Below are 144,179 nucleotides of genomic sequence, written 5' to 3'. Positions count from 1 at the left end.
GGAACACCATTGCCGCAGCCTGCAAGGCAGCTAAGTAGCTGCACACGCTGATGACAGCTGACTGTGAACATAGGGCCACGGGTCGTATTGGTGTCCCCCGAGGTCAAGTGTCCACCTAGCCTCCGGAAGTGAGGAGGATTCTGCTACTTCCGGTCAGCCCAACGCCAGAGTGGTTCTCGCCATTTTTGACGCCGGTGTCGATCCATCACGCCCATTCCGGAGAATCCCGCCTTTAGTCTTCGAAGCGGAGAATCCAGTCCCAGGAATTTAATACGTAAATCAAAATAAGGATGCTGATAAACATGTTGAATAATTACATAGTTAGACTTGACAGAAGAGAAAGAGATAATTGATATTCTGGGGAAATGTATAATGAATCAAAGACCAGAAAACAATACAGCAAAGATCAGCAAGAAAACAATATTGCAAAAGGTAATGGCATTGAAGGCTGACAAATCCCCAGGACCTGATGGGTCCCAGTCCAGAGTTTTAAAAAAAGCGAGTGAGGAAATTGCAGATACTTTTTAGCTGTTATCTCCCAAATCTTCAATTCAGGAATTGTCGCTTTAATTTGGAAAATTACAAATGTAATTCTATTAGTTACGAAGGTGAGAGAAAGCAATTAGGAAATGATAGACCTGTTTATGTAGCATCTGCTGTGGGAACGTATTGGAATCTATAATTAAGGACAAAGCGACTGAGCACTTAGAGAAATTTGAGTTGGTTAAGGGGAGCCAGCATGTATTTGTAAAACTGATGAAAAATCAACAACCTGAACTATTGGGCGTGATTCAAGCAAAAGAAATTGAAGTCTGGTTCCGGGTGCATTTAGTGGGGTGCTTCTCGGCCGCCAAAGCGCTGCAAAACATTTATGTTCAATGGTACATTGCCTTTTTTATTGGTCCCAAGGGGCTTTCTCTCCACTGAAGCCACACTCAGAGGGATTTCCTGAAGCCCATCGGTAGGAAAGGCTCCTCGAAGATCGGGCACCATTTTGTCTGGCTGTCCTGATCTCCTCCCCCCCCCCTCCTCCTTTCAGGCGTTCCCCCTATTTTTGACCCCCCCCCCCTTACCTCCCAGACATTGGCGAGGCCCCTGGGAACCCCCTCACCCCTGCTGTACCTAGTAAGGCTCCCAGAACACGATCCTTGGCATTGCCAACCTGGCACACCGGGGCACCCTGACACCTTGTCAGTGCCAACTTGGCAACCTGGCAGTGTTGAGGTAGCATGACCGGAGGGCCAGGCTGGCAGTATACAGGTGTCCTTGTGCCAGAGGGAGAACCAGGGTGCCACTCCTCCTGAACACTCGGGGGTCTCCAATGGCCTGGGAGACAGCCCCAAGTGCCATTACGCCTGTTCCACCTTTGTGTGGGTCAGTACTAACCGGCGCCCCGAGGAGATCTCCCAGGCACAGCAGTTGAATCCCGGGCGCCGGGTGAATATGGTGAACTTATTTTTAATTTAGCCTAGGCAAATGGAATTTTGTCCTTCATTGCTAGCGGGATGGAGTTTAAGACTAGTAAGGTTATGCTGCAATTGTATAAGGTGTTAGTGAGGCCACACCTGGAGTATTGTGTTCAGTTTTGGTTACCTTACCTGAGAAAGGACGTACTGGCGCTGGAGGGTGTGCAGAGGAGATTCAGTAGGTTAATCCCAGACCTGAAGGGGTTGGATTACGAGGAGACGTTGAGTAGACTGGGACTGTACTCGTTCGAATTTAGAAGGATGAGGGGGGATCTTATAGAAACATATAAAACTATGAATAGATAGGATAGATGCGGGTAGGTTGTTTCCACTGGTGGGTGAAAGCAGAACTAGGGGGCATAGCCTCAAAATAAGAGGAAGTAGATTTAGGATTGAGTATAGGAGGAACTTCTTCACACAAAGGGTTGTGAATCTATGGAACTCCTTGCCCAGTGAAGCAGTTGAGGCTCTTTAATTAAATGTTTTTAAGGTAAAGATAGATAGTTTTTTGAAAAATAAAGGTTATGGTGTTCGGGCAGAAAGTGGAGCTGAGTGCACAAAAGATCAGCCATGATCTCATTGAATGGTGGAGCAGGCTCGAGGGCCTACTCTTGCTCCTAATTCTTATGTTCTTATGTTCTCCGGCTCATTTAAATATTCTGATCTGGGTCACCCTCAGTGAGGGTGAGATCCAGATCACAACACCTTGTGAGGTTCCGTTGGATCTCGCAAGACGTTTCAAGCATCACAAATCATGCAAGAGGCCACTCGTGAGATTCAACGGCCTTATCCTGATATTGCGTTGGGACGATGGGACCGCTGAATCGGGCCCAATAACTGTCTTTCTCTTACCACAGATGTCGTCTGACCTGCCAAGTCTTTCAAGTCTTTCTTGTTTCTATTTGTATAAGGTTGATGAATTCTAACGATCCAAATTGAATTTTTGAGAAACTAACTAGAATAATGGATGCAACTTATAAGTAGTTTAAATGTAGTCTTTATAGATTTCCAGAAGACATTTAATAAGGTTCCACATTCAGCTACAGCTAAAGTTTATGGAATTGGAGGAAAACTATTGACCTGGATAAGATATTTGTTGGTTGGTAGCAGCTAGAGAATTGGGATAATAGGTATGTACTTCAATTGAAAGGAAGTGAGTAATGGTGTCCTACAAAAACCTGTGCTCAGGACTCAATTATTCACTATACCTATCAATAAAGTAAAAACACATTAGAGAGCCAAATATCCAAGTTTGCCAGTGACTAAAAGATTGGCGGCATAGTAAGTAGTATGGATGAGAGCATAAAATAACAAAACAATGTTGACAGATTAAGTGATGGGTAAAACTATGGAACGCAGGTAATTGTGAGACCAAAAAGGATGGATCTGCGTATTATTGAAATGGTGAAAAACTAGGAGCAATACAAACCCACAGAGGCCTGGGGGTTCAAGTACAAAGGGCACCAAATGTAGTTGCCAGATGCAAAGATTAATCATAAAGACTAATGGGGTGTTAGCTTCTATCATTAGAGATCTAGAATATAACGGGAAGAAACGTTTGCTCTCACTAAACAAAGATCTGATTGGGCAACATCTCGAACACTGTGCACAACTCTGCCCATTGCAATTTAGAAAGCATATACTGGCCGAGGAAAGAGTGCAGTATAGATCCACCACAATGCTACCACCACACCACGGGTCAATTGTGAGGAAAGGTTATATAAACTAAGCTTGTCTTCCTGGAATATGAAAAAAGGTTAAGAGGTTTTGAATATCTTGAACGCAATTGGTATGGTAGATCTTTTCCATTGGTGGAATTCTAGGACAAAGACATATAACCATGAAACAGATTCAGGTTAGAAATTAGGATTCTTTGCTCAGTGGGTGATGGAATGTTAGGACTCTCTCTCTCTCATGAAAAGTAAGATTTGCCCCATCAATTAATAATTTTAAATCTTTTTTTAAATGCATTTATTGGACGTGGGCGTTGCTAGTTAGACCAGCATTTATTGCCCATCCCTAGTTGCCCTTCAGAAGGTGGTGGTGAGTTGCCTTCTTGAACCGCTGCAGTCCTTAAGGTGTAGGTACACCCACTATGCTGTCAGGGAGAAAGTTCCAGGATGTAGTCCCAGCGGCAGTGAAGGATCGGCGATATATTTCCATGTCAGGGTGGTCAGTGACTTGGAGGGAACCTCCAGGTGGTGGGGTTCCCAGGTATCTGCTGCTGTTGCCCTATATAGTAGTGGTCATGGGTTTGGAAGGTACTGTCTAAGGAGCCTTGATGAGTTACTTCAGTGCATCTTGTAGATGGTACAGATGGCTGCCACAGTTCGTCTGTAGTGGAGGGTTTGATTGTTTGTGGAAGGGGCAGCATCAAACGGGCTGCTTTGTCCTGGATAGTGTTGAGCTTATTGAGTGTTGTCGGAGTTGCACTCATCCATGCAAGTGGAGAGTATTCCTTACAGTCTTGACTACGATTGGCAGAATTCTGTTCTTCGGGGCAGCACGGCAGCACAGTGGTTAGCACAGTTGTTTCACAGCTCCAGGGTCCCAGGTTATTACAAATCTGGGGCGGGATTCTCCGCCGGCGGGATTCTCCGTTTTGCCAGCACCCAGGGATTTCCTGACGGACAATGGGAAACCCCATTGACCGGCTGGCATAACGGAGAATCCTGCCGGCCGGTCGGGAAAGAAATGTAGCGTGGCGGGGCGGAGAATCCCGCCCCTGGTGTCTGTGCGGAGTCTGCACGTTCTCCCTGTGTCTGCATGGGTTTCCTCCAGGTGCTCCGGTTTCTTCCCTCAGTCCAAAGATGTGCCGAGTAGGTGGATTGGCCATGTTAAATTGCCCATAGTGTTTAAAAAAGTTAGTTGGGGTGACTGGGCTGTGGGGATAGGGTGGAATTGTGGGCTTAGGTGGGTTGTGCTTTCCGGTGCAAACCCGATGGGCCAAATGGCCTCCTTCTGCACTTATGTCTATGGAAGGACATGGAACCAAGGCAAGTTAGATGCAGTTGGGAGACAGATAAGCCATAATATCATTGAATCATGAAACAGGTTTATGAAGAAATGGCTAACACTGGTTCTGATGGGCTGAGTTTTACCAATCCCCAGGAGGCAAGTTGATGTGGCCAGTAAATGGGATTGGTTGGGTCAGCTTATCATTACAGCCCTACTACCAAGGTATTTCACTGACAGCGGGACTGGAAGTGAATATGCTGCCCACCCCAAGGAGATGATTTATATTCTTATGAATATATAAGACCTACTTAGGGTTCATTTATCGGTGTTGGTAGCATCATATCGTCGGTGGGTGGATCTTGGATGTTTGAGGAGGCTGCCAGCTAAATAGAGGCAACTTCTGGCAGAAACCTGGGAGATTTTATGAAACTAAGTGTGAGATGCTTGCTTATTTATCTTGTCCCCATTTATTTTATTGTATTATTTTTGCTCAGACTGTGACTCTGGGTCAAGTGGGGCTGAAATTTATTGCCGACCAGCACAGGGTGTTGTGACAAAGTCTGGGGGTATCATCTAGGAATCTTTGGCATGGTCGACAGCGACGATTTGGGTTCAGCATATATATTACAGACACACCAAATTTGTCATAACTCAGGAAGCTGCTGAGGTATTTTTTCAGGTGGAGGACCTGTCTTTGGTTTACTTATAAGAACTTTGAAAAGACAAGTTAATTAAATAGGCAAAGTATTCAAAAATAGAGGTGCCAGTTAAAGCTAGGAAGGCAGAGATATATGGAGCAGGAATTCCCATGCCGGAATTGAGTTTGACGCGAGGGCAGAGAATCGACGTTCCCGACCGGATCACGGCTGCGCTGCTCTGGCAATTCTCCGGGCCCCAGAAAATCGCTCGTCTGTCAATCACGCCGCATGGCTGGGTGTGCCATTGCCAGAGGTCCTCCGAGTGATATTCCGATACTAACCGGCTGATTTCCCGACGCCGTGGATCTAACCATGTATGGCTGGTCGGGACTTTTGCGCGGCAGCTGCGGACTCAGTCCGTGGCCGCCCTGGTGGGGGGCGGGGGGGATCAGCACCGGGGGTGGTTTTATGGGAGGCCGGGGCAGCGTTCGAGTCAGTCCGATGCAGGGGTGCGGGGCCAATTGGGGGACTTTATTTCTTGATGATGGCCCACGGTCCGAGTCCACCATGGAGTTCGGCGTGGCCACTGCAGGCCGCCGCCGTGTGCATGCACGGGCTCGGAACTGGAAGTGCGGGGGCCCATATCCACAACTCCCTGGATTCCTGCTATCCCCCTGCAGGGAAGTGAATTGCTCTTTTTTTTTAGGAAACTGGGGAGTGAAACGTCAGCGTTTTTACGCCGGCATGGGGACATAGTCCCATTTTTGGAGAATCCAGCCCATGATTTAATAGTTGAGTGCTTGGGTCTGTTAGACCAAGTAGTCCAGGTTGCATCAGAAGCACTTCCTGGTGGGGAAATAAATCTGGGGAGAATTTGGTTGCAGTTCGAGCATGAGAGGCAATTTTTGAAAATGGTGGTGTGGGAAAAAAGAAGAAAAAAGTGCTTTTAAACGAGAAATTTAAGTGAGGAAACTTGATGTGGAAATGGACACATTAACAAGGGAAGAAAGGGAAAAGGAGAGAGAGAGAGAGAGAATATTAAGTTAAAATGTTGGAGTTAAAGGCAGAAGTGCAGAAATGTCATGAAGGAAGAATAAATCTTCCCAGTCCAAATCCAATTGCGGATATGTTTAAATATATATAGGCCAACCAAGATTTGAGGAAAAGGATATAGAGGCATTCTTCGTTGCATTAGAGAAAATAGCAATCCAAATGGAGTGGCCAAAGGAAAAGTGGACATTAACCATGCAAAGTAATTTGATGAGGCAGGCACAGGAAATTAAACTTCTCTGATAGAGGGAGTGTCTAAGGATTACAACAAGGTGAAAAATGGCTATTCCAGGTGCAGTTTAACTACTTCATGAGGCAAAAGTTTCAAAATTTAAGGAAACAGCTGGGACAGACTAATTTTGAATTTGAACAATTTTAATAGGTGGATACGAGCATTGAGAGTTGAAACTACCTATGAGACTCTGAAAGAAGTCATTATCTTGGAAAAATTTAAGAATTCACTACCTTTTGTAATAAGAACCCATGTTGAAGACCAAAGGATTATGACCACCAGACAAGCATCAATAATGGCTGATGATGATGCGCTGATCCATAAATTTTAACCTTTGTTCCAGCATCCCATAATTTTGAACATAATAGGAAGTGGGAGAGTGAAAGGAAGATAGGTAGACAAGGTAAGGAATGGGCAGCTGGGAATGCGCTGAGATCACCTTCTCAGACCAGAAAGGAAGGTACTGATGGTGGAGGTGAGACTCGAAGGCCTAGGTGTTATCATTGCAATGAAGTGGTTAGCCTCTTAACAGTTGCGAGGAAAGCTTTATTGGGTCTCAAGGAGGATTTTGAAAAGGGACCAAAGGTGGGGAAAACTACAGGAAAGCTAGGTAGAACTAGGAGGCCTGAGGTAAATGTTGCTGTGGGGGCAGGTAAGGCAAATTAGGTAGCTGGGAGATACACAGGGCTTTGTACAAGGGGAAGATCACCCCATTTTCATCAAATGGGATAGTCAAACCCACAGCTATTTTAAGGGTCACAGGTGCTACGCAAACTGGAGAGGGAATTTGTTTTCCCTCCGGAGAGTTCAATGAAAGCTAAGGGGCGGGATTCTCCATCCCGCCAGCACCGTTTTCCGGCACCACGCGCCTCCGCCAGCGGAAGGATTTTCCGTTCATGCAGCCGGCCAATGAGGTTCCCCATTGTAGGCCATCTCACATCGTTGGGAAACGTGCAGGCTTGGGTGCACTGCTGGTGAGGTGGAAGATCCCGTCGATGAAGAATCCCACAAAAGGTGTTAGTGAATGGAATAAGTGGAGAATATATTCCAGTTCCATTGTATAAGGTACAATTGGAGTGTGATTTATTATCATATCCATTAGTTGTCAGTGTGGTTAACAAGTTACTAGTGGGTGGAGTAGACTTACTTTTGGGGTATGATTTGGCAGGAGTGAAGGTTGTAGCTTCACCCATGATTACAGAGAGTCCGAGGGAAGATAAGGAGACAGAACAATTACAGCAACAATTTCCATATATTTTTCCATCAAATTTTACCACCAGAGATTAAAGTCACACCACATTCCGATGGTAAAATAGCCTAAACTATCCTTGAGGATAAGGGTAATTTTGAGGAAATGTTTGATAGGACTTCATTAATTGAGGCCCAGGAGGCAGACTAAGAGTTACAGAGATGAGCTCTAAAAGATGTTGAGGCTGAGAGCATTCTAGAGTGCTGATGAGAAACTGGAGACATCTTTAGAGAGGAATGGGCAGTTGCTCATGAGATAGTGGTACCACCCAATCACCAAAGGGAAACTAAAGCGCATGGGATTGGGGGCAGTATGTTGAAATGGATAGAAAACTGGTTGACAGACAGGAAACAAAGAGTAGGAATTAACAGATCTTTTTCAGATTGACAGGTAGTGACTCGTGGAACACTGCAGGGATCGGTGCTAGGACCCCAGCTATTCACAATATATATTAATGATTTAGATGATGGAACAGAACGTAATATTTCCACATTAGCAGCTGACATCAAGTTGTGGGGGAGGGTGAGCTGTGAGGAGGATGCAGAGATCCTGCAGTGTGATTTGGATAAGTTGAGTGAGTTGGCAAATGAATGGCAGATGAGTATAATTTGGAGAAATGAGATGTTATCCACTTTGGTAGTAAAAACGAGAAGACAGACTATTATCTGGCAGACAGAACATAGACAATGGAAGTTCCCCTGTACCTATATTTTTGAACGGAAAGAATAATATGATGGAATCCCCCGTTTTGTTCTAATTGCAGAGGCAGGTGGTTCTGGTGGCACAGTTCCGGTTGGCAAGAATGCTGTCAACTCGCACCTGATTGCCTGCTGACAGCCGAATTAATCCTTCACAAGTAAGCATCTCTCTGAATTACCTAGCGGGTTGGGAGCTGATTGATCCGGCTGTCAGCTAGTGGGTTTGAAGTTCCAGAAACCATATATAAGCGTTGGTACGACACACTCACAGTATTCTCTCCAGCCCACCAGTCTTCATGAGGCCATGCTGGATGTCCGGAACTCAGAGGTAAGAGGCTAACAGTCTCAGGAAGGTCCTTGATTCCAGGAGACTGGGTACAGAGGCATGTCTTCTACCCAAGGGAAAGCTCCAGGAAGCAGACCAAGCATGCCTCTCCAGCTTGGTAGGCTTTTTGCACAGGAGATCAGCAAGACTGGCAACCATGCCAGATGCACCAATCCGTGCAGCAAGCAGATAAATGATCTCATCCTGTCCACCAGGGTAAGCCATCACTCAGCTCCCTTTGCTATCAAACCCTCAGCGTGGCATCTGTTATTTATTGTAACCAATGTCCTTCTGTATAGCATGTCACGTTATATGTGGTGCCATCACCAGAGGCACTTGATTTCACTCTCTTTCACACTGATAACTGGTTAAGTAACCCTCGGTGTGGTAACCTGGTTATCCTTTATCACTACTGTGAGGTAAAAGCAAAACCCCTTAGAATATAACAGAAAATACAAAACTGGCAACGAGGAAGTTTTTCCAGCAAAATTGCCAGAAGAAGCAATTCAGACCTGGACCTCGAGTCAAGGATGGATTTTTAGGAGACCACTCCACCATTGATTGAAGTGCGGTAAATATGGAATTGACCTTTTACCCTTTTCTATGGCTATACATTAATTTCAAACTTAAAAGAAAGCACTTTGGACCGTTCCTTCATTAATTTTGTACTCGACCAAGACCCAGGAGCACTCGGAGTGTCGGAGGCGGAAAATTAAAAAATGGTAACTAGTTGGTTAGAACAATCCGTGGGTTCATGTCATGTAGGAGTATCTTTAAGAAATGGGTGTTTATAAAATAGCTGTAGTGGGTGTACCTTTAAGAAATGGGTGTCAAATAGCTGCAGTGATGTCAGAGTGTGGGTGGAGCTAGGCTGTCGGTCATTTTTACTTTCACTTTTGGCTGTCAGCTACCAGTGTTTTGTTTTGTTTTGCAGATTGGGAGCTGCATCCAGAGAAACAAGGTGTAATTCTGATCTCTTTCTGTATGAAAAGAATGCCTTCAGATCACTTGCTAATTTAGCAGTGATAACAGCTCTCAGTAGAGAATGTAAACCTGCTGTCTTTCTGTAAAAAGGGTCTTTTGTCTTATGGATGGTGTAAGGAAAGATTAAGGTTTACTTGTAGAGTACTGTATTCTTTGGGGGAGTATTTGAGTTGATAGTTGCTAAGATGTTTACTGCGTGTGCCTAAAAATGTTAACTGGATTCTTAGAATAAACATTTTTGTTTTTGCTTAAACATACTTTAGTTCTCTGTTGCACCACACCTGTAAAGTGGGCCCTTGTGCTCCCCATAACCAAAATCTATTTAAAGTTGTGGGTCAGGTGAACTCCATTATACAACTTTGGGGTTCTCTAAACCCTGGCCCATAATATCATGATAGTAACTGAGATTAAGCAGAATTACTACTTCTGATTTCAAAGCAGATTTGGGTTTGCGAAAAAGAGCTTCTTAAAGTCACAATCCAACCAAGAAAATAATTTTAATTGTTTTTTTTTAAAGAAACAACAAAAGAAATAATATAAAGTAAATTGGAAGGGAAAGACATTAGTGAAAACTTCAAAGAGAGTACAAATTCAGAACTGGTAATTGCGATGCCAGGAAAAGGTGGTACCATGGAACCATCCAATGAGAATGCAGAATCATGGATTTCCTCTGAAGAGGAAAACCTTTACCCTGTTACAAAGTCTTGTCCATCCTGCAAAACCTGGCACAAAACGTATGAGGAATTTACAAAGCCTTTTGAAGAACATTCTCACCCAAACCATTAATCATAGCAGAGAGATTCAGAATTCATTGCCACAGTTAAGAAGAGGGTGAAAAGATTCCACAATTTGTAGCTGTACCACAGAGACTAGTCAGGAATTATGAGTTTGGGATCGGCTCTTGAGGACACGCTCTAAGACAGACTTGTGTGCAGTTTGAGAAATTAGACAATGCAGAGACAATTCTGGATTCTCCGTCGATGGGATCCTCAGCTTCGCTGGCAGCGCACTCACACTTGCGGATTTCCTGACGGCGTGGAGGCACGCACAACGGGAAAACCCATTAGCCAGCTAATAGGAAGGAGGATCCCGCTGCCGTTAGGGGCGAGCCGCACCAGAAAACGGGTGTGGTGGGATGGAGAACCCCCCCCCCCCCCCCCAATGTCCATAGAATTGGCAGCAAAAGAAGCTTTGCAAATTGGAGTTGGTGTCAAAATAAGCCAGATCTCTCAATATGCAAGCACGCCTTCGATTTGCTCAAGTGCGGCATTCTCCACAGGAATGTCAAGAAAACAAATATTGTAATTGTGGCAAAAAGGTCACACAGCAAAATGTGTTCGCCAGAAGGAACCAGATGGTTCGAAGATGGGTAAAAACTACAACACATCCAAATTCACAAATCCGTCTACACTATCACTGAAGATAAGGGCATTTCCCAGAAAGACACAATGTCCACAGAGATTGTAGAACTAAAACTCAGGGTATTATCGATGTGAATTAAATTAAAATGGATGTGTATATGGGAGTCGTTGTATCTCTTATCTGTGAAAAGTATATCAACAAAAGTTCAGGAATGTACCATTAAAACCGTCTAATGTAACCTTGAGAACTTACACAGAAGAAGTGATTCCAGTAAAAGGTTATACCTTGCTGCAAGTTGAAGTAAATGGTCAATCTTAAAAATTGCCGTTACATGTGGTAAAAGGAAATTTTCCTGCACTTTTCAGAAGAGCATAGTTGAACAAAATCAAATAAAATTGGCAAGCTGTGAACCAATTGGTTGATGGGAAAAGCACATCCCAGAAACTCTTAAAAAAGTTCAAAAATATATTTGAAAATACTTTCAGGGAAATAACCAGAGTTGAGTCATAGTTTACGGTAAAACCTGGTAGTACCCCTAACTGCTTAAAGGCAAGAACTGCCAATGCTGTCAAACGAAAAGTCAAAGATGGAACTTGGCAAATTGCTTAAAGGTGATCGATAGTGCAATGATAAATGACAAGGGCCAATGCAGAAGGAAGTAGTGCCCCCACGGCACAGGCCCACTGCAGATCGGTGGGCCCCGATCGTGGGCCAGAGCACTGTGGGGCCCCCTCCACCCCCGGGGTCGGAAACCCCTTCGTCCCCACCGAGGATCGCCCAGCCAACTTATCTGCCAGGTCCCTCCCTGTGGGACTGTGCCTAACCCACGCCGGCCGGATTGGCCAAAAATGGACGGCTGCTCGGCGCATCGGGGCCCAGAGAATTGCCGGGATGGCCGCTGCCAATGGCCCCCAGCCGCCATAGCGTGAACCCTGCCCCCACAAGAAAACTGACGCCGGAGAATACGGCAGCCGGCGTCGGGGGGCGGGGCGGTGTTCGCGCCACCTCCCGGGGATTCTCCGACCCAGTGGGGCGTTGGAGCATCCCACTGGTGCTGTTCGGTAATTTGGACATTCTGAATTCTCCCTCTGTGTACCCGAACAAGCGCCGGAATGTGGCGCCTCTGGGTTTTTCACAGTAACTTCATTGCAGTTTTAATGTAAGCCTACTTGAGACAATAAAGATTGGGCGCGATTCTCGGCCCCCCACGCCGGGTGGGAGAATAGCGGAAGGGCCTCCCGACATTTTTCACGCCCTCCCGCTATTCTCCCCCCCCCCCCCCCCACGCCACGAATCACCGCTCACCGTTTTTACGACGAGCGGCGATTATCCGAGGCCGGTGGGCCGCGCGGCCGGGCCTTCACGCCCGTTTCAACATGGCAGCAAACACACCTGCTCGCTGCCGTCGTGAAACGGGCGTCAGATGCCCGTTTGGGTCATCTGGGGGCCCGATTGGCACGGCAGTACCACGGCAGTGCCAAGGGGGGCATAGGCCCGCGATCGGTGCCCACACGACACACTCCTTTCCCTCCGCTGCCCCGCAAGATCAAGCCGCCATGTCTTGCTGGGCGGCTGAGGGAAAAGACGGCAACTGCGCAGGCGCGGGTTGGCGTTGTCCAACCTGCGCATGCACGGCTGACGTCATCGGCCGTGTCAGCAGGCGTGACGCTTGACATACGGCCTTGACGTCGTCGTCAAGGCCGCGCCGCCGTGACGCACGGGGTTGCGCACCTAGCACCGCCCGGGGGGGGAGAATCGGCCCCTGAAGTAGGCGTGAAGGCTCACAGCAATCAGGCAGAAAATCCTCTTCATTACATATTGCAGTTAGACACCTGAGCCATCCATTCATCGGAATCATATCTTCACCGGTCCTGTGCTCTGCTCCATGAGGGAGCGTATGGATCTGTGGGCAGTGTGGTAATTCTCCTCCACACTTTCCTGAGGATGACGCATTGGGGTCATCAACCCTTATCCTCCAGCAGCCATCGCTGCAGACCTTCTAGATGCATTCAATGTTGTGGTGGACATTTCCACTCTCCCCCCAGGGTCAGCACCTGTGAGGCGCAAGCCCCATGTGGATATCTGCCCACCCCACCTGGAGTCTGCACATCTGCAAGTCCGGGAGCACACCAGGTCATGTGGAACCCATCAATAGCACCTTGCATCCTTCCAGTAAATGATGGAGTATCCCTTTGATCCCCTCATCAGTGAGCATTTCATGCATCATGGTCGGGTCCATCTTGCCATTCATTGTTTGTTGGGTTGGGTTAAAGGGATATGGGAATAGGTGGGGAGGTGGATTTGAGACCAGGAAATGATCAGCGAGTATCTGATTGAATGGTGGGTGGAGCTAGCATGGACGGTTAAATTGCCTACTTCTGCCCCTAATTCCTATGTTCCCGATGTTCTTATGTCATCCTCATCTGCCACCTTGTGCCTCTGTATGTGATCTTGCATCCTCGCCTTCTCTTCCCTTGTCTTTGTCAACACCCCTTGCACCCCACCCCCGTTCAACCTTCTGTCCATAGGAGTGGAGAGTTCATGGGCAGGATTCTCCAATAATGGGGCTATGTCCCCACGCCGGCGTAAAAGCGGCGCCAACCACTCCGGCATCAATGGTCGCCGAAAATGAGGAATTCTCCCCTTCCTAGCCCGCCTAGGTCGACGCCGGAGTGGTCCCCCGTAGCTCCAGCAAGTGTGGAATGGCCGGTGCCAGTTCGCGCATGCGCAGAACGGCCGGCGTATTTCCATGCATGCGCGGAATGGCTAGCGTGATTCGCCGCATGTGCGGAGGTTCCCTTCTCCACTCCGGCCCCCGGGCAATATGACAAGGCCCTACAGGGGCCCGGTGCAGAGGAACATAGGCCCCCACGAAAACAGCCCGCCAGACGATTTGTGGGCCCCCCTCCGGGGTCTGATCCCCAGGCCCCCCCCCCTCCAGGACGGTCCCCGTAGACTCAGCTTCCAGGTCCCGCCGTGTGGAACCTGAGCAATCCACATTGGCAGGACTCAGCCGCACCCTTCGACCACTCGGCCCATCTGGGCCTGGAGAATCGCAGGGATGGCCGCGCTTAGCAGCCCCCGACTGGCGCGGCGGGACGCCCGCGGGCACCCGAGAATCAGCGGGGGAGAATCGGGAAGCTGCCGTCGGGGTGGCGGGGTGTGATTCTCGCGTCCCCCCGAGGATTCTCCGACTCAGTGTGGGGTTGGAGAATCCCGGCCCATGAGTCCTGCAGCACAGCATGGCGCTGCAAGACACAAATAGACTGCCCCAACAGAGTAGCATTCAGTGCAACAGGGGCAGTGTGGCATGATGGCAGGTGAGCTATGTATGTTGCCCTCACCTCAAAGTCTGCGGCAAACTGAGGCCCACCTTGTGCATGTCACATTTCAAACAGGTTTGAAGCCGATGTGATTTCCTGCTGGCTGACACAAGCCTATGTGATTTCCTGCTGGCTGACACAAGCCGATGTGATTTCCTGCTGGCTGACACAAGCCGATGTGATTTCCTGCTGGCTGACACAAGCCGATGTGATTTCCTGCTGGCTGACACAAGCCGATGTGATTTCCTGCTGGCTGACACAAGCCGATATGATTTCCTGCTGGCTGACACAAGCCGATGTGATTTCCTGCTGGCTGACACAAGATTGGAAGGCATGGCAACATTTCGGCGAACAGCTGTTTTAATGAGCATTCATGAGATGCACATAAATACAAATGACGTTCATGCCAGCAGGAGAACCCATCGCCCTTAAGGCACTGTTGGGAGGATATGAATCTAAGTTTTTTTTTAAATTTAGATTACCCAATTATTTTTTCCAATTAAGGGGCAATTTAGCGTGGCCAATCCACCTACTCTGCACATTTTTGGGTTGTGGGGGCGAAATCCACGCAGACACGGGGAGAATGTGCAAACTCCACACGGACAGTGACCCAGAGCCGGGATCGAACCTGGGACCTCAGCGCCGTGAGGCGGTTGTGCTAACCACTAGGCCACCGTGCTGCCCTAGAATCTAAGTTTACACTGGCAGAGTTTCTGACTTTTTGGCTCTCCAGTCCCGCCCGCCAGCAAAACTGCCATGGGCAGGATGGCAGGATTGCACCCATTCTACTTGTTTCCACAGCTGAAGTCTCAATGCAATATTTTGTCTTAATGGCATTTCTGACTTCCTTGATGCCATTCAGCTAATATGTTACACCCTAATAAGTGTGAATTTAAAAATTAAATGACAGGGTTGAGGTGGTTGGCATTAAAGTTACAGCTATGCCTTTATTGTTGGAATGACTGTCCACTCACAGTCAGATCCCCAAAGGCCAAAGGCCTAGAAATTTGATAGTGCCTGACTAGAGCTATGAAGGAACAGACTGAGCAAGTCCAGGAGCACTCAAGGTAATGTGGAGCCTGTCCATAGCACTTTGCACCTTGGGGAATCCAGGTATTGCAAATTTTACTGCTTTCTTGTTCTGCGTTAATGTACCATGGGGAAAGGGAACACAATATTTTGAGTGACATAAGGAGCCACAGTGACCTACCTCATAGGTGAGATGATGCTGTTGTCACCTTCTGGAGTTTGAAGGAGCCTACATATGGTGACTAAGCCCTTCAAATCATATTTTATGAATGGTCCTTCTCGACTGTCTGCAGTATAAGTCACTATATGTGTTTATCAGAGTGTGAGTCAGATCCTGCTAGAGAACAAATCAGGCCTACAATATAAGTAGAATCCTTAATTGAATATTTTAATCAGTGATTTAAATAGTTCTGGCATTGGGGTGGCATGTGGAACAGTGGTTAGCAATGCTGCCGACAGTGCTGACAACCCGGGTTTGAATCCTGGCCCTGGGTCACTGTCCGTGTGGAGTTTGCATATTCTCCCCGTGCCTGCGTGGGTTTCACCCTCACAAATCAAAGATGTGCAGGCCAGGTGGATTGGCCATGCTAAATTGCTCCATAATTGGAAAAAAAAAATTAGGTATTCTAAGTTTACATTAAAAAATAGTTCTGGCATATGCCGTATATGTTTATGGAGCAGCCAACGGGTTGTGCACATCCAGCACACAGTGGGCACATTTTCCCACCATATTGGATACTTGGCACTAATTTTTCAGCCACAGCACCATTGAAATGATGGCTAAAATCGCCACCCAAGCCGCCATCACACACACAAAGAGGGCATTTAAAAGGACTGCATACACTTTATAGGTAAATGTTAGGCCTTATATATATAATCATAATTTCTGAAAAATATAGTTTGTGATAAACAAAATATTTATGAACATAAGAAATCTGACCAGGAACCTGCTCCACCAGAAATAAGATGGTGACTGAACATTTACACCACCCTGTACTTTCTCTTCCTATCCTAATATTCCTCAATTCCCTTGGAATCCAAATATATATTGATCTCTGACTTGAATATATTGAACAACTCAGCATCCACAGCCCCCTACAATAGGGAATTCCTAAGTTTTGCCATTTAAGAAATTTCTCATATCAGTTCCAGACTTTGGCCTCTTACTCTGAGACTGTGATTCCTGGTCCTCGCTAGGCAACAAAATCATCGCTTCATCTCCCCTGTTGAACATATTTCAATGAGATCACCTCTCAGTCTTCTAAACACTTGGGGAATATGAACCGAGTCTGCTCAATCTCTCCTCGTAAGCAATCTTCTCGTCCTAAGAGTCAATCTAATGAACTTTTGTTGTATACTCTCTACTCAAGTATTGATGCCAATATATACGTAGTATTCAAATGTGGTCCCAGCAAGGCATGATATAGTTGCAGTGAGACCTCATTACTTCTCTCGTCCCTTTGCAAAAGAGGCTAACATATCTTAGTTTCCCAAGTACTTGCAGAATCTGCATGTTAACTTTTTTTTGTAATTTGTGTACAACGACGAACAACGGAAAATATGTGAATAATGCATCATATATGTCAGCTTGCCTCAGTTGGCAGAATATCTCCGGTTGAGAAGGTCGTGACTATGAACACACGGAGCTAAATCAGACAGCAATTAGCACTCGAAGGTCAGATCTTCATGCAGTGGGAGCGCATATTAAAAATGTAGGTGTAGAAGTCATTACATGATTTGACATCCATTAATTTCACTCATGGAAAGTTGTGTTTGGCATACTCTGTGTCCTAATTTCAACCTGAACTCCTCTTCATTGAAGCTCCACATTATGAGCACTAATTTTTCAAATCCATTCCATAATTGATGCCAACGTTTCAATGCTATACTTAGTGAGTACCCCATTTTAGAGGGCCCTGTTCTTCTGATGAGACATTAAACTGAAGTTAAGGCTGCCTATTCAGCTGTGCGTATAAAAAAGATGAGGAATTTCTCTTATAAATTGCCCAAGATTTATTTCTCAATCAATGCATTCAAAAACCTGATTAATGCTTACTTTGCCTGTTGGTATCTATTTTTGGTGAAAGGTTTTTGCTGATTTAATAGCAATTATTACACTTCAAACAATAATTCCTTGTATCAGGTATTTAAATAACAACAACGCACCTTATAAGGTAATTATGACAAATATCCCCATCATCAGTGCAAAAGACAAGGCTGAAGCATTTGTCACAATCTTCACACAGAAGGGTTGAGTAGATGATCTATCTCGGACACCTGCCGGATGTCCCCAGCATCACAGATGTCAGTCTTCAGCCAATTCCATTCACTCCACATGATATCAAGAATTGGCTAAAGGCACTGGATATTGCAAAGGCTATGGGGTCTGACAATATTCCAGCACCAGTAGTGAAGTCCTGTGCTCGCCCATAGCCAAGCTGTTCCAGTACAGCTACAACAAAGGCAGCTACCAGGCAATGTGGAAAATTGCTCAGGTGTGACCTGTACACAAGAAACAAGACTCCAACCCAGCCTATTCGCGTCCCATTAGTCTTTTCTCCTTCATCAATAAAGTGATGGAAGGGGTCAACTGTGATATCAAGCGGCACTTATTCAATAATAACCTGCTCACAGACGCTCAGCTTAGGTTCCTTCAGGGTCACTCAGCCCCTGATCTCAATATAGCCTTGTTTCAAATATGGAAAAAAGAGCTGAATTCCAGAGCTAAGGTGAGAGTGACTTCCCTTGATATAATAGTAGCATTTGACAGAGTATAGTGTCACCATATCCTGGTCTAGTGCGTGATCAATTGCAACCTCAGGTGTCCCAGAGTCACAACACAAGTGAATTAACCAATAATTCCTGTAAAAATACCAAAAGTCTTTGGCCCTTGGCTGCCTAACAATTACAGTCATCAGGGCCAGGATTTTCCCCTACTCAGCGGGGCGTAAACCACTCCGGCGTCGGGCCTCCCCAAAGGTGCGGAAGTCTACGCACCTTTAGGGGCCAAGCCCTCACATTGAGGGGCTAGGCCCGAGCCGGAGTGGTTCCCACTCCGCTGGCTGGCGTGAACGGCCTTTGGCGCCACGCCAGCCGGGGCCGAAAGGACTTCGCCGGCCGGCGGAAGCCCGCGCATGCGCCGGAGCAACAGCAGCTGCTGACATCATACCGGCGCATGCGCAGGGAGGGGTTCTCTTCCGCCTCCGCCATGGTGAAGACCATGGCAAAGGCGGAAGAAAAAGAGTGCCCCCCCCCACCCCCGGCACAGGCCCGCCCGCTGATCGGTGGGCCCCGATCGCGGGCCAGGCCACCGTGTGGGCACTCCCCGGGGTCAGATCACCCCACGCCCACCCCCAGGACCACAGCGCCCGCCTGCACCGCCAATCCCGCCGGTCAGGTAGGTGGTTTAATCCATGCCGGCGGGAGAGGCTTGTCAGCGGCGGGACTTCGGCCCATCGCGGGCCTGAGAATCTGAGAGGCCTGCCGACTGGCGCGGCGCGATTCCCCACCCCCGACGAATCTCGGGTGGCAGAGAATTCGGGACACGGCGGGGGAGGGATTGACGCCAGCCCCGGGCGATTCTCCGACCTGGCGGGGGGTCGGAGAATTCTGCCCCAGGTTTGTAAATTTAAACACAATTACTGTTTATGTACACAAAGAACTAGAATAAGATATGCAGTAAATACAACTGGTTAACTATCGTCGAACCCCTTACTCCCACTTTAACTGGCCCACCCTCTACCCACACACACACGACAGACAAATACAGAGAGAAAAAAGGGGTGAAAATAATAAGGATGAAAGCCAAAAGATAAGTGTCTTTGTTTCAGATGGTGTGCCTTTATCACACTTTTTCCACAGCAAGCTTGCAGATTAGAGTCATTAATTTGCAGCCGGTTATGGTCTTCTTTGTAGAGTCATTGTTTCAGTGTCCCCTGTAGGTATGAATGGTACTCACAGGCAGTAGGCTCTGTGGAGAGATACCTTATTTGTCATCAAACTGGGTCTTTGGCTGAAGGTTCGCATTCAGGTCTCTATCTTTCAGGAGAGAGAGTTGGTCGGTTCTGTACATAGTTTTGTACAGGCTCACTGCCAGTTCAGAAACACCTCCTTTCAGGAGGAAAATGGAGAGGACAGGAAAGTAGATTCTTTCCTTGGGCTGCCAGGATCAAAACTGGAAATAATCTCAGCCCTTGAGTCTCTGAAAAATATATCAGTGGGATGAGATACAATCACCACCTCTTACCGGGCAGAGCATAGCCTTTTGAGCCAATTCACTGGCCACCATCTAATCAAACCGAGTCTTCACTGATAATAATCTTTATTAGTGTCACAAGTAGGCTTACATTAACACTGTAATGAAGTTACAGTGAAAATCCCCTAGTCGCCACACTACGGCACCTGTTTGGATGCACTGAGGGAGAATTCTGAATGTCCAAATCACGTAACAGCATGTCTTTCAGGACATGTGGGAGGAAACCGGAGCACCCGGAAGAAACCCACGCAGATTTGGGGAGAATGTGCAGACTCTGCACAGACAGTGACCCAAGCCACGAATCGAACCCAGATCCCTGGCGCTGTGAATCAACAGTGCTAACCACTGTGCTACCATGTTGCCCATGCTGCCCAGTGTGCAATCACCAGTTTAAACCAGCAAACCTGTTTGAATTAACAGTACAGGTTTCTTACGGGCTGCTTGCCTTAAAGTGGCAAGTCCTTTAAGCATCCATAGATCAAAAGTGCAACAGCAAAATAAAAGAATGGGGAAATTAGGGAATAAACAAGGAATAAATGCTTACAATGTCATCAAGAAGCCCTCACAAAACTGAAGTCAATGCTGGTTGGAGTCATACCTGGCACAAAGGAGGATTGTTGGTGATTAGGGGTCAATCATCTCAGCTCCAGCACATCATTGCAAGAGTTCTTCAGGATAGTTTCGTTGGCCCAACCATCTTCAGCTGCTTCAACAATGACCTCCCTTTCATCATAAGGTCAGAAGTGGGGATGTTCGCTGATGACTACACAAGTTCAGTGTCATTTGTGACTCCTCAGGCACTGAAATAGTCCATGTCCAAATGCAGCAATACCTGGACAATATCCAGGCTTGGGCTAACAAGGGGCAAGTAACATTCTCACAACGCAAATGCTAGGCAAAGACTGTCTCCAACAAGAGAGGATCTAACCATTGCCCCTTGATGTTCAGTGGCATTACAATCACAGAATTCTCCACTATCAATATCCTGGGGGTAATCATTGACCAGAAACTGAACTGGACAACCATATAAATTTAAAAAAATAAATTTAGAGTACCCAATTCTTTTTTTTGAATTAAGGGACAATTTATTGTAGCCAATCCACCTACCCTGCACATCTTTGTGTTGTGGAGGTGAAACCCACGCAAACACGGGGAGAATGTGTAAACTCCACATGGATAGTGACCCAGAGCTGGGATCAAACCTGAGACTTCGGCGCCCTAAGGCAGCAATGCTGGCCACTGCGCCACCATGCTGCCCCTGGACAACCATATAAATAATGTGGCTACCAGATCAGGTCAATGGTTAGGAATCCCACAGCGATAACTCATCCTGACCCCCTAAAGCCTGTCCACCATCTACATACAGGAGTACAATGGAATACTCTCCCCTAGCCTGGATGAGTGCAGCAACAACAACATTCAAGAAGCTCCTCACCATCCAGGCCAAAGCAGCCTGCTTGATTGATATCCCTTCCACAAACATTCAATCCCTCGTCTACCAAAAAACAATGGCAGCCGTGTACATAATCGACAAGATGCACTGCAGGAACTCACCAAGATTCCTTCGGTAGCACCTTCTAAAACGACGACCACTACTATCTAGAAGGAAAAGAGCAGCAGATACGTGGAAACCCCACCACCTAGAGGTTATCCTCTGTGGTAATGTGCCCCTTTAAGGAGGGCGGGGTGAGTGTCACTGGAGAGTCAGTCGGCCAATGGGGCCAGAGCGCGCAAACTCTGGATGTCGCGTACGGGATCCCAGTCAGTTCGGAGTCTGGAGTCTGGGAACAAGGTAGCCTTTACATCACTCTCCGAACATAGTTTCTTACTTGAATAAATCGTTCATTTATTAATCCATCTAGAGGTTGCCTGTTTGTCAGGATACTGCACGCACCAAGCCATTCACCATCCAGACTTGCAAATATATCGCCGTTCCTTGACTGTTGCTGATCAAAATCCTGGAATTCCCTCCCCAACGGCAATGTGGGTATATCTACACCAGAGGGGGTCACTGCAGTTCAAGAAAGCAGCTCACCATCACCATCTGAAGGGCAACTAAGGATGGGCAATAAATGCTGGTCTCGCCGGTAAGGCCCACATCCCGTAAGTAAAAAGAAATAAAGAATGTATCTTTCAGATACTACCTTCAATGATTAATAATGGTCTTACCTGTTCACATCAATAAGTTCACATCAATGACTGTTGATCAATTTTTCTAGTGTACAAACACAATTTACTGTTCCGGTCCCAAAATAAAATGGGCTTTTTTGTGATTTTTAAACATTCACTGGAGGTATTCACTTGGACTGAAACCATTTTGAGCTAGGCTAATTATGCATTGTGTGGATCTCACAAACATTTGACTATATCTTGAAACAAGTTACACTTTCCTTTTATAGGTCGTAGGGGAGGCAATCGCCACAATGGGATTGGCCAAGGTTCAGTCAAGTAAATCCAAGCTGACTTTGGAGCATATGTTATAAACCCGACAGCACAAAGGTGAACTTAGGTTAATCGGAGAAGAGATTGGTATTCTTGGGAACGTATTCCAGTGGAATATGATTAGATTCTCACTATGCAGAATTGACCCAGTTTTCTGCAGCTGAGACTCGTGACAAAAGCTCTCACCGACATTCGATGAAGGAACCCATTGGCGAAGGGCCCAGTTTTCGCTCACTGTTTATTTCTGTCATTTTTCTGCTTTTATTTCTGGCATTCTAACATTTTTTTCTTATCCTGCTAAAGTAACTGGTTGGCATATTTCTGAACTGGAAACCCTGGAAATGTGCGTAAGGGTAACATGAGCAAGATAACACCATTTAGCTGTTCTTTCAGAACCTGAAATTCCGGTGAACTTGTTTATTCAGACACACTGAGTTAAATCACAATGTGCAACAGCATATTTTATTTCCCCAGGCATTCAAAACAATCTAATCAAATACCTGTTGTTTTTCATCGTAATTTCAAAGTTACAATTTAAAGCACCTCAGAGACCCACTTTCCACAGTGATACAAACATAATCAGTTATTCCTTCTGCATGTGCATTGCTACATGAAGTCGATCAGAGTCGCAAAACATTTAATCTGCAATTTAATCTGTGAATCTGCCAGTGTGATTGTGTAAAAGCTTGGGTGATTAATATCCAACTGTGAGAGCAATTACTAATTGGTGCATCGTAATTAGTTTGGGATTTTGGAAAAGTACCACTCGAGGTCATGGCCCACGAGGCATGGGAGTAAGTTTGCAAGATATCAGACATTGAAATAGGAGCAATTATGCATAGACCACACAATATGGTCTCAGCACCCTGTATGGTAAATAATCCATTCACAGGTGAAAAAAATTCGAAAGAAAATGAAATATTCTTTATCATTCTTCCCTACCCACAAAATCTTTGCAATAAAGGCTAGTGAATGCAAAATCTAAGTTGAATCTTTGTGATCTGACATGAGGGGCGAAATTCTCCGACCCCACGCAGGGTCGAGAATCGGCCGGCGGCGGCGTTATTCCCGCTCCCGCCGGGTTTTTAAATCTCTGACCGGCCAAAAGCCGGCGTTGTGCAAATCCTGCCGGCAGCCTCTGAGAACAGCTGGCGCCGGCGGTATTTCATTATATTTTTAGTTTCACCACGGGTTACGTCGGCGAAAAACAAAATACCTTTAAAACGGCGTCAACCATTGATGATGGTTGACGCCGTTCAGTTACCAATATCGAGTGCGGGGGGGAGGAGGACAGTACCGGCGTTTGTGGGGTTGTGGGTTGGTGGGGGGAGAGTACCAGCGTTTGGGGGGGGGGAGAGAGAGAGTCCCGGCGTTGGGGGGGGGGTCCCGGCGTGGGGGGGGGGGGTCCCGGCGTGGGGGGGTGTTGTCCCGGCGTGGGGGGGGGGGGGTCCCGGCGTTGAGAGAGAGAGAGGGGGGGGTGCCGGCGTTGAGAGAGAGGCGGGGCGGCGTTGGAGGGGGGTAGGGGTGGTGGGGGCGGCGTCAACGCACCGTCGCCTCCCCCTCTGCACGCCGCTGCCCCCACCCCACCACCCCTACCCCCCCTCCTCACCACCCCTACCCCCCTCCTCACGACCCCTACCCCCCCTCACCACCACCCACAGCCCCCTCCCCCTCACCCACACCCCCCTCCCCCTCCCTCTGAAGGCCGGTACACACCCCCCCTCCCTCTGAAGGCCGGTACACACACCCCCCTCCCTCTGAAGGCCGGTACCCACACCCCCCTCCCTCTGAAGGCCGGTACCCACACACCCCCCCCTCCCTCTGAAGGCCGGTACACACACCCCCTCCCTCTGAAGGCCGGTACCCACACCCCCCTCCCTCTGAAGGCCGGTACCCACACCTCCCTCCCTCTGAAGGCCGGTACCCACACCCCCCCCCTCCCTCTGAAGGCCGGTACCCACACACCCCCCCCCTCCCTCTGAAGGCTGGTACCCACACCCCCTCCCCACGCCGGTACCCACACACCCCCCCCTCTCTCCTCCTCCCCCCCTTCCTTCCTCCTCCCCCTTCCTTCCTCCTCCCCCCCTTCCTTCCTCCTCCCCCCTTCCTTCCTCCTCCCCCCTTCCTTCCTCCTCCCCCCCTTCCTTCCTCCTCCCCCCTTCCTTCCTCCTCCCCCCTTCCTTCCTCTTCCCCCCTTCCTTCCTCCTCCCCCCCTTCCTTCCTCCTCCCCCCTTCCTTCCTCCTCCCCCTTCCTTCCTCCTCCCCCCTTCCTTCCTCCTCCCCCTTCCTTCCTCCTCCCCCCTTCCTTCCTCCTCCCCCCCTTCCTTCCTCCTCCCCCCCTTCCTTCCTCCTCCCCCCTTCCTTCCTCCTCCCCCCTTCCTTCCTCCTCCCCCCTTCCTTCCTCCTCCCCCCCTTCCTTCCTCCTCCCCCCCTTCCTTCCTCCTCCCTCCTTCCTTCCTGCTCCCCCCTTTCCTTCCTCCTCCCCCCTTCCTTCCTCCTCCCCTTCCTTCCTGCTCCCCCCCTTCCTTCCTCCTCCCCCTTTCCTTCCTCCTCCCCCCTTCCTTCCTCCTCCCCCCCCTTCCTTCCTCCCTCCTCCCCCCCCTTCCTTCCTCCCTCCTCCCCCCCCCTTCCTTCCTCCTCCTCTCCCCACGCCAGTACCCGTCCTCTCTTTCTCAACGCGCCACTTCTGCAGCGCATTAAAATGACGCGTATCGCGTCGGTCCGATGCTGGCCCCTCCGGGGACGGAGATTAGCGGCCTAAAAGAAAGCCCCGACGCCGGAGTCATCTGCACCACTTTTGCTCGCCGGAAATCGGCGTCACGACGGTCCGCAGAGAATTTCGCCCGAGGCTTTCAGTGTGTAATAAGACTATTCCTTTTGAATGTTAGTGTGAATTGTTAGTTGACTGCATGTGTGAAACGTATAAACCGAGCGATAAAATACTGATGGATTTCAATTATACCAAAATATTGAATTCTCATTATTGACACCTTTCACGATTCCTAACTATGCCACCTACAGAGGGACCATGGTGTATGAAACGTTGACTTAAATTTAGGTAACTTTGGGCAGCAGGATGGAGAAATGTGTTTTAAATTCTGATGGGGCTTCTGAAGCTACATGCTCCAGGTAATGAAAGATAATTGACATTCCAGTCAGTAGGTCCATTCATTGTTGTTGCAGCAACTCCATTCAGTTGACCTCAGCAGCAGTTAGAACGTAAGAACTAGGAGCAGGAGTAGGCATTCTGGCCCCTCGAGCCTGCTCAACCATTCAATGAGATCATGGCTGATCTTTTTTGGACTCAGCTCCACTTTCTGGCCTGAAAACTATAACCTTTAATCACTTTATTCTTCAACAAACTATCTATCTTTATCTTAAAAACACTGAATGGAGGAGCCTCAACTGCTTCACTGGGCAAGAAATTCCATATATATTCAAACCCCTTTGGGTGAAGAAGTTCCTCCGAAGCTGAGTCCTAAATCTACTTCCCCTTATTTTGAGGCTATGCCCCTTAGTTCTGCTTTCACCCACCAGGGAAAACACTCTGCCCGCATCTATCCTATCTATTCCCTTCATAATTTTATACATTTCTATAAGATTCCCCCACATCCTTCTAAATTCCAATGTGTACAGTCCCAGTACTCAACCTAATGTTATGGGGTGAAGGAGGGGTTGGGGGTGACATTTCACTCGAGGATAGACTATGATCAGCTTGACTTAAACCTTGCAGTGGGATTGGGTTCATGAAAAGGAAACAACAGTCTATTGGGATACAGATTTCTATTCGGGGGCTGAAAGCTAAATGCAGTCCTCTGTGGCCATAAATCTCCCAAACTCTGTCACGTTCTGCAGCTTTACAATCCTGTTAGATATTTCTGAATCTCCAACTCTGGTCATCTGTGCATCCTGTGATTTTAGTGGCTCCAGCTCTGTGGTTCAACTGCTCAGGGCCCACATCTCTGGAGTTTCCTAGCTAATTGTCTCTGCTTCTGTCTCTCTCACCCAGTTTAAGGTTCTTCGTAGAATGCAAATTTTTCCTCTGACCCCAATATCTCCTGAAGAGACTGTGGACTGGATTTTATATGACCAGCCATGAGGAGTGGGGGGAATGGGGTGGGGTTGGGGGGGGGGGGGGTTGAAGGCGACCATGCCTATTAAATCCAGCGTGTGGAATTTCCAATATTTAGCTGCCCGTCTCGAGCCTGTCTGAAAGTTTACAGGGAGCGGGGGAAGCTTTGGGTCACATTCCATCCCTGTTGATATTTTACCCATTGCTAGCCAGAGGGGGGGAGGAGGGTATCCCATGCTATGTCAGCTGATGTCAAGCAAAGGGGGAGGGGGAGGGGACATCCTATTGGGACCTGCTAGGCCCATCAACCTCACCTCCAAAAGGTTGCCCTCCCCCTTTAACCTTCTCCCTCCCACCTCTTGTCTTCTTAACCGGTCCACTTCACCCTTTCACTGAGACTCCCTGTCCGCAGGCTTACTGCGGTTCTTGGCATGATGTCCGATGCAGTGGCCCCCACTCTCAGCTGGCACTGCTGGATCTATAGAACTGTCGACAAATTGGATTAGCTGGCAGCTTTCTGAAGCGGGACTTTCTCCTGAGGTAAGGGTTGAAGTCTCAATTTAAAGCAATTAAAGCTGCTCCCAGCATTAAATTGCTGTAGGGTGCCCATCTAAATCATGAGCAGTTTCCCCATGAGACCTTTTTAACCGGGGGAGTGAGTTATGGCCCAAGATATCCAGTAAAATACAGCCCTTTTTGTTCATAATAGTCTCATGATGTACCTCAGGAAACTTTAAAATACTCGGGACATTTGCCGAAACTAAGCAGGGGTCTCACTTCCTCACCCACTGCTGAACTCCACCCCGGCAACCTCCCTCTCCTCTGGACGCTGTCCATGCCTGGGGCCCTCTGCTCTGCCCTGGTGAGGGGCCACAAGTCTTGTGGTTCCCCTCCAGTTTTCTCCTGCTCCCCGCATTTATTGGTGGCCTTCTCCTGGGAGGCAAGCAGAATGCAACAGTGTTGGACAGTTCAACGCATGCAGCCCAGGGGGTGGGTAGATGGTTGCTTCAGTGGCCAGGGCACCCGGCCATGGCAGCCAGTATGGGTACCGGCATGTGGTGCAGGGTGGGGGTTCGACCACCCTCCGGGTGGCAGGGGTGGGGTCATGGGTGCGTGGGACAGGGATAGGTGCCAGGGACATAGTGCTGCCTTCTTACCCGGGCCACCCTGAGGGGGTTATTCAGTTTCTTCCTGCACTGCTGGCCGGTCTCAGATGGTGTTGCTGGTGGATCTGACCATCTCTGACACCTGTGCCCTGAGATGGTGGATGGTGTCCAGCTGGCAGCTTCTTTCTTAGGCCGTGATACAGGGTCATCCGCCTTTCCTCCACCGCGTCCAGGAGGGTCTTGAGTTCAGCATCAGTGAATCTTGGCGCCGCTCTCCTTACTGCCATCTTTTGGACGGGGAGTGGAGTGTATATGTGAAGCTGCAGTTTGTCAGCCCCCTGAGTGCCACTTGCGAAACCAGCGAACCGTGCGCCGTTTCTCATTGGACTCGATTGTGTTACATGTGGCGTCAGGGCTACCCCTCAACAGGAGCTGAATTGGTCCAGACGCAGCACCAGTTTTGCTGACATGTGTGTCAATCCCACCCCCCACCCCCCAACATCACCTCCAGACCACTCTTACTCCTATGTCACCCTCAACCCCCCCTTCCCCCCTGCTGCAGCCACCTCCTCCTTGAGCAACGCCAGCTCATGCAGCCACAGTGCATCCCCCAGGGTTGCAATGACTAGGAGGAAGGCCACTATTGCTGATTGTATCCAATATCCATTGTCTGCACGGGGTGAAAATCTAACATGTTAGCATAGTGTGTACCCCCCTGCCCAACCCAACGGGATACATGGTGGCCCCAGTTGGGACTGCGGGCACTGCCCCTGCATTCCCCCCCATGTCCGCACACCTGGCCTCATCTGTGCCCGGCACCATGGGGACTCTGGCCCTGCCGTTCGCCCTTGCTGCCAGCGGTACCGTTGCCTGGCTCAGCCCTTGCCAGGGGTATGATCCGCAGCCCCCATAAGGCACCTCCATGGGGGTTACAGTGTCCGTTGTCCTGTGTGGACCACCTGATTGCCTGCTGCCGGGGACAGCCAGTTGTGTGGTGGTGGGTATGGCGGAGTGTCGGGTGCAGGTGCGGTGGGGTGGGAGAGTGGGTTGGTGTGCGGGAGTGGTGGGTTGGGGACACCCATACGGCCAGTGCCACTCTGCAGCACCAGGGCCAAGGTGGGTGGTCAGTGAGGTGCATGCAAGACGGCTGCCTTGCACCTGTGATAATGGTGATCCGTGCCTGGACACCGCCCCAGTCCCATGGGGGTCAGCCCAGTCACATGAGCATTGCCCTCCCCCTTGCCCCCTAGCCATGGCAGGGCCCCACCCACTCTAGCCAGCCTGGGCAGTTTCCGGACCAGAAGCCCACCATCGCTCCTCTCCATGCCCTACCTCCTCTCTCTCCTTCATCTGCCACGACGCCTATTTCACGATTTTTAAAAGCACAAGTGAAACACGCCATTGGGAACGCAGCCCATCGCAGATGGAGAATCGCAGTGGGCCAGGAGAATCCACGCTAATGATATGCTAATGACATTTACTGGATGCGTTTTCCGGACCGCATTGTGACCGCTGTGAGGTGACAGAGAATTGCGGTTTGACGTCAGATGACACCCACCGCGATATTGGCATTGGAACCTATTCTCTGCCCAATTGCATTTCGGATTTCAGCGTCAGGCAACAAAGAATCGCGCCCAACACCTCTGACGGTGCAGCAGTCCCACAGTGTTTCCCTGGAACGTTAGCAAGGATTTTTGTGATTTAAACACAGAAGTGAGAGTGCTGCAAACTGACTCATAGCTGATACTAGGGGCGCGATTCTCCGCAACGGCCGACGCCAGAGTGAAACCGGAGTGTTTCACTCCGGCATCGGAGGCCGCTCCTCGCCCCCTATTCTCCCCCCCCCCGGGGGGGCTAGAAGCGGCATTGCGAGAAACTCGGCCGCCGGCCTTGACGCTTGCGTCAAAGCGGCGCGTCGAGAATGACGCGGCCGGCGGCGCCTAAGTGACGTCAGCCGCGCACGTGCAGGTTGGCCGGCTCCAACCCGCGCATGCACGGTTGCCGCCTTCCCCTTCGCTGCCCCGCAAGACGTGGCGGCTTGATCTTGCGAGGCGGCAGAGGGGAAAGAGTGCGTCTTTTTAGAGACGCTGGCCCGACGATCGGTGGGCACCGATCGCGGGCCAGTCACCGCACGTGCACGCCCATGGTGCTCGATCCTCTCTCCGCCCCCCACAGGCCCTACACTTACCTGTCGCGCGATGTTCAGGCTGGCAGCGACCATGTGTGGTTGCCGCCGCCGTGAACCCGTCGGGGTCGTCAGGCCGCTCGGCCCATCCGGGCTGGAGAATCACCAGTCGCCGGGAAAAACGGCGAGCAGCGATTCTCCGAGCGCCGTGTTGCAGAACGCGACACGCCATTTTGGGGGGGGGGGGGAGGGGGGGAAATAGCGGGGGGTGCCAGAGCGGCCCTCCCGCGATTCTCCCACCCGGTGTGGGGAGCGGAGAATCGCGCCCTAGGAATAAATAACATGGCGGAAGTACTGAATGAGTATTTTGACAGACTCTAGGCATCACACGTTAGGATTGGTGTGCACAATTTAGTTGTTGGATCTGAGGATTTATGGGAAAGTTTCCAAAAGGGAGGAGTTTCAGTTACGTGGATTGGTTGAAGATCCATGTTCATTATTCTTCACGTAGGGCTGAAGGTTGAGAGGAAATTTTAAAAATGGGTTCAAAATCCTGAGAGGCCTACTCAGAGCAGATAGAGAGACAATGCTCCCATTGGTAGAAGAGTCAAGAAATTCAGGGCACCCATTCAAGGTGGTTGGCAAATAATCTAAGGTGACAGCATGGTAGCACTGTGGCTTCACAGCGGCAGGGTCCAAGGTTCGATTCCTGGCTGGGTCACTGTCCGTGGGGGGTTTGTACGTTCTCCCTGTGTCTGCGTGGGTTTCCTCCGGGTGCTCTGGTTTCCTCCCACTAGTCCCGAAAGAAATGCTGTTAGGTAATTTGGACATTTTGAATTCTCCCTCTGTGCACCCAAACAGGCGACTAGGGGCTTTTCACAGTAACTTCACTGCAGTGTTAATGTGAACCTACTTGTGACAATAAAGATTATTATTATTATTGTTATTTATTAGGGTTTTTTTTGCACAGTGAGTGGCTGCAGTCTGGAATGCACTCAGGCAAATTTAATCATTCTTTTCAAAATGAAAGTGGATAAACACCTGAGCGAAACAGGAAAAGAGTGAGTGGGACTAGGTAAATTGCTCTTCTAGAGAATAGGCTCGATGCACAAAATAGCATCCTTCTGCACTGTAACTATTCGATGGTTCTTTTATTCTAATAGGTCATGTTGTGGAAGAGTGTAACTAATGGAGTGCCTTGAAGATCTGCGCTTGAATTTTCAGTGAGGATACTCATCTTAAACTGCTTGGTTTGTTGTCAATACAAAGGAAGGCTGGAAAATAAGATGTGAGGAGATTGAAAGGAAGCAGCAAAGGGATATCAATCACTTAAGCGATTGATCAAGAAGGCGGAAAGTTGAGTTTCTGTGAAGAAGTGTCATTTAAAATGAAAAACCAAAATGTTATTAAAAGTTGCAATACAAGCAGATGTTAATTTTCAATGAAATTGGGTTGTCTCGCTCATAAATCACAGAAAATGGTCTTGTAGGTGCAATAGACAATCAAGGATGCAAAGTGCTGGTTCGCCTTTGTTGTGGGAGGGTTGGAGTAAAAGAATGAGCACACGTTGCTCCAATTGTATCAGGATAAGATGAGAACACAGATGGAGCCCTGTGCAAAGCTTTGGTCTCCTTACCTTGTGATGACTTTTGACAGAGAAGACCCGGTATAGTAAAGAAAGGTTGTAGTTCCCCTAAAATGACTCTGGAATCTGTAATTGTTTTGAAGAATGTTTGAAAGGGATTTTTAAGAGCTTGCATCAATTACAAAGAGATCAATTGTAATTTTCATGGATAAAAAGAAATACTGATCCACAAGACCTGAAACTTGATCTGAAAGCAGGGACAACGGAAAGGAAATTAAGATATAAGATGGCAGGCACAAAGGAGAGCTGTGAGCAGTGGAGCTGGAGGGTGTAAAAAATCACAGACACAGAGACAAAGCGAGAGGTGCCAGAGACAGAAAGAGGAAAAGAGAATTCTTGTGAGGAGAAGAGGCAAATCGCTCTCGGGGAGAGGTCAGCTTTTCCTGTTTGGCAGACAATGCACCATCTGACTAAAATACTGTGCAGAACCTAGAAAGTTATGTGAACAGATTGGAGACGCTAAAGACCTGTGTTTTTCCACTAGTAGTGGCTGAACCATAACCCAGGATGTTTTGGTTGGTCAGTTAAAATGTAACCCTGGAACACTATACCGCCGTCAGATTTGTGAAGGGAGCCAGGCTTCATATAATTATGCCTTGCTGGTAATAATCTAACCCGTGAACCCTAAAGGTGAAAACTGCTGTTGGATAGGATTCCTGACCTACACTGAATGAATAAAGAACAGCCCATTGCTGATCTGTGCAACCACCTAGTGCCACATTTGTGTGGGGAGTGATCTGAATGCTTGTGGTATAAGAAGTATCTTTGTTATATTGACTATTTAAGGTGAAATGCACCCTTTAATTAGAAGTATTATTTGCCTGTTAATTCATGTGAAATTTGTGTTGCTTTTAATTCACGTGGAATCTTGTTGGCAATTTAATCATTTAGGTTCATTCAGAAAATGTGGTTATGTTGGTTCATGTTTTCCGCATGGAAATCACAACAACCTAAGGAAGACTATGGTTGCCTGGCAGGGCAACAAAGATTCATAAAACAGATTGCTGGATTGAGGAAATTTTACAAGGAGAAATTGAGCAGGAAGTCCTTAATTCTTGAGAATTTAGAAGAATGAGAGAAGGTCTAATTGAAACAAGTACAATTCTGAGGGGGCCGGATCTTGCTGGATATATGTTGAGAGGCTTTGCCCCTGGATGAAGAGACTAGAAATAAAGATCATAGAATCAGGTCTTTTAGAACTTAGATGAGGAGAAATTTCTTCACTCAGAGGGTTGTGAATCTTTATAATTTTCTAATCCAGAAAGTGACACATGTTCAGCTGATGAGTATATTCAAGACTGAGATTGGTAGATTTTGGACAGGAAGGGAATCCAGGGATACAAGGATTGGATGAGGAAGTGCAGTTGCTGTAAACTTCCAGCCAAGAATTTATTGAAAGACACAGCAGAATCCAGGGGTAGAATCTTCTGGTCCCACTAGCAGTGGAAATCTTTCCCAAAGGTGGGACGAACTGCAGCAAGTTTGATCTTGTCACTTTATAGGCACGTTGAATTTCCCAATGAACAATATTGGAAAGCCCTTAAGGCAAACTCTCCCCAATTAACTTCCCCCTACAAATTAATATCCTCACTCGTAAGAAATTAGAATATTCACTTTTAGAACGGTACATAAGCAGTGTTCACCTGACGAGGTAGACTTTATTGGTGAGTTGCCATTGCATTGTCCTCTTTGAGATTATTTGCAAATTTCAGCTTGTGCTTGCGATGGGGTGGTGGCAGTGTAAGTTTGATGGAGGGTGATGGAGGAAGGGTTAGCGGAGAAGAATGGAGCAGTGGCCTGGTAAAGGGGGAAGGGACGGTGCAGGCTGTCTGGATGCCTTTTAAATATGGCACCCAGACCTGCAACCCCATGAGTTAATGGTGGTCACGGCGGCTTCCGCCCTGCCCCACTGCGAGAATCAGCGTGCTGCTCACGGACGCATATGAGCAGAACAGCAAGAGTGTGCACGGTTCGTCTTTCTGTACCCCGCCTCCAGCAGAAATCACTCCCACTTCTGCCCCCGCCACTTAACCTAGGCTCAAGAATGGAGCATTCTGGTTAAAGGCTTGTTGGCCTACACATGTTCTTATTTCTTATGTTCTTATACTTATTTACAATTAATGACATATTGCACAATGTGCGTATTATATCGAAATTATACAACTGAACAGCATTATTTGAATAATTCTGTGGGGGTGATGCAGTTTATCAACATCAGAACTAAATTTTTTTAATGATGTCTTCAAAATCTGGTGGTTCTTTGTTTATGCTCAAAGTTGCAGATGGAACTCTTGTTTAAATATTTCAAGGTGCCAGATGCAGTTCAATAAAGTCTGCTCCTTATGCAGGGGGAAGAATTGTCAACAGCATTGAAGAAAAGAATACTGATCTGTCCCCATTGCTCAGAGTTGGTTGTGTGGCATTAAAGGGAAAGACAAATGCTACATGACCTTCAACACAAGGGGATCTGAGTCCAGGACTAAAGATGCCTTGTTACAATTGCATAGAACCTTAGCGAGAATGCACTTGGAATATTGTGTACCGATTTTCTTATTTAATTAAGCATGTACATTCAATTGAGGGAGTGCAACGGAGATTCACCAGACTAATCCCTGGGATTGCATGATTGTCTTGTGAGAAGAACTCTGTATTTTCTAGAGTTTCAAAGGTTAAGAGGCGAATTCATTGAAACTTCCAAAATTATTACAGGGCAGCATGGTGGCACATTGGTTAGCACTGCTGCCTCCCAGTGCCAGGGACCTGGGTTCAATTCCGACCTTGGGTGACTGTCTGTGTGGAGTTTGCACGTTCTCCTCGTGTCTGGGTGGGTTTCCTCCGGGTGCTCCGGGTGCTTGAACGATCTGCGGTTCAGGTGGATTGGGCATGACAAAAATTGCCCCTTTGTGTCCAGGGGTGTACAGGTTAGTGGAGTTACGGGGATCAAGCGGGGGAGTTGGCCTAGGTAGGGGGCTCTTTCAGAGGGCTGTGCAGACCCGATGGGCCAACTGTCCTCCTTATGCATTGGAGGGATTTTATGGTTCTTTGACAGGGAAGATGTGGAGAGGATGTTTCCCCTGGCTGCTGAGTATAGAACCAATGGACACGGTCTCAGAATAAGAGGCAGGCCATTTAAGACAGAGATGAGGAGGAATTCCTTTACCCAGAGAATCGTCAATCTTTGGAATTTTCTACCTCAGAGCCTTATGAAAGCGCAATGATTGAGCATGTTCAAAACAAAAAATAATATATTTCTGGATGCGAATGACATCAAGTGATATGAGGATAGTAGGGGGAAAATGGTTTACTGGTAGATCATCAGCCATAATCTGTTTTAAAGGCCACTCAGGGTTGATGGGAAAATGGCCTACTCTTGCTTCTATTTCCTATATTTCTTTGTTCCCAACATTTAAGGAGCTACATTACTTGCTTACTTACAGCTGGCGGCTTTGCTGTCTGCAGCCCATCTATATTAAAAATGTCACCCAGTGGCTCCTGCCAGCTTAACTAGCTCCAGTTTTCCTTCAATTTGACTTTTTATGATTGTGAAATGCAGGGAGAAGACAGTGGCAAGTCATTTTAAAAATATAAATTACCTGAGCACGCGATTGAATGTCTGAACAGTTTTTGCTTTACTACCTTGGTTTAATGATGTTCTGTGAATGTCATAGAGTATGAACCTGCTGTTGTATTTAAGTGATGTAAATATAATTGCGGGGCTTAGCACTGTTTGCAAAAGGGTAAGACATGATAAACTAAACTGTCCACGTTAATTCTGGTCATCTTAAATGGCTCATCATGAATGGCAATTTTTAAAAATTACAACGAGAGCCTGAATTCCTTATGTTTTAAATCTTTAGCTCCTTTTTGCAACCAGAAACGAAAGTGAGCCCCAAGTTGTGAGAATTACAAACCTATTCTGTTCACAGCAATAACTAGGAAAATCGTGTTTACCTGGGTAATCATCTAAAAAGTGCAGAGACCAAAAAAGAATAATCATTGTGGATTGGGAAGGAATAGAATGTTGCTACTGAAGTCGATCAGAATTCTTTGAAAGTTGACTGAGTGGTTTACGAAGGCTCAAGGAGAGTTCAGCGTGCTGAAAGCTTTGGGTATTTGTTGAAGTTCAACATATTAGATGTGCAAAGAGAAAAGCTGATGGAACGAATAGCAGATTTGCTGTGTGGGATTGAAAACTGGTTTAACAATGCATGCCAGGAGGTGCTGATAACAGAAAAAAACTCGCCTGGGTGGCAAAATATCATGAAGATTACCTGCTGCTCATACGATCCACAAATGAAATAGAGCAACCTGTTTTTGGCTAATTCAGCAATAGCCTATGCCAAAAGATGCCTAATGAACCAGTGACAGTTCTCAGAAATGCCACACAGTCAGAGAGTATTTACTGTCCAAATGCAGAGGCTTTTGTTCTTCATGAAGGACAGTTTGAGGAATATTTTGGCTGTGTAATCAGATGATCAATGTAGTTATTTTTCTGGGTCTTCCTCCAACCATGAAAATACAGTGCTCTATATATGTTTATATTCGACACGACATTGCTGAGGTTTCTGCCCTATACATTGCAAGCATTTTGTTTGATTATTTCGGCAAGAAAATGAGGATGTACAAGTCTGGAATATATTAACTGAAAGGTTGCCAACAGTAGTTTCAATAATAATATTAAAAAGGAATTTGACACATACTTGAAAAAGAGAAAATATATTGAGCATTGGGGAAAGCGCAGGCAAACACATATAGACTGAATGGCATCTGGCTGTGCTATATGGCCGCATAGTTTATTGCTGTTTGCTGATCCAATCATTTTCAGATCAGGCATGTGCCAGTAAAGCTGGATGAACATTTTTCTTTTTCAAAATTAAGCAGTGAAAGAAGAACTAATTCAACTAGAGAGGATAGCAGAAGCATGGAATGTATTCTGGATGGAAGACTTCAATGTCCTTCATCAACAGCAGCTCAGAAGCATCATTAGTAACTCAGTTGACCGCATCCTGAAGGACCTATTTGCCAGACTGGGCCTGCAGCTGGTGGTGAGAGAACCAACAAGAGGGGAAACCCAATAGATCTCATTCACACCAATCTGACACAGGCCCATCTGCCCATGGTAGCGTCGTTAGGAGTGAACACTGCAGAGTCCCTGTGGAGAAGAAGTCCTGTCTTCTCACTGAGAACATGCCCATTGTGTTGTGTGACACTACCACTGACCAAAGAGGACATAAATGTCATATGAAATAGGAGCAGAAGAGGGCCATTCAACCTCCCAAGCCTGCTCTGTGTTCAATAAGAGTATGGCTGATTGTTTTAATGTTTGAAATTCCACATTTTCATCTGCCCCTGATAACCTTTGATTCCCTTGCCTGACAAGAAGCTATCTACCTCTGCCTTAGAAATATTCAGCGGCTCCGCCTCCACTACCTTCTGAGGCAGTGTTCCAAAGTCGCATAACCTCCTGAGAGAAAATAATTCTCCTTATATCTGTCCTTATCTCCAATGCCTCAGCTCAGCCTTCAGATAACTTAGGAAAGAGTATGTGAAGGCTAGGAAAACAACTCTGAGACTAAGGTCATGGCTCATTGGGCAGCAATGATCAACACTCCTATATGTTTCAGGGACTTGAACACCCTACAGCAGGTACCTCAGAGAACTGGAGAAGCACCACCAGCTGTGCATTTACAAGATCCTCCAAATCCAGTGGAAGGAAAGGTGACAAGAACAGTTTAATCTCTCCCAGGACAACATGCCCAGCAAAGAAGTGCTAATCACTCAAACTTGCTCTGTTGGGTGGGACATTGTTCCGACGCATCCGAACCAACGAGGGAACATGTTATTTGGTATTATGCAATGAGGAGGGGTTCATTAATAATGTTGTTGTTTGGGATCCTTTAGGGAACAATGAACATAACATCATTGAATTCTTCATTAGGATAGAAAGTGAAGAAGTCAGATCTGAAATTAGGTCCTAAATCAAAACAAGGTAATTTGCAACCGTGTGAGGTGCGAATTGGTGAACGTTGATCACGGAATTTAATTGAAAGCCATGATGGTGGGTAGGCAATGGCTAATATTTAAGTAACAAATGTATGTAGTGTCGTAATTATACATTCCTTTCTGGGAGAAAAAAGAAAACTGGTCCAAACAGGGCTTGCAAAAGAAATCAGTATTAGATCCATAGAGGAGTCATATAAAAGTGCTAGGAAAAAGAACAAGCCTGAGTTCTGTATTCCGCAAAGGAGAACAAAGAGACTGATTAAGTGGAGAAAGATAGAGTATGAGAATAAACTTCTGTAAGTATATAAAAATAAATAAATGAGTGAAAACGAATGTAGGCTCCTCACGTTCCAAAAAGGAGAATTTATAATAGAAAAAAGGAAATCAAAGAGCAATTATTATTATTTCTTTAATTTAAAGTGCCCAATTCAATTTCTTTTCCCAATTAAGAGGCAATTCAGTGTGGCCAGTCCACCTACCCTGCACATCTTTGAATTGTGCAGGTGAGACTCACACAGACAGGGGGATAATGTGCAAACTCCACACGGACAGTGAGCAGGGGCCGGGATTGAACCCGAGTCCTCGGTGCCATGAGGCAGCAGTGCTAACCACTGTGCCGCCGTGCCGCCCCTATCGAAGAGCAATTAAACAGCTACTTTAGTTCTGTCCTCGCAGAGTAAGACAAAAATATCTTCTTAGAAATGCTATGGAGAAGGAGGAATTGAAGGAAATTGTACTGCCAGAAAAATAGTGCTGGAGAAATGAATGGGATTGAAAGCTGATAGATCCCCAAAACCAGATAATGTAAATCCCAGGGTATTGAAGGAGGTGGCCATGGAAATAGTGGTTGCGATAGTAGCATGGCTGCGAGCTGTGCGTGGTTTGCTTTGCAGGATCAGTTTAAGTGCTGCTCTCCCTTGTCGGCGGGGAGCTGGCAGGCTCGGCCTGGCGTATCAGCCGGCGGGACCATCATTTGAGGCCTGAATTATTTTCATCACTGGGGAGCTGAACCCACTGGCCAGACCAGCTCCTCAGCGATCGGACCACCATTTTGAAAGGGTGCCCTGATCTCTAAGTGAGCTTGAAGGTCCCCCAAACGCCCTAACCTCTTATCCACGGGCAATGTCATCCACCGCACACATGTGCATTACCGCACCCCCACCCGAAAGTGAGGACACCCTGCTATGGCGTCTCTGAAGGCCTCCCCTTTTTAGGCCTTTCCTGCCCCCTTTTGCTCCCCCTGTTCAAGACCCCCATCATTCACCCTCTCCAACCTTCCAGACGCCACTTCATACCTGCCCTTCACCTCCCACCCCCCAATCGTCATAAGCCCCTCATCCCCACTTTCATAGGCATGGCCCCCCCTCAGACCACAGTCCTTGGAACTGCCATCTGGCACCCAGGCAGTGACCCTGCCAGTCTGACAGTGCCACACGGGCATCCCGTCCTGGTGCAGTTCCCGATTTGGGCCACTCCCACGATCTAACCGGCCCACATAATGGAGGAGAGTTAACAGCCACCAGGCACAATGTGGCTGTTAACCCGCCTCCATTATTTGGGGACACAGACTGATACAAGTAAATGAAGTCAACTTGAAAAAGTCTGGCAGGACAGGAATGCATTATACATTTCCATTAGGTATTGGGCTAAAAATTGTATTGCACTGTTATTCTGAGATCAGGGTGCGTGTGTGTGTGTGTGTGGGGGGGGGGGGGGGGGGGGGGAGGCTGGGGTGGGGGTTCACAACTTGTAAACTGCCCATGTGTTTTTAATAAAGGTAGGGAAGATGAAAGTTTAGTGCTTCCACCATAATTGTAGCGTGACGCCAAGCATTTGCTACAGTTTTAGATGGCTCTGTGCTCATCAGGGAGATGACAGGCAATTCCTGTTTGCATAAGGCCTCAAAGAACACCCTTGGAGGGTTGGGAGTGAGAAGTCTAATGACGTTGCATGGTGGTCAAGGTCAGTGAAAATCACTCTCTTCCCATACCCTTTTTGTGCTACAGACCCAGCAGCATTACTCCCATACCTCCTGCAGCCTGTGTGCGGGCAGGCTACCTATTTCTCTGCTCTCCCTGTGAGGATGTGGAAGCATATCCAACAAAATCCAAGAACTCACCAGCTCCACAATTGCTTTCAGACAATTTGCTTTTGCAGAAGCTATTCCAAATTGCCTGACATGCAAATTGGGTGCTTGCCCCTTTAAGTAATGCAGTTCTAGATTATTCTCACAGTTGGGTTTTGGTTTCAGCTACTGAGACGGATAGCTTGGGTTGGGGAATTTTCTGACTCATCACATCTGCCTCAGTAAAAAATAAAACGTATCCCAATACACACATCTTTTCTCTGGGGTTGGGGGTGGGGGGTGTGTGTGGGGGGGGGGGGGGTGCTTGGGGGTGTTGGGGTTTGTGGAGTGAGAGAAGTGTGCAGGATGGAATTGGGCCTGACAGCATCAGAAACAGAGCACAGTTAGCCAATGGGGTTAAGTTGGTTAAAAGGCCCACCTTGGTTTTCTGGGATTGTTCCAATTGAGTTAAAAGATATTGGGCCCTCTATCTCATACCCTCCTCATACTCCATCCACATCCATGGTCCCTCATATCCTCCATGCCAATTCAATGCTGCCTTATGCCCCATCCACCCCATATGCCTCCTCCAACCCTCCATACCAACTCCATAGCCACTCTCCCCGCAGCCATCATGGTAAACCTCAAGAGCCATGTGTAGATGAGAAAATAAACTTCAAACACTCCAGATCATCTCTTATTCCTACATATTTGATCGTGGAAAATAGCTCACATGAATGAAAACCATTTAAACCTTTTAAATCACGTCAGTGGTAAATCTCTTGTGAAAACAAACAACTTTTTCACTGACCACATTAAAGACAGATAATCCTTTCATAGCCTTTTTAAGCTGTCGACAAATTGTGAACTCAGAATCATTCAGTGAGATAATTCCAGCTTTTGAAACTCAGAACAAAGAACAAAGAAAAGTACAGCACAGGAACAGGCCCTTCGGCCCTCCAAGCCTGTGCTGACCATGCTGTCCGTCTAAACTAAAACCTTCTACACTTCCGGGCTCCGTATCCCTCTATTCCCATCCTAATAATGTATTTGTCAAGATGCCCCTTAAATGTCACTATCGTCCCTGCTTTCACCATCTCCTCTGGAGTGAGTTCCAGGCACCCACTACCGTCTGTGTCAAAAACGTGCCTCATACATCTCCTCTAAACCTTGCCCCTCGCACCTTAAACCTATGCTCCCCTAGTAATTGACCCCTCTACCCTGGGAAAATGTCTCTGATTATCCAGTCTGTCTATGCCCCTCATAATTTTGTAGACCTAAGCATTCATAATGACAGAATGCTCGCCTTTGTAGGGAATGTCAAGGAAGAGCTCTATTGAAACTGTAAGGCTAGATACTAAACGGTAAAGTTACCATAGTCCCAGATGACCATGGGCTGCTTTCCCCTTTGACTGGAAGAGCCACCTGGGAATGATTGCACCTGAGGATCACCGCATCTCAGATTCGGGGTAAGGTGGAGAATGCAGGCCTTCATGAATAACTTCAGCTGGTGCAGGAATGGAACCTCTGCTGCTGGCTGGGCTCTGCATCATGAACCAGCTGTCTAGCCAAGTGAACTGAACCAGCCCCCTACTTTGTCACTACTTTATTTCTAATCTATGCCTATCAATCAAAGCAGTCAAGAACATTTTTTTTTTAACTCTCAGTGTCAGTTGCAGCCTGTTTTCTCTTCAGGACATTTAAAAAACTTAAAATCTTGGCAGTTATACTCATCTTAACCGCCTTCAAGAGCATTTATTGTGGTATCAATTCATGAGTCCAACACTCTGGGTTAAGGCCCTCACAACATCTAAAATGGGGTCTGTTTTAGCTCTCAACTAATTTTAAACGGACCACCACAGTTGTGAGTCGTGCCAGTGGGAATCATTCCGATCCCCCGATTGATGAAAATCAGACTTTCGAACCAGGCTGATTCCCACCATTTTCAAACGTCAACAGAGTCTTCCTGACTCTGCAAAAATCAGCCCCAAGATCTTTGCTGAGTGTCATGTGAATTCATTGAATGGGCCTGCATGGTCCGAAGTTGGAAAATAAATGTCAAAACTATTCTGCGTGAGAAGCCATGTTGTCAGCAGTTCAGATGCTTCGGCAATCAGAAGGGATTCCTACCCTAGCACCCTTCTCAAAATGGTGCGAGAGCTGGGTTTGGACAAGAAGCAGTTGGTAGAGCAGCATTCAGGTTACCTTAGCGCTGCCTCCAGCTGTACTCCCGGTCAAACTTTTGCACACACTATTCCTTAATAATTTTGATTTGATATTCTCCATGAAATAACAGCAATAAGACAGATGCAATTTCAAGACGGCTCCCCACTGCCCCCTCATCCCCACCAACTTGGCAAGTGATGCAACATGGATTATCCACAGCAACCCTATCATTATTTCTCCTTGGTTTCTCTGGCCTTTGTGGTGAATGTGTGACAGACAGGTGGGAGAACCTCCATAGAAATTCATTCTGAATCACAATGTTTTTCTGCATTGCATCTTGTTGTAAAAGTCAATAATGTGTCTATAAATAGAGATATGATGAAATGCTATTTATATTGAAAAATCTATTTCATTTTTCTCCCTTATTCTTCAATGAATATTTTTCCTGCTGTTCAACTTAATACTTGCAAAAATACAATAAACCAACTTAAAAATAGGTTGTGGGAGTGGAGGATAATTTAACTGCAGTGTCAGTCGGTTTTGACTGACAGCTTCCAGTTTAAGATGAGATACATCACTGATACAACGGGGCTTAGCTTTGCTATTGTTACCCTTGGCTTGGTTCTGACTTTCTTTGTTCTCTCTCTTTTCCTTGCCGTGAGCTGAATTTATCAAGCCTGAACAACGTTGCCCAAAATTTGTTTTCAGAAGCAAATACTGCAAGTGAAACCAAGCATCTGTCTGACTACGCTGTCGCCATTTTGTTTGATTCAAACACTGTCTACTATAATGTTCCGCTTGTCTGTTGATCAGTTAATGAACTGCCCTTGTCTTCACACAGAGAAAGGTGAACAGGGAGATGGTCAGACTTCTGCCAATTCTTCTCTGCCACCAGGAGTTGAGAACAGAATGGGAATAGCACAGTTTGATCTGCACCCTAATCTTTCCTCGACAGAAATATCTTGCCACAGTTTGAGGCAAGATCGCGCACACTTGGATCACTTTGAGTTAGTCACAGGGCATATTTCTGGCAAGATTTGAAATGCTGTTTAAAACCTGACGCACAATGCACACCTTTATTCTTCAAGCTACACAATCACAATTCTTTTCGCAACCTAAACAGCTGAGTTTTATTTTTATCATAATCTTACCTCAATTTTAGAATAAGCTCGTCTGTTGTGAAGTCATCCACCGAATCCTCCCTTTTATTGCAGGTCCATATTGCAACAATATAGAGGCACTGGGGAAGATGTAAAAATGATTTGGTAGAATGATACCAGAATTGAGGGGTATCTATCAAGAAAGGTTCAACAGCCTGGAGTTCTCTTTTGTGGAAAAGAGAATTTTAAAGTGAGACCTAATAGAGATGGTTAAAAATGTGTAGGGCTTTGAGAGAGTAGACATGGGGATAATGTTTCCACTTGAGAAGGACACAGGGGCACGATTCTCCCGACCTGCGACTAAGTGCTCCTGCCAGCAGGAAAACCAGAGTGATTCCTGCTGGCGCCAGAAGCGACCTTGAGCTACCATGAAGTGCCACTTTGATGTTTCTTTTGCCAATCGTTGGCAACCTCCCCACCTCGGTACTCCCCTTCAGCCTCCCATCTCCCCTTCAGCCCCCCTCTCATTGCCCGCCCAGTTCCGCACAACCTCCCCTTCAGACCCTGCCCCTTGGCAATGCCAACCTGACACATTGAACTCTGAGGGTTGGTAAAGGTGTGAGAACCATCCCTACAATTGCCTCCAGGGTGCTGAGGGAGGTTTCCTTCATGGGAGATGGGGCTCAGGGGGGCATGTGCTGAGCTAGAGGGACTTAGGTTGGGGGTCTTTCCTGGGTTGGTGTTCACTTGGCTGCTCTTCCCATTTGCAGCCTTTAAACCCTTTAAACAGTCAGTCAGTATCCAACATTTGAATTTTTCTCACAATTAAGTGAAAATAAAACCATCTGCAGCCCTAAACCCATTACACAATCAGTTAGCACCTCATAATCTCTCATAATAAAGTGAAAGTGATCCCATCTGTCCCCTAAATCCTTTCCAAAGGCTGTCAGTGTAATAGTCTATGTGATGAAGGTAAAATAAATCCCTTTTAAGTGATGGAGACCTTTGACATTTAACAGGGGCAGCATGGTAGCACAGTGGGTAACACTATTGCTTCACAGCTCCAGGGTCCCAGGTTTGATTCTCAGCTTGGGTCACTCTCTGTGTGGAGTCTGCATGTTCTACCCGTGTCTGCGTGGGTTTCCTCCCAGTGCTCTGGTTTCCTCCCACAAGTCCTGAAAGACGCGCTGTTAGGTAATTTGGACATTCTGAATTCTCCCTCTGTGTACCCGAACTGGCGCCGGAATGTGGTGACTTGGGGCTTTTCACAGTAACTTCATTGGAGTGTTAATGTAGCCTATATGTGACAATAAAGATGATGAGTATTACCATTAAGTGATTTTCTCACAGTCAATTTTAATTCCCTTTCAAGGATAGATGCATGCGTGTATGCCTAGAAGCTTTTAACTGCATTGTTTACATTCAATTTCACACACTGCTAAAAGTTTTTGATTGACAGTTTGAGGCAGTTTCAAAGGGAGATTCAGATTGTTTATATAGCTCTGCAGGGATACTCAGGGGAGCAGGTAGTTTTTTTAACCACAGGTTTTGTTACAAGGCTGCCCCTTTGTTCTCAAGTGTTTTCCAGAAAGAGCAGGAACCTGGTCTTTCCAGGAAGCATTTGAGGACAAAGAGGCAGGCCTGCGGTACCGTGAATGACACCACTGTCTAACAGGACTCTGCCATTTTTTTGGGCCTCAGCGAGGAACGCCCTGTCGAGGCAACACTTGCCAAATTTCCTGCACTGACACGCTCACGTGAAAGGTGGAGAAGTAAAACCAAGTTCTGATGGCAACAATAGCCACAAGCACTTAGCAGCACGATGGAAAGTGGTCAGTCAAAGAAAGCACGAGTTGTATTTATTCAGCACTTTTCACAGCCAGAAATCACAAAGCTATTTACAATGCAGTACTTTTGAAATGGAATCGCCAAGATGTCGGAAACACAGCAGCCAATTTGCACAAAGCAAGCTCCAATAAACAGAAATGTGACCATGAGCAGATTGCTGCTTTTGTGAGGTTAGTTGACGGACAAATATTAGTCAGGACATCCGAGATAACTCCCCTGCTAGCCTTCGGAAAAGTGCTATGGGCCCTTTTACATCTGCTTCATCAGGCTGCCCGGACGTTGATTGAACATCTCATCCAAAAATCAGCAGCTCTGGCAATGCAGCACTCTCAATACTGCACTCGAGTGTCAACCTAGGCTTTTGTAATGGGGCTTGAACCCCCCAACTGTCTGATTCAGGAAGTGAGTTCCACCAGCTGAAGCACAGCTGACACTAGCTGAAGTGCCAGCTACTCTTCAAAGTCAGGATCACCTTATTTATGTGGGTGAATAATCCAAGTATTCTTTTCAGTATTGACACATTTGAGTATAATTTTATCCTTTTAATCATATTTTTCTGCCTTTAAACGGACAGAGTGAATTCATCCTTGCACTGGAACTGACAGCTGATACACTAAAGAGGAGAACAAGGCCCCCTTCTGATTTGTCCTCTTTCAGTGACAGAGCAGCTGCCACGGTAACACATTCTACCCAGAAGCCAGGCCAAGAAGCAATAAGACTTACTTATAATGCAGAGCCGAGGTTCAGTGTCAATTGAAGCTCGCAATTAAAATCCTCACTCTGAGATCCCAATGCTCCACTGTTGCGACAGTCAGCAAACCCCAAAGTATGCAAAATGCTAGCTTTGATTTAATTCAGTAAACATCGTGACTTACATTACCTCGCAGAGATTCTGCTCAACAAACCCCTTGCCAGTGTGCCATCTTTTATACTGGATTCCAGAGGGGGAAAATTGTAAAAAAAAGCACAACAAATAAATTGAAAGAAACAAGCTGGAGCAGCACAAGAGCAGGTGCAAAGGAAATACACTGGAAGTAACAATCAGTTGCAGAGATATACCCGGAATAAAAGGTACCATGTTTATTAAAAGCTACTTTTCTGAAATGTGTTGCTGCATGAAGCAAATGTGAACATTTGCAAAACAATTCGCAATGACAATGGAAATCAAAATTTTGTAATAATTTATTTAGTACTGTAGATGGTAGCACTGATCGCATAAAGTCATTGGTATGGGATAGCTTTTAGCATTGAAGCATGTGTGTCCTCGATCTTCAGTGGGATTCGCATTTTCTGCCTTTTGCATTTTGACAAGTTGATGAACTGACATCTGGGGTGGGATTTTCTGATCCTGAGGCTAAGTGTTGACGCCGTCGTAAACGCCGTCACGTTTCACAATGGCGTCAGCATGCCCCCAGGAGTAGCGATTCTGACCCCTACAGGGGGCCAGCACGGCACGGGAGCGGCCCACATTGCTCCAGATGCCGATACTGTTGTCAGATGGGCGCCGCGGATCTGCGCATGCTCATTGCGTCCGGCACAATTGTGCGCATGTTCGGTGGCTCCCTTCTCCACGCCGGCCCCGATGCAACATGGCGTAGGGCTACAGGGGCTGACGCGGAGCAAAGGAGGCCTTAGCCTGAGAGGCCGGCCCGTCGATCGGTAGGCCCCGATCGCAGGCCAGGCCACAGCGGAGGCCCCCCGGGGTTGTATCCCACCTTCCCCATCCCACCAGGCCATCCCCGGATGATACACGCCGAGGTCCCGCTGGGTAAGACCACACGTGGACACCACCGGTGGGACTCGGATTCTTTATGCGGCTGCTCGGCCCATCCCGGGTGGAGAATCGCCGGGGGGGTGGCCGCGTAGAGCGCCGACCGCACCAGCGCCAATGCCGCCGATTCTCTGCTCTCCGGAGAATCGGTGGACCGGCATCTTTAGATTTAGAACAGTACAGCACAGAACAGGCCCTTCAGCCCTCGATGTTGTGCCGAGCAATGATCACCCTACTTAAACCCACGTAACCCGTATACCCGTAACCCAACAATCCCCCCATTAACATTACACTACGGGCAATTTAGCATGGCCAATCCACCTAACCCGCACATCTTTGGACTGTGGGAGGAAACCGGAGCACCCGGAGGAAACCCACGCACACACGGGGAGGACGTGCAGACTCCACACAGACAGTGACCCAGCCGGGAATCGAACCTGGGACCCTGGAGCTGTGAAGCATTGATGCTAACCACCTATGCTACCGTGAGGCGGCGTTGTGCGATTTGCACCTGGCCCGGCGATTCTCCGGCCCGGCGTGGGCTGAGAGAATCCCGGCCCATGTAAAATGGCAATTTATTTCAATCTTGGGTATCTCCATAGTCGGGGCTCGGTTTGTTTCTGCGAATGAATTCTTTATGATGTTTAGGTATCTTTAATGATACTTATGCACAGACAATTCATGATTTTCTTTTATTTGAAAATAATGTATAAATGACCAACTTGATTTTGCTTGCTGCATTCAGAATTCTGACAAAAAGACCTCATACACCTCGCACAGTCCAGCTCCATCCGTGGTTTGAACTTTGCATAAATCTTTAGAACAGGAGAGAGAAACCTTCCACAGAGTCACATCCTCAAGAGATGCTCAAACATTAAATTATTATTGGAGTATATTGTTGTTTCGCAAGCAATTGTGGCAGTTAATTTTTGCAAGTTCCCAACGCTATAAAGATGAGTGGCAATTTAGTCTGTATTCGATGCCATTAGTTGAGGACATGTAACCAGGATAACTCTTGTGCTTCTTATTTTGTGACCTCTTCGTACAGGACAATGAGGCCTTGGCCTATTTAAAAGCTGCCCCTTCCACAAGGCAGCACTCCTTCTGTACTAAACTGAAGTATCAGCTCTAATTATCTGCTCATGTCTTGTAGCAGGGCTTGAAGCAACAGTTTTCTGATTCATGAATGAAAATAGATCACTGAGCTATGTATTTGATGTAACTCAGTATCCCCCAACTAACTGCTCCAAAAAGTATTATTAAGACTTGTGAGAAGAGTAATTAGTTGAAAAGGTTTAACATAATGGTGACGCTATAAACATGTTAAAAAGATTTAACGTGTACAAACATATATTTATCCATGAATCCCTATTATATACTCAGCTAAAGTCAGCCTACAACATAACAATTACTGTACTTCAGAAGTAATTCATTATCTGAGTAGTGCTTTGTGATGTTCTGAGAACATGGGAGGTTTAATTTCAATGCAAGTGGGGGTAGAATTGGGACGTCTGGGACTGAATTTTAAATTTCAGACTCACTGGAATGCTGACAGCATATTTAGTAACTCAGACATTCAGGCAGCAGACCTGTCGGTGATGTTTTAACCTGGAATCTGCATTTGCGTCTGACATCCAGGTTTCCTGAACGATTGAGTGGAATTACGACACATACCAGTCTCTCTCAGCTTCACTATTTAAACGCACCCCTAGCTGCGAGGACCAGATTCGAAGGATATGGTAGAGGTCTGATTTCGAGAGTCAAAACCTGCTGACGTGGAAGTTCAGCGTGGGCATGCTGCAGTGAATATGTCTCCGGGGGCGATGCCGTATTGTGTCAGGGCCTTCAGGGGGATTCTGTGCCTCTCAGACAGGAGAAGGAAGGTTGCTCACGGAAACAAGTGGACATGGTTTGAAGAGAAAGAGGACGTCGGCAGCAGAAGTGTGGATGCAGTGACGAGAGAAGCTCAATGACTTGAGCAAAGCAGGAAAGCTGGAGCTCTGTGCCGATCCTCTCCGTCCTGTGGAGTGGCAGGTGTTTGAGGAGAATGCCACTGCTGTTCCTGCTGCTGTTGGTGTTGTTGCTGTACTTCCTGCTGCTTGTCCTCTTCCTCCTCTGAAATCCACTGTACAAATGTGTCTCGATGCTCTGAGAAGACTGACAGCTGGGAAGCGCAGATCCAAGGCAAAAGAAAACTCCAAGGTAGCAGAAATGACCCCCAAAGAATTTAAAGTCACCTCCAAAACAGTGAAAGCCCTCTCTCAGATAAAGTCCTGTGAGCAACAAACATTTTTTCAGATAAGGGAGCATGTGCCAGATCTCAGTCTTTAAATAATTTCTTAACCTATAACTTGCTCAACGTCCTCTCCCGCTCACCTTGTTTTCACGGACAAGATCCAGAAGGCCTGGAATATCCTTGCACACACAATTAAATTCAGCTTTCCTGAGGATCAGCGTGGGAGCCACTTTGCCATTACCAAGGAGTTCATCACTGATCTATGTCAGCTGTTGCAAACATAACAACAGCCTCAAAACAGGGACAAGCATTGCCTGTGAATGCCAAGGTCACTGTCATCCTCAACATTTATGCCACTGGTTCTTTCCAGGCTGCAACAGATGGCCTTGGCAACATCATCCAGCTCACTATATAATGATGTCCCAGAGGAGGTAACCTAGGCAATACACCTCCTTCTCCCTTGACAGAGTGAAGCAGGATAGCGAAGCTTCAATTTTAACCTCGTGAAACTTTCCTCGTCGTGCAATGTGCCATTAACTGCATGTTTATTACCTCAAAAAGGGGGCCAGTTTGGCTCACTTGGTTGGACAGCTGGTTCGTGATGCCGAGCGAGGCAAAGAGCGTGGGGTCAATTCCAGTACCGGCAGAGGTTATCCATGAAGGCCCCACCTTTTCAACTTTGCCCCTTGCCCGAGGTGTGGTGATCCTCAGGTTAAATCACCACCAGTCAGCTCTCCACCTCAAAGGGGAGAGCAGCCTATGATCATCTGGGACAATGGCAACCTTATTTTATTACCTAAGATGTTCTACATGAAAACAGAATCCACTTCCTCCGCATGCAATTGGTTTGCTCACAGGCAGAGCATTATACAAGATTGTACAAGTCATGAGGCTTTCATTCTTTGTCATTACTCGATGCTGTTTTGATTTCTACTGGGCCTCCGTCATACAGACTCACTGTTGAATACAAGAGGCGTAGAATCATGGAATCTACACACTGCAGAAGGAGGTCAATCGGCCCATCGAGTCTGCACCGACTCTGAAAGAGCACCCGACCTAGGCACACAGCCCCACCTTTGGACTAACACTAACCTTTGGCCACAAAGGGGTAATTTACCATGGTCAACCTACCTAACCTGCACATCTTTGGACTGTGGGAGGAAACCGGAGCACCCGAAGGAAACACACACAGTCACGGGGAGAATGTGCTAACTCCATTCAGACAGTCACCCGAGTCCCTGGGCTGTGAGGAAACAGTGCTAACCACTATGCCACCAGGTTACCCTGCAGAAATTGCTGTGATTGATTGGGAATTTGCATGCCTGCACGACTATAACACACGGGCCGTACTGCTACATGGAACATAATAGTACAGACAATTGGTATCCTGAAACAACGCTTCCATTGTCTGGGTCATTTAGAACGAGCCCTCAATCAACAGCATATCCAGAATTGTGGCCATACTCTGCACACTGCACAACTTGTCCAACTTGTCCATCACCGCACCTCAGAAAAGGGAAGCAATTTGATTTAGAAGATGAATCTTAAAAATGGATGAAGATGAGGAAAGTATAGAGAGACGTGCTCCCTTTTGGGAGTAATTGGCAATTCCAGTGCAAATAATGTCTTGTTTTAAAAAGTGTTTTTCCTTACCAGGGTGCATCCAATCCTATTTGCATAACACCAATGTAAAATCTTCATAAAATTGCATAATAAAACATAATTTTAAAAATTGCTTAAGCAGTTAATTCCTCATACAATTTAAGGGTGATAACTTGGCGAAGTTTGATTAATTTAGCTGAAAATGGGTTTATCACAAGAAAATAACCATTTTAATCCATGTCAATTCACCACTTGTAACAAGCCTGATTTAAAACGACAAAAGTCCAAAGATGTGCAGGTTAAGTAGATTGGCCATGCTACATTTCCCTATAGTGTCCAGGGATGTGCAAATTAGGTTATGGAGTTAAGGGATGGCTGGCGAGTGGAGCTAGGTGGAGTGCTCTATCGGAGGGTTGGTGCAAGCTCGGTGGACCCAGTGGCCTCCATCGACACCGTAGGGATTCTATGATTCAATGATTCTGTGAGATACCAGGGCCGGGATTCTCCCCTACCCGGGGGGTCCTGGCGTGTTGAAGTGGCCTGAACCATGCCAGCCGGGGCCGAAAGGACTTCGCTGGCCGGCGTAAGTCCGCGCATGCGCCAGATGTCACCGGCTGCTGATGTCATATCGGTGCATGCACAGGGGAGGGGGTCTCTTCCACCTCCGCCATGGTGAAGACCATGGCGAAGGCGGGAGAAGAAGAGTGCCCCCACGGCACAGTCCCGCCCGCCGATCGGTGGGCCCCGATTGCGGGCCAGGCCATCGTGGGGGCACTCCCGGGGGTCAGATCGCCCCACGCCCCCCCCCCCCCACCCAGGACTCCGGCGCCCCCCCCACCCAGGACTCCGCCAATCCCGCCGGTCAGGTAGGTGGTTTAATCCACACCGGCGGGAGAGGCCTGTCAGCAGCGGGGCCTGCCAACCGGTGCGGGGGCCCGCCGACCGGCGCGGCGCAATTCCCGCCCCCGCCAAATCTCGATGGGCGAAGAATTTAGGACACGGCGGGGGCGGGATTGACGCCAGCCCCAGGTGCGGGATTCTCCCCTACCCAGCGGGGCGGGGGGGGTCCAGGCGCCGAGGAACAGTGTGACCCACTCCGGCGTCGGGCCACCCCTAAAGGTGCAGAATCTTCCGCACCTTCAGGGGTAGGCCCGCCCCGGAGTGGTTTGCGCCTTGCCTGCTGGTGGGAAAGGTGCTTGGCACTATGCCAACCGGCGCTAAAGGGCCTCCGCTGGCCGGCGTGAGCTGGCGCATGCGCGGGAGCGCCAGCGTGTGCTGGCGTCATCCCCAAGCATGCGCAGAGGGCTTTGTTTCTGCGCCGGCAATGGCAGACCGCTACAGCTGCATGTGCGGAAGAATAGAGAGCCCCCACGGCACAGGCCCAGCCGGGGATCAGTGGAACAGGATCGCGGGCCAGGCCACCGTGGGGGCACCTCCCGGAGCCAGATTCCCCCTGCATCCCCCCCCCCCCCCCAACAACCCCGGAGGCCGCCCGCGCCACCAGGACCCGCCGGTAAGGACCTACTCCAATTGACGCCAGCGGGACTGGCAAATAATGGGCGGGACTTTGGCCCATCGCAGGCCGGAGAATTTGTTTTGCCCAAGGGGCCCATTGAGTCGCGGCAGTCCCCGCCATCCTCCGAGGAGGGCGGCACAATTCACGGTGGGGAGATTTTTGGGGGGCCAGGGAATTCGGAGGACGGCGGGCCGGGATTCATGCCGACCCCTGGCGATTCTCCGACCCGGCGGGGCAGCCCCTAGTTGCCACATTCCAGCGCCTGTTCGGGGAGGCTGGTGAGATTTAACCCAGTATGCTAAACCAGCCCCAGCCCCACTTCCTCTCTTACTTATAGTTGTCATGTTTGTGGTACTTTTTTGTGTCAACTTTTCCCATGATGAAAGAGAAAGAGTTCTTTGAGAAGGCTCCATTGGAGCCATTGCCTTTTCTTGTGCTTTAATGACCGGATGAGACACCATTCCCGTACCAGCCTCCCCGGACAGGCGCCGGAATGTGGCGACTAGGGGCTTTTCACAGTAACTTCATTGAAGCCGACTCGTAACAATAAGCGATTTTCATTTTTCATTTCATTTCATTGTTCCATTTGAGCTTTAACAGAGAGGTTTGTGAGAATGGAAAAAAGGACAAACACCATAGGAGCTACAGTTTCTGCATTCGCACCGGGTCATCAATGAACGACTGTAATGTGCTTTATCCAGTAGACATGGATCACAGGCCAAAGGGCATCCTTTCTTCCCTTAGTGCCATGCTAATGGACTGAAATGCCTTTACAGCCAGTGAATTGAGGACAAGTTCAGCACTCGAACTTGCACCTTCAAACCACATGACTCGCCAGGACTTACTCATTGGAAAACGTAGGGTTAGGGCTAGGCATCAGTGTGCTCTGGGAAGTGATAGCCGACACAACAGCTCCAGTGCTGTGTCAAAAGACTTGGTGCAGTGGTGGCCACCTCTATGAAAAGTTTTTTTTACGGAAATTGAGATGCGTGTGCAGTAGGAAAGGACACCATGGCTACAAGTCTTGAGCTTTAGCACTACAAATGAAGACAATTTGCTCTTTTGCAGAGACATTTAACACTATCCCTCCAAGGCTAGTGAGGATGTATAACTCCCTGTTGTTTTGTAATGAGTAAGGTTGCTGAGGCATTTTGCAGACACTCAGTAAAGACGTTGACACATCTCCCTGAGATTACTTAAAGGGGAGTCACTATCACAAATCAGTTACACATCACATAAATGTATGGCCCACAAGGTGAGGTGAACAATGAGTGAGAGCATGGATCAACCTCACAATAAGATGCACTTGGATGCACATCACATTGCATTCAAATAATTACACCATTCTCATGAACAGCAACCATGTTTCCAAAGGTGCATGATATTTACAGTGATTGAACACCCATTACCCTGAAGCAATTTCAAAGCTTCTTAACTTTTCTAACCCTTCTGCTACATCCAAATGCATCTCTGTCATCTGCAGCAGTGGTGGAAGCTGCCAGCTGACTGGTACACCCTGTTGTCATTGACGATTTTGGCAGCCGTCAGTAAGAGCCAGGAGCTGAAGGGCCCCAGCCTACTTTGGCTTTCTTGCTGTGGGGCTATTGCATCCACTTCTGCCTGAATATCTGGAGGTGATGAAGTCATAAGCAGAGGTTATTGGGATCAGCTGGAGTCTCTTGGAGTCGCCTGGGCGGATGGTCCCAGGTTGGGGCCACACGGTAGCATGGTGGTTAGCATCAATGCTTCACAGCTCCAGGGTCCCAGGTTCGATTCCCGGCTGGGTCACTGTCTGTGTGGAGTCTGCACGTCCTCCCCGTGTGTGCGTGGGTTTCCTCCGGGTGCTCCGGTTTCCTCCCACAGTCCAAAGATGTGCGGGTTAGGTGGATTGGCCATGCTAAATTGCCCGTAGTGTAAGTTTAATGGGGGGATTGTTGGGATACGGGTTACATGGGTTTGAGTAGGGTGATCATTGCTCGGCACAACATCGAGGGCAGAAGGGCCTGTTCTGTGCTGTACTGTTCTATGTTCTACGTTGTCCAGCTGCTGGTCTTTCTTCTTGCAGGTGCCCAAGGGCCCCTTCCTGACTTGCTGAGGAATAGGGGAAACTGGAGGGAGATCAAGGTGTCCTGCCCCACCCTCACCTAGACACTAGTAGATTCCGCCAATGCCTATGACAATGGAGTGAAAGTTGGAGCAGAAGTCCAGCAGGATCTGCTGGCTTAATGTCTCCAAGGCGGTCGCCAACCTTACCCATGGAGACGTCAAGATGGCTGCATGTCAGAGCCATGAGATTGGAAAGAATGCAGTCAGGCTCCATCCTTCACTCTCGCTTGTTGACTATCTCTCACAGCTCTACCTGATTTTTCTTCTGTCTGTTGTTGCAACTCCAGCATGAGTTACACAGTCATTTGCAGAGGCTCATCATGGGCTGTCGGTGCCTATGATTGCTGTGCAGGTGGGTCAGTGAAGTGTTCCCCACAATATGACCCCAAGACTACTCTAAAACTAATTGAAAGAAGGGTATGTGTCTCTGAGCAGATGGAGGGTGAAGGTGAAAATATTGATAGTCTTCTCCTAATGGCTCTCCAGCTTCCTCATCTGAGCTGCCCTAGAGGCTGAGGCTTATGTTGGGTCTGTTGGGGTATCTAGACCTGCTGATGCCTGTAAGGGAGAGCAGATTGATTCAGTTCAGGAACGGACTGAATGCAACATTGCATGCCACTCACTGTGCATGTTAGGACTTGATGAAGTCACGGAGCACTCATCCGTACAGATTTGTTGGGAAAAACTGATGTTAGCACTGCTGCCTTAAGGTGCTGAGGACCCGGGTTCGATCCTGGCCCCATACCGTGCGTGGAGTTTTCACATACTCCCTGTGTCTGCATAGGATCTTGCCCCCACAACCCAAAGATATGCACGGTAGGTGGATTAGCCATGCTAAATTGACCCTTAATTGGAAAAATTAAAAAAATTAAAAATTCTTTGAAGATGGAACTTGCAGAGCTGACCAGGGAGAACAGGTGGATGTGGTTTATTGAGACTTTCAGCTTTCGGCAAGGTCTCATATATCAGATTAATATGTAAAGTTAAAGCGCATGGGATTGTGGGTAGTGTTGTGAGATGGATAAAAAGATGGTTAACATCGAGAGAATCTCCATGGGAGACTCGGTGACCCAGCCAAAAGCGCATTGACTTTGGATGGGGCCACATGATCCCGCTAGTGGACAAGGCTGGAAAATCCCACCCAACAGTGGAGTGCATGACTTTAGAATAGGGACAGGTATTTACATCTGTGCACCCTGGTCCATGTATGCCCGACCTTCGAACTCCACTTCACCCACCTGAGGACTACGTTAAGCTTTGACTCCCTTTGTGCCCCATAAGGCAAATCCTCAAGTACTGTATACATTACCTGATGACTTTTCAAAACTCCTGCTGACATCCTTTCTGTGCCATAATTTAGTCATATCTAGTGTCATTTGGCAATACTTGACATAATTCAACATGAAAATAAATTGCACTTGCAATTGGGCATATTTCATTATTTATTTCATTGTATTTATTTCTTCAGATATCTGTCATCCCCTGAGCCCCCAGCAACCAGGATGGAATTTTACCCATATTTCAGAGAGTGCAACAGCGGGTGGCAAGTGTGACATTGAAGCTGTGAGCTCCTCCCTCGTATTGTTGGACTGGACCCAATGGTGACCTTCTCCATCGTATCGGACTGGACCCAATGGTGACCTTCTCCATCATATCATTGGACTGGACCCAATGGTGACCTTCTCCATCGTATCGGACTGGACCCAATGGTGACCTTCTCCATCGTATCGGACTGGACCCAATGGTGACCTTCCCCATCGTATCGGACTGCACCCAATGGCAACCTTCTCGGCCGTATCGATGGATTGGACACAATGGCAACCTTCTCGGCCGTATCGTTGGCAACAGAAGATAAAAAACCTTCAAGGAGCGGTTCCCACTACGACACGCTGGTGAACCAGGAACATAGGGCGGGGTTCTCTGGTTCCCCAGCCATGTGTTTCTTGACAGTGTGCCGTTTGCTGGCGATGTGATTCTATCTTCCCGCGCTTATCAATGGGCTTTCCCATTGTAACCACCCCATGTTGCCGCAAAGCTCACTGGTGGGGTTGCGCTGCCAGCAGGAAAAGGGAATCATAACGACCGGTGAATTCCAACCTTAGTTTTTTGAAGATTTGGGGATATTTTCCAAGGCCACCCATGCACGAAGGTTAACCAGGGACTCCCCCAACCCCGCTTTATACGCACTCACCTTACAGCACTGCCCGGGTATGACTCCTTGGTACTGGCCAGGTACTACCCCTGGCACTGCCCTGGCACTACTCCTTGGCACTGCCCAGATATTGCTCTCTAGCAATGCCCTGGTACTTCTCTCTGGCACTGCCCTGGCACAACTTGCTGACACTGCCTAGGTACGGCCCTCTGGAACTGCCCCACACTGCACCCTGGCAACACCTGGGCATGACCGTCTTCCCCCGTAGTGCGATGCACCCCCTGAGCTCCTCCAGGAGGTTTGCCTTCCAGGTGCATGCCCTGGGAGACCAGTTGTAATTCAGCCGACGTGAATGGACTTTCTTCGGGGGTTGGGGAAATGGGTATGATTCAGGCTTGGAGGCCTGATAATGATTTGTGAATGATGTAATAATTATGTTTCTGATGTTGAACGTTGGAATTCCTACTAGGTCACTGGCGAGGAGACAGAGACAATCGCGTGACGCGTGAAACGGGATTTGGGCCTGTCGTGTGATTTTTCTGCTCCTGTCCCCAAACCTACCAAAAGAAGGAAAATCCCCGCCTGGAAAAGTTACTCCCGCTCTCCTGCTGGCCTGTAAACATAGAACATAGAACATAGAACAGTACAGCACAGAACAGGCCCTTCGACCCTCGATGTTGTGCCGAGCCATGATCACCCTACTCAAACCAGCGTATCCACCCTATACCCGTAACCCAACAACCCCCCCCCTCCTCAACCTTACTTTTTAGGACACTACGGGCAATTTAGCATGGCCAATCCACCTAACCCGCACATCTTTGGACTGTGGGAGGAAACCGGAGCACCCGGAGGAAACCCACGCACACACGGGGAGGATGTGCAGACTCCACACAGACAGTGACCCAGCCGGGAATCGAACCTGGGACCCTGGAGCTGTGAAGCATTTATGCTAACCACCATGCTACCGTGCTGCCCCGAAACCTACCAGGTGTTCCCAAATATTCATCTCACTTCAATCCTGGCGGGAGCTGACATTATCTCTCCAGCTCCCCTGCCAGCTACCTTTCATGCTTCAGGCGCAAGGAAGGATGCTTTTATGTACCTTTACATTAGCCGCACTGGATGATTGCAGCACTCCAGCTATCTTATCACTTGATAACGACTGTTACTGGCACAGATCTGCCCCAAGATAAATTGTTGCCACATGTGAGGCCCCCGCACCCCCAGCACCCCCGCCCCCCCCCGGACCTCCAGGCACCAATACCCCTAACCCTTTAACCTCCCTCCCCCTGGCCCACAACTGGCTAATCTTTACAGCTTCAGCCACATCAAGGCTGCATAGAAAATAGCATTTCAGTCTCTGATCCATTGCACATTCCACTTTCTAACAAACTCAGACCAGATTAGTCACTGTCTTCGCTTTCTCCGATGTGACATTATACTTGAGGGCAGATCGGTGACGAGGGCGGGGGTGGGGGAAGGTGGGGGGCGGCAGCAAGAAAACAGCTCTTCCCACTCTACCATATCTCATTTACTCCAGTTTTCACACACTCCAACCCACACCATGTCCTCATTGTTCCTGGACCCCTACCAAGAGCTAACATCTTCTTCACCACCCACCCAAAAGACTGACTCACCATCAGAGGTGGGCTACACGTAAATACTAAACAGATCAGATTCAAGAGTTTTTCTTTAATAGCTCACAGTATGTAATACTTACCTCATAATATATGCTGTTCCAGGAGACAACGATTTGATTTCAGAATGAAAATAAGATGACAATGACTGATAGCTCCATTTGATTCCTGCCTAAATCTAAAATAAATTGTATATTTTTAAACAGGTCTTCTTTAAAGGAAAAACTGAGCAATTCTAGAAATTTCAAAACAAAATTCCTCGTAAGCTGTGGGTTGCTGAGCTTCTTTTGCAGATGATACTGAGTCAACACTTTGATGGTGCAAATTCATGCTTCTGAATTATTCTGACACAAATAGGGAGATGAGGGATATATTGCTGACCATCAGCCTGTGGCCATCCGCACCAGAAATTGGGGCCGTGCCTGAATTTACTGTTCTGAGCGAGCACCCTGCTGTGCATCATGAGTTGCCGGCGGCAACATGTGCACGATTAATCAAAACCTTCATGATTGCTGAGTCACTTAAAGGGTGACAGCAGCTAGTCAAAGTCAATTAATCTGAGCATGAAGGTGAAGCGGATGCCTTGTGCAATGGAAGGTTCCGGACATTGCACGGTTGCCTTCACAGATGACGCCCTTAAGGTGCTGCAGCAGGTAGCGAAACAAGTCAGTGCTACTCCGCCTTCCACAGAGAATAATTTCTCAGCAGGTCCGGCAGGAGATGGAAGACAAAAAGTTATTATTCCCCAAACATCCAACTGCGCATGTGAAAGATGGAAAATCTAAAGAAAGCTATCAATGTAGCTGTTACGTTTTGATTTTTGGTTCAATGAATTTGGCCTGGAAGAGATCTTCGTTTCATTGATATTAGGTTATTGACATAAGGTTAGGTTCAGTTTACAAGGAGCTGAATTTTACAGGTCATTCATGTGCAGAAAAACAGGCAGATGGACCTGGAAATTAGGGAGCCATGCAGCTCACCTTCCCCTGCCCTGGCACAATATTATGGGTGGTGGTTGAGGTGACGTCAGTTGGATCACCCACAGCCAAACTGAGGCCATTGAGCAGGCAATTAACCCTAATCCCACTGCTGCGCTGATATAAGAGGCTGGGTTAGCACAGTGCGCTGAACAGCTGGCTTGTAATGCAGAACAAAGGCAGCAGCGCCGGTTCAATTCCTGTACCAGCCTCCTCGAACAGGCACCAGCATGTGGCGACGAGGGGCTTTTCACAGTAACTTCATTGAAGCCTACTTGTGACAATGAGCAATTATTAGATGATTATTATTAATGGGCAATGAGAGAACCTGTACTGAACATATAGCCCAGCAAGATTAACCCTGCAGACTGCTGCTCAGTGAAAAGGAGGGTGCTTCCTTTAGGGTGCCCCCTATGCCAATCAGAGGTTCTCCCCGCTGCCCCTGCTCAGAGTTGCCTCCCACATTCACCCTCTCCCCGTGCATTATTGAGCCTGTAATGATCCACTTACAGGGTCTTCATTAGTGAAGAAAAAGGGATTTAGCTTGTCATCTTCAAGAGCTTCAGCATGTTTGCAGCCAATTCTAAAATACCTGTGCCGAGGAGAACTCTGAATAAGGATGATGATCACTTGGCTGGAATTTCTTTAATTATCCAATGCCCTTCACCAAGATGTCCTCAGGAGGTATGAGTACTTTTTCGTAAGGAATGGGCCGGATCAAAGAAATCAAAGCCAAAATCGATACTAATCCAGACTCAATGCCCAAGTTCGTCAGAGCCAAACCAGTGCCCTGGGCCCTGCATCAGGAGGTTGAAACTGAGTTTAAGAGATTAGAAGAGCAGGGTATAATCAAACTGATTCAGTTCTCCTAGTGGGAGGCATCCATTGTCCCCGTTCTCAAACCTGATTGTTCGCTAAATATTTGTGGGGACTGAAAACTAACCGTAAATATGGCTGCTTAGTTGGATAGGTAATCAATTCCCCTCATCAAGGACCTCTACACCAAAGTGCCTCAAAATTGTATCTCAACCATGCATGCCTGCACTAGAATTCAATGAAGAATCCCAGAAATTTGCCACAATAAACACCCACAAGGGTCTCTTTCAGTGCGCAACACTTCCATTCGGCATCGCTTCAGCCTGCCTTATTTTCCAGTATATGGTGGAAAATCTCCTCCAAGGATTTCCCAACGTGATGGTCTACCTTCACAATGTTCTAGTCACTGGCACCACACTCAAAGAGTCCATGTCAAGCTTGGAGGAAGTCTTAAAGAGGTTTTGGGGCAAAGAGGTCGGTCTCACATACATAAAATGCACTTTCCCGGCCTCAGAAGTGACGTTTGCAGGATTTTGTGTTGATGTGGCAGATTTGCATTCCCTGAAAGAAAAGGTCAAGGCTGTACGTGAAGTCCCAGCACCTAGAAACATCAATGAGCTCAAATCTTTCCTCGGTATGGTAAATTATTATGGAAGATTGATTTTAAATTTAGCCACAACAGTGGCACTATTGCACCAGCTACTAAAAAAAGCATTGGCGGTGGCAATGAAGAGAGCCCCAAGAGGAAACTTTTAAAGTAGTAAAGCAAGCTTTGCAGCCCTCGAACCTCTTGGTTTACTTTGACGCTGGGAAACCAATTATGCTCACATTTGATGCGTTCCCTTAGCGTATAGGGGCAGTTTTACCCCGCAAGAGGGGAGATGGTCCTGAGCATCCTATCGCCTATGCCTCAAGCACCCTTTCAGAAGCAGAACAGAACTATGTCCAGAACGAGAAGAAGGCCTTAGCTGTTATATACGGTGTGATGAAATCCACCCAATCTGTGTATGGATGGCGATTTGACATTGTCACCGACCATAAGCCAGTACTGGGACTTTAAGGGAAGACAAGCCCATAACGCCAATAACCTCGGATAGGGTGCAGCATTGGGCCTTGCTGCTGGCAGCCTGCAATTCTGCATTCCAGCATTGGCCCAACATGCTGATTGCCAATGCAGCTGCATTGAGGCAGCTCCCCCTGCTGAAGAGCATTCACTCTGCCACCATCAGTACCCCAGGAGACCATATTGGCTTTGAACTTCTGAGACTCCCTGTCGCTGTCGGATGGACACTCGTGACTGGGCGCAAATAGACCTCATATTATTAAAAGTGAAGAGAATGAAATGGACCAAGTGGCTCGATCAGAAATTTGAGTAATTAAGACCCTATTTCACCCGCCAGAATTAATTTAGCTGTGAGGATGGTGTTATCTTATAGGGAACATAAGCAGTCATTCTGCCTCCAGTCAGAGGACCCCTTTTACAGGAGCTGTATACTGCCCACCTTGGGCAGGTAAAGGTGAAAATGCTAGCACACAGCTACATCTGGAGGCCAGGTATAGATAAACCACTGAATAATTGGTACAACAATGCCCTTCTTGTCGAACAAAACAGCCCCTGCCTCCATCGGCCACTCTCCAACCTTGGGAATGGCCAGGTCGCCCATGGACCTGGGTCCAGGTTGACTAACCTTGTCCTTTTATGGGTAAGATGCTTTTAGTTCTGGTGGATAACCACTCTAGGTGGCTGTCTGTACAGGAAATGAGGACCATGGCCTTGGCAGCCCTGGTGGATGGTTTGCACCGAGTGTTGCAAATTGCCAATTGCATCCTTGGTGACCCTGTACAACTCGTCTAACGTTTTGGCCAAGATGGTAATTCAGACCATCCAGAATGCAGTGCGGAAACAGTCTGACAAACCACTAAGCCAGGCCACTTTTTTATTGTTGTATAATTTAATCCCCTACACCACCACGGAGAAACGCCCGCTGAGCTGTTCATGGCCTGTCACCTGAGTACCCGATTGGACCTTGTGCTTCCTAATTTGGCGGATAGGTTGGAGGCACAGGAAAGACAGGGGGCGAAATTCTCCGACCCCCACGACGGGTCGGAGAATAGCGGGAGGGCCTTCCCGACATTTTTCCCGCCCTCCCTCTATTCTCCCCCCCCCCCCGCCCAACTCCCGACACGAATCGCTGCCGCCGTTTTTTTTACGGCCGGCAGCGATTCACTGCTGTTCGATGGGCCGAAGTCCCAGTCCTTTACGCTGTTTTTACGAACGGCAAACAGACCTGGTCTGGCCGTTCGTAAAAACGGCGGGAACAACTCGCTTTTTATAACCATGGCACCGATTGGCATGGCAGTACCACGGCCGTGCCAAGGGTGCCATGGGCCCGCGATCGGTGCCCACTGATCGCGGGCAGCGGGCCCGATGCCCATGCACTATTTGTCCTTCCGCCGCCCCGCAGTATCCATTCGCGGGGCGGCTGAGGGGCATCCCGGCCCGCGCATGCGCGGGTTTCGCGCAAATACGCGATGACGTCATCCGCGCATGCGCGGGTTGGAGTCTTCCAATCCGCGCATGCGCGGCTGACGTCATATGACGCGTCAGCCGGCGCTAACTCCGGCAAGCGGGCTTAACGAAATTCGTTAAGCCCGTGATGCCGGAGCTTGTTGCGTCGGGCTGCTAGCCCCGACCGGGGACCAGAATCGGTTCCCGGTCGGGAAGGGGCGCGCTGGCGCGGGCCGGGATGCCCCTCAGCTGCCCCGCGAATGGATACTGTGGAATGGAAAGACAAGTCTTTCCGGGTGGCGGACCTGGTTTTCATTCATAACTTTTCCTCAGGGCCACCTTGGCTAGCTGGATGGATTGGGACACAGTCAGGGCCAGTGCCATACGTGGTCAACGTAAATGAAAAGACTGTCAAAAAGTATGTTTACTATTTGAGGAGTCAGGGGGCGGCAACCCCCCCCAATTTGGGGGCAACAAGTTCCACCATTATTATAGACACTCCTGTAAATGTTTCTGACTGAAGGGAGATGAGGACTCTTGAATCCACCCAGGCAGCTGCACCTGTGGATGCCGGTGAAGCCAGTTCTCTTGCTATTGAGGCGTGCCTCCTGAAGTGTCATCGGCGGCTGACAACTTGACTACCTCGAAGGGTGCCGAGCCTGTGAACGGGCTGCAGCCATCGAATCTCCGGATCGATTGACCTTTTTAAGGACTCTCTTTCCCCTGTACCTTTTTGTAGTACTTGTAAAAACGACATAGTCCGTGTCCTTTGTCACAACATATTTGAATGGGGGGGGGGGGGGGGGAGATGTGGCAGTGCAGCCCGTTTAAGGGGGTAGGATAAGCAGAACCCGTGACCGGTTCGGGGCTAATTGCATGGGAGCACGTGAACCACGTCCAATAGAGAGTTTGTGTGGGGACCTGGGAGCAAGATCCCGGCAGTGTGGAGTCTGGAGCAAAAGTAACTAGATCTGTTATATTGAGTTCTGTGCTTGTTACACTCATCAATAAACCCGTTGTTGACTACTGGAAGCCCCTAGTGTATGCCTTGAGCCACCACAACTATAATGCAGAGGCTGTGAATCAGCTTACAGGATCAAACTGATACTGAACCTTTTGCTTACCCGGGTGACCCCCCACCCTGGTCCCTGATTGTTTGCCCAGATCACGTGACCCCCTCAGCAGATCGCCCCATAAACGGGACAAACACCACATCCCTCCCCCTCTAAGTTTTTTCATACATCAATGATAGGTCCCCAATAACTAGAACGTTAAATACATGCCATCAGTCCATCACAAATAGAATCTTTCCAGTGGTTTCCGATTTCTAGTGGAGTGATGTAACTTCTCTGTCGGGGATGATTCCACTGGGGAGCTTTCTGCCGAAACCACGATACCCAGCATCTCCTCAGGTACTGACAACTCATCTTCACCCGTTTCCATGGGGACGACAGACCCGCCTGTCACAGACTGGCTAAGTAATCACCGCTTGAATAGTCAACAATGTGTTCTGCTGGGAACATGGTTCAGATGGCAGTATTGGCTGCAGGGCCAACTCTAATCCTCATAAATTGTCTGTATGGCATGCAAGAAACAATACTTTTCAGTGTATGCTAATACATGTGGCAATAATGAATCAAATCAAATCAAGCAGGCTCTCGGACGATTCTTCCTTGTATATCCACTTCGTAAGACAAAAGCCCTGTTTCTGATATAACTCCTGGAACCCAACACAAGCTGCTTCCAAACTTTCTGGCACACATGGCTTCCTCCACTGAAAACAACCTTGTTGATTTGCCCGAATCATGGTTTTTCGTCTGACTGAACTTATTGGCCTCGATCTTTCCTGGCAAATTCGGAAACTCCAGGTTTAGCCCGGTCCTACGATGCCATCCCGTCGAAGACCCCGCTGTGGTGTTCTTTCATTTCTGAATGAGGATGGCATCGAAGTATAGTGTCTCACAAAGAACATCAAGCGATGTATTGAACAAAGATACTTTATTTATACTACAACTAAATAGATTCAACGTGCTTGCAAAGATATAAAAGATAACAGATTGATGAACTCGGAATTCCAACTGGAGAGCTCCTGATAACACAACTGTTCTCTACCTTGTCTAACAACCTTCTTCCCGAATTAGGGGCTGGATTCTCTGTTTTTGTAAAAAGGTGGAGTTTCACGCCAGAAAAATCGTGTGAAAAGGCTCCATATTCAAGGCCCCTCAGGGGGCAAGCAGGGACCCAGCGTTTTTCTGGCAGCTTTTGCTACAGATACGGGCCTCGCATGTGCATGGTGACGGCCTCCAGCGGCCGTGCAGCGCTCCATGGCGGACTTGGACCATGGAGCTGGACCCTAAAAATAGACCCCCTCGATTGGCCGTGCGTCTGACCCTGTCCACCCACACAAACATTTCCCGGCCGCCTACAAGGCAACCCCTGCCCTCCGATCTCCTCACCCCCAACCAGGGCGGACGGGGATTGAGTCCCGTCCGGGGCGCAGCATCCCGACATGCTGGACCATATTAGATCCATGCCATCGGGACTTTGGCCGATCAGGGGGGCAGAATGGCGCAGCGGGTCTCTGGCAATGGCCTTGGGTAGGTCCTAGGTTGCGCGGCCGAGTACACCGTTTTTGGAGCCCGCAGAATCGGAGAACCGGCGCTGGTCCCGATTTCGTGTGCCAAAATGGATTCTCTGCCCCAGCGCCGGCCGCGATTTCGGCGTTGGGGTGTGGAGAATCCAGCCCCAAGAGTACCACGTGATGTGTATGTGCTTGACCGCCATCTAGTGGTTTGATGTAGTTACAGTAAATTGTTCTTATTCTTCATTATTCTTACAATGCACCTATAGAACATAGAACGGTACAGCACAGAACAGGCCCTTCAGCCCTCAATGTTGTGCCGAGCTTTGTCTGAAACCGAGATCAAGCTATCCCACTCCCTGTCACTCTGGTGTGCTCCATGTGCCTATCCAATAACCGCTTGAAAGTTCCTACAGTGTTTGACTCCACTATCACAGGAGGCAGTCCATTCCACACTCTAACCACTCTCTGAGTAAAGAACCTACCTTGGACATCCCTCCCATATCTCCCACCCTGAACCTTATAGTTATTTCCCCTTGTAACAGCTGCATCCATCCGAGGAAATAGTCTCTGAACGTCCACACTATCTATCCCCCCTCATCATCTAATAAACCTCTATTAAGTTGCCTCTCATCCTCCTCCACTGCAAAGAGAAAAGCCCGAGCTCCCTCAATTTTTCCTCATAAGACCTACCCTCCAAACCAGGCAGCATCCTGGTAAATCTCCTTTGCACCCTTTCCAATGCTTCCACATCCTTCCTATAGTGAGGTGAACAGAACTGCACACAATACTCCAAATGTGGTCTCACCAGGGTCATGTACAGTTGCAGCATAACCCCACGGCTCTTAAACTCAAGCTCCCCGTTAATAAACGCCAACACACTATAGGCTTCTTCACAGCTCTATCCACTTCAATGGCAACCTTCAGAGATCTGTGGACATGAACCCCAAGATCTCTCTGTTCCTCCACATTCCTCAGAACCCTGCCGTTGACCCTGTAATCCGCATTGTCATACCCACTGCCGCTAGCCCAGATGCAATCATGGGTTTCAGGTCTCCAGGGTCGCCTCTCACTGTCCGTTGGATGCTGGCTGTAAGGCACAGTGCTGATGAGCTTGATGCAATTTAAGGAGGTGAATCTTTGGAATTCAGCACTCATGAAGGCTGTTTCATTATCCGACACTATGATTTCAGGTATCCCGTGGGTCGAAAAACGACATGTGGTGTAGACCTAATTTCAAATACTTTCATCCACGTTAAATGGGCATCACCAAGAAGCAAAATCATTGTACCCAAGAATAGGCCCAACGTGAACTTGTACCTATGGCTGACCTGGCCATTCCCAAGGGTGCAGTGGGGCTAAAGCAGGACACCATTGTTGCATTTGGCACTGTTCACAGTGCTTCACCAGACCCTCAATGGTAGCACAGTGGTTAAGACCTCTGCCTCGACTTCCAGTTGCGGCTATGCGGAGCTAAGCCGCACGTTCGGCAGCTCCCGCTAGAAACGGACTTTGGGGCTCTTTTCAAGGCCCCCAACGGAGCTTTTTCGACGATTCCCGACGTGGGAAGGGGTCTGCAGTAGATCCCCAGGGTTCTATGGTCCGGACCAGGAGTGGGGTGAGCAGAAAAGCGGTGGCAGCGCCCCTGGAAAAGCGGGGAAAGGGAAACAAAATGGCGGCCGGCGGAGCCCTCGAGGAGTGGAGGCAGTGGGCGCAGGAGCAGCAGGAGACTCTTTTGCGCTGCTTCCAGGCGCTTAAGGTGGAGTTGCTGGAGTCGCTGAAGGCTACCACCAGAGAGCTGCTGGAGACTCAGACAGCCCAGGGGGCCGCAATCCTGGAGCTGCAGCAGCAGGCCTCCGAAAGGCAGGTGGAGGGACTGGGGGCACCGATTGAGCTGGAGGAGCAGGTTATTGGGATAGGCAGCATGCAGTCGGGGAAGGCGCCGGGGCCGGATGGGTTTCCGGCCGAATTTTATAAAATGTATGCGGACCTGTTGGGCCCCCTGTTGGTCCGGACCTTTAATGAGGCAAGGGGGGGGGCTTTGCCCCCAACTATGTCACGAGCGCTGATTTCCTTGATCCTTAAGCGGGACAAGGACCCTCTGCAGTGTGGGTCATATAGGCTGATCTCGCTGCTAAATGTAGACGCCAAGCTGCTGGCAAAGATCTTAGCCACAGAAATAGAGGATTGTGTGCCGGGGGTCATTCATGAGGACCAGACGGGGTTTGTGAAGGGAAGGCAGTTGAATACCAACATACGAAGGCTCCTCAATGTCATTATGATGCTGGCTGTGGAAGGGGAGGCGGAGATAGTGGTGGCATTAGATGCGGAGAAGGCCTTTGATAGGGTTGAGTGGGGGTATCTGTGGGAGGTGTTGGAAAGGTTTGGGTTTGGGGAGGGGTTTGTTCGTTGGGTGAGGTTGCTTTATGAGGCCCCGATGGCAAGTGTAGCCACGAATAGGAGGAGGTCGGAGTACTTTCGGCTGTACCGGGATGAGACAGGGGTGTCACCTGTCCCCCTTGCTCTTTGCATTGGCAATTGAGCCCCTGGCCATGGCGTTGAGGGAGTTAGGGAACTGGAGGGGCCTGGTGCGGGGTGGGGAGGAGCATCGAGTGTCGCTTTATGCGGACGACCTGTTGCTGTATGTGGCGGACCCGGTGGGGGGATGCCGTAGGTGATGAGGATTCTCAGCGAATTTGGGGGCTTTTCTGGGTACAAGCTCAACCTGGGTAAGAGTGAGTTGTTCGTGGTGCACCCGGGGGATCAGGAGGAGGAGATTGGTATGCTCCCACTGAAGCAGGCAGGGAGGAGCTTCAGGTACCTAGGAGTCCAGGTGGCTGGGAGCTGGGGGGCCCTGCACAAGCTCAACCTCACAAGGCTGGTGGAGCAAAGGGAGGAGGAGTTCAAAAGGTGGGATATGTTACCGCTGTCACTGGCGGGTAGGGTGCAGTCCGTCAAGATGACGGTGCTCCCGAGGTTTTTGTTCCTGTTCCAGTGCCTTCCAATCCTTATCCTGAAGGCCTTTTTTAGGAGAGTTAACAGGAGTATTACGGGATTTGTGTGGGCGCATGGGACTCCGAGGGTGAGAAGAGTGTTCTTGGAACGGGGCAGGGATGGGGGGGGGGGGGGGGGGGGCTGCCGCTGCCCAACCTCTGTGGGTATTATTGGGCTGCCAATGCAGCGATGGTGCGTAAGTGGGTAATGGACGGGGAAGGGGCAGCATGGAAGAGGATGGAGATGGCGCCCTGTGTGGACACGAGTCTGGAGGCGCTGGTAACGGCGCCGTTGCCGCTCCCTCCAACGAGGTATACCACGAGCCCGGTGGTGGCGGCTACCCTCAAAATTTGGGGGCAATGGAGACGCCACAGGGGGGAGGTGAGGGGCTCGATGGAGTCCCCGATACGGGGAAACCACCAGTTTGTCCCAGGGAGCATTGATGGCGGATTTCTGGGCTGGCATAGGGTAGGTATTAGGAGTTTGAGGGATCTGTTTGTGGATGAGAGGTTCGCGAGCCTGGGGGAGTTAGAGGGGAAGTTTGGGCTCCCCCGGGGAACTTGTTCAGGTACATGCAGGTTAGGGCATTTGCCAGGCGGCAGGTGGAGGGGTTCCCCTTGCTGCCCCCACGTGGGGTACGGGACAGGGTACACTCGGGGGTGTGGGTTGAAGGAGGGAGGATTTCGGACATATACCGCGTAATGCAGGAGGTAGACGAGGCCTCGGTGGAGGAGCTGAAGGGTAAATGGGAAGAGGAGCTGGGTGAGGAGATTGATGAGGGGATGTGGGCAGATGCCCTGGAGAGGGTGAATTCCTCCTCTTCCTGTGCGAGGCTTAGCCTCATACAGTTCAAGGTGCTGCACCGGGCCCACATGACTGCGACGAGGATGAGTAGGTTTTTCGGGGGCGAGGACAGGTGTGCTAGGTGCTCGGGGAGCCCAGCGAACCATGCCCATATGTTTTGGGCATGCCCAGCGCTGGGGGAGTTTTGGAAGGGGGTAGCAAGGATGGTGTCGAGGGTGGTGGGATCCAGGGTCAAGCCAGGCTGGGGACTCGCAATTTTTGGGGTTGCAGTGGAGCCGGGAGTGCAGGAGGCGAAAGAGGTCGGTGTCCTGGCCTTTGCATCCCTAGTAGCCCAGTGGAAGATCTTGCTTCAATGGAAGGATGCGAGACCCCCAAGTTGGAGGCCTGGATCAATGATATGGCGGGGTTCATCAAATTGGAGAAGGTGAAATTTGCCCTGAGGGGATCAATACAGGGGTTCTTTAGGCGGTGGCAGCCTTTCCTGGACTTCCTGGCAGAACGGTAGGGAAATAGGCCGTCAGCAGCAGCAACCCGGGGGGGGGGGGGGGGAGTGGAGGGGGGGAGTGAAGGGGGGGGAGTGGGGGGGTGGAATTGGGTTTGGTGGGAGGGAGAAGTGTGTACATGGGTTTGTTGGATGTGGTGGGTGTTATCTCTTTCCTTTCTGTTATTTGCTTTTTTTTGTTTTCGATTTAGTAGTTTTGTAGGGGGGTGGGTGTTGTTCTTGGGTTTTTACCATGGTTATTCTGTTAATATTGTTTTGCTGTTTATATTTTGTGAAAACCTTAATAAAAATTATTATTTTTTTAAAAACACATCTGTCTCACAGCGCCGGGGTCCCGGGTTCAATTCCGGCCTCGGTGACTGTGTGGAGTTTTCACATTCTCCCCCTGTCTGCGTGCGTTTCCTCCAGGTGCTCCGGTTTCCCCCACAGTCCAATGCACAGGTTAGGTGGATTGGCCATGCAAAATTGCTCCTTGGTGTCAAAGGTTAGTTGGGGTCCTGGAGATGAGGATAGGCAGGATGCTCTTTGAGAGTCGGTTCATACTCGCTGGGCCAAATGGCTTCCTTCTGCACAGTAGGGATTCTGTGACAGTCGAAGACAAATTGCGAATCAAAATTTTCAAAAAATTAATTCAAGGGACGTGCGCATTGCTAGTTAGGCCACCATTCACTATCCATGTCTACCTTGAACTTAGTGGCTTGCTAGGCCCCTTCAGACAGCTGTTAAGAGACAACCACTTTGCTGTGGGTCTGGAGTCACATGTAGGCCAGACCAGGTGCCTGCTGTGGAGGAGGAGGGTACGCCCTCACTGTGGCACTGAAGGTCATGGCAGCCCGCAATCTTTATGTCATGGGATCGCTCCAGGCATCACCGGGTGGCCTTGGTGGCTTCTCACAGACATCCGTCCACAAATGCAACCTTGATGAAACAGATGCACTCTATACCAGGGGCTCGGGCTATATTAATTTTGATCTGGATCAGGTCCATCAAGATGGCAGGACTGCAGGATTCACTGTCATTGCTGTTGTGTCACAAGTGCAGGGAGCCATCAATGGTTCTCATGTGCCTCTACGCGTCCCGTGACATCAGGACCCATTAATCTGCAGCTGATGTGTGACCACCAGATGAAAACCATGCATGTGTGTGCACGTTTCCCAGGGGCTGTGCATGAGAGTTTCCGCCTTGGGCTGTCACAAATCCTTGGAATTTTCGAGCGTCACCCCAGGCTGCAGGATTGTCCGTTTGGGACAAGGGTTGCCCGCTGAGGTCTTGGCTGATGGTGGCTGTGCAGAGGCCTGAGACTGAAGCAGAATCCCGGTACAGTGAGGCCCACGGTGCCACCCGGTCTGTGATAGAGGGGCGCATTGGCCTCCTGAAGTTGTGCTGCCGCTGCACATGAGCACCATTGTGTCTGGGTGGCATACGGGGAATCTTGAAGAAGTAGGAGACATGCAACATTTAAAGGCAGCAACACATCATGATCTTCTTTTCCAATCTGGCAACCAACCAAGTCAGCTGCCAAGCAGAAAGGCTCGGGACAGGAGGATTGTGGATAATCCATGCTGAGTAGAGTTACGTGGAGGAGAGGGTGGGGGTTGAATGGTGAGGGAGATGGTGATGGGGGGGAAATGGCATTGAAAAATGGCGGTGAGGAGGTAGGTAATAATACGGGCTTGGAGTTTGGGATAAATTGGCCAGATGCAGGAGGCTGAAGTAGAGGGATTGAGGGTGGGTCTATGAAAATTCCAGATCAAAACCCAACAGTGGCTAGGATACTGAAACAAAACCCAATATTTTGCAAGGCTGTACAGAGAAAATACTTCTTTCCAGGGGCGATCGGGATTTGGTATTTTAAAATAAAACTTTTTAATTAACACAGTATTAAAAGTGTTAACCTCAGACTCAAAACCAACTTACAATTACTCCTTAAACAAGACTACTAAATACTGTAAAGATATTAATCTTAATTACTATCTCTATCCCTAATTAGACAACAAGAAAGGAAAAAGCACACAGATCTCAATCCATCCCACATCCCAATGGCACAGAGTAATACTTGTTTTCCATACCAGATTTGGCTCCTGTTAGAACCCCTGTAGACTCTGGCTGGATGCCTTCAAAAAGTCACTTCAGCTGGTTTGTTTCAGCTCCCCCCTGTCCTCTCACAACATTTTACTGCCTAAATACTATTGATCTTTTGTAACTATCCTACTGAGCGAGGGAAAGACCTTACTTGTGGACTCAGTGCTAGTCAGACCAGAACTCAACCCAAAAGCTTTCTCAAAATGTCTGAATACCTTAGCTCCACCCAGCAATGACCTAATCTCCCCAAGCTGTCAACAAATTAACTCCCCAGGCTGAAAACACATGAACTCCCCAGGAACTCCCCCTAGCCAGACAACAGTGCATTAGCCCAGGCATTTACAATGGTCAATTTCACCTCTGGTTCCTAAAAGCTTTTCGATCTTGCAGAACAGGTTTATTTTAAATACATGACTACTGCAGTCAAACACACTCCAACCCATGGTTTTAAAACTTATCTTGCCAAATGTTTATAATCCAATATATCTATGATGTACCATCAATTGAACGCGAGACGAGTTGCTGTACAAAAGTATGGTTTTAATAAGCTAGATGTTAGCCCAGCAGTCGACTGCAGTAAATGGACGACCACCGGGCGTACCGGGAGGCGGGGTTAAATCAGCCTCTCGACCAATCGGGGAGCCATCACATGACTGGTCTAAACCATGACCGACCAGGGCCAATGGTAAGCCAGTGTTCTGCACCAATGGCAGGCAGCTATGTTAATCATACCACCACATTCACCCCTTGCGGAGAAAGAAGCCGGGGGGGGGGGTTGGGGGGTGTCAACGAGAGCTGGGGGGGGAGAACTGGTGGTATGAGTAGTTGCCAGAGAAGGAAAAAAAATGTATCCTTGGCTTCCCACTGGCCCAGACATTTAACAATAGTACATATTGTTCATACAAGGTCCATGGTGTTGTTGAAAGTTAAATAGACTCGATCAGCCTTTTCATTGCCCGTGACATCCTGGCAGACCGCCGCAGTGGAGTTGGTGACGCTGGTTCAGCTGATGGTGGTGGTTCCGCTGATGTCCTGGACTCCGGGAGCGATGGTCCTTGAACTGTCTCCGTCACCCGGGCTGGTGGTGGAGACGCCATGGATGGGGGAGGGGTGGCCTGGGTGGGACACTGGGGGAAAAAGAACAGGGGGGGTCCGTGGTGAAGGGGGGGAGGGCCGCACGCCGGCGGGTGCCAGGTCCCGGAGGGAGACCGTGTCCTGCTGACCGTCGGGGTACTCCACGTACGCATACTGCGGGTTAGTGTGGAGTAACTGGACTTGTCCCACCAACGGGTTGGACTTGTGCACCCATACAAGCTTCCGGAGCAAGATGGGTCCGGGGGCGGCCAACCACGTCGGGAGAGGGGATCCGGAGGACGACTTCCTGGGGAAAACAAGAAGACGTTCATGAGGTGTCTGATTTGTTGTGGTACAGAGGAGTGAGCGGATAGAATGTAGGGCATCGGGGATAACCTCTTGCCATCGGGAAATAGGGAGATCTCTGGACCGGAGGGCCAGTAGTATGGTCTTCCAGATGGTGCCATTCTCACGCTCGACCTGTCCGTTACCCCGAGGGTTATAGCTGGTCGTCCTGCTAGAGGCAATGCCCCTGTTGAGCAGGAATTGACGCAGCTCGTCACTCATAAATGAGGACCCCCGATCGCTATGTATGTATGTGGGGTAGCCGAACAGGGAGAAGATGGAGAGGAGGGCCTTAATGACGGTCAATGTGGTCATGTCGGGGCAGTGAATGGCGAAGGGTAAGCGGGAGTATTTGTCGATTACCGTCAGGAAGTAAATGTTGCGGTTGCTAGAGGGAAGGGGCCCCTTGAAGTCAATGCTGAGACGTTCGAAGGGGTGGGATTCTTTGATCAGATGCGCGCGCTCGGGGCGGTAGAAGTGCGGTTTTCACTCTGCGCAGATGTGGCAGTCACGGGTTACTGTCCTGACTTCCTCGATGGAGAAAGGCAGGTTGCGGGCCTTTATGAAATGGTAGAAATGGGTCACCCTTGGATGGCAGAGGTCCGCGTGGAGGGAGCGGATGCGGTCTATCTGCGCGCTGACACAGGTACTGCAGGACAGGGCATCAGGAAGCTCATTGAGCTTCCCAGGAGATACAAGATCTCATAGTTGTACGTGGACAACTCGATCCGCCACCGTAAGATCTTGTCATTCTTAATCTTGCCCCTCTGTGAATATCGAACATGAAGGTCACTGACCGTTAGTCTGCGAGGAGGGTAAACTTCCTGTTGGCCAAATAGTGCCTCCAATGTCGCACAGCTTTGACTATGGCCTGGGCTTCCTTTTCCACTGAGGAGTGGCTGAGTTTGGAAGCCAGGAGGGTTCTGGAGAAGAAGGCCACGGGTCTGCCCACTTGGTTCAGGGTGGCCGCCAGAGCAACTTCTGATGCGTCGCTCTCGACCTGGAAGGGGAGGGACTCATCGATGGCGCGTATCGTGGCCTTTGCGATGTCCGCTTTGATGCGGCTAAAGGCCTGGCAGGCCTCCGACGACGGCGGGATGGTCGTGGATTGAATGAGGGGACGGGCCTTGTCGGCATAATTGGGAACCCATTGGGCATAGTAAGCAAAGAAACCCAGGCAGCGTTTGAGGGATTTGAGGGTATTGGGGCGAGGGAGTTCCATCAGGGGGCGCATGCGTTCAGGGTCGGGGTCTATCACTCTGTTACGCACTACGTAGCCGAGGATGGCTAGACGGTCGGTGCTAAACACGCTCTTATCCTCATTGTAAGTGAGGTTAAGTAGTTTTGCAGTTTGGAGATATTTTCGGAGGTTGGTGTCATGGTCCTGCTGGTCGTGGCCGCAGATGGTGACATTATCGAGATACGGGAAGGTAGCCCGTAATCCGTACTTGTTGACCATTCGGTCCATCTCCCGTTGGAAGACCGAGACCCCATTTGTGACACCGAATGGAACCCTGAGGAAGTGGTAGAGGCGCCCATCAGCCTCGAACGCGGTGTACTTGCGGTCACTCGCGCGGATGGGGAGCTGGTGATAGACGGACTTGAGGTCCACAGTGGAGAAGACTTTGTATTTCGCGATCTCGTTTACCATGGTGGAAATACGGGAGAGAGGATACGCGTCCAGTTGCGTAAACCGGTTGATGGTCTGGCTATAGTCGATGACCATCCAGTTTTTCTCCCCAGTCCGGACCACCAGCACTTGGGCTCGCCAGCGACTGTTGCTGACCTTCCTTCAGCAACCTCTGGACCTCGGACCTAATGAAGGTCCGGTCCTGGGCACTGTACCGTCTGCTCCGGGTCGCGACGGGTTTGCAATCGGGGGTGAGATTAGCAAACAAGGGGGGGGGTTCCACATTTTGAGGGATGCGAGGCTGCAGACAGTGAGGGGGGTATAGGGCCGCCGAATTGGAAGGTCAAGCTCTGCAGGTTGCACTGGAAGTCCAGTCCAGGAGTGCCGGTGCGCAAAGTTCAGGGGGGACAAGGAGTTTATAATTTTAAAAAACCTTCCCTTGGACCGTGAGTTCCGCGATGCAGCACCCGGTGATGCGGACGGAGTGCGAATCTGAGGCTATCCCGATTTTGTGTTTTACAGGGTGGACAGGGAGCGCGCAGCGTCTTACCGTGTCAGGGTGAACAAAGCTTTCCGTGCTCCCGGAGTCCAGCAGGCAGCCCGTCTCGTGGCCGTTGAGGTGGATCAGCGTCATTGTTTTGGCGAGCGTGCGTGGCCGTGACTGGTCGAGTTGAATGGCCGCGAGCCGTGGAGAAGATCCATCGTCGTAGTCGTCGTCGGCCGAGTAGGTGCTGGCAGGACATTGTGTGCCAGTCCAGGATGGTGGTGCCCAGGATCCGCACATGGAGTCGGGACCCCAAGATGGCGGCGCCCAGTGTGGTATTGTGTGAAGCAAATAATGGCATGATGGGAAAACTAGTCAAGTTTTCTTGGTACAAGTGAATTTAAACTGATGTCATATAACCTAAGGCACAGAATACACCGAGACAGCCTGTCTATGGGAACCGGGTGACTCTGAGAGTCTAGATAAGGCTTGGAGCTAGAAGTAGTCTTAATACATAACAAGCTGAACAACTATCTCTTCCTGTTCCTAAACAACTTCTTCCCTTTCTTAAAACAAAGACAAGATAATAATATGAAACTCAAGTCCCCTGGAGGTCAGCAAGGTGCCGCCATTGTAACGATTATTACTTATGTTTTACTTTTGATCAAATTCCTAACCGAGCTGTATTCATGTTATCTTGATCCTATAATGTATAAGAATCGCCTTCTTTTCTGTACTATCGCAGACTTGGGACGGACTCCGCAGTTTGTAATTGACTGCCTTCCGACTCCAAGTATCAGCCATTTTCTGCTAGCAGTTCTAATTAGTGAATAAAGTTCAGTTTTGCTTATCTAATGAATGCTGTTTGAATTTCTCTATCACAGTCAAGACGCGGGGAAAATATAAAATACAACACCAGGACCCGCACGTGGAGTCGGGGCCCCAAGATGGCGGCACCCAGGACCCGGACGTGGAGTCGGCGCCCCAAGATGGCGGCGCCCAGGACCCGCACGTGGCGTCCGGGGCCCAAGATGGCGGCGCCCGCGGGACCCTCGTGGATGCTGGGGGCGGGGTTAGCGGTGCTGGCGGGCCGATTGGAGCGGCTGAGAGCGGGGGCAGAGAGGCGCGCAGGCCGGGCGCAGGGGCCCGGGGGCGGGGGAAGAGATTTGCACGGTGCGCTGGAAGGGCCCGGAAGGGCCCGGAGGAGGAGGAGAGGCGCGCAGGCCGGGCGCAGGGGCCCGGGGGTGGGGGGGAGAGATTGGCGCGGTGTGCTGGAAGGGCCCGGAAAGACCTGGAGGGGGGGATCCCCGGTCGCTGCGCAGTATAGCAGCGACCGATTTGGCCTGGCAGACCGTCGAAAAATGGGCCTTCTTCCCGCAGCTCTTACAGAGGGCGGAGCGGGCTGGGCAGCGCGGGCGAGGGTGTTTTGCAAACCCACAGAAATAGCAGTGGGGCCCCACGGACTTGTCGGGGCGTCCCGTGACACATGCCTGAGGGGGGCCGGGAGCGGCGGATGGCGGTGGGAAAGCGTGCCAGGAGGCCCAGGGTGCTGCAGTGCGGCTGGGGACATAGGCGCGGGCGTTTAAGTCGGCGACCTCCAGGGAGGTGGAGAGAGTCCGTGCCTCAGTTAGGCTGAGGTCGTCCTATTCCAGCATTCGCTGGTGGATAGCGGCAGGCTGCATCCCAGCCACATAAGCATCTCTAATCAAAAGTTCCATGTGCTCCGTGGCTGAAACTTGGAGGCAGGTGCAATTCCTCCCCAGGACAACAAGGGCCTGGTAAAAATCGTCTAATGACTAACCGGGGAGCTGTTGTCTGGTAGCCAGCAGATGTCGGGCGAATACTCTGTTTACCGGTTTAAGAAACTGTCCTTTCAGCTTATCCATGGCCGCGTCGTAATCTTTTTCTTCCCCTATCATCGCGTAGGCCGCCATGCCCACTCTGGAGTGGAGGATATGAAGCTTCTGTGCCATAGTGGGGGGGCTGCTTGCGGACGCCAGGTAACCATCGAAACATGCCAGCCAATGTTTAAAGATTTCTGAAGCGTTCTGAGTTTGCAGGCTGATGCGGAGGCATTCGGGCTTGATCCGGAGCTCCATCTTCAAAATTCTAGCTTATTAAATTGATGTACCATCAATTGAACGCGAGACGAGTTGCTGTACAAAAGCATGGCTTTAATAAGCTAGATGTTAGCCCTGCAGTCGACTACAGTAAATGGACGACCGCCGGGCGTACTGGGTATTTATACCCCGCCCTGGAGGCGGGGTTAACTCAGCCTCTCGACCAATCGGGGAGTTGTCACATGACTGGTCTCAACCAATCGGTCGAGAGGCACATGACCGACCAGGGCCAATGGTAAGCCGGTGTTCTGCACCAATGGCAGGCAGCTATGTTAATCATACCACCACAATCTGAAACCCTGCATTTGTCACAGGTCACCAATCATGACAGCAAGGTGAGGAGAGGAGGCCATTCCTGCTCCTTTTGGCCCACACAACGTGCTAAAGAAAAGCACTTGCCTGTTGTCGCTGTATGCTTCTCTCACCATGTTGCTGCCTGCTTTCCAAAGTCCTGGGAAACACAGCACAGCACTGTCAAATTAAATTAGTCTCTCAACTGCATGGGGAGAGGCTGGTTTAAACATTATACTGAAATCTCACACATATCGCACCATACGCCATTGTAAAAATAATGGCAAGCACATGAGCAGAGCACGAGAAATGCAGTTCTGTATTTTAAAGTTTTACAACCCCCTTCACCGACCAACATACTCCACACCCCGGCTGACCCTCTATTGACCAGAGATTATTATTGGTCCCACAGCTTTTAAAAAAATAAATTTAGAGTACCCAATTATTTATTTCCAATTAAGGGGAAATTTAGCGTGGCCAAATCCACCTAGCCTGCACATCTTTGGGTTGTGGGGGCAAAACCCACGCAAACACGGGGAGAATGTGCAAATGCCACACGGACAGTGACCCAGAGTCGGGATCGAACCTGGGACCTTGGCGCCGTGAGGCAGCAGGGCTAACCCACTGCGCCACCGTGCTGCCCAATGGCACCATAGCTGACCAGCAGATGGAAGGTTAACATAATTATCTTTCAAAGCCAGGATGGCATAAAGTGCACGAAATTATCAAATCTTCTCATAATGAATTACTCAAACTCTGAATATATACACAACCTTATGTGGTGCAATGATGAAGAAATATAAGTTGCAGTTATTGTGAAAATGCTTACTTATGACTAGACACACTACTAAGCAACTGCATCAATTATTTAAGTAACTAGGAAATCTCCCATAGTGTTGTTTATGGGAAGTCAGAGGACATGGTCATTATGCTAAATTGTGTTACCGTGTAACTGGTTGATGAGTATTCGGACAGCACTGGCACTTGAGAAAACTGAGAGGAAGGCCTGTGCTAGAACACAGTGTCTATGTCTAGTAGTGCCTGATATTGTTGGGGGACGTGTGAGTGTCCTGAGATTCTGGGTGCATTCAAGGGGATAGTTTCAGGAATGTTGAGATAGTGCTGCAATATGCGATTATTTGGGCAAGAATCCTCGAATTTGGAGACATTGAAGAAGGAGATCTAAGCTTCGAAATTCCACAACCGATGTGGGTATCTTGCGCTGGGAAACATTGCTGAGTTTAAAGGGCTCCAGGAGGCCCATTTTCCCTCCAGGCAGGTGGGAGCAGGATAGAGTCAGACCCACTGGCCCTGGATGTAGATTGTAATCGGCCACATTGGCGAACAAGTGCCAAGATAGGCTGGTTAGACTGTTCCATGGAGGAAACAGGATCGAAAAGCATTGCACAGCAGAGGACTCAAAAGCACTTTTTGAACCACTGAGTGCCAATTCTGCTGCCCCCAAAATGGTTCCATCCATCTCTAATCCTTCAACAAACCACATTTGTATCAACAGACATTCTCCTGTCCACTATCCCTTTCGCCAGCCAGCTCCAGTCATTTTGTTTGTCCTTTCAAGCTTTCAAGTATAAACCTTCATCTTCTGAAACTTGATGGTCATCACATGTTGGTGAGGTGCAAATTCCTGATATGCATTCCTAGCATGTGTCAGGAGCACAGAAATGAAAAATATACCCTTCATGTATTATTGCCGACTTATATCATGTCAAATAAACATACGTATCCACAAGAAACAAAATGTCATAAATCAATGAACATACCTTTCAGCTCCAAAATCTGGACAGAAATGACTCTTAAGTGCTCCTTCAACAGCACTAAACCATAATATATTCTTTATAAACAATCTTTTATTTATTTTCTAAACATCAACAAAGAATCTGTAATGAGTGTTTCTGCTCACAGATGATACACTTCAAGCATTCTTTCTTTGGAAAAGCTCTGAGTGGGAGAGATGCAATTGAAAGCTTTGCATTGTGACTTAGTTGTAAAATATTGCGAAGTATTCCCATCAGGGAAAAAAAAGGCCAATTGGCCCAACAGTCAGTAAGTGACAGGCAGCGAGGTCAGTCCTGTCATTTCATAGCGTAATTCCCAGGAATATGCCAACTTGTTGCGTTGGAGGTAATGGTCACAAGTAAATGGTGACATTTTAACATTTCAATTTACTCTGCAGATGTTTACGTAGGAAGCTGCAATGGAGTGCAGGCCGAAGGAGAACATGCTGGAAAATCTCAGCAGGTCTGGCAGCATCTGTAGGGAGAGAAAAGAGCTAATGTTTTGAGTCCAATGACTCTTTATCAAAGCTGTGACAGAGTCATTTGACTCAAAACGTTAGCTCTTTTCTTCCCCTACAGATGCTGCCAGACCTGCTGCGACCAGCATTTTCTCTGTCGTTTCAGATTCCAGCATCCGCAGTAAGTTGCTTTTATAGAGTGCAGACTATCTGTGATTTTAACGGAATATAGTAAATACAAATTTCAGAAGGCAAAGCATAAAGCAACATGGGGATGGAAGGTGACATGTGCAAATAAAACATCCTTTAAGCTTTGATGTCTGAGTTCAAATCTAGCCCAGATTAAGAGAAATAAAGTCTCCTTTCAATTTGCTTTGCTTGTTTTATTAGAAATATCTGACCAATCACACTGTCGGGAATCTATTTCAATTATAAGATGCAAAATAGAAGCAGAAAATTAAAGTCAGTGTAAACATGAAAAATGCCATACCAACAGTGAACTTCATTGTAATCATCAAACAATTGATTGCTATGCTACCACAATGCTGAGTGTCTTCAACAATTAAGCTGACAGATCGACCAAAATGACATATTTTCAATGCTGAATAATCTTCAAACCTCCCAGTGTCTGCAAACATTCTACCCATTAACTTTTCCAATTCCATGGATACCATAAGCAATGAACATTAATCACAGTTTTCTAATAGTTTAAAGTACAGGTTAAAAAAATAACATGGAATAAATATGGTCACGATCCCTATGGAGACCTATAACTTTTAGAAATAAATTCAAAGTTCAAGTGTGTAGCTGGGACGTTGACATGACAACATTTCAAATTTAAAACATTTACTGTACCAAGTAATAAGAAGTAACACTGACTGAACATTGCAGGGGTTCCACATCCGCTTATCATCATATTTTCCCTCTCTTTAGTTCTGAAAAAGGATCATATGGACACAAAATGTTAACTCTGTTTTCTCTCCCTATGGATGCGGCCAGCCTGGTATGTTTTTCCAGCTTTTTCTGTTATTGTTTCAAATTCCATCATCCGCAGTATTTTGCTATTTTACGCTATTGTTGACTAAACACTGTGCACGTAAACTCAACTTTAAACTACACAATAAACCTTTTCTCTTTTACTTTTTACACAACCAAAAATCCCTCTTCAAAATTATATTTTACACCGCCCCTTAGGTAGATATTCAATTCTCCCATAATCAGTCCAGAGTGATTATGCATAACCAAGTATCCCATTATTTTCCTTTCCCAGCCTGGTATCTACTAAACACAGGACTATAGAACATAGAACATAGAACAGTACAGCACAGAACAGGCCCTTCGGCCCTCGATGTTGTGCCGAGCAATGATCACCCTACCCAAACCCACGTATCCACCCTATACCCGTAACCCAACAACCCCCCCTTAACCTTACTGTTTAGGACACTACGGGCAATTTAGCATGGCCAATCCACCTAACCCGCACATCTTTGGACTGTGGGAGGAAACCGGAGCACCCGGAGGAAACCCACGCACACACGGGGATGACATGCAGACTCCATACAGACAGTGACCCAGTCGGGAATCAAACCTGGGACCCTGGAGCTGTAAAGCATTTATGCTAACCACCATGCTACCGTGCTGCCTTTGATGGTGATGGTTTCCTCTAGTTTCCTCTGGAGTTCCCCTATCATTATCAAGCAAGGTAAATCTTCCAGACTCATTTTAAATCCTGATGTGGAGATGCCGGCATTGGACTGGGCTGGGCACAGTAAGAAGTCTTACAGTACCAGTTTTTTTTTAGTTTTTGAAGCATAGCTCCTTCATCAGGTGAGTAAAGAGGTAAGTTATACAAACACAGCATATAAAGACATTGTAAATCCTGTTATAGATGGAGAGAGATCTGGGGGGAAGAGCTGTCAATCAAGCTATGTCTTCCCTTGGCACAGCTGTATGAACATATGAATGAATGTATGGGCTATCAATCAAGCCTCATTATGCATTCTTGGATGTTTGGTTGACAGCTTTTGCTCTCTGATCTCTTCTATAAATTGCACAATGTTTGTTGACATGAGGTAAAGACTATTAAAATGCTTTCAGTCTCAGCTATTGATAATTTAAAGGATCTGGACGATTGACACCTATAGAGCTATATGACTGGAGTTAGTTTTCAGAAAGTAGGGCATTATTAATCAGTAACTTGTCTTTTAAAGTTTCTTCACACATCCTATTGTTACCATAGGGTTAATTGATTCTGTACAGACTGTACAGTGGTTGAATGGGCATGGAAGTGCCAAGAGCTGGCATGGAGGGGGCGAGGAACCATGAGGGATGGCTTGAGCTGAATGAATTAGCTTGGATGCGGCAAGGGAAAAGTATGGGGATGAGGGTCTGTGAGGTGTGAGGGCTGCCATTATTAGAACTGGGGTGAAGCCCCAGAGGACCAAGGTTGGCCGTTAATCTTTAATTTTTATTATTTTCACATGTACCCTTACATTAACACCGCAATGAAGTTACTATGTAAAGCCCCTCGTCGCCACATTCAGGCACCTGTTCGGGTACACAGAGGGAGAATTCAGAATATCCAATTCACCTAACAAGCACGTCTTTCGGGACTTGTGGGAGGAAACCAGGGCACCCGAAGGAAACCCACGCAGACACAAGGAGAAAATGCAGACTCCACACAGGCAGTGACCCAAGCGGAAATCGAAACTGGGACCCTGGCGCTGTGAAGCAACAGTGTTACCCACTGTGCTGCCAACCTGTCTTGACACTTGGCAGTCCCTTTTCCTGTCTCTAAACTCTTTCATGAGATAGTGGGCCTAACTCCAGTTTGCAGCAGTGCTCCTCTCTCCACCACACCCCACCAGAATAAAAATCTCGGGCGGGATATTCTAGCTGCTCATGCTGGCAGCATCTTACTGCTGATGGCATATCCCTGATATGGGTTTGATAGAAGCAGGAGAAGGCCATTTGGCTCTTTGAGCCTGCTCCACCCATCGTTATGATCATGGCTTATCATCGAGTTAGCACTCTGAATCCGCCTTCCCCCCATATCCCTTGAACTCTTTAGCCCCAAGAGCTATGTCTAATCCCTTCTTGAAATTACGAAATGTTTTGGCCTCAACTACATTTTGTGATCGTAAATTCCACAGATTCACCACTCCCTGGGTAAAGACATTTCTCCTTACCTCAAACCTAAAAGGTTTACCACTTCTCCTCAAACTATGACCCTTAGTTCTGGACTGCCCCAGCATCGGGAACATGCTTTCTGAATCTACCCTGTCTAATCCTGTTAGAATTTTAAAAGATTCCATGAGATACCCTCTCACTCTTCTAAACTCCAGTGAATATAATCCTAACCAATTTAGTTTCTGCTCATTTGACAGTCCCACATCCTGCCATCCCAGGAATCAGCCTGCTAAACCTTTCCTACATTCGCTCAATAGTAAGAACACCTTGACTCAGATAAGGACACCAAAACTGTACACAATACTCCAGGTGTGGCCTCACATTATGCAATTGCAGTGGAACACCTCTATTCCAGCAACATGGTAGCACAAGTGGCTAACACTGTGGCTTCACAGCTCCAGGGTCCCAGCTTCGATTCCCCGCTGGGTCACTGTCTGTGCAGATTCTGCACATTCTCCCCGTGTTTGCGTGGGTTTCCTCCGGGTGCTCCGGTTTCCTCCCACAGTCCAAAGATGCACTGGTTAGGTGGATTGGCCTTGCTAAATTGCCCTTAGTGTCCAAAAAGTTTAGGAGGGGTTATTGAGTTATGGGGATAGGGTGGAAGTGAGGGCTTAAGTGGGTCAGTGCAGATTTGATGGGCCGAATGCGCTCCTTCAGCACTGTATGTTCTATGTTCCTGTACTCAAATCCTCTCGCTATGAAGGTCAATATACCTTTGTCTTCATTACTGCCTGATGTACCTGCGCGCTTACTTTCAGTGACTGATGCACGAAGGTCTCGCTGAGTATCCACCTCTTTCAATTTACGGCCATTCAAATAATAATCTATCTTCCTATCTTTGCTACCAAAGCGGATAACCTCACATTTATCCTTGTTATACTGCATCTGCCATGCATATACCCAGTCACTCAGCCTGTCCAAATCCCACTGAAGCATCTCTGCATCCTCCTCACAGCTCATCTTTCCACCCAACTTTGTATTATCTACAAATTTGGAAGCACTACATTTAGTTCCCTCGTCCAAGTCATTAATATATAATGTGAACAGTTGAGGTCCTGGCACGGATCCCTGCGGTACCCCACTAGTCATTACCTGCCAATCGGAAAAAGACCCATTTACTCCAACGTTTTGCTTCCTGTCTGCCAGTCAGCTTTCTATCCATCTCAAGACATTACCCGCAATCCTATATGCTTTAACTTTACACAGTAATCTACTGTTTGAGACCTTATCGAGAGCCTTCTGAAAGTCTAAATAAACTACATCCACCGGGTCTCCCTGGTCAACTTTACTCGCTACATCTTAAAAGAATTCCAATAGATTTGTCAAAAGAATGATTTCCCTGTCATAAATCCATGCTGACTTTGTCTGATTATACCATTGCTTTCGAAATGCTCTGCTATGAAATCCTTCATAATGGACTCCAGCAACTTCTACTGATGTTTGGCTCACTGGTCTATAGTTCCCTGTTTTCTCTCTACCTCCCTTTTTGAAAGCTATTTTGAATATCCCTGCTATTTTCTGCAGTGCCGTTATCTGATTCTGGCCCTTGGTTTCTCTACCTATCACTTATCCAATCTCTTTACTATTGTTATTTCTTGTTCTTGCTTCCCCCTGCTCTGAATCCATGCATAGGTTCCCTTCTCCCCCATGGTGGGGAGGGATGCATGCAACTGGAAAGCCCATTGGCAATGGCGGGACCAGAAGTTCCCGCCACGGGCCATGGGCATACTGCCCTCCTTCGCTCACTGCAGAACATGCTCTGGAGAGGCAGGAAAATCCCATCCAATATCTTTGATGGTACTTTCTCCAGATTCCTAAATAGCAGTTCCACAGTGGTGCAAAGTATGAACAGCAAATATTTGAGGTTTGTAAGAAAGGAACAACAATAATCATGGGTGATTTTAATATGCATATAGACTGAATTAATCAAATTCGCAAGGGTAGCCTTGAGGGAGAGTTCAGCAAATGTATTGGACATTCAGGAGTGATTGAGGAAGAGACCGCTGAGGATCTGTAGGATGAAGGTCAGGGGGAGGAAGAGAGAGAGGGTGCGCATGGGCAGGCAGGCTAGGGACGCCTTCATCGCCTCCTGATTCATGGAGTAAGACCAACATATTGTCCGACAGTGCGACACACTCCCCTCCTCCAGGATGGCATGGCCCTCTGCGACCAGTGCATGAAGGTTGCAGATCTCTTAATCAACAGGGCGCTAGGGCCGGGGAGTCTTTCAATGTCTGCTGCCTGATCAATGCAGGAGGGTGATGATGACTCACAGAGTGAGGAATGGTCGGTGATGCTCCTCCTCAGTTGTTTATGTCTGCCTCCTATCTGTTTGCTGGCAGAATGTTGACTCCCCGGCTCACATTTGAGTGAGGTTCTGCCCTGGATTCCTTTGTCCCTTTCCTCCAGAGGGGGATTCAGGACAAGAGTCTAGGGTTCACTGAATTATGCCTAAGTCTTATCATTGAAACATTTGCACTGAAGGGGCCTCACAATCTGCTGGGCATGAAGGGCCATTGAGAACAACTGTATCCCGATGGGGAGAAGCGCTAAGCTACAGGGAGGATGGTGAAAGATTGTGAGGCCTTAAGGTAGTGAAGAACAATAATATTTACTTGAGTGACTTGTGTAGATTTTACTTCTGAGAAACCCCCCCTGAGTACAACTGCCTAACTTCACCCATGCCAATGCCATGCCCCCACATTTTGTTTGACTTCCATACCCTCCCACTACATCTAGGATACATATCAGAGGTGGAGGCAGCCTGATGCCTTCTAGGTCCTGTTGCCTGGGGTGCCCTTGGCGGGCGTCCTCTGGAGGGCTGGGACCTTGAGAGTTCTGCCCTACATTCACGTGACACTGGTGTTGTTGTGTCAGTCTGTTCAGCCCTCTGTGCCTGAGTAGCGCAGGTCTCAGGAAAGGGGGGGGTTCAGATTGGCTGGTTATACCCAGGCTCTACCGGGTGAAAGACCCCGGTGTGTTCCCCAGCGGATCCTCCACCCTCCGGGTGCTAATGGGCCCCCAGATTACTCCATGTTATGGAGAAGCAGGTGGAGTGAGCTCTAGGAGCCGCAACAGCATCTGGCGCTTCCAGTCCTGGAGACCTGCCATCGTCTGAATCATAGAGTTGAAGCCTTCAGCCAAGATCCCCGGACTGAGCAATGTTTTAGAGTTCTCCAGTCATGCATCTAACCTCTTGTCCCAGGATTTTCACAGTGGACGCCACCCTTGCAGTGTTGGCCTGGGAGCCACGCATTGCCATCATTACCTCATGCTTTGAAGGTAGTCGCAGTCGCAGGAGGTTCATTGACGAGCTCTCCTGGTATTCCCGGCTCTGCCTTTGCATCTCAAGAAGCGAAGGAACAAAGGCAAGGCTGGACACAGCTGAGTTCTGATTTCCATCAGACCTTCAACTACCCAATGCCTGGGGTGTTCCTGCCTCCAATTGATGTGCATCAGAAGCTGTGTGGTGCTCACCAGATAGTGAACCAGGAGCCTTTCTGCTAAGGTCACCCACCGAGGTGTGTGCCTCTGCGATGATGGATGGTGTGGGTGACAGCCATGATGCCTTATCCGTGTTCTCCCCTGAGATCTCCAAGATGGTGTCGAGGGAAGGGTGGTGTGACACTGCTGGTAGATGGACCAGGTTCCTGCAAGACAAGGGAAAATATTTTAGTACTTGGCCTGGTCAGAACTCACTTGGGACCAGTTAGTGAGACTAGGCAAGTCGTTCCTCACTTTTCTCTCGCAGGCCCACCTTATTTGCAGCCGAGGCCTGCTCCTGTTCATCCCCTTCGAGCTCCATGGTGCTCGCCTCATACAGTAACAGAATCCTCAGCTGGGGCATCCCAACGCATCTCTTCTTTCCTTCGCAACAGTTGTGGGCAAGCTTCCCCTGCAGGACCACAAATGGGGATAATGTGAGCTGGATGACTGGCATGTTGGAGGTCAGTGACACATGGCATGTGTGGGCACTGAGCCTAAGCAGGGAGGTGGTTCTGATGGGGAATGCCAGGGGGGCGTTTGAAGATGCTGGTGGGAGGTTGGGTGCTGGGATCCTGGGAGTTGGTGGCATGAGTGATTGAGATGACATTCCGGGTAGAATGGAGAGAGGAGACAGGGAGTGCTTACCCTGGCTGATCGGAGTAGGTCATTAACTTTTTTTCTGCATTGTATAACTGTCCTCTTGGACAAGCTGATGTCATCCAGCAAATTGCTGAGGACCCCCTCCATAAATTGAGGAGCTGGTTTCCAAGCTGCTATTCTCTTGGTTTCAATGAGAAAAAGTAGAATGGAGTCTTTTAAATGCAGCACCCGTTGGGTGGACGAATCAGACACTTTGAACCTTGGGTGTGGTGTTATTCACGTGGCGCGGGGGGGGGGGGGGGGGGGGGGGGGAATAAATTATTCCCTGTACCTGTAAATTGCTGGGGCCAACAGGAACCGTACCAATTCTACCGCCGAGAATGACGCTTTGTTTTATTGATCGGAAAATTCCATCGCAGTCTCAAAACAAAACAATCTTACAAATTCCATATTTGTAATAACCTATACAGTACATACATATAATACTCATTATGAGTCAATCTATCGACATGCATTACATTCAGATTTTTAAACTTTCTCCCCAGCATGATGCTGGCCAGTGGGAGGCGGTCTGCCATTGGTCGAGGGCAGGATCTTCTGGTCCTACCACTACCAATGGGATTTACTCTGCTGTTGGGAAACCCATTGCTGGTGTTTGCCGGCAGCTGGATGGAAAGATCTCACTGGCAAAGCAGCCAGAATATCCCCCTGTTGCACGTCTTACTATGGGCGTAAAACGCGTTTATTGGAGTGTATTAACACGCCTCCGAGTTCGACGTGTGCTTAACACTGCTAGGCTCTGTTCTATGTAATTATTTAGCTCTGGAGTCGCCAGCTGCCGTATAGGCAACGTCACAAGTATTCCAAGGTCAAATTCAAAGTAATAAAGACGATACACCGATTAGTCAAGTTCAAACGATCAATATTTATTGTACAGTTAATAATAAATACTCATGCACACACACTAAGAGACTAAGCTACAACTAAACATAAGCAAACAGAATACTTATCTAACAGGAACAGGCAAGGTCAGAGAACGAGGCCTTCGTCCTGGTTTTGTCTGCAGCCTTCAGCAAGCGTTCTGGCACTTGGGAGTCTAGCGGGCTTGGATCGCGTAGCGAGCGTTGAACTTACGGTTTCGGCGGCTGGTGCTCAACGGCTGGAGTCAGGATACCAGGTGTCAGTCGGGGCCGGAGCACAGGTTTAACAGACCGGACAACACGAGGTCCCTATCTTTTATAGGGGTTCCGTTGTCCTTCCCTCTTCTCGGGCGGGCTCTACCTATTGGATCAATTTCTTATCGATACTGGATTAATTCCCCAATGCGAGGGGGTCTCCGTGATGGAGGGGGCGTTTCTTATGTCCTTTTGTTCGGAGGTTTCTGGTGCCTCGATGTCTGGGTCTTGATTGGAATGTGTCCATTCAGAACCAAATGTATCTATTGTGTGGGTGTTCAAGTCTGATGGCCTCATTAGCATGCAAAGCGTTTTGCCATTTGCACCTAGCTAAGGTCTCTTCACCTGAGCCCAAACTGGTTTCTGCTGCTGCAGAATGCAAACTGCTCTTTGCAGACTGCTGTTCTGGCTGAACTGTCTGTTTCTCAGCAGCCTTCCATTTTAGTTTGGCTCAGTGTCCATTTTGCGTGGCCAGCATGGCTACATTCCCTCCTTGTGATCCTCACAATCATACTATTGTGAAGGATCACCTATGTACTTTGCCTCCTTGTGTTCTGACCTCTTGCCAGTTCCTGTTCTACTCTGTTCTAAACTATGGGAAGAAGAGAAAAAAAAATTTAACTAACATTTCTACTTGGCCCTATGTCAAAGGGACATGCATTACTACAATTGGGAACCTCTACCTATCACTATTAACCTTAACCTTAACTTAAACATGTAATCACTCTAAACCTTAACCATTCACACCACAACATCACACTTCCCAACTCGGCAGTCGAGTATGGAACAATATAATACATGGCTGAATTTTATTTACAGAGTGTTGTAATCAGTGAGGGGTTGAGGGGTTTGGTGGAATCCGAAGATGGGGGATTGCACTCTATAGATGGGTGAGGTGCTGGAACGAGAGGCTCTCCTCTTCCATTTCCTCAACCTGAGGGTCTGCACTAGGATGGTGAGGATCGCAATCACCAACAGTGATTCGATTATGTAGGACATGGAGTACCACGTCATGAATTTAGTACACCAGGTCTGAACCTCGCTGATCAGAGCTGAGCACTGGGGGTTTGTTGTACTAACATTTACGGTGGGGGTTGTGGGGGAAACGTGTCTTGTTTCCACACATATACATATGACATTAAATAGTAATAAGTGGGCTTCCATCATTTTGCTGTTCTTCCTCTTTCTCTTCCTTCTTCCTCCGGTATTGACAATCCTGGCTTCGACCTCTGTCTCGTCCTTTGAAACCTTTGGGATCAAGCACAGTATCTGTCAATACACAGTTTAAGATCTTTACTTGTTAGTGCATCTGTCTTTCAAAACCCAATTGACCCTTTAAAATGACTGGCTAAGTCACACCCTGTGACTCCCCTCATTTTTTTTTTTTCAAAAAGCGAATTTAAAGACCAGCATACACCTAACAATCCTTCCTTCTGCGAGCCGTCTCGCAGGCTTTGCTGATTTACCATCCGAATGTTTCCGGGTGTAAATAGCATGTGGGATGGCGGCCGAAGGGCTACCTAACGTAAAATGAAAACAAACTTGGAAATAAATATCCGACTGAGTTGCGTATGGGCCGCTATGGGTACGAGTTGGATGGGATCCCCGGGTAGGGCGTGCTGTGCCATACCCGAGCTTGGCTGACCAAGGGTTGGTTCTCAGACAGGGCGGGTCCTCAGTGCCGTTTGTCCACTGCCTGAGTAACCTGGAAAGAAACGGGTACGAATGTGTTGACCATGACTTGCAGCCTCTATTTCGCCGAATAGAGGGGCACCTAAAAAAAACCAAGGGAGCCAAGATGCTCCGTTCTGAAAACAGGGAACAAGTCGTGAACCGTGTCGGTTCACCAGAGGATACAACTGAAGTTCTCAGAAATATCTGCGGACAAGCTATTTGGCGTGTGGCCTTACAACTTTGGAAAAGATCTCCAATCAAACCGAAGTTCTCAAAAGTTTCGGCAGACAAGCTAACGTGTATGTGAGGTGGTCACAATCTTTTCAGCTGAAAAGAAGATGTCCATCCTCCAACTGAAACATTGTACAATCCTGAGACAAACAAACATAAAACGAAGACAAACATACGTGCAGGTTCCATCAGAAAGGACATCGTTTCCCTCAAACGATTCCTATCTTACATCATCTGGACACCTCACTTTGATTCTGCCTCTGTGAACAGGGTCACAAAGGGGTTGCCGTGTCGGGAGTCAGACACCGTGTCGTCCTGCTCTCCCGGATCCCACACCCTTGTGTGGATCAGGCATGCTATTTTGGAGTTGTGTGACCGGGGGTCACTCTCATCATTGCGGACAAGTCTGTAGGAATTGTCCCTGTGCCATTGTGTAGCGTCGAGTGTGTTGTCGGGGTAGTCGGGGTCGGGTGGTGGTTCGGGGTTTTTGAGGTAGGTGACTTCCATGGGGTCACTGGAGTCGGGGTCGTAGGTGGTGCAGTGTGGGCTGTATGGCTGTGTGCTGTCGCTGTCTTCAGAGTCAGTGTCTGTCCTACTGTCTCTGCTGTGGCAGCTTGTGGGCGTGTCGGGGCGTGGTCTGTAGTGGTCTGTGGGCGGAGTCGTGGGCGAGTCCGTGGATGAACTGGTCTGTGAGGGGGATGGTGGAAAAGTGTTTCTGGTGGGCGGGGTGAAGTGTTCTGCTGCGTCTAGCAGGACATGGTGAGCATGGTTGGCCTGTGTTCCATAAGCCTTTAACTGGTTTATATGGAACCACGCGGTCTTCCCATTAGGATACTTTATTCTGTAAACGGAGGGGCTAATTTTGTCCGAAATTGAGTAGGGACCGGAATATTTTGGAGCCAAAAAACTGCTGGGGTTATAAACAGATAACATTACCTGTTGCCCAACCTGGAATTCTGTGGGGTGTACGGTCTTATTGAAACAGGCAGTCCGTTGCTGTCGGCGTTTCCCTAGCTGGACTGCGGCTGCGAGCTGTGCAGACCTCACAGTCTCAACTAGATCTTTAACTGCCTTTTCATGTGTGAGGGCCGTCACTTCGGGGCTTGTCATGTCCAGTCCTAAAAGGAATTCTGTACCTTTCATAGGGCGTCCGGTCATGAGTGTGTGTGGTGTGTATCCTGTCGATGTGGAGACAGTGTTCCTTATGAACATAAGTGCAAAGGGGAGCACTGAATCCCATGTGGAATTGTTCTCTTGAACCATTTTCCTAAGGGTAGTTTTTAGGGTCCGATTCATGCGCTCCACAATCCCGCTGGACTGTGGATGATACGCAATGTGGAAGTTCTGTTTGATTCCGAATATTGTCAGGACGTTCCTCATGACCCGTCCTGTAAAGTGAGATCCCTGGTCCGAATCGATACTTCGGGGTAAACCCCATCTCGTGAAGATGTGGTGGGTCAGGATCTTTGCAGCTGTCTTAGCTGTGTTTGTTCGTGAGGGAAATGCCTCTACCCATTTGGTAAAGGTATCTATCACCACCAGAACGTATTTATAGCCATTCCGACAAGGGGGCAATGGACCTATAAAGTCGATCTGGAGGTTTGTCCAAGGGCCGTTAACTGGGCGAGTATGCCGAAGTTGTGCTTTCTTAGAATACCGCTCCGGGTTATTCTGAGCACAAATCAGGCAATTCTCTATGTAGTGCGTTACATCATTCCTGAGATCAGGCCACCAACAGAGTTGCCTGAGGTGCCTCGTTGTTGCATCAATTCCCTGATGCCCGTGTCCGTCGTGGAACAAGGCAATCATCTGATTCCTGTCCTGCTGTGGGACCACATAAAGTCGGTCCTTAATGATCACACCCTCATGTGTGGTCAGTGCGTGTTTGAAGTGCTCGTAAGCAGGCACAAAGTTTCCCTTGAAAACCTCCCTGAGGTCTCCGTCCTGTTTTTGTGCTGCCACGAGATCTTTAATATCAGTCTGTGAGACTTGGACTGCGCTCACAGGGGCGCTAGCTGGTGCGCTAGCTGGGGGGGTCCATAAGTGTCCTCTCCTGGAACCTGCCTTAGCCAATGCGTCGGCCTTTACATTCCCAGGGGGTGATGACCTATGGTGGCTTCTTACTTTTATTATGCCGAAGGTCCTGTCCTTCGCTTTTGCTAAAATATGCTGGAGTAGAGGGGCTGATGGAAGGGGTTTTCCGTCTGCGGAGACAAAACCTCGTGTCCTCCACAGGGGCAGAAAATCTGTCAAGCTATTACAGACATATAAGCTGTCTGAATATATGTCTGCTGGGCTGGGGAAAGAATCGGGGTGGTCCACTATGTACGCTATGGCTGCTAGCTCTGCTGCCTGCGCGCCTAAGTGACCTGGTAACTTAAGAGCTATCTCCTCGAGAGCGCGCCCCTGCGCGTCCTCTACATAGATGCCGCATCCTGTGATACGCTCACCATTTAAAACTGTGGAGGAACCGTCTACATAAATCCTCAAGGGTCCACACGTGTCTGTGGGCTGGGGGCTTTGTTTCGGGTTCCCTATCTTCCTGGGGGGTGTTTTGGCTAAAAAGGGTCCTGTGTTATGCAGGGGAGCTACAATTTCACAGTCATGGGGCTGTCCGGGGTATTGGAGGTTGTCTGCTAAGTATGTGTGGGTGCGTGTCCGTTTTACAGTAATGTCCCGTCCTTGTAAAAGTAGGGTCCACCTAGCTGCCCTAATCTGGCTAACTGAACCGTCCTTCAGTCGACCGTCTAGTAGTAGCTGTGTGGGTGTGTGTTCGGTCAGAATAGTAATGGGGTTTAGTCCGGTGATGTATGAGAAATACTGCACTGCCCAGAAGACAGCAAGGAGGTGCCTCTCACAGGCTGAAAATCCTTGCTCTACCGGGTCTAACAGTCGGGAGGCATAAGCCACTGGTCTTAGCTGCTCGTGCCGTTCTTGAAGCAACACGGCCGAGAGGGTTAGATCGGTGCTCGCTACCTCTATTGCGTACGGTGAAAGTTGGTCGGGGACTAGCAGCGCGGGTGCTGCACTAAGGGCTCGTTTCAACTCTTCCACAGCGCCTGTATGCTGCGGAAGCCATTCCCAGGGGGCTCCTTTCTTAAGGAGGTCTGAAAGTGGGGCGGCTTTTGTCGCGAATCCGTCTATGTGGTTCCGACAATAGCCAACCAGTCCTAAAAACGACCGGAGGGCTGATACATTCTGGGGAAGGGGCAATTTGACAATCGAATCAATTCTTTTGAATTCGATCTCGCGTTTGCCGTGCGTGATGACTGATCCCAAATACATCACTGTACTTTCCAATATTTGGGCCTTTTTTGGGTTAACTTTACAGCCAATTTCAGTTAAGAGTTCTAGGAGTTCGGCCAGAAGCGAAATGTGCTCTGCCTTTGTGTCTGTCTGCAGTAGTAGGTCGTCTACATACTGTACCAGACAATCGGGTCGGGAAAATTTCTCTAATCCACTTGCCAGCTGTCGGTGGAAAATGGAGGGTGAATTGTGGAATCCTTGTGGGAGGCATGTCCACGTGTACTGCTGTGTTTTAAAAGTGAATGCGAATTTGTATTGGCACGCTTTTGCCAATGGTATTGACCAGAATCCATTACTGATGTCCAATACCGTGAAGTACTTGGCGTTGAGACCCTGCTTGAGCATGGTCTCGGGACTAGTAGCTACCGTTGGGGCTACTGCGGGGGTTACTTTGTTGAGTTCCCGATAATCGATGGTCAGACGCCATGATCCATCGGGCTTCCTCACTGGCCAAATAGGGGCATTGTTGGTGGAGGCTACCGTTCTCAGTACACCTTGGTCCAACAAGCTGCCTATAACTTTTTCTATTTCCACCTCTGCTTCAAGGGGAAATCTATACTGCTTTTGCGGTCGGGGGTCCTGTCCGGTAACATGAACTTGTCCAGTCATTCTGCCACAGTCATGACGGTGACTTGCAAATGCTGTCCTGTGTTTGTTCAGTAGGGCCTTAATTTGTCGGTCGGTGTGGAGTGTAGTCAGGTCGAATGAGTACTCTCCCACTGCGCTAATCCGATTAGCGTAGTCTCCTACTGTGAGGGTGGCTGGGGCTCTGTCTGATCTCGCCATTCGCCAGACACACTGGTTCACTGGGTCGAACGACAAGCTGTGGGCGTTCATAAAATCTATCCCCAGGATGTGCTCTGCTGTCCGGGGAAGATTTACTAAAACTACGGGGTGCCTTGTGCTAATGTTCCCTAGCTGGATCGCTACGGGTGCTGTGATATGTCCCTGCTGCGAGTGTCCGGTGAACCCGCTAAGTGTGATGGTGGAGGTGGTCGGCCACGTGTCTGCGTGTGCCGTGGTTGTGGAGTTAATGGTGGTGCGGGATCCTCCTGTGTCCCACAGTAACTCTATGGGCTTCCCTTTTACTTTCGCCGTGACTACGGGCCTCCCTGATGAGTCCCATAGTGTGTCACAGACCCAAGTGGGGGAGCCCGAACACCGTCAGTTCGTCTCGTCCACATTGGTGGGTCCTGACTGTACTGTTACATTGTGGATGGGTTTTGCTTTGTTGCGGTTCAGAGTGCCTGTCTGCTGGCCTCTCTGAGATCGCTGGGGTGCTTGGCATTCTTTTGCCCAATGCCCTAACTGTCCACAGTTATAGCATTCCTGTCCTTTCTGTTGAGGGCTGCTCTTGCCTTCATTTACCCATGCGGGCTTCTGGTGCTCTCTGACTGCTTGGATATCTGCAGCAGCCTGAGCCTCTTCTGGGGATCTAACCTTTCCTTTTGCCTGAAGCGATTGCTCCCAAGCGCGGGACAATCTTTTGAGGACCCATTTTTCGTTATGGGCCTCTTCTGAGGGGTCGTAACTATTGCAAACGCTCTGTCCTGCTTCTGTTGCGTGTGAGATAATTGTGCGCGTCCATTTAACCATGTTTTCGCGGGTTAAATGCGCTCTATCTAGCTGTCCGAAAACTGCGCTGAAGTGAATCCACAGCCTTCCTGCGAATGCTGTGGGGTGTTCGGATCTCTTCTGCCTGCACTTATTCAAGCCTTCTACGGGGTCACCTCTATTGTACCCGATGGCATCTAAAATGGCAGTGTGCATCTCCTCTAGGCTGCCTCCTGCCACGTTTTGTGGGTCGGGGAGGGCTGCCACTACACTCTGGTCTAAGCTCAGCACGGTGAGCTTAACCTGCTCTCTCTCATCCAGGCCGTACATGGTAGCCTGCTGTTTTACTTTAGCGAAGAACTGGTGGGGGTCTGCGGTGGGGAGGAACGGAGTGATCTTTTCACAAGCGTCCCTTAGCTGGGTTACTGTTAAAGGGGTGGTGTAAGTTATGTCTGGGGCGCCTTCTGATTCGGCTTTCCTCTGTGTGGTTACGGGATTCATGGGTGCGGTTATGATCTGAGCTGTGGGGGGTTGGGGTGCCTGTCGTTTCTGCTGAGCTGCGGGCGCACATGTTCCCTGAACATAACGCTGCGCTGTCTCGCTTAATTCCTGCCAATCTGGGGCATCTTCCCCATCTAACTGAGCTCCAAAGGTGCTTTGGAAGCCATTCTGCACCGAAAGCAGAGATTGCAATTCCGCAATCTGTTTCCTGCATTTCGCGTGGTCAACTGTGCTTTGTCTTTGTTCGGTCGTTGCAGCGTGGAGTGCTCTCAAAGCTGCTTTGAGATCGGAACATTGCCTCTGCAATGCCTCCACCTGCTTTTCCGATTCCTGTCTTATCAGAACGGCACGTTGCACGTCCTGATAGGCTTTCTCATACTGGGTCTGGGAACTGTTCAGATGAGCTAGACAAGACTGGTGAGCCCTCTTGGCATCGTCCACCTCTCTACCCTTCTCTGCCAACTTCCCTTTAAGATCCAGGTTTTCTTTCTCGATGTCCCTGACATCGACCTTACTCATTCGGTTCCTTTCCTCTAAATCTGCCCGGAGCGTCCTGATGACCTCCTCTGCGCCTCGCAACTGTGCCAAGCAGGACACAATCGCCATCGGCTTGCGTGCTTTACCCAAACTCTTTTTGTGTATCTGAGAGAGGTTCTCCCACCAAGTATGACCTATACTTCCGGGACCTGTCTCCTCATTTGCACAAAACTCTTTCCAAAGGGGCCATCCCTTTCCCTGTAAATATTTGCGGAGTTCCAGCTCCCACGTGGGACACTGGCCTACTCTGCTACTGCTGCTGGTCGCTGCGACCACAAACTTTGCTGGATCCATCAGACGTTCCATTGCCTGCATGGCCATTTCCTCTGACTCTCTTTTTATAATTTGGAACAGGGGGTTGTTGGGGTGGTGTTTCGTGAAAAGGGTACGGCTTACGCTATTTTCCGATTACAAAACTACCGAAAGTTTGTCGCAACAAAAAGCTTTCAGTTTTACCTTACAGCCCTGTTAGTACGCATGCACTAAACACACTTCCGAATTTCGCTTATTATTTTGAACACCTTGAATACTTGTGATCTCTTTCTTTCTCTGCAATTTGGAGTTCTAATTCAAAGGTTCCGGGTTCGAGTCCCGGCGGATGTCGCCACTAAATGTTGCACGTCTTACTATGGGCGTAAAACGCGTTTATTGGAGTGTATTAACACGCCTCCGAGTTCGACGTGTGCTTAACACTGCTAGGCTCTGTTCTATGTAATTATTTAGCTCTGGAGTCGCCAGCTGCCGTATAGGCAACGTCACAAGTATTCCAAGGTCAAATTCAAAGTAATAAAGACGATACACCGATTAGTCAAGTTCAAACGATCAATATTTATTATACAGTTAATAATAAATACTCATGCACACACACTAAGAGACTAAGCTACAACTAAACATAAGCAAACAGAATACTTATCTAACAGGAACAGGCAAGGTCAGAGAACGAGGCCTTCGTCCTGGTTTTGTCTGCAGCCTTCAGCAAGCGTTCTGGCACTTGGGAGTCTAGCGGGCTTGGATCGCGTAGCGAGCGTTGAACTTACGGTTTCGGCGGCTGGTGCTCAACGGCTGGAGTCAGGATACCAGGTGTCAGTCGGGGCCGGAGCACAGGTTTAACAGACCGGACAACACGAGGTCCCTATCTTTTATAGGGGTTCCGTTGTCCTTCCCTCTTCTCGGGCGGGCTCTACCTATTGGATCAATTTCTTATCGATACTGGATTAATTCCCCAATGCGAGGGGGTCTCCGTGATGGAGGGGGCGTTTCTTATGTCCTTTTGTTCGGAGGTTTCTGGTGCCTCGATGTCTGGGTCTTGATTGGAATGTGTCCATTCAGAACCAAATGTATCTATTGTGTGGGTGTTCAAGTCTGATGGCCTCATTAGCATGCAAAGCGTTTTGCCATTTGCACCTAGCTAAGGTCTCTTCACCTGAGCCCAAACTGGTTTCTGCTGCTGCAGAATGCAAACTGCTCTTTGCAGACTGCTGTTCTGGCTGAACTGTCTGTTTCTCAGCAGCCTTCCATTTTAGTTTGGCTCAGTGTCCATTTTGCGTGGCCAGCATGGCTACACCCCCCACCCACCCCCCCCGCCCCTGCAAATGCCAGCAAATAACCTTCAGATCTTGCAAGATGCAACTTCCATCTGTACAATCTTTGAATTTACAATGAATTAAATCCTAGTTTTCACCAAAAGTGTGTGTACATACTTCACAATAAATCTTATTCAATGACATTTTATCGCACTCCAATATTATCTGAAATTTGTCACACGGTTTGATAATGTTGTGACCAGAAGTACTTCTTTGCCCTTGAATGTTGACATAAATCTGTCAAATTCAAGCGGTCTATAGCTGTTGGAGCACTTATGACCAATTGCATTGAGCTGAATTGACAGGAGCAACAATTCTTTGTCTGCAATGTCGGAGAGAAAAATTAGGAGCATATTCTAATTTTCTGTGCATGGAGGCATGGAGAAAATGTTTTATTCCATACACAAGCCTCAATCAGGCAATAAGCAGCACTTGGGAACATTCTTCTCAACCCACCTTCCCAGTGACGGGGATTTTCAAATGCCAGGCAGCCACATTTGAGGAGGGCACATGATATCTAAGCGGTTCTGCTTAAACATATCTAAAGTGTAAAAAAATTATGTATTATATATTTTCTCCATTTTGGGATTGTTCAAGGTGAGCAAAGGATGAAATGCAGAGAGGAGCTATGGGCTGGATCTCCACTTTCAAAACACACAATACAGTTTTTCTCCGTGCATGACATAGGAGGCCGGATTCTCTGTTCCTGAGACGAAGGGCTGGATTCTCCGATTTCCAGGCTACGTCTGGAGGATCTGTGGCCTTTTTCGTCAAAAACGTCAGCGGTGCCTCAGCACTGATCCTCCGACTGGTGAGGGGCTAAAACGCCAGGCCTCCGCGACAAAAACGGTCGGAGAATTGCCGGATTCGTGGCCGCGCATGCGTGGAAGTTCAGGGCGACGGTCATTTTCCGGCCACTGGAAGTGGGTGTCCTTCCCCATTCCCCTGTGGTGCCAGGTGCGCTATGATCTGGCAGATATGTCGCACTGTCCCCCTTTTCAGCGGGGGACTCTTTGACCGCATGTCCAGCCCGGCAGGTTCTCGAATGACAGGCACTGCCGGTACACACACAGCCTCATGTGGCACCTCCTTTGCACCTCCTCGGTCTGTTGGGCAGCCTGCTCTCCATCCTCAGCGACTGCCTCCTGTTCCTTTGGGTCAGGCTCCACTGCTGCAGCTTCCTCCTTCTCGTAAAGCTCCAGCTCGTACAGCCTCCGTGCATCCCCCAGGGTTGTGGTGACTAGGAGGAAGGCCACCATTGCTGGTTTATTCAAATATCCATTGTCTACAGGGGGTGGAAGACAGACATGTTAGCATGGTGCATTACCCGTGCCCAACCAGGTCCATCAGTGGGCTCGGATGGCACAGCGGACTCTGCCCCCGCAGGCCTTCCCGAACCCCGCACCCCTGGCTCCATCAGTGCCCTGTACCATGGGGGCTCCGGCCCTGACGCCCATTCCTGCTGCCAGGGGTACAGAACAAGGTTACTACTGTGGCCTTTGTCCTTGGGCGAGCCATGTGATGCCCCGTCGACAGCTGGTTGGAATGGGTGGTATGGTGGAGGGTGTGGTGCAGGGGTGGCGAGATAGAGAGTGGGGACTGAAGTGCAGGGGTGGTGGGGTGGAGAATGGGGACTGAGGTGTAGGGGTGATGGGGTGGGGGCACCCATATGACCGATAGCAGAACCAGGGGACAAGGTGTTTGGTCAGTGGCCGGCGCAGCAAAATCCATTGCCTGCAAGGGGTGGAAACATAGAAACATAGAAATAGGTGCAGAGGTAGGCCATTTGGCTCTTCAAGCCTGCACCACTATTCAATATGATCATCGCTGATCATGCAAATTCAGTATCCCACTCCCGCTTTCTCTCCATACCCCTTGATCTCTTCAGCCGCAAGGGCCACATCCAGTTCCCTCTTGAATCTATCCAATGAACTGGCCCCAACAGCTTTCTGTGGTAGATAATTCCACATGTTCACAACTCTCTGAGAGGAGACATTTTTCCTCATCTGAATCCTGAATGGCTTACCCCTAATTCTTCGACTGTGACCCCGAGTTCTGGACGTTCCTGACATCTGGAACATTCTTCCTGCATCTAGCCTGCCCAGTCCCATCAGGATGTTATATGTTTCTGTGAGATCCCTTCTCATCCTTCTAAACTCCAGTGAGTACAAGCCCAGTCGGTCCAGTCTTTCTTCATATGTCAGTCCTGCCACCCCATGAATTAATCTGGTGAATCTTCGCTGGACACCCTCAATAGCAAGAACCTCCTTCCTCAAGCTAGGAGACAAAAACTGCAGACAATACTCAAGGTGTGGCCTCACCAAGGCCCTGTATAACTGCAGCAATACATCCCTACTCCTACATTCAAATCCTCTTGCTATGGAGGCCAGGATGCCATTAGCTTTCCTTACCGCCTGCAGTAGCTGCAATGCCAACCTTCAGCGACTGTTCCACCATGACACCCAGGTCTCATTGCACTTCCTCTTTTCCTGAATGACATGGTTCAATTAATAATCTGCCTTCCTGCTTTTGCCACCAAAGTATATAACCTCACATTTACCCACGTTATATTGCATTTGCCAAGTATTTGCCCACTCAGCCAACCTGTCCAAGTCACCCTGCAGCCTCTTTGCATTGTCGCCATAGCACACACTGCCACCCAGCTTAGTATCGTCTGAAAATTTGAAAATATTGCATGCAATTCCTTCATTCAAATCATTAATATATATTGTGAGCAGCTGGGGTCCCAGCACTGAACCCTGCCTTACCCACTAGTCACTGCCTGCCACTCTGAAAAGGACCCGTTTATTCCCACTCTCTGCTTCCTGTCTGCCAGCCAGTTCTCTATCCACTTCAATACATTGCCCCCAATACCATGAGTTTTAATTTTGCTCACCTCTTGTGCAGCACCTTATCAAAAGGTTTGTCAAGCATGATTTCCCTTTAACCCTCCGGGCCCTGGCTACAGCAGCACTCCCGTCCTCCTCAATAAGATACACAACAAGCCCAGTGGTAGCGGCCACGCTAAAAACGTGGACTCAGTTGAGACAGCACTTCAGGATAACCAGAATGTCACCCATGGCTCCCATCTGCAGCAATCACAGATTCCCCCCAGCCATGCTAGATAACACCTTCGAAGGATGGAGGCGGAACGGGGCACATTGACGGTCGAGGAATTCTACATAGGCCGTGGACTGGCGACACTGGACGAATTGACGAGGAAGTGGAAACTAACAAAAGGACAGGAATTGAGACACCACTAAATAAAACACTTCCTCCGCAAAGAGACAGTAGGGTACCCCTGAGCCCCAGAAAACACACTACTGGAGGACCTGATAGGCACAAGCAGCGAGAAGGGGGGGCTATGTGGGAAAATATACGGACAGCTACTGGACAGAGCCCGAACACCACTGGACGGGAGGATGAACTGGGGACAGCGGTGGGATGGGGTCTCTGGAGCAAAGCACTGAGCAGAGTGAGCTCCACCTCCTCCTGCACAAGGCTAAGCCTAATGCAGCTCAGAGGGGCCCGGCCAACCAGACCCACATGTTTTGGGCTTACCCAGGCTTGCTGGGTTCTGGGCAGCCTTCTCCAAGGCAATGTCTAAGGTTGTGGGGGTGAGGATGAAGCCATGCCCAATAGTGGCAATCTTCGGGGTATCGGAGCAGCCAGAGTTACACATGGGGAAGGGGGGCAACGCCCTTGCTTTCGCTTCCCTAATCGTACGCCGGAGAATCCTGCTCGGCTAGTGATCGGCAGCACCACCCAAAGCTGCAGACTGAGTCGCTGGTCTCTCGGAATTTCTCCACAAGGCTTCCTGGATACTTGGGGGTAGTTTGTCGGCCTGTTCCAAAACCTGTTCGAGGCCAGCAGCAAGGAGTAAGCTAAGGGGGAAAAAAGAAAGATAGACGGGGAACAAAAGGACTGCGCAACCGAGGGGGGGGGGGGGGGGGGGGAGGGGGGAGTAACCACAAGAAAAGAGAAAGGATGCTGAAGGCAATGGGGGGGGGGGGGGGGGGGGGAGGGGAAGGAAGGAAGACTTTTTCACAAATTATTTTTATTTTGCTATTCCCACATTTTCTTCTGCTACGACAAGAAAGAAGAGAAGAATTAGAATGGAAAATGCAAGCGATGTCAAGTTGATGGGCACCACAGCCACAGCCGGTAAGTTCTTTGAGGAGGTAACTAAGTGTGTAGATGAAGGTAGAGCAGTTGATGTCGTATACATGAATTTTAGTAAGGCGTTTGATAAGGTTCCCCATGGACGGCTCATGAAGAAAGTAAGGAGGTGTGGGATAGAGGGAAATTTGGCCAATTGGATAAGTAACTGGCTATCACATAGAAGACAGAGAGTGGTGGTGGATGGAAATTTTTTAGACTGGAGACAAGTTACCAGCGGTGTACCACAGGGATCAGTGCTGGGTCCTCTGCTATTTGTGATTTTCATCAATGACTTGGAGGAGGGGGCTGAAGGGTGGGTCAGTAAATTTGCTGATGACACCAAGATTGGTGGAGTAGTGGACGAGGTGGAGGGCTGTTGTAGTCTGCAAAGAGACATTGATAGGATGCAGAGCTAGGCCGAAGAATGGCAGATGGAGGTTAACCCTGATAAGTGCGAGGTGATTCATTTTGGTAGAAAACATTTGAATGCGGATTACAGGGTCAACGGCAGGGTTCTGAGGAATGTGGAGGAACAGAGAGATCTTGGGGTTCATGTCCACAGATCTCTGAAGGTTGCCACTCAAGTGGATAGAGGCGTGAAGAAGGCTTATAGTGTGTTAGCGTTTATTAACAGGGGGCTTGAGTTTAAGAGCCGCAGGGTTATGTTGCAACTGTACATGACCCTGGTGAGACCACATCTGGAGTATTGTGTGCAGTTCTGGTCACCTCATTATAGGAAGGATGTGGAAGCATTGGAAAGGGTTCAAAGGAGATTTACCAGGATGCTGCCTGGTTTGCAGGATATGTCTTATGGGGAAAGGTTGAGGGAGCTAGGGCTTTTCTCTTTGGAGCGGAGGAGGATGAGAGGCGACTTAATAGAGGTTTATAAGATGATGAGGGGGACAGATAGAGTGGACGTTCAGAGACTATTTCCTTGGGTGGATGTAGCTGTTACAAGGGGGCATAACTATAAGATTGAGGGTGGGAGATATAGGAGGGATATCCGAGGTAGGTTCTTTACTCAGAGAGTGGTTAGGGTGTGGAATGGACAGCCTGCTGTGACAGTGGAGTCGGACACTTTAGGAACTTTCAAGCGGTTATTGGATCGGCACATGGAGCACACCAGAATGACAGGGAGTGGGATAGCTTGATCTTGGTTTCGGACAATGCTCGGCACAACATCGAGGGCCGAAGTGCCTGTTTTGTGCTGTACTGTTCTATGTTATAAGTATGCACAACTCCATCTCCACAGGCAGGAGTTTCATGATTAAAAATACTTGAAAGTTCTGTTTCCTTCACAGAACAGTCACTGAATGCACGCCTTGGACCGACAGCCTATTACAGCTGGCAATACTACTTTGCAAGAGAAAGCAGAATTCAATGTGGCAATGGATTCCCATGCCATTAGTTCTTTATAAGCTCCATCAGATGACATTTGAATTATCAGCCAATCAACTACCTGCTTGTGCATCAAACTTGTAACACTTGCCTGCTTTGTATGATCTGACCAATTCATCTCCTATGAACTCTGCACACCATATTTGCCCCCTGGCCACATTTTCTGAATTGCAACATTTAATTGATGGCACAAACATCAAAGTGGACTGGATTTTACTTTCCCCCGTAGTGGGCGCTTGAAGTGTGGGGGCACGTAAAATCTAGGGATGGGCTTCCCATTACCTACCACCCACCCCTTACCTGGGAGCGCATGACAACTTAATGGCCATATCATTTTGCCGGAGGATGAGGGAGTCCTACACTATGAAGCCCAGCAGCTTTAGCTGCGTGGGTGGAGTTGGGCAAAGGCAGGATTCCTTTGCAGCTTCCCCAGTGCACCTGAGGAATTCCCACTGCCCGCCACCCCCACCATCTCCCCCAGGTCAACCCCATCCTTTAACCCTCCCCCGCTTGATCCAAGCACCTCAACCCCACCCTCACCATTCTTGCTGAGACCCCTGACCCCGGACGATCAGCTGCCTCGGAATGGTGGAATCACCTGTAGTTCCAGCAGTGGCCACCACACCCAGCTGTTGGGACTGCAATGCTGTTAACCATCTCACTGGCCTGCAGCTCTTTCAGATGGGATTCCCTACTCAGATAAGGGCATATGTCCCGCTTGAAAGAAATTAATACTACTGCCAATTTTATTTGCTGCGAGGCAGTCATTGGGATCATGAGCGGGCATCCCTCTGACTTGCTAGATGTGGTAGTGGTGGGGGTGGGGGGGGGGGGGGGGGTGGGGGGGGGGGGGGGGGGTGGGTGGGGGGGGGGCTCAATGATAACGGGCCCCAATAAAATCCAGCACCATGTTTGGCCTTATTGAGAGCAAGTGACGATCTCTATCCATCATGGGCTTTTATGAATCTGAGGGACCATGGTGTAATCCAGATTGAGTTTCAGATGTTGTGATTGTTTTATTCTGCATAAGTATCCTGTCAACAAAGGGCTGCTAATTAATTGTCCACAGGAGAAAGTTGGTGGTGACCAAGGGTAGCAGATCGTAGAGGCAGATGCGATATTAGAGTGTGTTTTAAGCAAGTACTTTGGGGTGAAATGGATGGGCATGGATCAGCTGCCTATTTACATCCAATCCGATTATGCACTACATCGAAGTCAAAGGAGAGTAAAATTGAGCAAAGTTATAAACGGATGGCCAACAAAATCCCCATCAGTGGGCACAGCTCGTGCAGGATGCCACGCGCTAAATCATTCCCTGATCTCTGCCACATCAGCTTTCCAGTTCCGATCGTTCTTTTAAAAATGCATCCAATCATTCATGTGCTGGCATTCCACTGCACAACTACCAGTGTCACAAGTTCAGACACAGTAAGCTACCTTTGCTTCCACTAATCTCTCCACCTGCCACAAATTTAAATGCACTTTAACTTTAGTGCTGACAGTACATTATTCCACAGGGAAAATGACGGGGGCAGCAATCATTTCGGGCTGAGTTTGGACAGATTGAAGTTGAAGAGCTGGCACTGTCCACCCATTGGTGTTGCCGAGAGGCCCGAACGCTTTTCGAAAGCTGAGACTCATTTTGAGATGAATGGCGAGCGGCGGAACCAACATTCACAAGCAGTTCGCTATTCAGCAGTGGAGTGGTGGTGGAAAGGGGGGGGGGGGGGGGCGATTAATATGGCAGCGAGAAAATAGAGATGATTCAGAAGTCGGGACTGAAAGAGACCGGAGGCATTCACTGTGGGAATGGTGGACAGCCAAACCAAGAGATTTTCCTGCAACCAGGGGGAGTCCACTTATTTTCCCAGGCTCCACAAAAACCTTTGACGGAACTTCTACTTCCCATTTCTGAATAGCCCCGCTTAGAATATCTGGTAAATCTACTCAACAGCTACTGCATGAGGTGGAGCATGCACACTGATGCCCTTCCCGTTGATATCTCAACATTGCGGCCTGCAAACAGCCATCAGATCCTGACTTGCATATTATAAGAAATAGCCCACCTTAAGAAGGGAGATGCATGGTGATGTGTTGGGTAAGCTGGGTCTGCGAGGACTGTGTTTACTGTAGCAGTGAGAGAGACAGGCTTCCAACACTTGAAGAAATGCAACTCTATTTTATTGAACTCTTAACTATCATACATACTTTAATTGTGGGTTGACACTATGCTGAGTTGACTGGAGACCTGAGGCTAACCTGACCAGACTATCTTGCTACCACATGGTGTATGTTCTAGTTGTTGCTCATGGACTCTGACTGTCTCAGAGGCTGGATCCCAAGAGCGTGGGAAAACTAGTGCCCTCTGGCTTTATAGTGGTTGTGTCCTGTCTGGTGATTGGTTGCTGAGTTCTGTGTGTTCATTGGTCATCCTGTGTGTCAATCGCTGCCTGTCTGTGCACCATCATATACTTGTGTGTATATTATGACACATGAGTCACATTGGTGAAGATTCCGATGATGATGGGTGAGAGCGAATTGGGGCTATGACTGAAGTGACAAGTACAGCACCATGATTTTCCGGCCAGGATCCTTTCTCTATAACTTGCCGCAGACCCAGATACGTGTTTTGCCCCCAAAATTCTGAATGACGATCTGAGTACTTGGAAAGACCTGCATTAAAACTTAGCCCAATAACAATGCCTTTGAAATGTAATTTATTATTTTTACTTAACCATCAATTATATATTTAAAAAGTGAGCGATCTAGAAATGCCAAAAGCAATATTCTGAGACTAATTGATTTCAATGAGAGGGCAGCTAATGTTGTGTGACAGCCAGTTACTCAGCCCACAGAAATCCCGATAAAGTCCGTTGAGAAAGGAATGCAGTCCCAGGCAGCAGTATATGTGCAAATGAGCAGAACTAGACTTTGAAATATTGATGCAGTGGGAAAGCACTCTCTATCACAAATTAGTGAAATGCATCTTCCAATGCTCGTAAAGGTCTGGGGGCCAGCCAAGTTATATGCTCACATGGGTAAAATGTGTGGGAAAGGGAGATGACAGATGGAAGAACAAAGGCCAGCAGGGAGTAACAGAGACTCGGCTAATGGCTTACTGATTCTGACCAACAATGGACAAAGGAAGACAATGAAAAGAATGTGTGGGGGCTCACAAAGGGAATAGAAATCTCTATGTGTAATCAGAAAGGCAACCACTCTATCATTGATAAGATAAATTGAACGTCAAACGCTGAACAAAGATCATATGCTCCCCGACTGAGCAAAAAGCAAAGATTACTCATCCTCCCTTTCCCTTGAACTGACACTGGGCTAATTTTCGCATCAAAATCCAGGTCAAGTATCCTTTATCCGAAAGCCTCGGGGCTGATTGTATCTTGGGATTCAGATATCGTAGAATCCCCACAGTGCAGAAGGAGGCCATTTGGCCCATCGCATCTGCACCCACCCTCTGAAAGAGCATCCTACCTAGGCCCACACCCTATCCCCGTAGCCCCACCTAACCTTTTGGACACGATGGAGCAATTTAGCCATATTTGTACATCTTCAGACTGTGGAAGGAAACCGGATCACCTTGAGGAAACCTACGGAAACATGGGCAAAGTATGTTTACTCCACACAGGTCAGAATCAAACCCGGGCCCTGGCGCTATCAGGCAGCAGCACGAACCACTGTGCCACCACGCTGCCCCATGATAATTTCAGTGTTTGGATACCGCATGTAAAATTACATTATAATGAAAATAGCCTAAGGCTAGATAAGCTATAGTCTAAAGTAAATAAAATGACTGGAAAAGTAAGTTGTATCACTGAATAATCGGAAATAAATTTCATTTTGACATATTCACCATAAAAATCGCAAGGAAAATAGTGTAGCCAAACAACTCGCATTCCAGTCCTAAATTCAGTGAAGTTCAAAGAGAGTGGGGTTTTTGGATTTACAGATAAAGGAGATGTGATTTCCATGGTGTAAACCAAGTGCAATTTTTGGCTGAGAGACATATATTCGGGTGGCTGAATTGATATTGCCCTAACAGGTTTCCGTTAGGTAGACTCCTTTTTGCGGGATATTGTTTAATGTGGGTCTGCCGGTTCACATCAGCAGACACACGGTCCTTGACAGAGTAAGTCCAGTTCCAGTGGCAAGGGAACCCCGATCACTGGGGAGCTCCCTACTGCTGCAGCCTTTATCCGCCATCGCAGCGGTTCAGACCGTACGAGTATCTTGCGCCTGATCCACCATTGAGGACTTGTTTTGGATTATGCTGAGTCTGATTTCTCACCTCCGATCTTACCATCAGTGATGACCCTGCCAAGAATTTAAAACTCCCGACGGCATTGCTCTCGGAATCAATGAAACCTTCAAGTGTCTCCACCGTGGCATAGTGGCAATCCAAGGAAAGTTAACAACACTGTTACCAAATCAGAATTTCTCCGAAGTGTCTAAACTCACTCACCGCTCGAAGTAAAGATCATAAGAAGCAAAGGCATTGGTTCAAATCCCACATCTGAGTCTTGAACATAAAAATCTGGGCTGACTATCCAGATATTGCCCTAACAGGTTTCCGTTAGGTAGACTTCTGGTGTGGGATATTGTTTAATGTGGGTCTGCTTGTTCACATCAGCAGACACACGGTCCTTGACAGAGAAATGCCTCATTGTTTCAGATGCAGCACCTTAGCATAGCGGTTAGCACTATGGCTTCACAGCGCCAGGGTCCCAGGTTCGATTCCCGGCCTGGGTCACTGTGTGGAGTCTGCATGTTCTCCCCGTGTCTGCGTGGGTTTCCGCCGGGTGCTCCGGTTTCTTCCCACAAGTCCCGAATGACGTGCTATTAGGTAGTTGGACATTCTGAAATCTCCCTCTGTGTACCTGAACAGGCGCCGGAATGTGGAGACTAGGGGCTGTTCACAGTAACTTCATTGCAGTGTTAATGTAAGCCTTCTTATGACATTAATAAAGATTATTATTATTAGGCACTGTCTTTCACATGGGAAATTAAAGCGAGGCCCCACTTTCCCTCTCAAGTGGAAGCAAAAAACTCACTGCAATATTTTGAGGAAGTGCAGGGGAATTATGCTTGCCATCCTGGACAATGTTGATTCCTCAATCACCATCATAATAACAGGTTATCTAGTCATTCTCATTGTTGTACAGATCAGCTGCCACAATTCCTATATTTTACAACAGTGACTGCACTTTAATGAAGCACCGTAAAGTACTTTGGAATTCCTTGAGGATCGTGAAAGGCACTTTATAAATGCAAGTCATACTTGCTCCATTTAAAAAAAATCTCACCACAGCTATCAGTAATAGTACTGCAAGTTTTCTTCATTATTTATTCTGCAAAACAGCGACAAAATTTGATGCCTAAAGTAACCAATTATCAAAAATTAATTAATATGCTAACTGCAGGCCTGCCTCTAAAAAGAAGCACAATATTGGAGGAGCTCGAGCAAAATACAGCAAATGGAAAAAAACACTGAACCTCCTTCTTCCCTCACTGTGCAATTGACATTCTACAACAGCATTGAGTCCCAACCGGTGGGCAAACATTATTGTTCCCCCACCTCCCTACCACATAGCCATCCCATCACTGAGCTATCCACACCACTAAGTAAAGCTCAGGTCACAGTTCACTGCTCCTGAGAAGCTTTCCAAGCCCTCTGTCCTGAACAGATCTCTGGCTATTACCTTTCAACCTTGTGTCTCGGTAGAAATGTGAGTAAACCTTCCCCCTCCCGCACCGTACCGGAGTAAACCCCATCTCCTGCTGGATTGAATCTTGCCCCCTCCTGTCACCTGCACTCTAATTTCTACTTTAAAAAAATGACATATTTTTTCCCGCATGAGCAGTAATTGCATCTGCTCTCCAATGGGAAGCTAATTGCCCCTCCACCCGCTCATCAACAGCTCATTCACCTTGATGTGAAGGTGAATGAGTGAATCCCCGGAATGAACTCAGAAACATCCCTGAATATAGGTTGAAAACCAGGACTCTAAACCTCTGCTACCCACCCAGATGAGGTCAAAAGCTCTTGCCACTCCCCCCACTCCCCACACAGGTACATTTGGTCCCTAGGCCAATGCAGCTCCAACAAAAACAGAAATTGCTGGACAATCTCAGCAGGTCCGACAGCATTCGTGGAGCGAGAACGGAGCTAACATTTTGAGTTTGGATGACCCCTTGTCAAAGCTCAATATTGCAGCGCAGCTCCATGTTCCCACTCAGATGAAACCAAATACTCCTTGATTTCCCTCGGTTGCCGACTTTCCTCCACCCTGTTGAAGACAGCAAAGTGGAGTTTGGACCGTAACCAGATCAGCCATGATCTTATCGAATGGTAGAGCAGGTTCAAAGGGCTGAATGGACACATAAGTCTACGGTTTCTATGTCCTCTATTCCTCTTTCATTAACGACTTGATGGATGTAAAATCTGGCTGGGAATCCCCCAAAATGACCAATACAGTGTTGCTTTTACAGCCTATGGACCGATGTCACCCTGACCAAGTCCTGGCCAGTATTTCCATTTGTCCAAACTGAGAGTCATACATATGAGATAAATATCAATACTCTCCGCACCCGACCGGCCAAAGTCCAGACGGCGTGGAATTAATGTGCTCCCGTTGGTCGGATTACTCGCATGGCGGCTGCGGACTCAGTCTGCGGCCCGATTGGAGGTCAGGGGGGTGGCTGGAGAATGATTGTGCGGGGGTTGAGGGTCTGGCACGCGGCCGATCGCAGGGTCTCTTCATCGGGTCCAGCTCCACGGTCCGAGTCCACCATGGAGCATGGTGCGGCTTCTGACCCGGACGTGCAGGAGCCCGTATCTGCAGCAAAAGCTGTGAGATTTACTCTGGGTCCCTGCTAGCCCCCTGCAAGGCTGGGAATTTGTGTCCCTTTAATCCAGGATTTTCAGGAGTAAAACTGTACCATTTTGATGCTGGCGTGGGAACATAGTCCTAATAATGGAGAATCCAGCCCCTTACTTCTCCTGACTCCACCAGCAAGTTAGTATACTTCAAAAAAACCTGCCTTGTTGGTAACAAACTGTGCCAAGGATTGAGTGGCCCCAGACAAACATGTTGTGCAGTAGTGGACTTAGAGAGGCTTTAGGTCCCTTAATTCCACATGGGGGTCTTAAAACATTGGTTAATACTTAAAAGTAAATGAAGGATATGCTGTGCCGATGATTTTATAGGCCCATAATTGATTAATCCATCATTCTTTTTGTTTCAGCCTGGCTAACCCAGTATGTGTAACAGGAAACAACATTAACAGATGGCCTGTAATTATATTGTGTTTGTTAAGGATGGGGATAATTTTCAACTTGGTTGCTTGGGCGATAACCTGGTGAAGCGGACAGCCCACCCATTGTTGAACCCGGTCTGAATTCCATTCCATTGATTTGAAAATTGCTGCCAATATGTGCATGGAATTAAATATTCAGGTAACAGTGACAATTATGGTGCCTGTCTGCTCGAATTCATCAGGCCCCCAGCACCACAATCTGCATTATTTTTTTCAGGTGCCCCTAGAGATCCTGTTCCAACAGTAGGTTTACCCTTTGTAAATAAACAGTGGGAGTAGCAACATGGGAGTTACTAGTCAATGCTGCAGCTGGCTTATACTGTCAGCCGAGAAACTGCACCGGGAGCTCAACGTGCTGCATTAATCCAGGCTTTGCACAGAGAAGACCTGCAGCAAAACCTTACTCGGTGGAGATTTCCTCTGTGGCCGTATATCATGACATTATAAAACCACTTATAAAGAACGCATTTACAATTTCACCCTGTCTATCGCACGGGAATTTTTCCCATTCTTCCTGCTGTTTGGAATTCATAGAATCGTACAACACAGAAGGAGATGATTCAGTCCTTTGTACCTGTGTTGGATATTTTAAGAGCTGTCCAATTAGCCGCACGCACCTCCTTTTTCCCAATGACCCTATGAACTTTTCCCTTTTAATTATATGTCTAATTTCCTTTTGAAAGCCACTGTTCAGGCATTGAATTTCAGATCATTGCACCTTGCTGCACAAAATTAAAAAAATATATACCCACAGCTCTTCACTTGCTACATTTGCCAATTATTGTAAATCAGTGTCTTCTTGTGACTGGTCTTCCTGACTGTTACAACCCCAATGGAGGTCCCAGGATCAAAACCATACGGTTTCCTATCAACTTCCCCTTTAAGGGGGTGTGGCTTCCCCCCAACAAGGAGACACCCAGCTTGTATAAAAACCCCGGCCTGGGTGCAGGTTGGGGAAAGGCAACCCTTAGGGGAGTGGCAGAGGTTGGCTTTGTATTGTGATAAACCGTGTTTTTTAATTCCTACCTCTACACTGTGCGTTTTGCTTACCGCGGATTGAACACGGGCAGTGGAAACCGTTTTACCCAATTTAATCTATCAAAGACTCTCATGGTTTTGAGGTTTCTGTTATATCTCCCATAACCTTCTCTTGCTGTGGAGAATAATGTTGGGCTCTCCAGTCCGTCCATGCGTCTCAAGTCCCTTATCACTGATAGCATCTGAATGAATCTCCCTTGAACCCTCTCCTAAGCCTTATCATCCTGCCTAAAGTATGGTGTTGAGAACTGAATGAAATGCTCCAGCAGAGGCCCAATGATTTATAAAGATTTAGCAATACCTCGTTGCTTTTCTTACTTTAATGCTTCAACTGTCAAGTCAAGGACCCTGTATGCCTTTTTAACAGCCGATCAACTTGACTTGCCACCTTTAAAGATTTGTGAATGTGAGCCTCTAGGTCTCTCTTTGTGCCTGAGCCTCCTTCATTACTGCACTGCAAATCAATTAATACATAATTTATGACGACTATCATTCCTTTCAGACAACAGATCCCCACAGAATAAGTGATCAAAACGTGTCTAACAATAGGAACTAAAGATCGCATTATGTCAAAGGAAGAGGCTTATAAGGTTGCCAGAAAAGATAGGTAAGCCTGAGTATTGGGAGGATTTTAGAAATCAGCAGGTTGGGCCAAGTAATGGATAAGAAAGAGAAAAGTAAATCTGAATAGATCAGCGCCATACACAATAACAAATTTTAAATCTTTTTTACAGGTACATAACTTATGAGGAAGGGTTGAACACGCTGGGTCTGTACCTGTTGGAGTTTCAAAGAATGAAAGGTGATTTTATTGAAAGATAAAAGATCCTGAGGAGACTTGATCGAGTGCATTTTAAAACAATGTTTCCCCTCGTGGGAGGGACTAGAACTAGGGGATACTGTTTATAAATAAGGGTCGGAATTATCCGACCCTTCACACCAGCTGACACCTCCAGTCCTGCAGATGGCACTCTCTTGCTGCGGGTAGCCCGGCGGCCTGGGGTGGATTCAATGGGAAGTTCCATTGACAGCGGTGGGACCAGAAGATGCCGCCCCTGGCGAACAGCGTGCCTCCTCCTTCCGTTGGGGCCTCACGGTAGCATGGTGGTTAGCATCAATGCTTCACAGCTCCAGGGTCCCAGGTTCGATTCCCGGCTGGGTCACTGTCTGTGTGGAGTCTGCACGTCCTCCCCGTGTGTGCGTGGGTTTCCTCCGGGTGCTCCGGTTTCCTCCCACAGTCCAAAGATGTGCGGGTTAGGTGGATTGGCCATGCTAAATTGCCCATAGTGTAAGGTTAATGGGGGGATTGTTGGGTTACGGGTATACGGGTTACGTGGGTTTAAGTAGGGTGATCATTGTTCGGCACAACATCGAGGGCCGAAGGGCCTGTTCTGTGCTGTACTGTTCTATGTTCTAAGAAACACACGTCAGGAAGGACAGTGAATCCCATCCAAGGAGTCTCAGTTTAGCATGGAAATTGGAAGAATTGTTTTTTCTCAGAGGGTCATTGGTCTGTAGCAATCTCTTCCTTAGAAAGCATTGAAAGCAGGGTCATTGAATATTTAAGGCAGATCTCAGAATTAAGACAAATCTCAGTAGATTATTGACTAACAAGGGGGTCAAAGGTTATGAGGATTGGCATGAATGTGGAGTTGAGGCCACAATCAAATCGGTCATGATATCACTGAATGGCAGAACAGTCCCGTTGGGCTGAATGGCCAACTCCTGGTTCTGATTTGTGCGTTGGTATGTAAATCTGAAAAGATCACTGAAAGTAAATAATGACCAGTTGGACCCAGAGGCAGGAGAAACTATAATGTGGAATGGGGAAATTGGAGAGACAGAAGCCCAATATATTAGGCTGGATCTTTATCTCCCCATAAAGGCCAGAATGAGGTTGAAAGTAAAATATTAGGATGGTTGACTGAAAATTCTAACTTATGATGCCTTCCTGATGCTGTGCTATTTATGTGATCTTTTTGCAGGTCAGGCTAAGGGCAAACATCCATGCACTTCTTCTGAGGTCAGGGTCACTATTGTGGAAACCATAGAAAATTTGAATTTCCTTCTACACTAGTTTTGTGTACTTTGGGTTTTGGAAGCCCTGAGATTTGACAGTTCATGACCACTTGAGGAATCCTGTTGAGGATTCTGGAACTTACTGACAAGCAAATGAGAAATGTATTGACACCTTCAAATGTCAATGTTAGTCATCGAGTGGTAATGTAGTTGTGCTTTTGATGCAATGATTGATCAGAGGACTCATTTTTGCAAAGGTAAATTGACCATTACACTGGAAACCTTTGTGTAAATGTTGACATACGACTCAATAATTTTCCAAATGAACAAAGTGCCACAATACATTCAAAACTAGAAAGAATGCACTGGAAAGATGTTCTGCCCTGGTTTGGACCGAGGTTGAAATGTGTAGTGATTTTTAGCTTGAGAAAACAATGTCCCTGCTGCTGAACATTAAAATAAATCTAAGAGCCTATTTCACTCCATTTATTGACACATAATCTGCTTTGAAATAGAAATGAAACAGTAGCTGCTGCTTTAAAAAAAAACATTGTGTGTTTTAGTTTCTTATTGACACTTTGCAGGATTTGGTTTGATAGTTGGGACTATTATGAATGCTTGGCTCAGTTTAAAAAAAAATGAACTACTTATCTCAGTGTGGTGGGAGGGCAGGGTGGAGTTGATTGACAGTTTGAAGATGTTAATAAAGGATTATCTGCCTTTGTTGCTCTCAGTGGATACGTTTGTTTGTTGTTACAACAGAATGACTAAGTGAGTGTTTTTAAGATTCTTTTGGATGCGATTTCTGGTATGAAATGGCTTTGAACATGACAGCTCTATTGGATTGCTCAAATTTATTTTAGAATCCCTTTCAAAGATATCCTGAGATCTGTTCATAGTGGATACAGGATGAGCGGCTATGGATGATACGTAGAGGCGGTATAGAAGGGGCATGGGTGCTACAATGGGTATGAGGGAGAATGGACAGTGTAATGGGGAATAGGGAGTATAGTTGACATGGAGGAATATAGGGGTGGGTGAGGGTATGATATTTGAGAGTTAGGGGGCCTAAGGACTATGTTAGAGAACTGGGCCAATGTCGCCAAAAGCCAAGATAGTCCTTCTGATCAGGCTACCTTGAAGATCCCCATGATGTTAATCTATACAATCCCTACAGTGCAGAAGGAGGCCATTCGTCCCATCAGGTCTGCACTGGCAATCCACCTAACCTGCACATCTTTGGACACTAAGGGGCAATTACGAGCATAGCTATCACCTAACCTGCACATCTTTGGACTGTGGGAGGAAACTGGAGCACCCGGAGGAAACACATGCAGACACGGGGAGAAAGTGTAAACTCCACACAGCCAGTCACTGAGAGTGGAATTGAACCTGGTCCCTGGAGCTGTGAGGCAGAGGTGCTAACCACTGTGCCATCGTGCCGCCCCATAACGAATGGCTAATCAGGCTTAAATGGCCTACTCCTATTTATTATTTCCATGTGTTATGTTTTATCTGCTATTTGTTTTGTATTTCACCTCCTCATTCTCCCTCCCATAATGCATCACTTCACTTCACTGCATTAAATTCTGTCCGGCATTGGTCATCTCAATTTCACCTGTCTGTCCACGGCTTCAACTCTGGAGAATTAATGATCCATCATTTGTTGATTCAGAGATACTGGAACATGGATTAATCTTCGGGAAACCTGTCAGATGTCTGTTAATATTGTAGTCCTTTACTGCTCCATATATCAGATTACACATTATTACTTCATTGTTTTCAGGTCATATCCTATTGTGAGGACACTGATTAAAATTGTTCACCTTCAGGTGACATTCTCAATTATTTGAGTGTCACCAAACCAAAGCAATGCCATGGTTTTGCTGCAGGCCACAGGCCCCAAGTCTCCATCAGCAGGGATCAAACACTGTCATCTTTGCATTGGGGGTGGCGCAGTCGCACAGTGGTTAGCACTGCTGCCTCACAGCTCCAGGGCCCCAGGTTTAATTCCGGTCTCGGGTGACTGCCTGCGTGGAACATAGAACATAGAACAGTACAGCACAGAACAGGCCCTTCGGCCCTCAATGTTGTGCCGAGCCATGATCACCCCACTTAAACCCACGTAACCCGCAACCCAACAATCCCCCCATTAACCTTACACTACGGGCAATTTAGCATGGCCAATCCACCTAACCCGCACATCTTTGGACTGTGGGAGGAAACCGGAGCACCCGGAGGAAACCCACGCACACACGGGGAGGACGTGCAGACTCCACACAGACAGTGACCCAGCCAGGAATCGAACCTGGGACCCTGGAGCTGTGAAGCATTGATGCTAACCACCATGCTACAGTGAGGCCCCCCAAGTGGAGTTTGCACTTTCTCCCCATGTCTGCATGGGTTTCCTCTGGGTGCTCCAGTTTCTTCCCACTGTCCAAAGAAATGCAGGTTAGGTGGATTAGCCATGCTAAATTGCCCCTTCATGTCCAAAAGGTTAGGTGGTATTACTGGGTAGCGGGGGTAGGATGGAGACAAGGGCTTGGGTCGGGTGTCCATTCCAAGGCCGGTGCAGACTCGATGGGTCAAATGGCCTCCTTCTGCACTGTAAAGTCTATGAATCTATGATTATTCTGAGCCACATTCTGGCCATCTAACCAACTGAACTAACAGGCCCCCAATCATAATTAGCAACTCTTTCAAACCAAAACATTTAAGATGAGATATAACAAAACTGTTCCCTGCATTTTCGATTTATTTTTCTAATATTTTTGTGTGGATGTTGTCTGCGATGTTGTGGAGTTTCCTGAACTCTTAATTTGGAGGGAGCGACAGTATCGTTGACATTTACAATCATGCTTCAATAAGCATCACAGTTATTATTTCAGTCACGCGCATGAATATTTGCTTCTCAGCATCATTATGTTAAAAACCTAAAAGTATTCTGGTTAACTGTACATCTTGTATTGTTCAGATATGCTGCGTATGATACCATCAATAATGCACAACAAAATTGCTCGGAATCCACACTACCAGAAAGGAAGCGTTAGTCCTTGGGATCGCATTTGAGAAATGTGGGCACATGTGGCCTCTGAAATTAACAAGGAAGTTATGGACAGCATGAAAACAATTATCTGATATACCCTGCTGTGCACCATATAAAATTAGCTCTCAATGTATCTTTATCCTCCTGGATCATAAATTTGATTGTTACACAAACGAATACATTCATGTCTTTCAGTGGTTCCTGTCTTAGAAACATAGAAAACATAAAAATAACAGGAACAGGAGAAGGCCATTGGGCACTTGAAGCCCACTCCGCTATTCATTATGATCATGGCTGATCATCCAACTCAACAGCCGAATCCCGCTTTCCCACATATCATTTGATCCCCTTCACCCTAAGTGCTACTTCTAAGTGTTTCTTGAAACCATACAATATTTTGGACTCAACGACTTCCTGTGGTAGCGGATTCCACAGGCTCACCGCTCTCTGGGTGAAGACATTTCTCCTTATCTCTGTCCTACGTGGTCTAGCACGCATCATCAGACTGTGACCTCTGGTTCTGGACACACCCACCATCAGGAACATCCTTACTTCATCGACCCTGTCCAGTCCTGATAGAATTTTATCGGGTTCTGTGAAATCCCCCCTCATTCTTCTGAATCCAGTGAATACAATCCTAACCAATTCAATATCTCCTTAAACGTCAGTCTTATTTTAACTTAGACAGCAACAACTCCTCTCTCAGATCTGCTACCCTGAACTGCTCACAGTATTCTAAATTGTCTAAACGGGCCTTCGTGTAGCAGTAACGTACCTTCTATTCCCTTGTATTCTATTACTTCAGAAACGGGCGGGATTCTCTGAGCCCGCGCCGGGTCGCAGAATCGACGGGGGCGCGGGAAATTTCCGCCACGCTGATCCCGCGCCGGGACGCGATTCTCCGGCGACTGGAGAATCGGCGGCAATCGCACCCACGCGGTCGCCACGGCGCCGGTCAGGGGCTGCTGAAATAGGCCCCCACGGCGATTCTCCACGGGCGACAGGCTGAACTCCCGCCATGTTCCGCCGAGTCCCGCCGGCGTGGTTCCAACCTGGTACCCCCTGGCAAGAGCTTGGAACTGCGGCTGCGGTGAACGTCCTGGTTGTGGAGGGGATGGTGGGGGGCGGGGGTGGGGGGGGATCTGAATCTGGGGGGGGGGGTGTCTCCACGGGTCCAGGCTACGATCTGGAGGGGTCTACCACCTTCACGCAGCCCTCTGTAAGGTCCCCAACATGTTGCTCAGTGCCAGCACGGAAACAGCAACCATGCGCATGCGCCGGCGGGGAGACGGCTGTCGTGCGCATGCGCGGACCCGTACCGGCTCTGCAGGGCCTGTGTTCACCACCGGAGCAGCACACAGCACTCCAGCACTGTGCTAGACCCCTGAACACTGCTGAATTGCTGGGCCAGGAGGCCCATTGACGCCAGCGTACACCACTCCGGTGTTTACGCCAGCGTCAACACTTAGCTGGGGTTTTGGAGAATCCCGGCCCATTATAATGCCAGAATTCCTTTTTGATTATTTCTGTACCTACTCATGAGATTTTTAATGATCCATATGCATGGACCCAAAGGCATTTTGGGCCACCAATGTTTGTAGCTTATAATGAAATGTCATCCTGAAACATGGGGGCTGGGGATAGGGAATTCTCTGCTTGCGTTGTGCCAAGGGCTGAGTAGCTGCTTCCCAGGTGCTGTGGAGGGCTCCTTCAAGGGAGCTGGTGGTTGGGGAGGCTGGAGGGATATCCCCATAGCCCCACCTAACCTTTGGACACTATGGGGCATTTTACCATGTTCATTCCATCTCACCTGTACATCTTTGGTCCCTGAACTCTGAAGTGGGGGGGAGATGGGGGGGGTGTGTGTGTGTGGGGGGGGGGGGGGGGGGGGGAGGAGGGGGGGTGAACTGAATGCCTGTCTCCCTCCCCCTTCACATCCTACCAGATTACAAATGAAGATAATAGTCAATTACTGCGGATGCTGGAATTTGAAACAAAAACAGAAAATATTGGACAGTCTGGATGACTGTTTGTCAAAGCCTAAAAAGATTAGAACTGAATTTTGGGAACGAGCCAGCTGACATGATTATCAACCTAATGAAGACAGCTGAGGTGGGCAGATGCCGCCGACTGCATCAAGGCCAGTGCAGGCTGCAGCCTGGCACAGGCCAACCTCAGTATCGTTCAATGCTCACTCCGCAGCCACTCCGGCGATCTCCAGGGCTGTTTTATCATTGGGGAGTGAGGAAATGCAACTCGGAGACCTCCCGGTCCCTTTTATTATTGGCTATTTCTCCAGCGGGGACTGTAATGATATGTATATAGGTATACCAGTGATGGTTTAATTATTACATCTCAGTGTAATTCAAACACTAGAGGGCACCACCAGTTCCCAGTATAAATATTGGACCTCAGGGTAGTTAAGTGTTAGCAGAGAGAGATTGATCACAGTTCAAGGACTAGTTTAGATTAGAGAGAAGTAGCACGAGGACATCATTAGTTAATTCTAGATTATAGATTAATATTTGACAGACTCAATCTTACTTTACTAGTTATAACTTTGTAGAGTGTGCCAACTCTATTTAATATAATTGTTATTCAATAAATCAGTTTTGCTTCAAACTAAAGATTGGTGGTTTCTTTATCATCAACTCATCGGACCATTCTGGATCACAAGGCAAAAGTAATGACATATTACCACAAAGTGTAATATAATAGGGACAAAAAAAAATATTGTGAGCGCACGCCTGGTGGGTCAGGGGTTCTACAGCAGGTGACATGTGTGGGCCCGCACCTAGAAAGTGGTTGTGAGAATGAGTGTCAGAGGATTCTGAGGAACAATGTTGGAGGTCAGTTGTTGGGAGTATGTGAGGTGGTTGCCAGCGGATTGCAGGGGTGGAATCCGGAATGGCAGGATGGACTTTTACCAGGAGAAGTGAGGTGGTAACGCACCCTGACACATCATAGGAGGTCACCCATCTTCTTTGCACATTGGGTACTGATCCTCCTTGTCATGCTGCTGCCATTAACTGCAGCTGCCACTGCTTCCCAGGTGGGATTAGTCACCGTGCTTTGGGGTCTTCTAACCCTTCTGGAGTACAGGGTGTCGCGCCGCTCCTCCATGGCGTTCAGAAACCTGGCCAGGTCTTCATCCAGAAAGGGTGGAGCTGGTCTCCGTGCTGCTACCCACCTGGCTTGACTGGGAGTGGGTGCTGAGGGACTGTTTAAATGCTGCTCCCCCCCGTGTTCGCAGTGAACAGCTGAGTCCCAGGTCGGCACTGTGCCTTAAAGCCTAGTGGGGAGACAAAGAACAAAGAAACAGCACAGGAACAGGGCCTTCGTCCCTCCAAGCCTGCACCGACCATGCTGCCCGTCTAAACTAAAATCTTCTACACTTCCGGGGTCCGTATCCCTCTATTCCCATCCTATTCATGTATTTGTCAAGATGCCCCTTAAATGTCAGTATCGTCCCTGCTCCCACCACCTCCTCCGGGAGCGAGTTCCAGGCACCCACAGGCCTCCGTGTAAAAAACTTGTTGTAAAAAAAGAACGGGTTGCAATCTTCCCCACCCTTAACATGACTGTCCCGCCTTCCCTCTCTGAGCGCCATACGGTGATCCCCTTGTTCAACCTTCGCGCTGCACACTCACCCCCGCCCAGGTCCTGGGGATCCCTGGCCACTGCTAAAAACATCAGGGAGGGACACCGTCCTCAGCTCTCTTTCACTCATCCAGATAATTAAGCGTTTGCCACGGTAGTGAACCCCTCCTCTTTAATGTCTGAGTGTTGCCAGCTGCGTCTATGGTGCTAACGCACCTACAGTGCAGACAGACTGCTCAGGCAACAAAGGTTACAGGATATCCAGTCTGGAATAAGTATCTCTCAGACAGAGCACCTCACCTTTCGAGGAGGCACTTCAAAGTTCAAACCATCGAGGACTTCAGAGTTCAGGGACCAAAGATGTGCAGGTGAGATGGATTAAACATGGTAAAATGCCCCATAGTGCCCCAAGGTTAGGTGGGGTTATGGGGATAGGGCAGGGGTGTGGGCCTGGTAAGATGCTGGGGACTCTACCTTGGCATGTCTCATGTGGGGGATCATATATTGCACTAAGTGTGGGTGGATTGCAATCTGGACCATGCCCATCATTCCAACGGGAATCACCTCATGTTTTCCACCTGAAATTACACTTAATCATTTTTAGAAACATCACGCCCATGAATTCTGGTTCTCTCCACAGCTGCTGTCTGAGTACTCTGAGTATTTTCTGTTTTTATAACTGTAACTCGTGTCAACTCAATGCCAGCAATACATTAACTGTCATGATCTGCGCTCATCTTACTTGCAAACCTATTTCATCCAGGTTCGGTACGAACTGATGTCTTCGATCTCCCTCAGATGCATTGCCGCAGCCAGCATTGGAGATGGGAATGAGGTCCTAGAGGCCACAGTGGAGGACCAGCGCTCTGAGGTACACCATCCCGTGGCTCCTGCTCATCATCCACCAACACAGATCCTGGCACATCAGGGGTCCAGTTTCTCAGTTAGATCACAAGCAAGCAGTAATAGGTGCGAGAGCCAGGAACAGCAGTGTCTCTACATGAGGGTGCAGGACACTTCCTATTCTCATCAGCCAAACACAGATGCTGAGCCTTGGGCATCATTCAGTAAACCGACACTTACGGAGAAGTAATGGAAAAATATGTGAGCTTCTGCCAGAGTTTCCAAATGCTGTGCACACCCTGGCCCAGAAAATGGAGGAGTCCTGGGATGGCGGGACTGATAAATGAGGAAAGATTGAATCGGTTGGGATTGTATTTGCTGGAGTTCAGAAGTAGGACGGAGACTCTCATAGAAAGCTATAAAATTCTAACAGTACTAGACAGGGTAGATGCAAGAAGGATGTTCCTGATGGTGGGGGTGTCTAGAACCAGGGGTCAAGTCTGAGGATACAGGATAGACCATTTAGGACAGAGGTGAGGTAAAATTCCTTCACCCAAAGAGTGATCAGCCTGTGGAACTCATTAATTCGAACCACAGGGAGTAGTTGAAGCCAAAACATTGTGGGCGGGATCCTACACCGGTCGATGCCAAAATCGGGAAAGGTGTTTGGGCGGTGAATCGGTTATGAGGCCAGAACCGTGGCCAGAATGCCATTCTCCAGTGCTTGAAAAGCCGAAGAGCTTCACCCTGGCATTTAAGTTTGAGCCCAATGAGTGCTTTACAAATGAGGTGATTATGAAAGTATACCAGATGGAATCGCAGCCTGACAAGCCTGAATCTTCATTCTTTGACAAACTTAGAAATAAACAGGTGCACAGGCTGCAAGATTGACTGAAGAAAGGAAAAAAATGACAGATTGAAAACAATTAAAGTCAAGCCGAACCACAAAGGTCACAGTACTCGCAGAACACTTACAAAAACCGTACCAAATGACTCATTCTTTAATTTCTTCAGTCCTCCTGAAGTTTCACAGCATGGAAGTTAAGTAAAAGTTTGCGCGAACACATAATTCCGTGTGCAATGTTGTTTTTACAGGAGAAATCATTGCAGACCATGCTGAATCAGATGATGAATATAATGAGGATATATATGATCACTTTGAAGATGATGCGGAGCGCAAAGTCGTGGAAGGTGAGCCAGATGAAGTTGAATATGAAATGTTCGTAAATCTATTTTGCAGGAGCATTTACAGGCTTGATTAAGAGGCCTGAGAAGCGCTGCTCCAGTGGTTTGCCGGGAATAATAAGATGGTCACAAGGGACGCCCTGACCGCGCTGGACACTGTGAAGGGCGAGAGATCTAAGATGGCGCACTCTGAAATAAAAAGTGAGATTGCCGTGGCTAGGATCTCGGAGCTCTTGAATAAGCTAGTAACAGACATCATCGTACCACTATTAGAGAAGCCTGCTCCAGAGACACTTAGTGAATCATTTCAGGCCTTGAAGGTGGTTTCGGTAGTTGACTCCCTGATCCTCGAAGCTACTCTACCGGAAGATGAGTTGGAGGAGCTGATGACTATCTCGCTATGCAGCTCAACGGATCACACATACATATTCGAGCAAGACCAGGATGACCCAATGCCTGGGTCGACAGGGCCAGAAATTGTTTGCATCGTCATTTCTAGTGATGAGAAGCCATTGACCATTGCTCCAGCAAGTCAAGAAGAGACAGCACCTGTTGTTTTCGATGTGACTTCCAACCAGGTTACAGAGAGTGAGGCGCTCCAGCCTCCAACGGAGAATCCAGCCCATTATATAGAATTTACAGTGCAGAAGGAGGCCATTCGGCCCATCGAGTCTGCACCAGCTCTTGGAAAGAGCACCCTACCCCCTATCCAAGGTCAACACCTCCACCCTATCCCCATTAGCCAGTAACCCCTCCCCCCAACACTAAGGGCAATTTTGGATACTAAGGGCAATTTATCATGGCCAATCCACATAACCCGCACATCTTTGGACTGTGGGAGGAAACCGGAGCATCCGGAGGAAACCCACGCACACACGGGGAGGATGTGCAGACTCCGCACAGACAGTGACCCAAGCCGGAATCGAACCTGGGACCCTGGAGCTGTGAAGCGATTGTGCTATCCACAAGGCTACCGTGCTGCCCCCTTATCTGGGAGAACTGACCTTCAACATGAACAGAACTCCAGATAACAGGCTGTGCTGTCTACCATTAAGCCAGAGGCAGCAGAAAGAATTATGGCCCCATCAAACCTGCCAACTGCTGGAACTACAGATACCGTGCCTCACGACTGACTCATTCTACCTGCCTTCCCCCGACATGAGGTCTTTATCTAGAATGACAGAACCTTCTACAATGAGTCATCCTCCCCTCAGAAGGAACATTCCAGTTGACTTCTGATTCTAGACACTGGACATATGTAAAACCTAAACTTTCATTTTATTGTGGTCGTGCCCTGAACCCTGTTCCTTTTCCTTATCCCCATTTATTGCGTGAGTGTAAAAGGGATGGATGTTGTAAAAACACTCTTGCATGTGTGTGTGTGTGTGTGTGTGTGTGTAAAAATAAACCAACTCTTTTATCTCCACCTTATCTTGAGTTTGCTGTGCAAGTTATGAATAGAGGATTGAAACATTTCCAAAATTAAGTGTTGGGGAAAATGAACCTCCATTTATAAAGGGAGAAAACAGAATTTAAAAAAACACCTTTCTGTTTAGACACCTTCAGGGCAGTTTAAATTCCCGTACCAGCCTCCCCGAACAGGCGCCGGAATGTGGCGACTAGGGGCTTTTCACAGTAACTTTATTGAAGCCTACTCGTGACAATAAGCGATTTTCATTTTCAATTCATTTTCAAATTGACCCACCTCCTGTCCGTGACAAGATGATTTCAGCTCTGAGGCAGTGTAAAGTTATAACTTCTCTGGAGACACTGCTGTAAAATCAAAGTCTTTCTTTTAAAACTATCTGAATACTGTAGCAATGAAGGCACAATCAAATTTAATAGGCACGGCTCAGTATTTAGATGGAGAGAGAAAAATCAAGAGGCTTCCCTCACTCAACAGCTGCTGATGTTCTGCTTCAAACTCATACTCCAAACGCACACAAAGCGTTTGGTTGACTTTTCTCCAACTGCCAGTTTTTTAAAAATGTTTTTTCAAATGATAACTCAATTAGATCATCTGGAGAGCTAAAATTGGAAAGAAAATAAAGGTTCTTTGACTAAACAATTAACATTTAAATGGTTCATTGTTGAATTTTATGGATGCCTCCATTGACATCTTTGATAGAGGTTTGATAGAGACGTTTAAAATCTGGACCGAGCAGAGAGGGAGAAACAATTTCTACTCGTAAAAGGATCAAGAATGAAAGGGCAGAGATTTAATGTGATTTTCAAAAGAAGCAAATTATAAAATCCCTAGAGTACAGAAAGAAGCCATTTGGCCCATCGAGTCGGCACCGATCCTTAGAAAGGCCAACCACCTACGTCCTACCCTCTGCCCTGTAACCTCACTCTAAGGGACAATTTAGCAAGTCCAATCCAACTAACCTGCATATCTTGGGACTGTGGGAGGAAACCGGAGCACCCAGAGGAAACCCACGCAGACAACGTGCAAACTCAACACAAAGAGTCACCCAAGGTCGGAATCGAACTAGGGTCGCTGGTGCTGTGAGACAGAAGCGCTCTTGGAGCTTTTTTTCACATAATGAATGGTTCAAGTCTGGAATGCACTACCTGGAAATGTGATGGGGGCAGTTTCAATTGAGGTATTAAATAATGACTTGAATCAAAATAATGTGTTGGGGTATGGGGAGAAGGCAGGGGAATGACACTACACCATTTTAGAGAGTTTGGAGAGTTGGTCCAAACACAATGGACCAAAGGGCCTCCTTTCACGCTGTAACAGTTCTGTGATTCTGTGATCTTTGATAAGGCAGGAAGAGGGTGGTTTACAAATACCCAGTGAAGCTACTGTCTGTAATGAAACTCCTAGACTAGTAGTGTAGTGATGCAATTAGATTTGGCCATGTTTCTGCAGATTTGAAATCAGTTTAGTCTGTCTCAAATACAATATGTCATTTTAAAATTCAAATACTTGACATAAGCATGCCTTCAGAAGGCCTGTATTCCTCTCCAACTAAGAAACCAACAAGTCTTTTCCGAAAATGCCACGCTTTGTTTTGTTCTATCAACCCTGCTGGTAATCTGTTTTCTAATTCTATCACTCTGTTTCGTAAAATTAACATTAAGCTGTATCGTTTGATCCATAAATCTCGTCCTGTATTGAAGAACTTTCCTGTATCTAAATTATCCATATCCATGAAAACACTGAAATTGTTTCTAATTTCCCTCTTCTTACCCTCCTCTTGTCCAAAAGGACGTTTCCAGATTCCACAATCTTATGTTCTGACCCCCCACAGTTCAGGAATTGACTTCATAGCATCTCCTGCAGCTCAGAGTGGAATGAAGAAAGCAATATCGCTGAAGGCTAACACTTCACCAAGGCCAGATACTATTTGAAAACTGCAACAAGTTTTCTATATCAATGACAGACTCATGGCCCAGTAAATGTTTACCATTTTTTGAAGAATTCTCATGTTTCTGATGCCTTCCCTCTCGGGTACAGATAAATTGACTTTCTGAAATTATACAAAAATATGATTGATATCTTGAACTACAAAGGGTTCAATAATTCATCAATCGACGTAACAAATAACTACATGTGTTACAGTCCTATGAAAGAATGGAGAATTTGACAGTGAAAGGCTTTGAAGAAATTTTGATCACAAGTCTCTTAAGTAACTTGGCCAAGATTTCCTCTGTGTACTCTCTGTAACTGCATCACAAAGCAATTCTTTACAAATGGATTTACTGATCGCGCACAAGGGAGAACATTCCTTCCCGAGGACGTGACTGTCTTCCTCAAAAGCATATACATTTGGGTTTTTTAGGGGCTCAGATTATCTAAAACAAGTCACAGTTCCACCTGAAAATCAATTGAAAAAACATGTAATATTTGTGGAAAATATATTTTTCCACTTTTCCGACATCATGATTTGATGTTTTTTGCTGAGACATAATGGAGTGACTTTGATTGTCACAGCAGGAAAATGTTCCTACTTAGAATCACATGAAGCCAACACATGTCAGTGTGAACAATTTTGGCAAAAGAACTGAGATAGACTCGATGAAGAGAAGCATTTTTAATTTCAGTTTGGAAAATCTACAACACTGTTGTAGCTGTATCTAGTGTTCCGTTGTTGCAGAAATGTACACTTAATCTGCCCTGAATTTATTTATATTGCTACAGTCAGCATTCAAAGGGAGTAACTGCTTAGGTCACACAAAGGAATTTGCACCAGAAATCCACCACACAGATTGGCTATAAAATCTGAACAAAGTGTTGCGTGTTCGAGTTCTACGGCTAACATATCGAGGGTAGGGTAGAGTGGCGGGGGAGAAAGTGGAGGAAACATGAACTGTTTCACTGATTCCAACTGTTACATTGAATCGTAAAATTCTTCACCATTCCCAGCGGCTTGTTCCCCATTCATTATTAATAAAGATCTGCTTGATCTAATATAGCCAATAGTGATGCAACCATCTATTTTATTTTACTTCTGTATATGTCAAATTATATTTCTGGGAGAAGACTACTTTCCTGTGACACAGTTGTCACTTGGTGACCCTAAATCAAAGGTTGCTGAGCTGCATTTTTTTTTTATGTTTAAAGCTGATCTGGCAAGCATTGTTAGGCCAAATAGAGCCTGCAGTAAATAAACTTGTGTAAAAAGTGATTGAGATTGTTATTATTGTCATGTGAGAGTACCTTTAAGAAATGAGTGCTTAAGAAATGTACCTTTAAGAAATGGGTGCTTATCAGTGATGTCAGAGTGTGAGTGGAGCTGGGCTGTCTGTCAGCTTTTTACTTTCGTTTTCGGCTGTTTGCTGCAGGGTGTGTTTTAGTTCCGTTTTCAGTGTTGGAACTGAAGCCAGAAACAGCAGCTGTACTGCTGTTCTCTCCGCCATGAAAAGACTATCCCTTGATCATTTGGTGAATTCAGACTTATAAATGTTTTCAGTAGAGACTTTAACCTGATGTGCTTCTGTTAAAGGTTTTGTTTTTAAGTCGTATGGATGTTAAAAGGAAAGTTTAAAGGATTACTTAGTGTTGTAGTCTTTGGGGGTTATATTTGAATAAATGGTTGCTAAGATGTTCACTGCATGTTTTAGAAAGGTTAACTTGAGTTCATAGAATAAACATTGTTTTGCTTTAAAAAATGCTTTTCCATTTCTGCTGTACCACTTCTGTAGAGTGGGCAGTGTGCTCCCCATACCACAATCTATTGAAAGTTGTGGGTCAGGTGAACTCCATGATACACTTTGGGGTTCTCTTAACCCTGGCCCATAACATTATTCTATGTGTGAATTGGGGTCGATAAATACAGGCTTTACATTAATGTAAAAGGGAAATACTGCAAATGCTGGAAATCGGAAATAAAAACAGAGAATGCTGGGAAAAAAACTCAGCAGGTGTGGCAGCGGCTGTGGAAAGAGAAATGGAGTTAATGTTTCAATTCTGTAGGACTCTTCTTCAGGGCTGAAGAGAAGTAGAAATGTGATGGGTTTTGTACTGTTAAGGAAAGAAGTTGGAGCATGTGGAGCAAATGGCAATATCAGGGGTCCATGTTCAGAAGTTGTTGAACTTAATATTAAGTCTGAAAGGCTGTAAAGTGCCTAATCGGAAGATGAGGTGCTGTTACCCCAGCTTATGTTGGACATGAGCTCTGACCTCCATTTTGATATATTTTTCCAAACCCCTCCCCCTACAAGGGCAGATTGTAACTTGTTCTCATGTTTTCCTTTCAGAGAGCGCTGGCTGTTTTCTGCGGTTGACACGTTCTACTCATTGAGCTTTATGCCGCTATTAACACAGTCTTAGTCTTTAACACTATCATTACCACTCCTTTGGTCCTGCTTCCATGACAATTTGTCACAATCTCTCCCAAGCTTCAGCTTGTCCTTGACTTTCCAATTTGCTCCACATGCACTCGGCTCTCTCTTCAGTAACATGGGCAGCACGGTGGCGGAGTGGATTAACACTGCAGTCTCACGGCGCCGAGGTCCCAGATTAGATCCCGGCTCTGGGTCACTGTCCATGTGGAGTTTGCACATTCTCCCCATGTTTGCGTGGGTTTCGCCCCCACAACCCAATGATGTGCAAGGTAGGTGGATTGAACACGCTAAATTTCCCCTTAATTGGAAAAAATGAATTGGGTACTCTAAATTTATGGGGCAGCACGGTAGCACAAGTGGCGAGCACTGTCTGTGCGGAGTCTGCACGTTCTCCCCGTGTCTGCGTGAGTTTCCTCCGGGTGCTCTGGTTTCCTCCCACAGTCCAAAGATGTGCAGGTTAGGTGGATTGGCCAGCGCAGAGAAGAACCACCCTGCAGCCATCTGCTACGAAGCCATCGCGGAGCCGCCCCAGCATCTCCGACCATGCCGACTACCTACAACCCAGCGCGGTCACCCTGGATCGGTCACGACCCAAGCACCTCCGGAGCTCTATGATGACCGTCCAGGTAAATGGGCACGAGACGCCTTCCCTTTCCAACTCCGGGAGCACAGACAGCTTCATTCACCCAGACATGGTAAGACGCTGCTCGCTCACAATTTTCCCGGCGCACCAAACCATCTCCCTCGCCTCTGGGTCGCACTCGGTGCAAATCCGAGGGTGCACTACCACAACCTTAGCAATACAGGGCGCCGAGTACGCCAATTGTAAATTATATGTGCTCCCAGACCTCTGCGCTCCTCTCCTATTGGGACTAGATTTCCAATGCAACCTCAGGAGCCTAACCCTGAAGTTCGGGGGCCCCTACCCCCACTCGCCATATGCAGCCTCGAGACCCTAAAAGTCGACCCTCCCCCACTCTTCGCAAACCTCACCGCTGACTGCAAACCAGTCGCCACCAGAAGCAGGCGGTGTAGCATACAGGACAGGACTTTTATCAGGTCCGAGGTCCAGCGACTCTTACAGGAGGGAATCATCAAGGCCAGCAATAGCCCCTGGAGAGCTCAGGTGGTGGTCGTCAAGACCGGGGAAAAGAACCGGATGGTTGTAGATTACTGCCAAACCATAAACCGGTCCATGCAACTCGATGCGTACCCCCATCCCCGGATTGCAGACATAGTAAACCAGATCACACACTACCGAGTGTTCTCCACGGTGGATCTGAAGTCTGCATACCACCAGCTCCCAATCCGCCCGGAGGACCGCCACTACACGGCTTCTGAGGCAGACGACCACCTTTTCCACTTCCTCCGGGTCCCCTTTGGCGTCACGAACGGGGTTTCGGTGTTCCAAAGAACAATGGACCGAATGGTGGACCATTACGGGCTGCGGGCCACATTTCCGTACTTGGACAATGTCCCCATCTGCGGCCACGATCAGCAGGACCACGACGCCAACCTCCACAGATTTCTCCAAACCGCCCAAACCCGAAACCTCACGTACAACAAGGAGAAATGCGTTTTCCGCAAAACCAGACGAGCCATCCTCGGCTATGTCGTGGAAAACTGGGTTCTAGGACCCGACCCTGACCGTATGCGCCCCCTCCTGCAACTTCCCCTCCCCCACTGCCCCAAGGCCCTGAAGAGGTGCCTCGGATTCTTTCATATTATGGCCAGTGGGCCCCCAATTATGTGAACAAAGCCCGCCCACTAATCACGGCCACCATCTTCCCACTGGCAACTGAGGCCCACCAGGCCTTCAGCTGCATCAAGGTGGACATCGTCAAAGCCACGATGTGCACAGTGGACAAGTCCGTCCCCTTCCAGGTGGAGAGCGACGCATGAGAGGTCGCTCTTGCCGCTACCCTCAAGCAAGCAGGCAGACTGATAGCGTTTTTTTCGCGCACCCTCACCATCTCTGAAATTCACACTCCTCAGTCAAGAAGGAGGCCCAAGCCATCGTGGAAGCCGTATGGCACTGGAGGCACTACCTCGCTGGTAGGAGGTTTACCCTCGTCACCGACCAATGGTCGGTAGCCTTCATGTTCGACAATACGCAGTGGGGCAAAATCAAGAACGATAAGATCTTGAGGTGGCGGATCGAACTCTCTGCCGATAATTATGATATAGTATATCGTCCTGGGCAGCTCAACGAACCCCCAGATGCCCTGTCTTGCGGCACATGCGCCAGCGCGCAAGATGACCGACAACGGGCTATCCACGATGACCTCTGCCACCCAAGGGTCACCCGGCTTATCCACTATATCAAGGCCCGCAATCTGCCCTACTCCACCAAGGAAGTCAGAGCCATGACCAGGGACTGCTAGATCTGTGTGGAGTATAAACCGCACTTCTATCGACCAGATAAGGTCCACCTGGTAAAGCATCCCGGCCCTTTGAGCACCTCAGTATTGATTTCAAAGGGCCCCTCTCCTCCAATAACCGCAAACATATTTCCTCAATATAATTGATGAGTTCTCCCGCTTCCCCTTTGCAATCCCTTGCCCCGACATGACCACGTCCACCGTCATTAAAGCCCTAATAGTGTCTTCACCCTGTTTGGTTTCCCCAATTATGCCCACAGTGACCGGGGCTCGTCGTTCATGAGCGGCGAACTGCGTCAGTACCTGCTCATTAAGGGCATCGCCTCGAGCAGGACTACCAGTTATAGCCCCAGGGGAAACAGGCAGGTGGAGAGGGAGAACGCGACGGTCTGGAAGACTGTCCTACTGACCCTGCGGTCCAGGCATCTCCCAGTTTCTCACTGGCAGGAGGTCCTCCCCGTTGCGCTCCACTCTATTAGGTCTCTACTTTGCACGGCCACAAACGAGACCCCCTCATGACCGCCTATTTGTTTCCCCCAGGAGATCCACCTCAGTGGCCTCGCTTCCATCCTGGCTGAAGACACCGGGGCTAGTCCTACTCAGATTGCACGTCAGGAGCCATAAGGCCGATCCTCTGGGAGAGAGGGTCCAGCTCCTACACTCCAACCCCCAGTATGCTTATATCGAACACCCCGATGGCCGACAGGATACGGTCTCCCTCCGGGACCTGGCGCCCGCCGGTTCCACCACCACCGCCCCTCCACCATATCCCGCTCACCCTACCATTTTTTAAATTTTTTATTTAGAGTACCCAATTATTTTTTTCAATTAAGGGGCAATTTAGCGTGGCCAATCCACCTATCCTGCACATCTTTGGGTTGTGGGGATGAAACCCACGCAGACACGGGGAGAATGTGCAAACTCCTCATGGACAGTGACCCAGAGCCAGGATTCGAACCCGGGTCCTCAGCGCCGCAGGCAGCAATGCTAACCACTGTGCCACCATGCTGCCCCCCGCCCAACCTACTATGACCAGCGCCCCGCCCCTATATGGCTCCCGTGCTCCATCTTGCCCGCCATCCCCCCTTCACCGATCCACAGGAATGAAACTCCAGAAGAGACGCTCCCGGAGTCCACGTCTGTACCCGCCCCGGCGCCCTCACCCTCCAGCACGGACGAGTTCGACACCCGGGTCAGTAACAACGCCAGAGCTTCGGCTATCACAGCGCACAATCTGTGCGCTGGTACTGGCTGAACTTATGAACCGGTCACCCCCTCCGGACTTCATTTTTGTAACGGGGTGAATGTGGTGAATGTATTATACCAATAATTCACCATTGTTTTTGTGCTATGCTGTTGCCCTTGTGGACTTCTCCAATGGGCCATTGTATGGCATTATCCATATGGGAACATGTTGGGGCATGTATGGGCTCCACCCATGCCTCCCCCCTTGAAGGGAGGTATAAAGAACAGTTGACCTGTAGGCGGTTCTCATTATTGGTTCATCACAGGCAGGCACTGTCCTAAGTTGATTAAAGCCACGGTTTACTTCTACTCATGTCTCGAGTGAATTGATGGTCGCATCAGCCATTTCTTGCATTGATCTGATAGGGCAGTTGGGACTTAAGTTTAACACCTCATTAAAAACGCAGCACTCCTTCGCTGCTGCACCAAAGTGCTAGCCTAGACTGTGTCCGTAAATCTTTAAGGTAAGGGGCGTGAAAGCAAGGATACGAGCTCTGAGCCAAGGCTAACACTTCATGCTTCAAGCAAACCTAACATGGTTCCAGCAGCGGGGGCGGGGGAAAGGAGGGGGTGCGGGGGGCTCAGTATTGCCTGTCAGTGGGATCTTCTGGTCCCGCTGATGTCTATACCATTTTGCGTGGCTTGCCTGTCCCACCACCTGGGGGGGGGGGGGGGGGGCATCACCTTCGGTTGGACAGGGAGATCCTGCTGGTGGGAAGGGTCAGAAAATTACGCATTGTTTTTGGGCATTTCTCTTCTGAATGGCAAACGTTTCACACCTGTCATTGGCTTATCAAATCTCGGCCTATCTTGGCCTTCACTCATCCTATCACTCGCTATATTTTCAATATCCCTTTATCTCGCCCAACTTTCTATTCACATTGACCTTTTCCAAATTTGTTGTAGTCAAATGAATACCTTCTTGCTCATTGTCTAACTGTGGACAGAGATATTTTAATACTATTAACTTTTTCTCCCTTTCATTTACAATTTGCGAGGTTCGCTTTGCATCATTTTCTCTCCCTTTTATTAGTTGTATCAAGTTAATGACTTTCATGGGCAAACTCGAAGTCAACCTGAGTAATAAAACTACTGCAATTTCCTGCAGCACTAAATTAAATGGAGCATGATTATACTGACAAAGTCATAAACATGAACAGTCATCAAGTTCTTCTCCATAATGAGAGGTTAGCATCCATTGAGTGGTGTCATTTTAATTTTCATAGATAATCTACTTCCAGCATTCTTAAATCCCACAATCCTAAATGTGCAAGGGGTTTCATTGCAAATGAATTGATGTTTATATGGCTTTTCAAAAACTATGGTATCAGTGAGTCACAATATCATCTCAGTTCCAAACCTGATACATTCATGGATTTTCATCAATCTTACATGACTTAATTGTTAACCAGAGACTGGCACCTCAGTAAAAATGTTAGCTGAGCTCCACTTATTAACAACGCTCCCGCGGCCTGATCAGTTCCCTGTAAGAACACTATTCAAGACGTCCTATGCTGCTCTTGCTCAAGTATTTGCTTTGTTTGGCCCTTTCTTCCGCACTGTAACCCATCACTGTTTGCTGATTTGTCAATGTACTCTGCCGATTATTCTTTTTTTGTCTACTATGTACGTACTGTGTATGTTCCCTTGGCCACAGAAAAATACTTTTCATTTTACTTCGGGACATGTGACAATAAGTCAAATCAAATCAGATTCACTGGCATATTAAATTGTCAACAGGTATCTCAAGATCAGTTTGAGGTGCATATTTTGTTTCAAATTATTTGTCCACGAAAGTGAAATATCAAATTTATATTGTTTGAAACTATTCTAAATTGAACTCGTTTTATACTGGTACATGGAACTAATACAAGGTATCTTGGATAATATTTGAATGATGTCCAAAATTTCAAATGTGATGAGAGAAACAGCGCACAATTCAACCACCATCTTACTCCCGGCGTGGACTGTGTGCATCAGTTAAATAGCCCGAGAGGTCGAAATCGGGATCCACATGGGCGCAAATCGGTTTGAGGTTTTACCAGCCATCTGCCAGTGGCAGGTTCCAGATCCCGCCCAAACATGGCAAGAAAAGCATTGACACCAATTAAGACCAATCTCTAATTCATTAGCAAGATGCAAGTTCAATCCAATGGCCTTCTGGGAACTAATCCCCAGCAAGAGGTCACTCGGCCGCCATTTAGCACTCCTTTTTAAAAAACGTGAAGCTAGCGCAATGGCTGCTGAGGGTATCCAGTCCAGGAGCATGGATACTGCTGCCCCAGTGCTCTGGAGGGGGTGGGTGGGCACACAGGGGGATGTGTCGGTTCGGGGGGGTGGGGGTTGCCCCTGGGTTGGAGGGGTGAGGGGTTAGCATCTGTGGGGGGGGGGGGGTCTAAACGTTATCATCCAATATTGTGTATATGCATAACAGGGGCAACTACAGTTGCTGCTTGCCTGGCCCACCAAACACTTCCAGTACAGAGCCCTATTCTGGTTATATGGTCACTTCAGGTGCCTTTGGCTGTGAGCAGCCTGTAGCTACACAGCTGAAGGCAAATCCTAATATGGAATTGGCTTTGTTAGTTATTGGCTTTGTTAGTTATTATGAGTCACATCTCCCATGTGCAGTCTCGTGGGTACATATGCCATGTCTCAGACGAGTGTTATTGCGCAGTATTCCAATCAAACTGTGAGGCCTGGACACTTTGCCTGAACCCTGAGGGTGTCAGCACCACAGAGGCAGCAGCCAACAATCAAACACCCGAGCCCGGGCTTCAGCACTGGGGATACCCCCACGGCAGAGGGTGTGTGTGTCAATCAGGACGGGGGGGGGGGGGGTGGTACCTGGCTCAGTCCCTCTAATATCCCCATTACGGGCCAGGGGTCTGGGGTCTAGGGGCTCCTGCTGTGGCTGGGGGTGAGTGCGCAGACCGGGGTTCTCCAGCACAAATGGCTCGATGGATGGCACTCTGAGAGAAGGCAGGACATATAAAGATGGGGAAGGCTTGGGGGATATGAGGGTCCTGGGGTCGAAGCCCTAATTGATTGTTGGTCTCCCTCCTTCTCCAATTCCTCACAGATACCACGATGGATGTTGTCGACCCCATAGCAGAAGACCTCGTAGTGCTGATGGTAGCCCAGGTGGCCAGCTGTTGGACAAGATGGGTGGCACGTTAGCAGTGGGTGGCACGGTAGCACAGTAGTTAGCATAGTTGCTTCGCAGCTCCAGGGTCCCAGATTTGATTCCCGGCTTGGGTCAATGTCTGTGTGGAGTCTGCACGATCTCCCCGTGTCTACGTGGGTTTCCTCCGGGTCCTCCCGCTTCCTCCCACAATCCAAAGATGGGCAGGCTAGGTGGATCGGCAGTGCTAAATTTCCCTCAGTGTCCAAAAAGGTTAGCTGGAGTTACTGGGTTACAGGAATAGGGTGGAGGTGTGGGCTTGGGTGGGCTTCTCTTTCCAAGGGCCAGTGCAGACTCGATGGGCCGAATGGCCTCCTTCTGCACGGTAAATTCTATGATTTTATGACAGCAGCATCGATGCAGGCCAGAGGCGACACCCTATGTGAAGGGGGCCGAACATTGCAGAGCTGGAAGCCCATCAGGCTGAGAAGGGACCCAGAGGGTTGATGCCAGTGACAGCCCAAAGTGTACAAGCATCGTTGATTGTATGAGGATATGACGGATACATGTGTCGCAGGAGGCTCCACCTCAACAAGGAGATGGTGCAGCCCCTGAGTGTTGGCCAGAAGATTAATATTATAGGCTAAATTTGCATGCAGGGGTACAAGGAGGGCATTGTGAATTGTATGCCTGGTGAATTAGGGGGTTCTTTGGCAGGTGGCATGTGTGGGTAGTACACCTGGACATGAGGAGGCTGTGCTGGTGGGTGCCAGGCTGTGCTGGGGCACAAGTGCAGTGCTTGGATGTGGGGTGAGTGCAAGCTGCCAGTCGCTAGGGTCAGAGGTCAGGTGTGTGGCAATCAGGACTGATTCCAGAGGGACAGTGTTAACTTATCCTTGTGGCCCGTTGGAAGTTGTTGGTCTTCTTCCTGCACTGTCCAGCAATCCTCCTGGTCACGTTGCACAAACTGACAGTTGCTGGCGCTGCCACTGCCTCTCAGGCGGCATTAGTGGCCCTGTAGCTGGTTCTCTGACCCCCCTCGGGGGAACAGGGTGTCCGTCTCACATCCACGGCATCAAGAAGCCTGGCCTGGTCAGCATCCCCGAAGCGTGGATCAGGTCTCCGTGGTGCCATGCTTGTGCACTGACTGGGGGTGACATGGGGGGGGGGACGGCATTTAAAAGTTGCTCCCTTGTTAGCACAGCAGCTCCCTTAGTTAGAATAGTTGCTTCACAGCTCCAGGGTCCCAGGTTCGATTCCTGGCTTGGGTCACTGTGCGGAGACTGCACGTTCTCCCCGGTCCTGTGTGGGTTTCCTCCGGGTGCTCCGGTTTCCTCCCACAGTCCAATGATGGGCAGGTTAGGTGGATTGGCAATGCTAAATTGCCCTTGGTGTCCAAAAAGATTAGGTGGAGTTACTGGGTTATGGGGATAAGGTGGAGGTTTGGGGTGTTCTTTCCAAGGGGCGGTGCAGACTCGATGGGCTGAATGGCCTTCTTCTGCCATGTAAATCCTATGTCTATGTCTGGGGAGCTGCCGGATGCGAGTTTGCCAAATCAGCGGGACAGGCAGTACCAGCATGAAACTCATGGGGACTCATTTTCGGTACAAAGTACCGGTAAATATAGGCCGCGATCTCGCCGGCCCAGCTATCTGGAAACACACAGGAATCTGCGCATGAAAGTACACTTCGAACTTTTCCCATTAGATTGCCCCCAGAGTTCGTTTCAAGCCAAACATGATTCTGTTTTGGAACAAAATTTGGTTTTATTACAGCAATAGTCAGCCTACCACAAATATTACAATTAAGCTGACTTCAAGGTCAAGGAACAATAAGATTGGAGGGCACTGATTTGGCAAGATTTACCCATGTTCCATCTCAGAATATCCAAGCAATTAAATCAGTCTGCAATCGAGAACAACGACAATAACATAGCTCCTTTAATCTGTTTAGTGGATTATATACTGTGAATCCATGCATCCGAATTCAGAGCTTTGAATTACGATGACTGAATAATTTCCATTTGGTTTTGCTGCACGGCATTATTTAATTTGCTACGATTTTTACTCTGTGTTTTGAGGTTTGCATCCTGAACCTCCCCACAAGTCAATTACATAGCAAGGCATTCCAGGTCACTGCGTCGGGTGGGGAGGTGAGGGGTGGGGAAGTGGGCGGCGATGCAGGTTCGCCTCTTGTCAGCGAGCGGCAAATAATTTGTGTCCTCTGGTCAGAATTTTGAACTTTAGTTTTTCTCTTTCTGGGCAACGCCTCTTATCAAGGGATGGGGCAGCTAATTACTGTAATTTTTCTAATCACCATCTGGGTAATGAGCAATTCTCTAATTATTTTCTAAATCTGTCAGTGAGAAAGGGTGTACTTTGCCCAGGCCTGAGTACTCACAGGGGTGTTCCAATCAAATATTGCGGACTCTGACCGCAGCGTTAGTGTTGGTTAACGCTGGGGTTGTAGGAAACAGATTGAACATTCGCTGGTCACTACGATACTGTGTGTGCAAAGATCTGAAAGGTCACATATGTCACAAAGATAAGAAAGGTACTTCTGTTTTCTGCTACAAAACCAGGCACTTGACCTTCTTCCGTCTATAATCTGCATTATAATCTGCCAGTTGTTAATTTTCCCTTTTGCGCAAAAAAGCTTTTATATTTTGTCTCAGGCAGAGATGTCCTGCTGAATAGACTTTAAAGCAATTGCCTTATTCAGCCAAACAGTCCAATGCCGTCAGCTTGAATACGCGATGGACAGACTGTCACAGTCGGAAATTAGCCATTTTCTAAGGCGTCCGAATGTCACAGTTCGAAGAATCTATGTTTATCTGACCTGGATCACAAACCGCGTCGTGACTTCTGGTTTTAACCCATTGTTGTCATTTTCAAGCACCAGGTAAGCATTCATATTAATAATATGAAGGTAATAATTAATATTAAAAGGAATATATCACGCTGCCCATTAGCCGTGATGGCCGCAAAATATTGCGAGAGTCCCAGGGTGGGGTTTCCCCAAAAATTGACAACCTGTCAGGGCTGTCTGAAAACCGGCATGATTCTCTCCAGACAAATAGCCATGTTTTCAGACCAACTGTACAGAAAATCTAGGGGCCTCTGGCTAGGTGGGGTCTGATAGGCTCGGCTCCACAAAGACCGGGGCACCCTTTGAAGAGGGTGCCCCGAGCTGGGTTTAAAAATAGGTTCCTCAATCCCACTCACAGACGTGGAGGACCACCCACACAAGCTTCGAGATGACCCTCCCTACGCCACAGAAGGATCGGGGGCAGAATATAAATGCCCCCTCCCCCAATCCCGCTCCACCCGTGTTGTCACCAGAACCTGACCATATCATTGGCAGGGGCAGGCAAGATCTCAAACAGAGGGTTCCACCCGTGGAGAACGTTCCCTCTAAATCGCACCCCAAAAATGGGATTTGTTCCAGCGGGATTTCAGAATGCAATGGGCGTGAACCAGATTTGCATCAATGTAAATGCATTATAATGTTAAATGGAAGTTGAATCTTCAGACCTCATTAATCTTCCCCTCCCACCCAGGAGGCATGATGTCACAAGGGCGCGAATTACTCCTGCTTTTTCAAATGGGAACCAAGTTCCAAGACCTCCAAGAGGGAGGAAGGAAAGGAGCACACATCTTCAAGGAACGCCAGGCAATCCAAGGGGACAGAATACACTGGGCAGCTCCAGAGGGTGGTGGTGGGGCTTCCGGGATGGGGTCACGGTTGGTACGTGTGGTCCTGAAGCCTGCTGCCTATGTTTTATTAAAAATTTGTAGAGCGGTGTGTTGGCCTCCGGCATGTGTTGTTTAAAATGTTCTTCGAACACAGTGTTAGTCAGCTGTTAGTGGCATGGGGTATGGTGTGGCTGTGGGTGCGGCACATGTGGTGCGGGGCTGGGTGTAATGAGTGTGGAGCCACGGAGAATTGATTACAAAAATGTGGAGGTTATGCTTCATTTGAAAGGGGCATTGATGAGACCAATATCTGCGGCAAAGTGCACAACATTGGTCTCCTTATTTACAGAAAGATGTAAGTGCATCAGAAGCAGTTCAGAGAAGGTTTACTCGACTCTTCCCAGAAATTGGTAATTGCCTTATGAGGAAAGATTGAACAGATTGGATTTGCATCCAGTCGAGTTTGGAAGAGCATGGGGCACCTTCATCAAAACTGTTATGATCCTGCGGGGTATTGACAGGGTGGATGTGGAGAGGATATTTCACTTGTGGGGAAATCTAAAACTAGTGGTCGTTAGTAAAAATAAGAGTTCACTCATTTAAGACAGAGATGAAGAGACATCTTGGCCGGGATTCTCCGAAATCCCGGCCAAGTGTTGACGCCGGCGTAAACACCGGAGTGGGTACACCAGCGTCAATGGGCCTCCTGGTCTAGCAATTCTCTGGTTTTTAGGGGGCTAGCATGGTGCCGGAGTGCTGAGCCCTGCTCCAGTGCGGGTCCGCGCAGGCGTGGGTCCGTGCATATGCGCCACGGCCGTCTCTGTGCCGGTGCATGTGCATGGTTGCTGTCTCCTCGCTGGCACGGAGCAACATGTGGGGGACTGAACAGCAGGATCGCGCAGCAGGAGGTAGGCCCCCTCCAGATCGTGGCTGCCCACCGATTGGAAGCCCCCGATCGCAGGCCTGGAGGCCTCCCCAGAGTCAGATAACCCCGCTCTACCACCAGGACGTCCATAGCGGCCGCGGGTCTGAGATCCTGCCGGGTGGTACCAGGTTTGAACCAGGCCGGCGGGACTCGGCTGAACTCGACGGCTATTTCAGCAACTCTCAACCGGCGCCGCCACAACCGCGTGGGCGTGTTTGGCACAGATTCGCCAGTTGCCAGAGAATTGGTGGCCCGGCGTCGGAGCGGCGTGTCGGAAATCTCGAGCGCCCCTGGCAATTCTCTGACCCGTCGTGGGCTCGAAGAATCATGGCCCTTTTCTCTCAGAGGGTCATGAATCTTTGGAACTCTCTTCCTCAGAAAGCAGTGGAAACAGTCTTTCGAATATTTTTAAGGTCGAGCTAGATAGAGTCTTGATTAACAAGGGGCAAAAGGTTATCAGGAACAGGCAGTATCGTGGGATTAAGCCGTGATCAGCCGTGATCTACTTGATTGGTGAGGCAGCCTCGATGGGCAGAGTGGCCTACTCCTGCTCCTAATTCATCTGTTGGTACAGAATCCAATTGACTCAGCCTTTGGACGTCACGACAGGAACTCTTCGGGACAGTCCAACCTCCTCCAGCTAATTTAACAATGTTCGATATCACAAGTTCAGAAGTGGTGGCATTAGCTGATAATATAGGCAATAATCAGTGCGTCAAAACAGCATATAACCATTAAAATGGTGGACTTATTTCACGTGCATTTTGAACGGATGATATTCCACTGCAAAACTGAAAAGTGAAGACCAATTTCATGACTAAGAAATAGCGTGAGGCAAATACATTTTGAGCTCAATAACCTATGGCATAATGAGCAGAAATTTCCAAAAATGAATTCTCCAAGTGAATGTAACTTGTTCGGGGTTAAGATATGAGCAACAGAATTTTAGATAAGCTGAAGCTTATGAAGGGTGGCAGATAGGAGAGCTTGGAATAGTCAAGTCGACGGGTAGCATGGATGAGGATTTAAACAGCAGATAGACCACGGCAGAGTTGGAGACAAGTAATGTTATGGAGGTGCCGGGAGATCAAAATAGCGAGAGGAGCTGAGAGATTGAAATTGCAAGAGAGGACAAGGATAGAATGGGAGGTAAAAAAAGAGGGGAGTAGTACTAATGGTCAAAGAATCAATTTCTGTTGTGAGAAGAGATGATATACTAAACGGTCATCAAATAAAGCTTTATGGGTTGAACATAGAAATAGGAAAGGTGCAATCACACTGCTGGGAGTATACTACAGACCCCCGAATAGTGAAAGGGAGATAGAAGATCAAATATGTAGGCAAATGTCTGCCTGTAAGAACAAGAGGGCAATAATAGTAGCAAACTTTAGCTATCCCAATATAAACTGGGATTTGAACAATATAAGGGGAACTGAGGGAGAAAATTCATGTGTCCAGGAAATTTAGTGACAAACATAACAAGAGGATATGCAATTCTACACATAATCTTGGGGAACGAAAAAGGGCAAATAGGCGAAATGAGAGTTGGTGACCATATCAAAGATAGTGATCACAATTCAGTTAGATTCAATATTACCATGGAAAAGGACAGAGATAAAGCAGGAGTAAGAATTTTGAACTGGGGGAAGGCAAATTTTGCAGAAATGTGAAGAAACTTGGCTGAGATCAACTGGCCAGTATTGCTAAAGGATAAATCAGTGGAAAATCAATGGGGAGCACTAAAAGGAGAGTTCATAAATGTGCAAAATAGACAAGTCCCCTTCAAAAATAAGAGTGGTGCTGCCTAATCTAGAACCCCCCCCCCCCCCCCCCCACCCCCGACAGTTTTCTAGAGAAATACAGGGGAGGATCAAACAGAAAAATAAATTGTATGATATGCACACAGAACCAAGCACTGCAAATAGCCGAGATGAATACAGGAAATACAGGGACGAAGTCAAACAGGAAATAAGGAAATCAAAGAGAGGGCAGGAGAAAAAGATGAGCAAGTAAAGTTAAAGAAAACTGAAAGATGTTTTACCAATATATTAATGGTATACGTTAATTTTGGAAAAAGTGGGACCTATCAGAGATGTAGAAGGGTTTTAAGTGAATATTTTGTCTCTGTGTTTGCAAAGGAAATGAATGATGGAAATACAGTAGTCCAGGAGGAATAGTGCGAGATATTGGATGGGATAGGCATAAAGTGAGAGGAAGTACTCGAAGGATTGGAATCCTTGAAAGTTGATAGTCGCCAGGGCCAGATGGATTGTTTCCGAGGCTGCGGAAGGAGGTCAAGGAGGAGATAGCAGATGCTCTGAGGATGATTTTCCAACTGTAGGAATCTACCGTGCGGTTTAAGTGCAATCTTGTATACACTTCAAAACTCAGTAGAATTTAAGTTACACTTCTTGGATGCGAAATAAAAATCTTTTATTGTGTCTATTGACTATAATTGAGAGACTAGGACCTTCTTCTGATTACAAATCAGATGTTCTCAATAAAGCACTTACTAGCAAAAGACTTTAAGAGAAATAATTGGCTTAATGGTTTACAACAGATTTAACTTTCAAAATACAGCAACGGTTCTTTGCTTAAAGCAAAACAGCTTGTGCAAACTTCAAGAGATAGAGTGGAAATATAAAAATACGAAATAAGGATAACGAGTAGTTCGATGAAAGGTTAAAGTGATACTGGATAGAAAATGGCTTCCTAAACCTCTATCTTTCAGGAAAACTTTATCAGTCTGACTCCATCTGTCCCTACCCCTGCAATGTGCTCATTGGCTTGGATGGGTCTCAAATGCATTTCGTTGGATGGTTAGTTGTCAATCATCAATGTGCAACATTATCTTGTTGACATTTTAAAATTAATATAAATGTTGCATGTGGAATTCTTAAATGTGTGTTGGAAGGCAAACTCTGCTCTTATTAAACTGGTATGTGCTGAACTCTGCGATTCTGTTCATTTAAACAATGGATGAGCTCACATGAACTATAATGTCAACTTGACCTTCAGCGTTGCAAAAGCTTTAGCTAGCTTTTTTAGATGTTTCAAATTCTGTGCTTTGCCACTGCAAATTCTGCAAGCTGGGTGTTTTTGTAATCTAAGTTCTGCTTGAAGTTATATGATGAAATCCATTTTAAAATGGATTTTAAACTGGGCTTTAGTATTTACATTAAAATGGCTAAATAAATGACCCTTTTACCGATCAGAAATATCCAGTTTCCTTCACCAACTCTCACTAGATACAGGGGATGTACCGGAGGACTGGAGAAATGCAAATGTGGTACCATTGCTTAAAAAGGGATTGAACGAAATGCCAAAAAATTATAGACTAGTTGGTCTTACATCAGGAGTGGACAAATAACTAGAATCAATCCTGAGAGATATGATTGGCTGTCACATAAAAAGGCATAGGCTAGCCAGGGATAGTCAACATGGATATATTAAAGGAAGGCCTTGTCTCACAAATTTGATTGAATTCTTTGAGGGAGTGACAAGAAGAGTTGATTAAGATAGTGCAATGGATGTTGTTCACATGGATTTTAGCAAGGCATTTGACGAAGTCCCACATGGCAGATTGGTCAATAAACTAAGAGCCCATGGGATGCAGGACAATGAGGCAAACTGGATAAAAAGTTGGTTTAGTAACAGGAAACAAAGGGTAATGTTCAATGGCTGCCCTTGCAATTGGAAAGTTGTTCCAAGTGGTGTTCTTGAAAGCTCAGTATTGGGACACTTACTGCTTGTGTCACATGTTAATGATTTGGACATGAATGTGGGGAGCATGATTCGGAAATCTGTCAGATGACACAAAGATTGACCGAGTGGCAGACAGTGTAGAGGATAGCTATAACCTTCATCTGATATGGATGGATTGGTGGAGTGGGTGATAAAGTGGGAGGTGGAATTTAACACAGAGAAGTGTGAGGTCATGCATTTAGGGAGGTCAAACGTTGTAGGGAGGAGACAATAAATGGGAATATACTAAGAGGGGTAGATGAAGTGAAAGATCTTGGCGTGGAAGTACACAGGTCCCTAAAGACAGCAGTTCACGTAGACAGGGCTGTTAAGAAAGCATATGGAATGATCTCCTTCATTGGCGGAGATTACATAGATTACATAGAATTTACAGTGCAGAAGGAGGCCATTCGGCCCATCAAGTCTGCACCGGCTCTTGGAAAGAGCACCCTACCCCTACCCCTACCAAGTTCAACACCTCCACCCTATCCCCATAAGTCAGTAACCCCACCCAACACTAAGGGCAATTTTGGACACTACGGGCAATTTATCATGGCCAATCCACCTAACCTGCACATCTTTGGACTGTGGGAGGAAACCGGAGCACCCGGAGGAAACCCACGCACACACGGGGAGGATGTGCAGACTCCGCACAGACAGTTACCCAAGCCGGAATCGAACCTGGGACCCTGGAGCTGTGAAGCGATTGTGCTATTCACAATGCTACCGATATAGAATATATAAGTAAAGATATAATGTTGGAATTGTATAGGACACTGGTGAGGCCGCAACTGGAGTGTGCAGTTCTGGTCACCACATTACAGGAAAGAAGTAATTGCTGTGGGGAGACAGCAGAGGAGGTTTACAACAATGTTGCCAGGGCTAGAAAAGTGTAGTATACGAGGAGAGATTAAATAGGTTGGGTTATTTTGTTTGAAACAAACAAGGCTGAGGGGTAACTTAATTGAGCTGTACAAAATTATGAGGGGTAGAGATAGAGCGGACAGGATAAAATTGTTTCCCTTGGTGGAGAATTCTAGAACCAGGAGACATTGATTCAAGATAAGTGGCTGAAGGTGTCGCGGGTACATGAGGAAGGACATTTTTACACAGAGGGTAGTGGGTGTCTGGAATTCACTGCCTGAGTTGATGGTGGAGGCAGAGACCCTGAACACTTTTAAAAGGTACCTGGATCTGCACCTTAAGTGCTATAAACTGCAGGGCTATGGACCGGATGCAGGAAGGTGGGATTAGAAAGGGTATTAGGCGTCTTTGAACCAGAATGGACAAGATGGGCCTAATGGCCTCCGTCTGTGCTGTAACTTTTCTGTGATTTTATGATTCTAGGTTGAAGTAAGGTGTCCATGACATAGAAAGTACAGGGTCAGAAGGTAGGTTTAGGCCCAAATAAGATGCCATGAGTGCAAACACTGATTCTACCTCAAGACAGTGGCTAGTGAAAGATGAAATAAATGGCTAAGGAATGGACTTTTTGGCTGGGGTTGAAGGCAATTGTTTTAGCCTTCCCACTGACAAATTGGAGGGGTTTAGATTTCTCAGGAATCTTAGTTACAACTAATCTTTCCAGGGCAGTGCTGAATTATATCACAATTTTTGTTAGTTTTACGGTTCCGCTTTAGGAGTAAAAAAATATTGACATGCCCAGCACAAACATATTATATTTTGAACTTTCTGTCAATGCTTTACAAAAATTGACACAAATTAGCTGTCAATGTGGTTCTAACAAATCATATGACGTTTAGCATTTTACTTTAAATAGTATCAAATATATGACAACTACCTAAATAAATCTGGCCAAAGGTAAGAATGCTTCAGTCATTTGTGGAACTTACACATTCCATTGTTTAAGAATGGGTCAACGCCTAAAGACCTCAGAGTTTACAAACTGTCAGCCTCCATGTTTCATACTGGGTAAAAGGGAATATCAATATATCATGATATATTCCCCCAATTGAAATTAAACTGGATGGGTCTCAGAAATGTTAATCAGTAGTCATGTGGGTGGCATGGTGTTGCAGTGGTTAGCACTGCTGCCTACAGCGCTGAGCACCCAGGTTTGATCCTGACCCTAGGTCACTGTCTCTGTGGAGTTTGCACATTCTCCCCATGTCTGCATGGGTTTCACCCCCACAACCCAAAGACGTGCAGTTTAAGTGGACTGACCAC

General features: G+C 48.0%; 1 protein-coding gene across 1 annotated transcript; it reads left to right on the top strand.

Moving 5' to 3' along the window:
* Positions 1-44,826: 44,826 nt before the first annotated feature.
* LOC119977851 lies at positions 44,827-122,475 on the top strand. Its single transcript, XM_038819101.1, has 5 exons — positions 44,827-45,212; positions 100,557-100,624; positions 119,818-119,925; positions 120,993-121,711; positions 122,073-122,475. The coding sequence occupies exons 4-5, from the start codon at positions 121,205-121,207 to the stop codon at positions 122,319-122,321; spliced, it is 756 nt and encodes a 251-aa protein (XP_038675029.1). The 5' UTR covers positions 44,827-45,212; positions 100,557-100,624; positions 119,818-119,925; positions 120,993-121,204; the 3' UTR covers positions 122,322-122,475.
* The last annotated feature ends 21,704 nt before the right edge of the window (positions 122,476-144,179 follow it).

This window comes from Scyliorhinus canicula, chromosome 14 (genome assembly GCF_902713615.1).
Source record: "Scyliorhinus canicula chromosome 14, sScyCan1.1, whole genome shotgun sequence".
NCBI lineage: Eukaryota > Metazoa > Chordata > Chondrichthyes > Carcharhiniformes > Scyliorhinidae > Scyliorhinus > Scyliorhinus canicula.
This window is presented reverse-complemented; position numbering and strand designations above follow the sequence as displayed.

What these genes read in the sequence shown, in the direction of transcription:
- LOC119977851 (XM_038819101.1), top strand. Translation starts at nt 121,205, where the DNA reads ATGGTCACAAGGGACGCCCTGACCGCGCTGGACACTGTGAAGGGCGAG. An exon ending in CGGAGAATCCAGCCCATTAT is followed by an intron (nt 121,712 to 122,072) that starts ATAGAATTTACA and finishes CTGCCCCCTTAT; the next exon opens with CTGGGAGAACTGACCTTCAA.